Below are 119,766 nucleotides of genomic sequence, written 5' to 3' on the forward strand. Positions count from 1 at the left end.
TTCTTCCACGGCCTCCTTGACCTGGCCAACCTAACCTAACCTAACCTAACCTAACCTAACCTAACCTAACCTAACCTAACCTAACCTAACCTAACCTAACCTAACCTAACCTAACCTAACCTAACCTAACCTAACCTAACCTAACCTAACCTAACCTAACCTAACCTAACCTAACCTAACCTAACCTAACCTAACCTAACCTAACCTAACCTAACCTAACCTAACCTAACCTAACCTAACCTAACCTAACCTAACCTAACCTAACCTAACCTAACCTAACCTAACCTAACCTAACCTAACCTAACCTAACCTAACCTAACCTAACCTAACCTAACCTAACCTAACCTAACCTAACCTAACCTAACCTAACCTAACCTAACCTAACCTAACCTAACCTAACCTAACCTAACCTAACCTAACCTAACCTAACCTAACCTAACCTAACCTAACCTAACCTAACCTAACCTAACCTAACCTAACCTTTTTTTTTTTTTTTTTTTTTTTTTTTTTGACCCTGGGAAAAATACTTTATGTATCGTCCTCCCGTCGGGGGACGGGAGGGATATGTGGGACTCTCCGGTAGAAGCCGGCATACCCACTAAAAAACCCAGGAGCACACCCGCATCGCCAGTTAGGGGGTCTGGGAGACCGGCTGAACCTTTACTACCAGAACCCCCTCGGCGGAGCCCACCTATGGTGGCAGGCCATTACAAGCCCCTCCCTAGCATGGGAAAGGGGCATCGGGAACGGTCGTGTGCCAACCGCTCCCGTCCCGCGAGAGGTGAGTAGTGCAATGCAGGTGTAGGCGCCCCCGCGCCTAGCACCCGCTACTCACCCCCGGGAGGGAGAAGACGGTTGTATTATCGTCTTCTCCTGCCGACTCTTCTCCGTCGGAGCGCTGGAGCGAGGGCGTCTTCCTCTCGCTCACGTTCCGCCGCCTCTTTCTGCGATATTACGCCCTCGCAGAAAGAGGCGACCGCCGCCCATGCCTCCTCACTCCCCAGCATAGTGCGAACAATGGAAGGGAGTGAGAGGTCTTCGCCGACCGCCGCAATTAAATTCTGCCGCGGCTCGGACCACGATGGGCACTCCTCCAGAGTATGCCGCACCGTGTCCGCTGTTGCGCCACAGTGGTGGCATGACGGGTTCTCCTCCCGCCCGATGCGGTGCAGGTATGAGCCAAAACAGCCATGGCCTGTCATCACCTGCACCAGGCGGAAGGAGAGGAAACCAAACGGCCGCTCGAGCCAAGCCTGGAGGACTGGCCCGATGGCGTCCAGCGTTCGTCTGCCAAAGGCAGCAGCGGCAAGGTCGTCCGCCCAGTGGACGACGATGGCCTCCTTGGCCTCCTGCCGCACGGCCTCCCTCACCTCATGAGCCGGGTGCTCTCCGCGCGCCCTCCGCTCTGCCGTCCAATCATAGACTCTGGCGAGCACCCACGCCTCCAGCTCCCACGGAGGTGTGCCCGCCAGTGCGCATGCCGCCGCGAAGCCCACTGTGCGGTAGGCCCGCGCCACCCGCTGAGCGATAGCCCTCTGGGGCACACGAAGGGCGGTGGCATTCTCCCTTCTGTGTAGGGAGTCCGCCCAAATCGGAGCCCCATAAAGGGCCATGCTCCTGAGTATGCCGGCGTACAGACGCCGGCATCGCGCGCTGGGCCCCCCCAGATTTGGCATAAGCCACGAGAGGGCATCCGCTGTCTTCAAAAGGCGCTTGGACAGCTCGGCGAAGTGCGGGCCGAAGCGCCACCCGCTATCCAGGATGAGGCCCAGATATTTCATCTGGCCCTCTACCGCGATCCTGGTGCCGTCCACGTAGATGTGGGCGTCGGGAGGGGGGCGCTGCCTCGGGCCGTGGAAGAACACGGCCTCGGTTTTGTGCAGCGCCACCGTCAGCCCCAGGCGGTGGATCCTGTTGGCAACCAGGGAGCCGCCCGCTGATGCCAGGTTGGCCGCCGTCGTGAAGCCCCCGCGGGCAGTGAGGAGAGTGTCATCCGCGTAACATATGACACTCGTCCCGCGGAGAACCTAACCTAACCTAACCTAACCTAACCTAACCTAACCTTTTTTTTTTTTTTTTTTTTTTTTTTTTTTTTTTTTGACCCTGGGAAAAATACTTTATGTATCGTCCTCCCGTCGGGGGACGGAAGGGATATGTGGGACTCTCCGGTCGAAGCCGGCATACCCACTAAAAAACCCAGGAGCACACCCGCATCGCCAGTTAGGGGGTCTGGGAGACCGGCTGAACCTTTACTACCAGAACCCCCTCGGCGGAGCCCACCTGTGGTGGCAGGCCATTACAAGCCCCTCCCCAGCATGGGAAAGGGGCATCGGGAACGGTCGTGTGCCAACCGCTCCCGTCCCGCGAGAGGTGAGTAGTGCAATGCAGGTGTAGGCGCCCCCGCGCCTAGCACCCGCTACTCACCCCCGGGAGGGAGAAGACGGTCGTATTATCGTCTTCTCCTGCCGACTCTTCTTCGACGAAGCGCTGGAGCGAGGGCGTCCTCCTCTCGCTCACGTTCCGCCGCCTCCTTCTGCGATATTACGCACTCGCAGAAAGAGGCGACCGCCGCCCATGCCTCCTCACTCCCCAGCATAGCGCGAACAATGGAAGGGAGCGAGAGGTCTGCTCCGACCGCCGCAACCAGATCTTGGCGCGGCTCGGACCACGATGGACACTCTTCCACAGTGTGCCGCACCGTGTCCGCTATCGCACCGCAGTGGTGGCACGACGGGCTCTCCTCCCGCCCGATGCGGTGCAGGTATGAGCCAAAACAGCCATGGCCTGTCATCACCTGCACCAGGCGGAAGGAGAGGAAACCAAACGGCCGCTCGAGCCAAGCCTGGAGGACTGGCCCGATGGCGTCCAGCGTTCGTCTGCCAAAAGCAGCAGCGGCTAGGTCGTCCGCCCAATGGCCGACGATGGCCTCCTTGGCCTCCTGCCGCACGGCCTCCCTCACCTCATGAGCCGGGTGCTCTCCACGCGCCCTCCGCTCTGCTGTCCAGTCATAGACTCTGGCGAGCACCCACGCCTCCAGCTCCCACGGAGGTGTGCCCGCCAGTGCGCATGCCGCCGCGAAGCCCACTGTGCGGTAGGCCCGCGCCACCCGCTGAGCGATAGCCCTTTGGGGCACACGAAGGGCGGTGGCGTTCTCCCTCCTGTGCAGGGAGTCCGCCCAAATCGGAGCCCCATAAAGGGCCATGCTCCTGAGTATGCCGGCGTATAAACGCCGGCATCGCGCGCTGGGCCCCCCCAGATTTGGCATAAGCCACGAGAGGGCATTCGCGGTCTTTAGGAGTCGCTTGGACAACTCGGCGAAATGCGGGCCGAAGCGCCACCTGCTGTCTAGGATGAGGCCCAGATATTTCATCTGGCCCTCAACTGCGACCCTGGTGCCGTCCACATAGATGTGGGCGCCGGGAGGGGGGCGCTGCCTCGGGCCGTGGAAGAACACGGCCTCGGTTTTGTGCAGCGCCACCGTCAGCCCCAGGCAGCGGATCCTATGCGCAACCAGGGAGCCGCCCGCTGATGCCAGACTGGCCGCTGTTGTGAAGCTCCCGCGGGCTGTGAGGAGAGTGTCATCCGCGTAACATATGACACTCGTCCTATGAAGGAGCGTTCCCCGCAGGAGCCAGTCGAAACCGACATTCCATAGAAGGGGTCCTAACACTGACCCCTGCGGAACGCCGGTCTCTACGGTGTAGCGCCTAACCTCTCCCTCCCTATCCACAAGGAGGATAGCCCTATCCTCCAGGTAGTTGGCCAGCAGATCTCGGAGGTACTGGGGCACTCCGTGAAATCGAAGCGCCTCGAGGATGGTTGAATGGGGAATGGAATTAAACGCGTTGGCTATGTCAAATGATACAGCCAACAGTCCATCCCCTTCCCCTATGGCCTCCTTGACTTCGCCCTTGAGGCGACTTAATGCGTCCACCGTCGACCGCTGAGCCCGAAAGCCGTACTGGGCGTCTGACAGGTCCGGCCCTACGCTCACTAAGTGACGGTTGAGGCGGGCGGCGATGATCCCCTCGAACATTTTACCGACCTCATCGAGCAGAACGATGGGCCGGTATGCCGAGGGGGAGTCCGCCGGGCGTCCGTCTTTGCGCAGCAGGCAAAGTTGCCCCTCCTTCCAGGGTTTCGGAAACCTCCCCGATGCGATACACGCGCTGAAGAGGTCCCGAAACCGCTCCTCCATTTGGGAGGCGGCAATGGCCACCACCCTTGCGGGGACACCGTCAGGGCCGGGGGCAGTTTTCTTTGCCCGTAGACGGACCAACGCCGTGTGGACCTCGGTGTCGGTGACAGATGGAACATGTTCCTCCTCTTCCGCTAGGGGCCTCCCCGAGGGGGTTCATTGCTGGAGGGGTGAAATCGGCGTTCCTGCGCGGGAACAGGGACAGCACCACCTCATCCAGCAATGAAGGCTCAAGGGTCTCGGTCACCGGGGGACCTGAGGGGCGCAGTTTGTTACGCGCCGCCCTGTATGGTCTCCCGAATGGATCGCCGTCTAGTGTCTCCAGCAGCTCGGCTCTCGCTGCGTCTTTGGCGGCGCCGATAGCTGACTTGAGGGCCGCCTTTGCCACCTTGTACGCCTCGTACAGACGGTCCTCGTTGGCTTCGTCTCGGTGCCGCCGGCGACGACTCCGCGTGAACTGGCGCTTTGCGGCCATGCACGCTGCCCGCAGCTGCGCCAGCTCCTCCGACCACCAATACACGGCACGGTTTGGAGGCGGACGACGAGTCCGAGGCATGCTGGAGTTACACACTTCGGTCAGAGACCCTCTGAGTAGTGACGCCGCGGCATCAACGTCCAGGTCAAGGACGGCAGGGGGCGAAAGCCAGTCCTGTAGGAACGCGGCCTCTTTTGCAGCCTCCCGGTCCAAGCGAGTGAGAGCCCAACGCGGAAACGGGGATCGGCCCGACGATGTGGAGTTCCCCCGTCGGCTCTGGGTGGAGATTTCGAATCGAATATATCTGTGGTCCGACAGAGTCTCCACCATGTCCACCCGCCAGTTCTCCACACGTGCGGCCAGCACTGGGGAGGCAAAGGTAACGTCCACTATGGACCCACCCTGCCGCCGCACGCATGTTTGAACACTCCCCCTGTTCAAGAGGGAGAGACCAGAGGAGGCTGCCCACGCCTCAAGCGCCCGCCCACGAGCGTCGGTGGCAGAGTTGCCCCACGTCTCGGACTTGGCGTTTAGGTCTCCCAGTACGGAAACCTGTCGCGGCGCCATCCTGCCGACTACGGCCGCAAGTCCCTCGAGGAAATCTTCGAAGGCCTGGAGAGGGCGGTTTGGGGAGAAGTAGACCCCCACAAGGGCCAGGTCCCCCCACACGGCGGCCACGTATCCCGATCCTCTCTCTAGAAGCGAGAGGGGAGGGGAATCTGTGGAAGACCGTGCCGCAATCGCGACTAATCCATCCCTATCGCCCAGCCAACGGTCGGGGATCCGGTAGGGCTCGGCAACTACCGCTACGTCCACCAACCAATCTGCCATGGTCTGCACCAGCAGGTCCTGGGCCGCTCTGCAGTGGTTGGTGTTGGCCTGTAGGATGAGATGATTGCGCCCCATTATTCAATCATCTCATCCCCCGCGTCAGCGATTGCGACTGCGACTGTGGCCTGGGTGTTGGTAGCAGTAGCAGCGGCAGGACGCTTTGGCGCCTGCATTTTACCCTTCTTGGTGGGAGGAGTACACTTCCTCCCAGCCATTACGTGGTTCGCTGGGCGACCACTGGCAGCGCACACAGCACAGTGCGGCGTGGTGGCGTCACAGGAAGCCGCCAAGTGCCCCGACTTGCCGCAACGGTAGCAGGTGTCTGCCCTCTCCGCGCTGGACGGACACATGGGTCGGGTGTGGCCAATGCCGAAGCACTTGAAGCAGCGCAGAGGTTGCTCCTCAAGTGCTCGGACCACAGCTGAGCTGAACCCGATCGGCAGCCGTCCTTTGGTTCTGTTCAGGACGGCCTTGGCTGCGGTGACTGGGCAGTCCACACGGGTTGTGCCCAAGCCGCGGCGGCCAGTCCTGATGGGCCGACCATGCACCGCCTCGACGGAGCAGCCTCCTGCTGCTGCAATAGCCGCAACCACTTCGTTCACGGACACTGAATCATCGAGATCCACAACCTCTAGTGTCGCGGACTTGACTGGTCTGGCGACCTTTGCCACGTCCGCGATACCCTCTCGCAGCTTAGCTGCGAAGAGGTCCGCATTTTGCGAACCCGCGGCCCCGGGGAACTCGAATAATCGAGCGCCGGTTTGGGTACGGCGACACTTGATGGGGCCTATTCCCAATTGGATGGGGTCAGCGAACCCACGAGCCCGCGTCAATACGGACTCGTAGGTTTCGCCCCTTTCAGCAGCCTCTGGAGTGATTGTCACCGTCACCGCCGCCGTCCTGGGAGCCGCTAATTTCACCGCCTTGTGTGAGGGGGTGGCGGGAGCCCTATTTGCTGCAGGAGCAGCCGGGGTGGTTTTCGGGACCGCTTTCTTCCTTTTCCCTCTCTTCACTACCTCCGTCCACGTCTCGGTGGGAGGGGTGGCGGAAGGTACCCCCGCGCCGTCCTGCTGGCTCAGAGGAGCTGCTTGAATAGTTCCCAGCTCAGCTTGTGCATCGGCACATGTGCTGGGCGCAAGTGGAGCTGCCGCCTGGGACTTTTTTCCCTTCCCTTTGCCCTTAGAGGGCTTTGGGGCCTGGGGTTGCCCGCTGGTGGACGGGGCCGCTGCCGGTGCCGGCATCGCAACTGGCGCTCTGTCCGCCGCGAGTGGAGGACGGATGCGCTTTTCCGGCAAGAGCCGATCCTCAATGCCTGCAAGGCAGGCTCTGGTGAAGGCTCTCTCCTCCTGACAGACCTTGCGGATGATGTCCTCAAGGTCTGAGCGGGAGTAGGAAGGGGAGCCCGTTGCCGCTGAGGTTTTGGCGGCAGGAGCCGTGGCTTCAGCCAGCTTTTTGTGCAGCTGGCTAACCTCAGCCTGCAGGCGATCCACCCGCGCCTGCAGCTGCCGCGACTCGTCCGTGGCCGTGCGCTGCACCAGCTCCGCAATAATGCCGTGCAAGCTGGCTGCACGGCATTTAAGGGCCTTTTGAAAGGTTCCCTTCAGGTTGGAGGACTTGGAGGCGACCTCCAAAATCTCCTCCTTGTCCTCCAGCGCCATTTGCGCTAGCTCGGCCACTGAGTGGTCTGCGTACAGGACGTTGGAAGCCCCGTAGCCGGCCTTGGACCTTGCGGCGCCGGTTGCGCGCTCCTTGGCGGCGACCTTCTCCTCCAGGTCCTTTTGGACCTCCACCCTCTTGGCTTGCGCCAGAGACGCCCTCAGTTGGCGTTGAGCCTCATCAAGTCCCACGTCGTGGGAACTTGATTTCGCCTTCACCTTTTTATTCCTACCAAGGACTGATTCCGAAGAATCGTAGGATTCTTGCCTTAGGTAGGCCCGCTTTAGGTGCCGACTGGTACTGGCGCCAGCCTCGGTCACGGACTCGCAGTCCGAAGAGTCGTCCGCCCGACAAGACAAACTAGCCGCAGATGGTGCGCGGCTAGTTTCCGACGCAGAAATGTCGTCGGGTTGGCCCTGAAAAGGGCCGTTGGGTTGGCCCTGAGAAGGGCCGTTGGGTTCGCCCTGAGAAGGGCGTTTTGATAGGAAGCGCCCGGTCGCCCGGAGGCGTCCCGCAATGGCTTCGGCATCGAAATAAAAGTCTCGTTCGTACTCAACCGCGATATAGAAGAACGTACGAATGCACAGCGCTCGTTAGCCGCCGGTCTGCCACTCCGTTACGGTGGTCAGACACGGCGTTGCCCGGGGATCACTACGTGGAAGTCAGCGCTGTGGGGGGATCCCCAACCTAACCTTTTTTTTTTTTTTTTTTTTGACCCTGGGAAAAATACTTTATGTATCGTCCTCCCGTCGGGGGACGGGAGGGATATGTGGGACTCTCCGGTAGAAGCCGGCATACCCACTAAAAAACCTGCACACCGCCAGTTACTGGGAGACCGGCTGAACCTTTACTACCAGAACCCCTCGGCGGAGCCCACCTGTGGTGGCAGGCCATTACAAGCCCCTCCCCAGCATGGGAAAGGGGCATCGGGAACGGTCGTGTGCCAACCGCTCCCGTCCCGCGAGAGGTGAGTAGTGCAATGCAGGTGTAGGCGCCCCCGCGCCTAGCACCCGCTACTCACCCCCGGGAGGGAGAAGACGGTTGTATTATCGTCTTCTCCTACCAGTTCGTCTTCGACGAAGCGCTGGAGCGAGGGCGTCCTCCTCTCGCTCACGTTCCGCCGCCTCTTTCTGCCAGAAAGAGGCGACCGCCGCCCATGCCTCCTCACTCCCCAGCATAGCGCGAACAATGGAAGGGGGCGAGAGGTCTGCTCCGACCGCCGCAACCAAATTCTGCCGCGGCTCGGACCACGATGGGCACTCCTCCAGAGTATGCCGCACCGTGTCCGCTGTTGCGCCACAGTGGTGGCACGACGGGCATCCCCAACCTAACCTTTTTTTTTTTTTTTTTTTTTTTTTGACCCTGGGAAAAATACTTTATGTATCGTCCTCCCGTCGGGGGACGGGAGGGATATGTGGGACTCTCCGGTCGAAGCCGGCATACCCACTAAAAAACCCAGGAGCACACCCGCATCGCCAGTTAGGGGGTCTGGGAGACCGGCTGAACCTTTACTACCAGAACCCCCTCGGCGGAGCCCACCTATGGTGGCAGGCCATTGCAAGCCCCTCCCTAGCATGGGAAGGGGCATCGGGAACGGTCGTGTGCTAACCGCTCCCGTCCCGCGAGAGGTGAGTAGTGCAATGCAGGTGTAGGCGCCCCCGCGCCTAGCACCCGCTACTCACCCCCGGGAGGGAGAAGACGGTTGTATTATCGTCTTCTCCTGCCGACTCTTCTTCGTCGGAGCGCTGGAGCGAGAGCGTCTTCCTCTCGCTCACGCTCCGCCACCTCCTTCTGCGATATTACGCACTCGCAGAAAGAGGCGACCGCCGCCCATGCCTCCTCACTCCCCAGCATAGCGCGAACAATGGAAGGGAGCGAGAGGTCTGCTCCGACCGCCGCAACCAAATTCTGCCGCGGCTCGGACCACGATGGGCACTCCTCCAGAGTATGCCGCACCGTGTCCGCTGTTGCGCCACAGTGGTGGCACGACGGGCTCTCCTCCCGCCCGATGCGGTGCAGGTATGAGCCAAAGCAGCCATGGCCTGTCATCACCTGCACCAGGCGGAAGGAGAGGAAACCAAACGGCCGCTCGAGCCAAGCCTGGAGGACTGGCCCGATGGCGTCCAGCGTTCGTCTGCCAAAGGCAGCAGCGGCAAGGTCGTCCGCCCAATGGACGACTATGGAGGCACGGCCTCCCTCACCTCATGAGCCGGGTGCTCTCCGCGCGCCCTCCGCTCTGCCGTCCAATCATAGACTCTGGCGAGCACCCACGCCTCCAATCCCCAACCTAACCTAACCTAACCTAACCTAACCTAACCTAACCTAACCTTTTTTTTTCCCAATCCTATCCTATCCTAATCCCCAACCTAACCTAACCTAACCTAACCTAACCTAACCTAACCTAACCTTTTTTTTTTTTTTTTTTTGACCCTGGGAAAAATACTTTATGTATCGTCCTCCTGTCGGGGGACGGAAGGGATATGTGGGACTCTCCGGTCGAAGCCGGCATACCCACTAAAAAACCCAGGAGCACACCCGCATCGCCAGTTAGGGGGTCTGGGAGACCGGCTGAACCTTTACTACCAGAACCCCCTCGGCGGAGCCCACCTGTGGTGGCAGGCCATTACAAGCCCCTCCCCAGCATGGGAAAGGGGCATCGGGAACGGTCTGTGCCAACCGCTCCCGTCCCGCGAGAGGTGAGTAGTGCAATGCAGGTGTAGGCGCCCCCGCGCCTAGCACCCGCTACTCACCCCGGGAGGGAGAAGACGGTCCCGTATTATCGTCTTCTCCTGCCGACTCTTCTTCGTCGGAGCGCTGGAGCGAGAGCGTCTTCCTCTCGCTCACGCTCCGCCACCTCCTTCTGCGATATTACGCACTCGCAGAAAGAGGCGACCGCCGCCCATGCCTCCTCACTCCCCAGCATAGCGCGAACAATGGAAGGGAGCGAGAGGTCTGCTCCGACCGCCGCAACCAAATCCTGCCGCGGCTCGGACCACGATGGGCACTCCTCCAGAGTATGCCGCACCGTGTCCGCTGTTGCGCCACAGTGGTGGCACGACGGGCTCTCCTCCCGCCCGATGCGGTGCAGGTATGAGCCAAAGCAGCCATGGCCTGTCATCACCTGCACCAGGCGGAAGGAGAGGAAACCAAACGGCCGCTCGAGCCAAGCCTGGAGGACTGGCCCGATGGCGTCCAGCGTTCGTCTGCCAAAGGCAGCAGCGGCAAGGTCGTCCGCCCAATGGACGACGATGGCCTCCTTGGCCTCCTGCCGCACGGCCTCCCTCACCTCATGAGCCGGGTGCTCTCCACGCGCCCTCCGCTCTGCCGTCCAATCATAGACTCTGGCGAGCACCCACGCCTCCAGCTCCCACGGAGGTGTGCCCGCCAGTGCGCATGCCGCCGCGAAGCCCACTGTGCGGTAGGCCCGCGCCACCCGCTGAGCGATAGCCCTTTGGGGCACACGAAGGGCGGTGGCGTTCTCCCTCCTGTGTAGGGAGTCCGCCCAAATCGGAGCCCCATAAAGGGCCATGCTCCTGAGTATAGACGCCGACATCGTGCGCTGGGCCCCCCCAGATTTGGCATAAGCCACGAGAGGGCATTCGGTCTTTAACAGGCGCTTTGACAACTCGGCGAAGTGCGGGCCGAAGCGCCACCTATCTAGGATGAGGCCCAGATATTTCATCTGGCCCTCTACTGCGACCCTGGTGCCGTCCACATAGATGTGGGCGTCGGGAGGGGGGCGCTGCCTCGGGCCGTGGAAGAACACGGCCTCGGTTTTGTGCAGCGCCACCGTCAGCCCCAGGCGGTGGATCCTGTTGGCAACCAGGGAGCCGCCCGCTGATGCCAGGTTGGCCGCCGTCGTGAAGCCCCCGCGGGCAGTGAGGAGAGTGTCATCCGCGTAACATATGACACTCGTCCCGCGGAGGAGCGTTCCCCGCAGGAGCCAGTCGAAACCAACGTTCCATAGGAGGGGTCCTAACACTGACCCCTGCGGAACGCCGGACTCCACGACGTAGCGCCGAACCTCTCCGTCTCTGTCGACAAGGACGACAGCCCTGTCTGCCAAGTAATCGGCCAGTAGGCTCCGAAGGTATTGAGGCACCCCGTGGAATCGGAGCGCCTCAATGATGGTTGAATGGGGGATGGAGTTGAACGCGTTGGCTATATCAAACGACACAGCCAACAGTCCATCCCCTTCTTCCACGGCCTCCTTGACCTGGCCCTTGAGACGGGTCAGGGCATCTATTGTCGACCGCTGGGCTCGAAAACCGAACTGAGCGTCGGAGAGATCCGGTCCAACGTTGGCAAGATGGCGGTTGAGGCGGGCAGCTATGATCCCCTCGAACATTTTTCCGACCTCATCGAGCAGAACGATGGGCCGGTATGCCGAGGGGGAGTCCGCCGGGCGTCCGTCTTTGCGCAGCAGGCAAAGTTGCCCTTCTTCCAGGGTTTCGGGAACCTCCCCGTTGCGAGACACGCGCTGAAGAGGTCCCGAAACCGCTCCTCCATTTGGGAGGCGGCAATGGCCACCACCCTAGCGGGGACACCGTCAGGGCCGGGGGCAGTTTTCTTTGCCCGGAGACGGACCAACGCCGTGTGAACCTCGCCTGTCCGCGACAGGAGGGACCTGTACCTCCGCCTCCATATCCCGAGGGGGTTCATTGCTGGAGGGGTGAAATCGGCGTTCCGGCGCGGGAACAGGGACAGCACCACCTCATCCAGCAATGAAGGCTCAAGGGTCTCGGTCACCGGGGGACCTGAGGGGCGCAGTTTGTTACGCGCCGCCCTGTATGGTCTCCCGAATGGATCGCCGTCTAGTGTCTCCAGCAGCTCGGCTCTCGCTGCGTCTTTGGCGGCGCCGATAGCTGACTTGAGGGCCGCCTTTGCCGCCTTGTACGCTTCGTACAGACGGTCCTCATTTGCTTCGTCTCGGTGCCGCCGGCGACGACTCCGCGTGAACTGGCGCTTTGCGGCCATGCACGCTGCCCGCAGCTGCGCCAGCTCCTCCGACCACCAATACACGGCACGGTTTGGAGGCGGACGACGAGTCCGAGGCATGCTGGAGTTACACACTTCGGTCAGAGACCCTCTGAGTAGTGACGCCGCGGCGTCAACGTCCAGGTCAAGGACGGCAGGGGGCGAAAGCCAGTCCTGCAGGAACGCGGCCTCCTTTGCAGCCTCCCGGTCCAAGCGAGTGAGAGCCCAACGCGGAAACGGGGATCGGCCCGACGATGTGGAGTTCCCCGTCGGCTCTGGGTGGAGATTTCGAACCGAATATATCTGTGGTCCGACAGAGTCTCCACCATGTCCACCCGCCAGTTCTCCACACGTGCGGCCAGCACTGGGGAGGCAAAGGTAACGTCCACTATGGACCCACCCTGCCGCCGCACGCATGTTTGAACACTCCCCCTGTTCAAGAGGGAGAGACCAGAGGAGGCTGCCCACGCCTCAAGCGCCCGCCCACGAGCGTCGGTGGCAGAGTTGCCCCACGTCTCTGACTTGGCGTTCAAGTCCCCCAGAACGGAAACCTGTCGAGGCGCCATCCTGCCGACTACGGCCGCAAGTCCCTCGAGGAAATCCTCGAAGGCCTGGAGAGGGCGATTTGGGGAGAAGTAGACCCCCACAAGGGCCAGGTCCCCCCACACGGCGGCCACGTATCCCGATCCTCTCTCTAGAAGCGAGAGGGGAGGGGAGTCTGTGGAAGACCGTGCCGCAATCGCGACTAGGCCATCCCTGTCGCCCAGCCAACGGTCGGGAATCCGGTAGGGCTCGGCAACTACCGCTACGTCCACCAACCAATCTGCCATGGTCTGCACCAGCAGGTCCTGGGCCGCTCTGCAGTGGTTGGTGTTGGCCTGTAGGATGAGATGATTGCGCCCCATTATTCAATCATCTCATCTCCCGCGTCAGCGACCGTGACCGGGGTAGCGGTGGCGGCAGCATTGGCAACCTAACCTAACCTAACCTAACCTAACCTAACCTAACCTAACCTAACCTTTTTTTTTTTTTTTTTTTTTTTTTTTTGTCGGGGGGAAATCCTCATGGACTTCCTCCGCCCGGGGAAAGGCGGAGGGGTATGCCGGACTCTTACCGGCTAAAACCCCCCGGTGTCTACTCAGCACGTGATCGTGGGGGGGGGGGCGCGGGAGTCCAGATTCGTCCGCAGCCCCACATCACATGCCGGCCAGGTCCGCCCTGACCTCATCTCTTGCACGGGGTAGGTAAGTTTGGACTACCCCGTGCATCGTCTCGGAGGCGCGCGCCGACACCCGCGCACGCCATCACCTCGGGTCTATGGAATAGGGGGCGGGGACTTCCCCAAGTCCCGCGCCCCTGGACCCATTCATGGGGGCTGGAAGAGGGCGTTGTCCGCCCTTCTCCTGCGCCCGGTGCGCCTACTGCGGGCGGGGAGGGGAGTCGTGATCTCCCTCTCCCGCTCCGCAGTTTCCTTCTGCGACATCACGTCCTCGCAGAAGGACACCACCGCGTCCCACGACTCCGCGCTGTCGACCATCTTGCGTACGACGGCCGGCAGCGACAGATCGCCTCCTATTTCGTTTGTGAGGGCACGGCGCTGCTCCTCCCAAGCTATACACTCGGCGAGCGTGTGTTGCGCCGTGTCCTCCCCGCAATGGACGCAGTGGTGGCACCGAGCGTCCGGCTCCCTGTCTATGCGGCACAGGTACTTGCCGAAGCATCCGTGCCCAGATAGCACCTGCGTCACCCTGAACGACAGGGAGCCGTGCTTCCTCCCGAGCCAGTCGTCGAGTACTGGCCGGATCGCCTCGACGGTAGCGAGGCCGGCGGTAGGGCGCAGAAGCCTTTGCCGCCATTCCGCCACCAAGACCTGACGGAGCTCTTCTCGGCGTCGCTCGATCTGCCGCTGAATCGGCGTCGAGCCCCGTGCGCGCTCTTCCTCGCGCCATCGATACAATGACGCGAGTACTTTCGCCTCTAGGTCCCAGGGCGGGGATCCGGCCAGAACGCAAGCCGCCTCGTAGGAAATCGTGCGATACCCGCGGACGACTCTAACGGCCATCGCCCTCTGCGGTTTACGCAGAATGGCGAGGGTGTTGGCCGTCAGGTCCATTGCCCAAACAGGGGCCCCATACAGGGCCATGGATCGCACGATTCCCACGTACAACCGCCTACAGGCGGCGCTCGGGCCCCCCAAGTTGGGAAGCAACGTTGAAAGCGCGCCCGCAGCGCCCATCAGCTTGGGCGCCAGTCGCCGGAAGTGAGGCCCGAATTCCCATCGGCTGTCGAGCACCAATCCCAGGTATTTCATGGTAGACTCGACAGCTATGCGGGCCCCGCTGACCACGATGTGCGATCCCGGCGCCGGCGCACGCCGGGGGCCATGAAACACCATGGCCTCCGACTTGTTCAGGGCCACCTCCAGGCCCAGGCGCCGGATGCGGTTCACCACCTGTGACACCGCAGCCGTAGCTTTCAACGTCGCTTCCCTGTGCGAGCTCCCCGGGCAGTCACTAGCGTGTCATCCGCATAGCACGTCAAGTCAGCGCCCGGCGGGAGTTCGCCTCGCAACACCCAGTCATAGCCGATGTTCCACAGGAGCGGTCCCAAGACCGATCCCTGTGGAACACCGCAAGATACGAGGTGCCGACCTGCACCGTCACGTCCCCGATAAATGACGCATCTACCCTCTAGGAAAGCCCCTACTGTGCGGCGGAGGTAGGAAGGCACGCGATGGTAACTTAGTGCCTCCCTAATACAACTCCAGGGTAGGGTGTTAAATGCGTTGGAGATGTCGAGAGACACCGCCAGCACCACCCCACCCTGGGACACCGTCTCCTCCGCCAGGGTCCTCACGCGCATGATGGCGTCTATGGTGGAGCGCCCCTGACGAAACCCGAACTGGTTGTCGTCCAGGTTCGGCCCCTCTCTGCACAAGTGGCTGACGAGGCGATTCGCGATAATGCGCTCGAAAAGTTTGCCCGCCTCGTCGAGCAGCACTATGGGCCGGTACGCGGACGGTGAGTCCGCTGGGCGCCCCTCCTTCCTCAGCAGAACCAGCTTCCCCTCCTTCCACACACTGGGAAACTGACCCTGCCCGAGACATGCCGTGAAGATCCCTCTCAGCTGGGGCTCTAGCTCCTTCAGAGCAAGGACGAGAGCACGTCCAGGAACTCCGTCGGGTCCGGGCGCCGTGTTCTTTGCCCGGAGTCGCAACACGGCCGCTCTCATCTCTGCTTGCGTCACCTCGGGGACGTCGGTGCTCTCCTCTGCTGGAGAGTCTGTGGCTGAGGGCGGAGCCATCGCCGGGGAACGTACTCAGCTCGCTCAGGGAAGAGAGCCGATACCACCGCCTCTAACAACTGTGGATCCATGCTTTGGGTTAGTGGGGGTGCCCATGGACGCAACTTGCCCCGTACCCAGCGGTAGGGGCGTCCCCACGGATCCCGATCTAGGGACCCAAGCAGCTCCTCCCTGGCACGCGACTTTGAGTCGGCGATGGCCCGCCACAGAGTCTCCTTGGACGTGCGGTACGCTTGGTACAGCGCGTCCTCCTCGACGGGATCCCGTCGTCGTCGTCTCCGGTATCGGGTGTACCGGCGCCGAACCGCGATACACGCTACGCGCAATTGCGCGATCTCGTCCGTCCACCAGTACACCTGGCGCCTTGCGGACTGTGGGCGGACGCGGGGCATAGACGCGTCACAAATTTGCGTCATCGCCCCGCGAAATCGCAGTGCCATCGCCTCGACGTCGACGGGGCCGGTCGTCGTCGACTCCCAGTTCCAGGACTGGACTAAGGCAGCTTCTTCGAGTATTTCCCTGTCGATGCGCTTGAGCGCCCAGCGCGGGCCGTCGTTAATCGGGGCTGTTGATTGGCGGCCGCTCGCGGTCCGGGCAGAGACGTCGAACCGGATGTATCGGTGGTCCGATAGCGTTTCCACCTCCACAGCGACACGCCAGTCGCGGACTCGGCCGGCGGCAGAGGGGCTAGCAAACGAGACGTCCACTATCGACCCGCCCCGCTGCCGCACGCAGGTATATTCCGAACCCCGATTCAGGACGACCAAACCAGTCGTGATCGCCCACTCTTCTAGCACCTCGCCCCGGGGGTCAGTGACTGGAGATCCCCATGCCGATGACTTGGCGTTGAGATCACCCAGTACCAGAACGGGACGAGGGTGATGGCGACCTACGACGGCGCCCAACTCGACAAGGAAACTCTCGAAGTCGGCGAGACTCTTGTTGGGGGAGAAATACGCCCCCACAATGGCGATGCCGCCCGAGACCGCAGCAACCCAGCCGCGGCCACGAGACGGGTCGATCAGAGTCCCGCCAATAATGGCCACCAAACCATCAGCGCATCCCAACCAGTTGTCACGGGCAGGGATGAAGTATGGCTCGGCGACCACAGCGACGTCAATCGACCACTCTGCAATGCTCTGGACTAGGAGGTCCTGAGCTCTGGCACAGTGGTTGATGTTGCCCTGGAGGAAATGGAGTTGTGCCATTATTGACAGTCCATTCCCTCGGCAACAGTCCTGGACCGGGAGTCGGCCGCGGAGTTTCTGGCCTGCGGGGGTGGCGAGGTTTCCCCGGCAGGCTTAGAGCTCCTCTTCTTGTTCTTTTTCCTCCTCGTTTGGGCCTTGTTGGTGGCGGGTGCACCACAGGCCCCTCCGCCCACTTTGTGTCCCGCCGGTTTTCCTGCAGCCGAGCAAAGACTGCAGTTGAGCGCTGCGGAACACTGGGTCGCTTTGTGGCCGGGCTGACCGCAGCGATAGCAAAGATCACTACGGTCGATCTCGGCGGTGCATTTTGCCCGGACGTGCCCCTTCTCCAGGCACCGGAAGCACTGCAGAGCCCGGGGCTGCAGCAGTTTTACCCGCGCTGCAACCCAGCCAATCAGCAACCTGCCGCTTTCAGCGATTTTCTTCGCTGACGCCACGGGGCACCGAATCCAGACCACGCCGAGTCCAGAGGCGTCAGCGCGTATATCGCCGGCCCGCACATTGTCTGGCGGACACTCACCACTTCGGGCAGCGGCCGCCACCACCTCCTCGGTGGTCACGGAGTCGTCCAGACCAGCAATCCGCAGCTCTGCGGTTTTCATTGGCCTGGAGACCCGGACGTCCTCCGGATTGAGGACCTCCCTAATTTTGGCGGCCAGAGCGTCCGCCTTTTTGGCACTGTCGCTTACAGCACCTGGCACCTTGAACAGCCGCGCACCCGTGGCAGCCTGTCTGAGGGAACCTAACCTAACCTAACCTAACCTAACCTTTTTTTTTTTTTTTTTTTTTTGTCGGGGGGAAATCCTCATGGACTTCCTCCGCCCGGGGAAAGGCGGAGGGGTATGCCGGACTCTTACCGGCTAAAACCCCCCGGTGTCTACTCAGCACGTGATCGGGGGGGGGCGCGGGAGTCCAGATTCGTCCGCAGCCCCACATCACATGCCGGCCAGGTCCGCCCTGACCTCATCTCTTGCACGGGGTAGGTAAGTTTGGACTACCCCGTGCATCGTCTCAGAGGCGAGCGCCGACACCCGCGCACGCCATCACCTCGGGTCTATGGAATAGGGGGCGGGGACTTCCCCAAGTCCCGCGCCCCTGGACCCATTCATGGGGGCTGGTAGAGGGCGTTGTCCGCCCTTCTTCTGCGCCCGGTGCGCCTACTGCGGGCGGGGAGGGGAGTCGTGATCTCCCTCTCCCGCTCCGCAGTTTCCTTCTGCGACATCACGTCCTCGCAGAAGGACACCACCGCGTCCCACGACTCCGCGCTGTCGACCATCTTGCGTACGACGGCCGGCAGCGACAGATCGCCTCCTATTTCGTTTGTGAGGGCACGGCGCTGCTCCTCCCAAGCTATACACTCGGCGAGCGTGTGTTGCGCCGTGTCCTCCCCGCAATGGACGCAGTGGTGGCACCGAGCGTCCGGCTCCCTGTCTATGCGGCACAGGTACTTGCCGAAGCATCCGTGCCCAGATAGCACCTGCGTCACCCTGAACGACAGGGAGCCGTGCTTCCTCCCGAGCCAGTCGTCGAGTACTGGCCGGATCGCCTCGACGGTAGCGAGGCCGGCGGTAGGGCGCAGAAGCCTTTGCCGCCATTCCGCCACCAAGACCTGACGGAGCTCTTCTCGGCGTCGCTCGATCTGCCGCTGAATCGGCGTCGAGCCCCGTGCGCGCTCTTCCTCGCGCCATCGATACAATGACGCGAGTACTTTCGCCTCTAGGTCCCAGGGCGGGGATCCGGCCAGAACGCAAGCCGCCTCGTAGGAAATCGTGCGATACCCGCGGACGACTCTAACGGCCATCGCCCTCTGCGGTTTACGCAGAATGGCGAGGGTGTTGGCCGTCAGGTCCATTGCCCAAACAGGGGCCCCATACAGGGCCATGGATCGCACGATTCCCACGTACAACCGCCTACAGGCGGCGCTCGGGCCCCCCAAGTTGGGAAGCAACGTTGAAAGCGCGCCCGCGGCGCCCATCAGCTTGGGCGCCAGTCGCCGGAAGTGAGGCCCGAATTCCCATCGGCTGTCGAGCACCAATCCCAGGTATTTCATGGTAGACTCGACAGCTATGCGGGCCCCGCTGACCACGATGTGCGATCCCGGCGCCGGCGCACGCCGGGGGCCATGAAACACCATGGCCTCCGACTTGTTCAGGGCCACCTCCAGGCCCAGGCGCCGGATGCGGTTCACCACCTGTGACACCGCAGCCGTAGCTTTCAACGTCGCTTCCCTGTGCGAGCCCCCCGGGCAGTCACTAGCGTGTCATCCGCATAGCAAGTCAAGTCAGCGCCCGGCGGGAGTTCGCCTCGCAACACCCAGTCATAGCCGATGTTCCACAGGAGCGGTCCCAAGACCGATCCCTGTGGAACACCGCAAGATACGAGGTGCCGACCTGCACCGTCACGTCCCCGATAAATGACGCATCTACCCTCTAGGAAAGCCCCTACTGTGCGGCGGAGGTAGGAAGGCACGCGATGGTAACTTAGTGCCTCCCTAATACAACTCCAGGGTAGGGTGTTAAATGCGTTGGAGATGTCGAGAGACACCGCCAGCACCACCCCACCCTGGGACACCGTCTCCTCCGCCAGGGTCCTCACGCGCATGATGGCGTCTATGGTGGAGCGCCCCTGACGAAACCCGAACTGGTTGTCGTCCAGGTTCGGCCCCTCTCTGCACAAGTGGCTGACGAGGCGATTCGCGATAATGCGCTCGAAAAGTTTGCCCGCCTCGTCGAGCAACACTATGGGCCGGTACGCGGACGGTGAGTCCGCTGGGCGCCCCTCCTTCCTCAGCAGAACCAGCTTCCCCTCCTTCCACACACTGGGAAACTGACCCTGCTCGAGACATGCTGTGAAGATCCCTCTCAGCTGGGGCTCTAGCTCCTTCAGAGCAAGGACGAGAGCACGTCCAGGAACTCCGTCGGGTCCGGGCGCCGTGTTCAACCTAACCTAACCTAACCTAACCTGACAGTTGCCGATTTTGACAGATGTCATTGATGGCAGAAGTTCTTGTTGACAGTTGTCACTGTTGACAGTTGTCATTGATGGCAGAAGTTCTTGTTGACAGTTGTCATTGTTGACAGTTGTCATTGATGACAGTTGTCATTGATGACAGTTGTCATTGATGACAGAAGTTCTTGTTGACAGTTGTCATTGTTGACAGTTGCCGATTTTGACAGATGTCATTGGTGACAGAAGTTCTTGTTGACAGTTGTCATTGTTGACAGTTGTCATTGTTGACAGTTGTCATTGTTGACAGTTGTCATTGATGACAGTTGTCTTTGATGACAGTTGCCGATTTTGAAAGATGTCATTGATGACAAGTTCTTGTTGACAGTTGTCATTGTTGACAGTTACCGATTTTAACAGGTGTCATTGATGACAGAAGTTCTTGTTGACAGTTGTCATTGTTGACAGTTGTCATTGATGACAGTTGTCATTGATGACAGTTGTCATTGATGACAGTTGTCATTGATGACAGTTGTCATTGATGACAGTTGTCATTGATGACAGAAGTTCTTGTTGACAGTTGTCATTGTTGACAGTTGCCGATTTTGACAGTTGTCATTGTTGACAGTTGTCATTGATGACAGTTGTCATTGATGACAGTTGTCATTGATGACAGTTGTCATTGATGACAGTTGTCATTGATGACAGTTGTCATTGTTGACAGTTGCCGATTTTGACAATCTCATTGTTGACAGTTGTAATTTGTGACAATTGGTATTATTGACAGACGTCGTTTTTGACAGATGTCATTGGTGACAGAAGTTCTTGTTGACAGAAGTTCTTGTTGACAGTTGTAATTTGTGACAATTGGTATTATTGACAGACGTCGTTTATGACAGATGTCATTGGTGACAGAAGTTCTTGTTGACAGTTGTCATTGTTGACAGTTGCCGATTTTGACAGTTGTCATTGTTGACAGTTGTCATTGATGACAGTTGTCATTGTTGACAGTTGCCGATTTTGACAGGTGTCATTGTTGACAGAAGTTCTTGTTGACAGTTGCCGATTTTGACAGTTGTCATTGTTGACAGTTGCCAATTTTTACAGTTGTCATTGTTGACAGTTCTGATTGATGACAGTTGTCATTGATGAGAGAAGTTCTTTTTGACAGTTGTCATTGTTGACAGTTGCCGATTTCGACAGTTGTCATTGTTGACAGTTGTCATTGTTGACAGTTGCCGATTTTGACAGATGTCATTGATGACAGAAGTTCTTGTTGACAGTTGTCATTGTCAAAGTCAAAGTCAAAGTCAAAGCATTTATTTCAATTAATCCTAAATTAGGCACTTTTGAAACGTCAAATTGAATTGTCCGTCAGTCTGTCTGTCAGTGAAGCTAGGCGCTCGTTCCAAAGTGTTGCTTCGAATGGAGAAGAACGAGCAAGAAACTCCATCGTTACTCTTTTCAAAAAATATTTTTTACAATATCTCTGATACATTATTTGATCATTTACCTATTGTCTATATATGTAGGAACAATGTAACGACAATACGACGTCAAAACTATGGGACAATAAAACCAATTTGTAAAGAATATAAATTAAAAAAGCGGGTTGTTTCAAACATAGTGCCCACATATGTACACTTACAATTTTGAAATAATGCTTCTATACAAATAAAAAATAATCTTTAATTTAATTTTTCAAATAAAAAAATAATAAATAACTGCTTGATGCCACAGGATCCCTAGACTACATTGGAATAAATTACTACTTTAATTTAACGTGTAACTAGTGATCGTCTTAGAGCATTGTCTAGTGTGAGCGAGTGTCCAGTGGAGCCGGACCAACATGCTGCCACACATTTTTATCTTCAATATAATCTGACAGTTTATAATATGCCTGTTTACAAAGTTCACGCTTTATACAAGATTTAAATTTTTTCTCGTTCAGATTCAGTATGGTGGTTGGTAGTTTATTGTAACACTTAACACAAAATCCCATGAAGGATTTCTGCACTTTGGACAATCGGAATTGCGGTATAGCTAACTTATTTTTACCTCTCGTATTAAAATTGTGTCTGTCGCTTCTTTTTTCAAACAATTGTTGATTTTTTCTCACGTACATAATATTTTCGTAAATGAATTGAGAAGGCACTGTAAGAATGTTTATAGTTTTAAATAGTTCTCTCAAAGATTCGCGACGGGGCAAGTTATATATTGCTCGAATAGCTCGCTTTTGCAAAATAAAAATTGATTCTACATCCGCAGCTCGCCCCCACAGCAAAATGCCGTAAGACATTATGCTGTGAAAATAACTAAAATAAACAAGCCTTGCCGTACCTACGTCCGTTAGCTGCCTAATCTGTCTAACTGCATAAGCAGCTGAGCTTAGTCTCCCCGAAAGTGCTTTTATATGGGGCCCCCATTGCAATCTGTCATCTAATGTGATACCCAAAAATACAGTCTCCTTAACAAATTCCAACTTTTGTCCGTTCAAAGCAACATAACATTCGTTATTTTGTACGTTTGGCAAGCAAAATTTAACACATTTGGTTTTTCTCTCATTAAGCGCCAAGTTATTAATAGTAAACCACTCATAGACTCGAAGAATGGAGCTGTTCACGTCGTCAAAATTATTCGTACGTCGACCTATTTTAAAAATCAGTGATGTATCATCTGCAAACAGAACCATTTTTGGTTCATTTTCGAATATGAGTGGCAAATAGTTTATGTACACTAAAAAGAGGAAAGGACCCAATATTGAACCTTGAGGAACGCCCATTTTTATCTCAGACCCTTGTGAATTAACACCGTTAATATGAACTTTTAGCTGCCTATCTCCTAGATATGATTTCAATAGACGGAGCGCAGTGTTTCTAATCCCGTAATGATTTAATTTCAGCAAAAGTGTCTCGTGGTCAACGCAATCAAATGCTTTTGAGAGGTCACAAAAAACACCTATGGCATCCTGTGCTTCCTCCCAGGCACCAAATATTTCTTTCATTAAAGTAACACCGGCGTCAGTTGTACAACGACCTTTAGTGAAACCATACTGCTGATGGTGGAAGATGGAGTTTTTATTAAAATGATGAAGCATCTGAGACAGTATCAACTTTTCAAATACTTTGCTAAGGACCGGCAAAATAGATACAGGCCTATAATTATTAGGTTCTGTGGTTTCGCCGCTTTTAAATAGTGGGATAACCTTGCTATATTTCATAAGGTCAGGAAAAACACCGTCATCTATACTTTTATTAAAAATCATAGCCAGATAGGGCGCTATAGTTTGAATAATTGTTTTGCAGACTTTCACTGATAGTCCCCAAAGATCTTCAGTTGATTTTATTTTAATTTCTTTAAAGACCTTTACGATCTCTAGAGGATTCGTATATTGAAAAATAAAGTCATGTTGACATGATTTTACATTTTTTTTAAGCAAACTAGCTGAGAGTGTAGCTGAAGAATTTAAATCTCTAGTTATTTTAATAGGAATATTAGTAAAAAAATTTTCAAACTCCTGTGCTACATCACATTTTGAAGAAATTTGTCCAATTTCAGATCTTAATTTAATTTCTGAATTATGTATTTTTTTCCTACCAGTCTCATTTTGTATAATTTTCCAAGTTGTCTTTATTTTGTCATCAGCTGATTTTATTTTATTGCTGATATAAAGACGTTTTGCGGCTTTGCACACTAATCTAAAAGTCTTTGAGTACGATGTTACATATTGTTGAAAATGGGGGTCGTTATTATATGGTTTCATGCCATAAAGATCAAAAAGTTTATTTCTACTCTTTCGAATACCTACAGTAGCCCAATCGCTAAATACAAATTTGGTATGAATATCTTTATTTTTGAGTGGCAAAATATTGTTAAATTCCTTGTTTAATAGTTCAAAGAAATCGTTGTACAACTTATTCACATTACTAATATCAAATGTTTTTATACTTAATTTACTAGCTAAAGAATTGTTTAATTTCTCCAAATTTCTAAATGTAGTTTGTCTAAATCTTATTTGAGTTTTTAGCAAAGGTAAATAAGAGCTATACGCAACCATCAGTCCACAGTGGTCGGATGGCAAGCTATTTATAATATGTTTTTCTTTGTAATCACAATTACAAAAAACATTATCAATGCAGGTGGCGGTCGAGGATGTTATTCTAGTTGGTTCTAAAAAAACATTTTTTAAATTAAATGATCCAAACAAATTTAACAATTCCATACTGCTTGTACTATTTTCTAATAAATTAATATTGAAATCGCCACAAACAATTATTGACTTGTGACTAGTAGAAACCTTTCTTAAAACATCCTCCATGACAGAATCAAATAAAGGAAGATTCTGATAATTAGGTGGTCTATAAACACAAACTACAACATGTCTATCCAGCTCAACACAGGACAACTCAATGGTGTGTTCAACTGACAGTGCTACAATGTCTTTCCTTTCTTTAGATTTAATACTATTTTTAACTAATATTAAGGACCCACCATGTAATATTTGTTTTCTACTGAAATTGCTAATTACATTGTAGTTTTCTAGATTTAAAGATGTTAGTTGGTCCTCCTTTAACCAATGCTCTGATAGACAAATTAAATCAAACTTAGTTTTTTCTAAAAACAGCTCTAATTCTAAGATTTTTGAGGAACAGCCTTGAATGTTAATATAAAATAATTTAAGGTTGTGCTGCTCCTGTGTATTATTATTTTGAAATAGTTTTATACTGCCAGAATTTACCTTATCATTCATATGATTTATAAAGGTACCTTCTGTTGTCTTATAATCTAGTTTAAACCTAGTGTCTCTGTGCTGTTAGACACTCTAGACAGCACAGATTTGTCACTACAACTACTATCTGTTATATTAGTTATAACAGTGTTAATATTATTTGCTATAAGTATAGCAATTTTCTGTCTACATTTTTTTGAAAGATGTATACCTTTCTTGTTAAATATAAGATTACTAATAAATTTATTAGTATCAAAAAATAAAAGTCTGTCATTTTGACATGTCATTTTGTGTAATATGTTATTGAGTACACCTATGTACTTATTCTTTGAAGAAGAAAGTGTATTTGAATATGGGAAAGCACACACAATTATTTTCCCACTATTTGATTTTAATAAGGTGTCCACACCATTCACAACATCCCCCCTTGTTAATCCTAAACTGTTGCCCACCATTAAAACTAAAACTGATTTTTCATCCAAGTCAGTATGAGTTATTTGTTTTATAATTTTGTTATAACTCATATTGTTGACAGTTCTCGATTTTGACAGTTGTCATTGTTGACAGTTGTCATTGATTGCAGTTGTCATTGTTGACAGTTGCCAATTTTGACAGATGTCATTGGTGACAGAAGTTCTTGTTGACAGTTGCCGATTTTGACAGTTGTCATTGTTGAGAGTTGCCAATTTTGACAGTTGTCAGTTGCCAATTTTGACAGTTGTCATTGTTGACAGTTCTGATTGATGACAGTTGTCATTGATGACAGAAGTTCTTGTTGACAGTTGTCCTTGTTGACAGTTGCCGATTTCGACAGTTGTCATTGTTGACAGTTGTCATTGAAGACAGTTGTCATTGTTGACAGTTGCCGATTTTGACAGATGTCATTGGTGACAGAAGTTCTTGTTGACAGTTGCCGATTTTGACAGTTGTCATTGTTGACAGTTGCCAATTTTGACAGTTGTCATTGTTGACAGTTCTGATTGATGACAGTTGTCATTGATGACAGAAGTTCTTGTTGACAGTTGTCATTGTTGACAGTTGCCGATTTTGACAGTTGTCATTGTTGACAGTTGTCATTGTTGACAGTTGTCATTGTTGACAGTTGTCATTGTTGACAGTTGTCATTGATGACAGTTGTCATTGTTGACAGTTGCCGATTTTGACAGATGACATTGATGACAGAAGTTCTTGTTGACAGTTGTCATTGTTGACAGTTGTCGATTTTGACAGATGTCAATTGTGACAGAAGTTTTTGTTGACAGTTGTAATTTGTGACAATTGGTATTATTGACAGACGTCGTTTTTGACAGATGTCATTGATGACAGAAGTTCTTGTTGACAGTTGCCATTGTTGACAGTTGTTATTGGTGACAGAAGTTCTTGTTGACAGTTGTTATCGATGACAGAAGTTCTTGTTGACAGTTGTCCTTGTTGACAGTTGCCGATTTCGACAGTTGTCATTGTTGACAGTTGTCATTTTTGACAGTTGTCATTGTTGACAGTTGCCGATTTTGACAGATGACATTGATGACAGAAGTTCTTGTTGACAGTTGTCATTGTTGACAGAAGTTCTTGTTGACAGTTGTCATTGATGACAGAAGTTCTTGTTGACAGTTGTCATTGTTGACAGTTGCCGATTTTGACAGATGTCATTGATGACAGAAGTTCTTGTTGACATTTGTCATTGTTGACAGTTGCCGATTTTGACAGATGTCATTGGTGACAGAAGTTCTTGTTGACAGTTGTCATTGTTGACAGAAGTTCTTGTTGACAGTTGTCATTGTTGACAGTTGTAATTTGTGACAATTGGTATTATTGACAGACGTCATTTTTGACAGATGTCATTGGTGACAGAAGTTCTTGTTGACAGAAGTTCTTGTTGACAATTGTAATTTGTGACAATTGGTATTATTGACAGACGTCGTTTATGACAGATGTCATTGGTGACAGAAGTTCTTGTTGACAGTTGTCATTGTTGACAGTTGCCGATTTTGACAGTTGTCATTGTTGACAGTTGTCATTGATGACAGTTGTCATTGTTGACAGTTTCCGATTTTGACAGGTGTCATTGGTGACAGAAGTTCTTGTTGACAGTTGCCGATTTTGTCAGTTGTTATTGTTGACAGTTGCCAATTTTTACAGTTGTCATTGTTGACAGTTCTGATTGATGACAGTTGTCATTGATGAGAGAAGTTCTTTTTGACAGTTGTCATTGTTGACAGTTGCCGATTTCGACAGTTGTCATTGTTGACAGTTGCCGATTTTAACAGATGTCATTGATGACAGAAGTTCTTGTTGACAGTTGTCATTGTTGACAGTTGCCGATTTTGACAGTTGTCATTGTTGACAGTTGTCATTGATTGCAGTTGTCATTGTTGACAGTTGCCGATTTTGACAGATGTCATTGATGACAGAAGTTCTTGTTGACAGTTGTCATTGTTGACAGTTGCCGATTTTGACAGTTGTCATTGTTGACAGTTGTCATTGATTGCAGTTGTCATTGTTGACAGTTGCCGATTTTGACAGATGTCATTGGTGACAGAAGTTCTTGTTGACAGTTGCCGATTTTGACAGTTGTCATTGTTGAGAGTTGCCAATTTTGACAGTTGTCAGTTGCCAATTTTGACAGTTGTCATTGTTGACAGTTCTGATTGATGACAGTTGTCATTGATGACAGAAGTTCTTGTTGACAGTTGTCCTTGTTGACAGTTGCAAATTTCGACAGTTGTCATTGTTGACAGTTGTCATTTTTGACAGTTGTCATTGTTGACAGTTGTCATTGAAGCCAGTTGTCATTGTTGACAGTTGCCGATTTTGACAGATGTCATTGATGACAGAAGTTCTTGTTGACAGTTGTCATTGTTGACAGAAGTTCTTGTTGACAGTTGTCATTGATGACAGAAGTTCTTGTTGACAGTTGTCATTGTTGACAGTTGCCGATTTTGACAGATGTCATTGATGACAGAAGTTCTTGTTGACAGAAGTTCTTGTTGACAGTTGTAATTTGTGACAATTGGTATTATTGACAGACGTCGTTTATGACAGATGTCATTGGTGACAGAAGTTCTTGTTGACAGTTGTCATTGTTGACAGTTGCCGATTTTGACAGTTGTCATTGTTGACAGTTGTCATTGATGACAGTTGTCATTGTTGACAGTTGCCGATTTTGACAGGTGTCATTGGTGACAGAAGTTCTTGTTGACAGTTGCCGATTTTGACAGTTGTCATTGTTGACAGTTGCCAATTTTTACAGTTGTCATTGTTGACAGTTCTGATTGATGACAGTTGTCATTGATGAGAGAAGTTCTTTTTGACAGTTGTCATTGTTGACAGTTGCCGATTTCGACAGTTGTCATTGTTGACAGTTGTCATTGTTGACAGTTGCCGATTTTGACAGATGTCATTGATGACAGAAGTTCTTGTTGACAGTTGTCATTGTTGACAGTTGCCGATTTTGACAGTTGTCATTGTTGACAGTTGTCATTGATTGCAGTTGTCATTGTTGACAGTTGCCGATTTTGACAGATGTCATTGGTGACAGAAGTTCTTGTTGACAGTTGCCGATTTTGACAGTTGTCATTGTTGACAGTTGTCATTGATGACAGTTGTCATTGATGACAGTTGTCATTGATGACAGAAGTTCTTGTTGACAGTTGTCATTGTTGACAGTTGCCGATTTTGACAGTTGTCATTGTTGACAGTTGTCATTGTTGACAGTTGTCATTGATGACAGTTGTCATTGTTGACAGTTGCCGATTTTGACAGGTGTCATTGGTGACAGAAGTTCTTGTTGACAGTTGCCGATTTTGACAGTTGTCATTGTTGACAGTTGCCAATTTTGACAGTTGTCATTGTTGACAGTTGTCATTGATGACAGTTGTCATTGATGACAGAAGTTCTTGTTGACAGTTGTCATTGTTGACAGTTGCCGATTTTGACAGTTGTCATTGTTGACAGTTGTCATTGTTGACAGTTGCCGATTTTGACAGATGTCATTGATGACAGAAGTTCTTGTTGACAGTTGTCATTGTTGACAGTTGCCGATTTTGACAGTTGTCATTGTTGACAGTTGTCATTGATTGCAGTTGTCATTGTTGACAGTTGCCGATTTTGACAGATGTCATTGGTGACAGAAGTTCTTGTTGACAGTTGCCGATTTTGACAGTTGTCATTGTTGACAGTTGCCAATTTTGACAGTTGTCAGTTGCCGATTTTGACAGTTGTCATTGTTGACAGTTGTCATTGATGACAGTTGTCATTGATGACAGTTGTCATTGTTGACAGTTGTCATTGTTGACAGTTGCCGATTTTGACAGTTGTCATTGTTGACAGTTGTCATTGTTGACAGTTGTCATTGTTGACAGTTGTATATGATGACAGTTGTAAATTGTTGACAGTTGCCGATTTTGACAGATGTCATTGATGACAGAAGTTCTTGTTGACAGTTGTCATTGTTGACAGAAGTTCTTGTTGACAGTTGTCATTGATGACAGAAGTTCTTGTTGACAGTTGTCATTGTTGACAGTTGCCGATTTTGACAGATGTCATTGGTGACAGAAGTTCTTGTTGACAGTTGTAATTTGTGACAATTGGTATTATTGACAGACGTCGTTTTTGACAGATGTCATTGGTGACAGAAGTTCTTGTTGACAGTTGTCATTGTTGACAGTTGCCGATTTTGACAGTTGTCATTGTTGACAGTTGTCATTGATGACAGTTGTCATTGTTGACAGTTGCCGATTTTGACAGGTGTCATTGGTGACAGAAGTTCTTGTTGACAGTTGCCGATTTTGACAGTTGTCATTGTTGACAGTTGCCAATTTTGACAGTTGTCATTGTTGACAGTTCTGATTGATGACAGTTGTCATTGATGAGAGAAGTTCTTTTTGACAGTTGTCATTGTTGACAGTTGCCGATTTCGACAGTTGTCATTGTTGACAGTTGTCATTTTTGACAGTTGTCAGTTGCCAATTTTGACAGTTGTCAGTTGCCAATTTTGACAGTTGTCATTGTTGACAGTTCTGATTGATGACAGTTGTCATTGATGACAGAAGTTCTTGTTGACAGTTGTCCTTGTTGACAGTTGCCGATTTCGACAGTTGTCATTGTTGACAGTTGTCATTTTTGACAGTTGTCATTGTTGACAGTTGTCATTGAAGACAGTTGTCATTGTTGACAGTTGCCGATTTTGACAGATGTCATTGATGACAGAAGTTCTTGTTGACAGTTGTCATTGTTGACAGAAGTTCTTGTTGACAGTTGTCAATGATGACAGAAGTTCTTGTTGACAGTTGTCATTGTTGACAGTTGCCGATTTTGACAGATGTCATTGATGACAGAAGTTCTTGTTGACAGTTGTAATTTGTGACAATTGATATTATTGACAGATGTCAATTGTGACAGAAGTTTTTGTTGACAGTTGTAATTTGTGACAATTGGTATTATTGACAGACGTCGTTTTTGACAGATGTCATTGATGACAGAAGTTCTTGTTGACAGTTGCCATTGTTGACAGTTGTTATTGGTGACAGAAGTTCTTGTTGACAGTTGTTATCGATGACAGAAGTTCTTGTTGACAGTTGTCATTGTTGACAGTTGCCGATTTTGACAGATGTCAATGATGACAGAAGTTCTTGTTGACAGTTGTCATTGTTGACAGTTGTCATTGATGACAGTTGTCATTGTTGACAGTTGCCGATTTTGACAGATGTCATTGATGACAGAAGTTCTTGTTGACAGTTGTCATTGATGACAGTTGTCTTTGATGACAGAAGTTCTTGTTGACAGTTGTCATTGTTGACAGTTGCCGATTTTGACAGATGTCATTGGTGACAGAAGTTCTTGTTGACAGTTGTAATTTGTGACAATTGGTATTATTGACAGACGTCGTTTTTGACAGATGTCATTGATGACAGAAGTTCTTGTTGACAGTTGTCATTGTTGACAGTTGTTATTGGTGACAGAAGTTCTTGTTGACAGTTGTCATTGATGACAGAAGTTCTTGTTGACAGTTGTCATTGTTGACAGTTGCCGATTTTGACAGATGTCATTGATGACAGAAGTTCTTGTTGACAGTTGTCATTGATGACAGTTGTCATTGTTGACAGTTGCCGATTTTGACAGATGTCATTGATGACAGAAGTTCTTGTTGACAGTTGTCATTGTTGACAGTTGCCGATTTTGACAGTTGTCATTGTTGACAGTTGTCATTGATGACAGTTGTCATTGTTGACAGTTGCCGATTTTGACAGATGTCATTGATGACAGAAGTTCTTGTTGACAGTTGTCATTGTTGACAGTTGCCGATTTTGACAGATGTCATTGGTGACAGAAGTTCTTGTTGACAGTTGTCATTGTTGACAGTTGCCGATTTTGACAGATGTCATTGATGACAGAAGTTCTTGTTGACAGTTGTCATTGATGACAGTTGTCATTGATGACAGATGTCACTGATGACAGAAGTTCTTGTTGACAGTTGTCATTGTTGACAGTTGCCGATTTTGACAGATGTCATTGGTGACAGAAGTTCTTGTTGACAGTTGTCATTGTTGACAGTTGTCATTGATGACAGTTGTCATTGATGACAGTTGTCTTTGATGACAGTTGCCGATTTTGACAGATGTCATTGATGACAGAAGTTCTTGTTGACAGTTGTCATTGTTGACAGTTACCGATTTTACTAGATGTCATTGATGACAGAAGTTCTTGTTGACAGTTGTCATTGTTGACAGTTGTCATTGATGACAGTTGTCATTGATGACAGAAGTTCTTGTTGACAGTTGTCATTGTTGACAGTTGCCGATTTTGACAGTTGTCATTGTTGACAGTTGTCATTGATGACAGTTGTCATTGTTGACAGTTGCCGATTTTGACAGATGTCATTGGTGACAGAAGTTCTTGTTGACAGTTGTCATTGTTGACAGTTGCCGATTTTGACAGATGTCATTGATGACAGAAGTTCTTGTTGACAGTTGTCATTGTTGACAGTTGTCATTGATGACAGTTGTCATTGTTGACAGTTGTCATTGATGACAGTTGTCATTGTTGACAGTTGTCATTGATGACAGTTGTCATTGTTGACAGTTGCCGATTTTGACAGATGTCATTGATGACAGAAGTTCTTGTTGACAGTTGTCATTGTTGACAGTTGTCATTGATGACAGTTGTCATTGTTGACAGTTGCCGATTTTGACAGATGTCATTGATGACAGAAGTTCTTGTTGACAGTTGTCATTGTTGACAGTTGCCGATTTTGACAGTTGTCATTGTTGACAGTTGTCATTGATGACAGTTGTCATTGTTGACAGTTGCCGATTTTGACAGATGTCATTGATGACAGAAGTTCTTGTTGACAGTTGTCATTGTTGACAGTTGCCGATTTTGACAGATGTCATTGATGACAGAAGTTCTTGTTGACAGTTGTCATTGTTGACAGTTGCCGATTTTGACAGATGTCACTGATGACAGAAGTTCTTGTTGACAGTTGTCATTGACGACAGTTGTCATTGATGACAGTTGTCTTTGATGACAGAAGTTCTTGTTGACAGTTGTCATTGTTGACAGTTGCCGATTTTGACAGATGTCATTGGTGACAGAAGTTCTTGTTGACAGTTGTAATTTGTGACAATTGGTATTATTGACAGACGTCGTTTTTGACAGATGTCATTGATGACAGAAGTTCTTGTTGACAGTTGTCATTGTTGACAGATGTCATTGATGACAGTTGTCATTGATGACAGTTGTCATTGATGATAGAAGTTCTTGTTGATAGTTGTCATTGTTGACAGTTGCCGATTTTGACAGATGTCATTGGTGACAGAAGTTCTTGTTGATAGTTGTCATTGGTGACAGTTGCCGATTTTGACAGATGTCATTGATGACAGTTGTCATTGATGACAGAAGTTCTTGTTGATAGTTGCCGATTCTTTTTTCCTTGAAAAATATGTAGAAAAAGATCTTTATTTTTCAGTTTAATCCTACAGAATGCGAGCTCAACAGCAGTAGCTCAATAGAGGGATCTCCTTAATTATTATGAGCCTCGCCGTATTTGGGTCCAATAGATATTTATAAGATGTCATTCTCAGAGTTACTCAAAATGGAAAAATAAAACATCCACGCGAAGACTGACATCCGCGCGGACGGAGTCGCGGGCGGAAGCTAGTACTTATAATAAATCTGTAGAGAGGTCAATTCTGTACATGAAATATATTTCCAAAATAACTATCAGCGGGTGATTAATGATCGATACTGACGCCAAAAATACAATCAGATTTTTTTTTGTCTGTCTGTATGTTCTTTATAGAAATAAAAACCACTCGACAGATTTCAACGAAACTTGGTACAATTGTTCTTCATACTCCTGGGCAGGTTATAGTATACTTTTCATCACGCTACGATCAATAAGATCAGAGCAGTGAAGGGAAATGTTGGGAAAACAGGAGAACTTACTCCATTTTTTAAGCTTCCGTCGCGTGTGCAGCCTTAATGGTTAAAGCTACCCAGAAATAATGTATGACGGAAATGTTCTCCTTAAAATTGTTTAATAAATATTCCACGACAGCAAATGTCTTTTATGGTTGAATCACAATAACACGTATAAATCCCGATAGCTTAGCAGTTCGGAGCTCTCTGATTATATTTGTCTACTCTTACGTTTATAACACTCTCATTCATTCATCATCATATCATATCATATAATATATCATATCATATCATATTTCATGTCATAACATATCATATATATTATTATTATTATAATAAATCTGTAGAAGGGTCAATTCTGTACATTGAAAATATTGAAAGAATAAATAGCAGGGGGTGTTACTGGATCGATACCAAACCCAAATATGTGATTAATTTTTTTTTGTCTGTCTGTCTGTATGTTCAGGCATCACGTGAAAACTAACGGTTCGATTTCGATGAAACTTGGTATAATTTATACCTTATTATCCTGGGCATAAAATAGGATACTTTTTATCCTGGAAAAATACGTAGAAAAAATCTTTATTTTTCAGTTTAATCCTACAGAACGCGAGCTCAACAGCAGTAGCTCAATAGAGGGATCTCCTTAATTATTATGGGCCTCGCCGTATTTGGGTCCAATAGATATTTATAAGATGTCATTGTCAGAGTTACATAAAATTGAGAAATAAAACTTCCACGCAAAGACCGACATCCGCGCGGACAGTCGCGGGCGGAAGCTAGTATGTATAATATATCACCATTGCATCCATGCGAAACTAGGGCGGGTCGCTAGTTAATCTATTTAAAACCATGCATGCAGTTAGGTAACTCATTAGCAGTGCAGTAGCAGATACTATTATGTACGGAACGAATTATTTCATTTTTATGCCACCCGTTGTATAGGAGTGTCTGCTCGTGAGACACAAGGGGGTCCTATTGTAATAAAACCGAAATCTTGAATTATACCTAAAGCTGGTGCGAACTGTGTACCGTGACGGTGAATATAATGCAATAAAATTGTCGCGGGGGCACGGGGGTATCACCAAAAAAGTAGACGTCAATTCTAACGCCTAATGGATTCCGATGAGACGCGACTCAGTTAAATGTGGTTAAATGCATGTTTCTTTAATAAATGTATTGGCGCTTCAGGCCGCGCCAACGAGACTAAGTCGAGTGCGGGCGTCAGAAACGTAAAAGGATTGGAAATTAAACAAAAATTATAACATATTAATTTTATTAAATTATTATTAAATGAATTGAAGCGGTAATGAAGGAGTTCTATTAAATTAAAGAATGTATAAAATAAGTATTACTAGTTGTGAATTCAGTAGAACTCCCAAACAACCACCTCACGTAAAAATGAAGCAAGTCGCAATAACTTTCTCACATCACCCATTTAGTGAAATATTTAACTTATATAGAACACTGCAACTGAACATATTGTACGTGGACATAGAGCACCTCTTTACTAGTTATTCGTGGAAACTAAGCAGAGATCGGGAACCTAGTCATAGGAAAGAGTGCTCGTAGTATTACACCTTGCTCGACAACGGTCGAAACAAAATGCAACGGCAGGTGTACACTGTATGGAAATAGAACAAGATGCGAGGTGTAGCGGGCGGGCGCCACTAGCGCTGCTTGTCGCGCGCCAGGCGGCGCAGCAGGCGGTGGCCGGCCAGGAACGTGAGCGCGGCCAGCGGCGCCACGTAGCGCGCCGTGTCGAACATGGACAGGCGCAGCCACAGCAGCACGTACAGCGCCAGCACGCCGCCCAGCGCCGCGTGGAACAGCAGCGCGCTCAGCGCCAGCGGCAGGCGCGCCACGTTGAGCCCCAGCCGCGCCCACAGCAGCAGCAGCAGCAGCAGCGGCGCGGCGCACGCCGCCGCGAACACGTCCGACACCAGCCGCGCCGGCCGCGGCTCGGCCGCGCGGAACGTGTGCGCCAGCTCGGGCCGCGCGCCGCGCGTCGTCCCCGGCGCCGCCGCTGTACGGACCACACGTTACTACACTGCCGACGGGACCCACGGCCACACGGCGGGGACATCGAGGACTACTTACCGCTAGCGCTGGCCTCCTTGCCGAAGTTGAAGAGCACGTCTCCGACGGGCCAGGCGATGGGGTTGGACACGGCGCTGTCTCCGAGGTATATCGTCAGCGAGTACGCGCCGGACGCAAAGTTCAGATGCTTAGCGATGCCGCCCACGTTCTAATCACACAAAATAATAAAACGTACAAATATGATTAGGTATACAATATCACATAGTTGTATAACAGTGTAACCATTAGCACAGAGTGAGAGAGAATGACTCACGAGTTCGACTTTGTAGGCCTTGGTGTTGTCTGGCTCGGCCACGAAGATGGTCTCGTCCCCGGCGACACTGGCGACGCGCACGAAGGCTTGCTGCACCAACACCGGCTTGTCGTACTTGTCGCGCACGGTGAACTTCAGGCTCACTCTGACAGACAAACGTATTGTATCACTCACTGCCACCGACGATCCAAATCTACTTCATTTACGGGCGATACATTGCTACATTTTATTTAATACTTACTTTTGCAAATGATCAGCTTGAAGCTTGTCAGTCAACTTGTTGGGGTATGCGACAGTGGTCAGCTTGGGACTGGTGGTGCCGTCCACGTCGCCGACGCCGACTTCCACGGTGCTCACGCGAATCTCGCCCAACACCGCCACGTTGACATTGGTCGTCTTAGATCCAGCACTCAACGCGATCTTGTACAGCCCATATTGAGCCTTAATCTTGCTGAGATTGAGGACGAAAGTGGTCGGTTCGTTGGGTTTCTGTGTGAGAGGCTGCTTGGACAGTACGACGACGTCGTCGGCGAGGCGCGTGCCGGACTGCGCGAGCACTTCGTCGGGTTTGAGCAGGCGCAGCGGCCGGCCCACCAGGTCGCTGATGGAGAACTCGATGCTGTCCGACTCCGACGTGATGAACTTCTTGCCCTTGATGGAGATGCTTATGGGAGTGGGCTGTGGAGATAACATGTTATGTGTCATTTTCGTGTTGACAAGTACCTACACGTTGTAGAATGTAATGAGGGCTCAGCGACCGACAGAGTGAACGCACGTCGTAAATAACTTTTCCTGCTTTACCTCATCGTCAGCGAGTGCATTGGCCGCTTCGATCAACAAGCAGGCTCCCTTAGGCGTGTTGACAGATCGTCTGGTCAGTAAATACTCCGCGAACTTGTATTTCTGCTCCTCCGTCAGAGGGGACGGCTTCTTCAAGTTTTTGTATGTCCTGTGCAGCAAGCAAAACATGAATTAGATAACCGCGCGCCTACTGGCGGCGCCGACGGACGCGGCGCAGTACTGACCTGTGGATGGCGGCGAGCAGCGTGGCGGTGGCGGGCAGGCCGCCGTCGAAGTGCAGCGCGCGCGCGTCGCTCTCGTCGGCGGCCAGCAGCACGCCCTCCGCGTGCGCGGCCGTCCAGGCGCCGCAGCCCATGTGCTCGCACAGCGAGAACACGTAGCCGTAGCTGCCACATTACTCGGGATATAGTCACACAAACCAAATACACAGAAAAAAGAAAAATATCAATCACCACAGCCATTTATACTTTTTGATATTATTAAATGTATCTTCTGCAATTATGTATTTTTTTGTAAACCTGTTTCACTATTAACAGAGTCTCCCTCCACATCTAGATGTTGGGGTCGCACCACCTCCTTATTTAAATTCACTAGACTAGGATGCAGTAACCAACATGACCTAGATGTAAATAGTGACACCTAATATGATGAAAACAATATTAGATTGATGTCCTTTTTAAAGGCTACTCACTTGGCTGGAGAATCATCCTTCTTCAGTAACTGAATCAGATTCTTAAGAGCATCTTCTTTGTCATAGACAGAGCCCTTGCCAAATGCCTTTAGAGTAAAGACAGCATGGTAGATGTCAGCAATGGTGGCATCCTTCCTGTCCAGAGTCTGTGTGGCGGGGCTCAAGATTTCTGGCTTCATGAAATTCTGGCAACTGGTTATGGCAGCAGCATTAGCTACTTGGAACACTTGTTCTATGTTCTTGGGATCATACTTGATGTTTTTGAGTGTCTGTGAAACAAAACAATTTTTGTAACTTGTTCCTACTGACTGACCTGCCAGTATTGAAGTAAATTACATTGTTATTGATAGAAATCTTCATGTTTTACAATGAAATATACAACACTCACTTCACAGATATTTGGAATGTCAGCATTAAGCTCTGCCAGCCCCTTCACTGAATAGTACAATGATGTAATATCTTGACTCTTCACATTTTCCTGTAGTATCTTTTGTAGCCGCTTGAGATCAATTGTGCCTTGCAGTGTGTTGCCATGACTTATAGTACATGTACTTAATAGTAACAAGAATAATGCTGAAAATAAACATTCACACAATTACAGGCAGATATTACTTTTTAATGAAGTTTTTACAACTTTCATAATAACATTGTCCATTGGTAAAAAATAATCTAATAAGAATGCAAGAGGTGATTTGTTTTTGTCACAATAATTTTACTGTCGTATTAAGGAAATTAAGTCCATTACAATAATTGCACCCGAAAACATATTTTGTAATCGATGTCGAATAGAAAATAACCTCAGATACGAAGCGATGGCCGGCGTCGTTTGAAGAACACTGACGTGTCCTTATTTTTATAATTAGATATAGCCCTTTACGACATATTTAAATATGTATGATGTATTTCAAGACATAGTAACTATAGAAAATAGTTATTTTGTCTATTAAATAAGAATTTAAGTAGTCAAATAGCAATACAATAGCAATTTTTGTTTGCCACGCCAATGTTAGTGGTAGAGTATGAAAGAGTCGATACATACCATAAAAATACATTTCTACAAACTAGGCAAGCAGAGCTAGCTTAGTTTTTATTTAATCAATCTTATTATCTAAAAGTACTTCGCTATTTTTCTAATAAAATTGATTTCGATTGCCGGTTTTACTTGACAAGCACATTTGACATAAAATCATCGACGTAGCATAGAAATTTGAATTAGTGTGGCTACTTTAAAAATTTGCGAATAGAAATAAAGGCAGAAAGCTAGCATATCGTCTTGCCGTGGAAAGCAGAAAGGGAAGTTGAAATAGGACTGGGCTAGACGCAGTCTTTTGAACTCTCTTGAAATAACTGAAGCATTTTTAGTAAATTTGATAGATGCCAGAATAGAATATTATTCAATTTATTTATTTTAATAGTGGCCCATTAAGCAACAAGAATAGAATGTGTGTTGTGGTTGTGTGTCTTGTGTGTGGCGTGGCAGATGCCAATCGATTTTTGATTTTTATACGACTTTTGGGTCATATTAGAGCCACAGGCGAATATAACCAGAGGCGAATGTAGCGATGTGATGGTGCAGCATGTTGCAAGCGCCATGATCACGGATGACGATCATTCGTGATCATGGCGCTTGCACATGGAAAAATATCCCGTTTTAAAAGTACTTTAGAGAATCCTCCGTCTACAAATCTCTACCTTCAGTACCCTTCACTATTAGAGTTGTCAGCTTGTTAGGTAGTGTCAGACGATATCGTTAACGTCAGACGTCAAATTTATTCTTCAATGGCTGTTTGACAGTTCAAATATCCTCCACCTTCAGCCATTCCGAATATAAAAATTAAGATTGTACTTCAATTGTTTTGATTAAATTTAGCAAAATGGCAAGTGCAGTCGGAAAAGTACCTTCTTTAATTAGTTGTAAGTAGCTTGTATTCTTTTGAGATGCTATGCTTTGTCGATATCTGTTTTGGTTCCTTCCAGTATATTATGTAATTCTGGTAAATTCAGATTGAAGGTTATGCTGATCTAATGGAAAATAAATTATATTTTTCAAACAATACTTAAATCGTAGTTTTTGTTTATTACAAATAAATGAAAGTTATCAAAGACATGGTGCATTGACTAACAACCTCGATCTTGTCATAATAATATTAACTTTTTAATTTTCCAGCGGCAATCGCACAGGCCCGTCCTAAATTCAACATCTTCATGAAATATGCGCGAGTTGAACTGGCTCCCCCAAAACTGAGTGAAATCCCTCAAATCAAAGCGGGTATTGGCAAACTGCTGACAAGTGCTAAGACTGGCGCGTGGAAGGACCAGACTATCAAACAGGCTACCCTAAACGCTCTTGTAGGAGCAGAAGTTATCTTCTGGTTTTATGTAGGAGAGTGTATCGGCAAACGCCACATTGTTGGTTACGATGTTTAGATCCTGATTGTAAGCAATAATTTCGTAGATATTATGTTCAGCAAAATAAATTATTGAAATCATGTCTATTTGTTTTATTAACCACTTTACTGTATTTTTTAATAGTTAATTGTTTAAAATTTTTTTTTTTTAAAAAACCATATAACTTAACAGATTCCCTACATACGCAACTTAGTATGAAGAACATTTTTATGTACATCATAATGTAGCCTAAGACTAATAATAAGCAATTGAAAGTAATATTTATCTTAGAACTAGATTCTGCCAGTGGCTTCTGCGATCCCTTGGGATAAAAAGTGGCCTATGTATCATTACAAACCACAATGTACCCCTAATTCGAAGGAGATCGGCAAATGGTGGCATCAGAGGACAACAATAAAATACTGTGGGTTTTCAAGGATAGGTTTTCAATTAATATTAAAGCCTGTGTAGTTAGTACTTTGACAGAACTGGGGACAAACTAAATATTTCAGTTAGTAGCAAGAAATGTTACTTACACTTGTGGCCGCTCTTGTGACACATTATGATTTTAAATGGTTTTAAAGTGGAGTGTAACTTACAGAATGTCGACTCATTTTTCTTAGTTATTTATAATAGTTTATAAATTCCTAAAACTCAATCTGTCAAAGAACTGCCACAGGGAGACTAACTAAAATATTTGGCACTTCCTGAGTTCTATCAAAAATCTAATTACACAGGGTTGAATACTAATATTGTATTGGTTGAATATTAATACCTTGAAAACCAGCAATATTTCATTTTTATTCGACGAGGCAAAAGAAGATGTATCGATAGAACTATTTTTTTTTTTAATGTTAAATGGACGTTTGGCCGCTATCTCGCCTGATGGTAAGTGATGATGCGGCCTACGATGAAGCACGTTAGCCCATAAGCAACCTATTCACTCGGGCTTTGAAGACACCCAGGTTATACCCATCAGGAAACACAGACTCCGGCAAGGCGTTCCACTCCCTAGCAGTTCGCACAAGGAAGCTTGAAGCGAAGCGCTTCGTGCGAGTGGGTGAGATATCCACCATGAAACGGTGACGCCTCGCCGATTGTCTTGTGGTCCGATGATGGAAAGGACTAGGAGGAATCAAGTTGTGCAATTCCCCCGCACACTCCGAAATGTATCCGGTAAAAAACGGAAAGGCTTGCAACCTTGCGCCTGTGTTCAAGGCTTTGAAGCCGGGCTTCCACAAGCGCATCATCATTGATGAGCTTCTTGGCACGCCTTTCGTGTTTTCGAGCGCGCAGCGAACTAACCATTTGTAAGGCACCATCGTTGTCGGATCCAAAACGTAAGTAGCTATACAGTAGATTCATCTTTTTCTTACATTTATTACTTTCCAAAGATGCTAAGAAACGCAAAAAAATATCTATATAGCTAGAAAAAGTATCTGAGGTAATTAAAAAATATATATTATATATTTCTATATTATATATTTATATTTTTATATTAATATTATAAAGCTGAAGAGTTTGTTGGTTTGAACGCGCTAATCTCCGGAACTACTGGTCCGATTTGAATAATTATTTTTGTGTTGAATAGTGCATTTATCGAGGAAGGTTATAAAATATCACGCTATGACCAATAGGAGCCGCGCAGAGCGGGTGAAACCGCGCGGAAGTAGCTATAATCAATAATGCGATCATTTTTTTTTAATAATACGTGTACGTATTGGTTTATTATTTTTAAAAATAATTAACCAATCCGTACCACTAGTTCTGCCGATTCAGCTTTATAATAAACGTATAGAAGTATGTAGGTATAGATTATTTATTTACTTATGATGTGCATTTATCAACTCGTCTCCTGGGCACTGGGTGTAAAATTAAAGTAAAGGTATAATAAACTACTTTTATATTAAATAACTTTGACAAGTATTTTACAATGGTGCACACTGTTCCATAAACCTGTAGGGGTTGCATGCACTGGTGAACTTTAATTCTGTCTCAACCTCGGGAGGTCCCCTCAGCCACAGCCGGTCTCTGTAGTATCCCACGCAGCTTTGGAACTCCTTTTCATTATATCTGCCAACCTCAATAGGCACAAATGGGTCTAAATGGTCAAAGCCCTGTAAGAGGATAAAGATATTAGAGACAAACAGAAATGCTCGAGTTGGTGCTTACAACATAATTTTCTAAGTTTTATATACAAATAACTAGCCCCGCGCGATTTACAGAAATAGGTACAATACCGTAGCTTGGAGTATCGTGGTGCCGTGGTCAAAAATAGGCGACCCACGATATGCAGGAGTGTCTCTAATCATAGTAAATGTATGAATCGGATTTTATGCTTCTGGCGCGCCTCGGGCCACGACACGCTGCGCAACGCTAATATATTTCTGCTGTAAGTCAGTAAAAACTTACGGCTAAGGTGATACATTATACCAAGAAATTACAGTGATTCCATGACCATACCTTTTTGTACAGCAAGTATCTTGGAAGGAAACTTTCTTGATGGTCATCGGGGACTGCTAACTGGTCGGCAGTCACTACTATAACACCATTCGTCTGTTAAACGACAAGTATTTAGTTTAATACAAGTAACCATAATCATGGAATAATTATATGGCATTATGATTTCAACCACGTTGGCACACATTGTGCTTACCCAGTCGTTATGTGTCAGTTTCAGGAAGGATGTGGTGAGAGTAACTTCATCAGGTTTCACCGTCTTTTTGGTGGGAGTACTGAGTCGCGTCAACGGGTAGAAGAAACTGTTGAATCCGTCGATCGCCACGAATGTCTTACACCTGGAATACAGCGTTTTTACTTTTTAGTGTCAACAATCTCATTCAAAATTTGTTTTATAAGTACCTATACCTATGTTGTAGGTAGTTTACACTTTTAATATGTTCTATGTATACCTGTCTAATTTATGGTGTACTTACATACTTACATTAATATACAGTATGGGGAACCTCTTATGACTTAATTTAAACCATATATTTGTTATCTGGTCTGACATTATACGAAAAATGAGCGAAATTGGCTCAGTAGGTACCTAAGCTAAAAAATGCTTCTTTCAAATACGGCTTTGCAGTTGCCGCGCCACATGTCTGTAACATTCCTAGACAACCTATAACTTTACAGTTATTCTGTGGTCAAAGAACATGGAACTGTTCTTACAGATATTAAAACTAATCAATAGTTTAATTATTTATTTTGTTTGGAAATTAGACATTTTCAGTTTTCGTGAAATATTTAGTTGTATGTATTGTTTCTGTAGCCTAGTAATACTTGTAGTTGCATTTAAGTTATATGAGTGATCTCCATACTATATAAAAAAAACAAAATTTTTAACTCTCGCATCTTATGACGATAATAGAACAAACGCTAACTTGACTAAGGTATAGCAATCAATAGGAAGTGTCCAAAATTCAAGTTCCAAGACTACAGAGTAAATCGTGCAAGACTAGGCGCCAGAACGAGATATCAAAGGGCAGGTAATAAATAATACACAACGTACTGCTTGCTACTGGACAGCATCTTGATCTCATCAATGAGCACGTCGACGACGTCACAGGCGTACTTGACGCGGTTTATTCCGTGTTCGACCAACGTATGTAATGGAGAACCTGCTTCAGTTTTCTCGCGTTTACTCCACACATACTCTTTAGAGACCTTCAACTGTAAAAATAAAAATCCAAATAAAATACATTTCAAATTGTTAACTTACAATAACAAAAGTGGGGTGGAACCTGCTACCCGTGTATTCTATTCATTGCTGTGTAACCAACAATCATTGCACAAGGCAAACCAACACCCTTCAGACATTTGTTAAAGAAAATATACATCTTTAGTCCATAGTAGGACCTACATGTAACTGTAATGTTTTGAGTACTTACATTTTCTGATTTTAGTAATGTTTGATTCTGACTCTTGAAGTGTATTAGCCATGCGGCCGCGTCGAGAGGCAGGTCAACGAAACCCTCGTTAGTCTGAGAATTAGACATCTCTTTGTGGCGCGGCACTCGCCTCAACCACTCCGAAACTAAAAAGTACAACACAACATTTTACTATAGGTATCAGTCTGAAAATATTTGCAGTTAGAAACATAACGTGCTCGCACTACGGCACTAGGCTGCACTTTTGCAGTTTGTACATGTTCTTGTTTGTTATGAAAGACTGATCCACACTTGGATGTTCTCCTGTATCGTGGGTGCGTTTCCAAGCATCGTTTCGTTTCAAGTGTGGGAGAGCCATGCTTCGGCAAGAATGGGCCGGCTCAACCGGAGTAATACCACGGCCTCACAGAAAACCGACGTGAAACAACGCTTGCGTTGTGTTTCGCTGTGTGAGTGAGGTTACCGGAGGCCCAATTCCCCCCTTCCCAATCTTCCCCATCCCTATTCCCGAACAACAACCCTTAAATTCCTAACTCCCAAAAAGCCAGTAACGCACTTGTAAAGCCTCTGGTGTTTCAAGTGTCCATGGGCGGCGGCGATTGCTTATCATCAGGTAATACGTCTGCTCGATTACAGGTAATACGGCATGTCTCATAAAAAAAGCATACAATTTCACATACACGTCACACCCAGACCAGAAACAAGTCTGTGTGGCGCCAATCGTGGCGTTAGCGCTCTGTTTTTGTACCTTTTGGACCCCACCCATTGTCAAAGCTGTAGCTCTATCCGAGTCTAGTTCCCAAATTTAAATGAAATGTAAGACCTCGAGTCTGTGTAGGGAACATTAATATTAAAGAACCGAGTCGACGTGATCTAGAGAGGAGGGTCTCCAGCTGGTTAATAAATAATGGCTGTTTGCGAAGTGCTCAAGAGCAGAGCCCAGTGGTAAGCCATTGAAGAGATTTTTGATTTGATTACAGCAGTAAATTGCTGTACATGTACAACGTATCGCGGATTCGATCCTCGCACGTAACTTTAATATTTATATGGGTCTAGGAGTTAATGTGAAAGTATCTATGTTTTATTTTAACTTTCGTGAGACATAATAAAAAAAAATCTGGAATCACGGGCGACAGAGGGCGCGATGAGCGCGAAACTCGAGTCGCCAGTAGCAGCGCGACAATCGCCGCGTCGTGTGTCGCGGAATGCTGCTCATAAATATGAGCCTCTAGCATGGCTTGAAACTAGTCGAGTTCCTCGTCAAACAGTTACACGAGTAAGCCGATAACATAATAATTAAAGTACCTATGTGTTTGCAAACACACCCACACGACACTGGAGAAAATTAGTGTAAGATGTTATTTTTATAATTTAAAAATGAATCACTGCATGTGTTGCTAGGCGTAAAATATCGACTTTTTGGGTTTGTTCTTGTTAGAGGAAGGTTCATAATTATGTAAGAAAAATAAATAATCCATGGCAACAAAGTTTGAGGGACCGGCCAGTTTCTTAGACAATATAAAAAAAGGTTTCCAAAAGTTTAACTTACCCCAAGGTACATGCACAATAAGGTAACCATCTTCATGGGCATAATGTAGGACATGAGCCAATGTCAGAGACTTGCCTGACCCTTTTTCACCATCTAATTAGCTTATGTTAAGGAAATATAAAACCGGCCAAGTGCGAGTCGCACTCGCCCATGAAGGGTTCTGTAGCAGCAAGCAGATGACATAATATAAAACTTATAAAATAACTTGGTTTTACATAGTGTTTGTATGAACGACAAACTAATATTTGCGTTTTTTGAAAATGTATTATTTCTTAAAAACTAATAATGATATCTGGATCAAACCAATTTTCGTTGTAAGTTTCTATTGAAATCTAAAGCATATATTTTATTTAGCTTTCTCACTCTCATATTTTAAAAGTTAGAGAGGGGGGGAATCCTTTTTCCACTTTGGAAACCTCTGACTTTGAAACGATTGATATTAACGAAAAATGGTTTTAGAAACCTTAATGTCTTTTTTAAAGTCTTATCTATAGACACCAATCATGGATAGGTAAGCCGAAAAATTTTTTTATTAATCTGTTCCCTGTATTGAGTGCCCCCCTTTAATTTTTAAAATTAATTTTTATTCAAAACTCGAATAGCAGTTACCGGAATACATAAACCTACAAAGTTTCAACTAGGTAGGCCCAACAGTTTCAAAAATAAATGGCTGTGACATAAGGACGGACAGACAGACAGACATGACGAATCTATAAGGGTTCCGTTTTTTTCTTATATTTAACTATGTAGGTAATGGTAGGTACATGTGCATGTATAACTATTAAATGTAGTGATATATTACCAGTTACTGCTGTAGTAGTAGTAGTAGTAGTATGGGCTTTTGACCAATGACTTATTTACTCTCTAGGCGGGAGATAGATTATAGTTTTTGGTGCATATAGCAACTCCTCTTTCTTATCTCTCCTGGAAATACAGGCTAATTGGCCCAGATAGATATATTCCTGGACATACCCAAGTTATGTACTATCTACTTCTAAACTCTATTTAAAGTTGTCAGTCATTAGTTTGGTCTTCGACATGTTCATCTTCAGTCCAGCCTGGAGGCAAAAATTGTCAATTGTGTCTCATAATATACCTGCAGACTGTCTCCTATCCTGTATCCTGATTTATTATTTTGTGTTTTTCTTTATGAATTTAAAAAAAATAAAATATACAGGCTGCCAAATATAATGACTTGTAATTCAATGTATTTGTTACGGTAAGAGTGAATAATTGAAAATTATTAATAATTATCTACTATTATTAATAATTACCGAAACTCGAGGTAAAAGTGATAAATTAATCACATTTGTCGCTTATTATTAATAATTTTACCCTAGTAGTGATAAATGTAATAAGTGGCCAAGATGTTATTTTTATTTCAATTTAAAAGGCAATATATTGTACTTACACAATATTATATTTGTTGAATTCTATGATAATACTTTTAAAATTTTAATTTGATGCATATATTGGTGCTACAGAAGATTTACAGGCAAACCAAATATGATTATTGATTATTGCTTTTAGGATTCGTGTTGATTTTGTTAATGAAACAATAATTGTTTAATTTTATTTTTGTTACAATTTTATGTACCACGATAGACTTTTTTGCATAAGTTTGATGGTAGATTAGATTTAAAAAAAATTAAAAATTTTGTGATAAATGTGCCCTGTTTGGCGAGGCGAGAGGGAGTGTCAGACTTTTACTAACTATAAACCACCCCGTTCCTACTCCTGCTTTTCGAGCCGGAGCCCCGGTAAACCCGCTAGGTAGTCCGCATCTCCCGATCAACCATCAGCCCTACTGGGCCCCATCTGTGGTGATCTAATGGCTCTTTGAGGCGCGCGCAGAACTCGACGCGCCGCACGCACGGGTCTGGTTCTGGTCGGGCGGCGAGCTACCCCTACTCGCCGTCCGCAGACCCGCACTTACGCGCAGAATATGTGAATTTGTTGTCCTTTTGGTTTAAAGCAAGTACAAGTAAGCTTGTTTGTGTGATCTCTAATTAATATAATCGTCAGACGGCGTTTAACATTATAAATAAATACATGCTGGTCAAAAAATATAGGGTTTATATTTATTTTATTACTTTCACCAATATGTGTCGTGAATTATTAATAATCACTACTAAAAGTAATAAATTTCGATCGATTATTCACATTTACCAAAACGTGCGGTTATTATTAATAATTTTGTGAAATTATTAATAATTTTCAATTAATCAGATTTACCGTAACATATTCATCTCAGGAAGTGATAAAACAACTAATTTTCTACAAAATTAGCCCTGAGGTCCCTGAGTCCAGGTCCGAAAGTGGCTAGTTTCTGAGATATTCAACAGTTTATGTTTTGCTAAATTTCCAAACTGATTATAAAAACACCAATAAATAAAAAAACAAATTTTATTTATTAATGATTTTGTAGTGAGATGGACATTTTTTGACCAAACCTAAAACTGCAGCATTAATCTATAATACCTTTTTGGATCTTTTAATATGTGATTGTTTGTTTTGCTGGCTAATAAATAAAATAAAACTTACTAAATTTGAGGGAACATCATCAACATGTACCTACTAAAACAGTCTTTTCGTGTGGTAGGTACCCTCTCTGGTACAGGCAACCTTTGATTAAAATTATTAAAGAAAAAGCTAAATACCACTCTAAATTTAAGAAATACGGTAACAGTAGTGATTATGAGTCGTTTATCTTGCTGCGACAGCGTGCTAAAGAGGTTGAAAACGAAATGTTCAGCAACTATATTTCCAAAATTGAAGAAAGTATATTTAAATTCCCTAAAGCATTTTGGTCGTATGTCAAACAAAAAAAACAATCTAACCTGTATCCGTCTCAATTAAAATACAAAAATCGCATTTCGAGTGACGGAGAGGTTATCTGTAACATGTTTAGCGACTGTTTTTATTCTAATTTTCTTGATTCCGACGAAACCAATAGCGACAATAATCACTATAGCGAAGGATCACAGCGATCTGACACGCCACTTGGTGACCTAGTTTCAGACATACACTCGGTTGAAATTAGTGAATTGGAGGTACTTGCATTACTTAAAAAAGTCGACCTAACAAAATCTGCGGGACCAGATAATATACCACCGCTTTTTATACTTAAGTGTGCTAAAAGTCTGACTATTCCCCTTTCACTATTGTTTAGGCGATCCTTGGATGAGGGTCAGGTGCCTGCAATTTGGAAATCAGCATTAATTACTCCGATCCATAAAAAAGGGCCTAGGGACTGCGTGGAAAACTATAGACCCATCTCTAAACTGTGCACTTTTGCCAAAATCTTAGAAAAAATAATATACAAGCAACTATATGCTACACTTAAATTAAGTTTCAATGAGCGTCAACATGGTTTTCTACGAGGTCGGTCCACAACCACCAACCTTGTCCATTGCAGTGATTACTTGGCTGAGTGTATGTCTCGTCGCAACCAGGTGGACGTGATCTATACTGATTACAGTAAGTGTTTTGACCGCTTGGATCATACCATCCTACGGAAGAAGCTCTTAGCTGTAGGCATCAGTGGAAATTTGTATAGGTGGTTTTCGTCTTATGTAGCCAACAGGTGTCAAACTGTAGTCCTAAATGGATACACCTCTAGGCCTGCTTTTGTACCCTCGGGAATTCCTCAAGGATCATTGCTTGGACCTTTGTTGTTCAATATCTTCATTAATGATGTCTCTTCATGTTTCTCCTACTCTTCAGTTCTATTATTTGCGGATGACATGAAGATTCTGAGTGAGATTAGAACCGAGGAAGATGCTGAATGTCTCCAGCATGATTTGAACATATTTCAAACTTATTGTATTACCAACCGGTTAGATCTAAATGTCTCTAAATGTTACGTATGTACGTTTACTCGCAAACCTCAACCTATTATTTACGATTACAAACTAAATAACACGTCAATAACCAGAGTTAGTAAGATAAAAGACTTGGGCGTAACTTTTGATTCTAAACTACTATTCGACATACACATTGACGACATAATTAAAAAGGCTTCTAAAGCACTAGGTTTCATCATGAGAATCTCAGCCGATTTTAAAAACATTAAAACGCTCAAGATACTATATTGTGCTTTTGTGCGTAGTCATCTCGAATACTGTTCACCGGTGTGGAACCCTATCTACAACTGCTACATTAATCGCATCGAAAGTATTCAAAAGAAGTTTTTGAGGTACATTCAGTTTAGATCTAAAACCTACCTACCTAACTATCATAGTCGCTGTAGGAAGTTTCACATTCTTCCTCTAAATGAGCGGAGAAAAATTGCTGACATGTCACTTTTGTTTAAGTTATTTGATGGTACAGCTGACTGTTCTGAGCTAGTGAGCAAGATTGGGCTGCGAGTCCCATCTCATACTCTGAGGAATCATCGACCTCTAAATGTTCCCTCAGTGCGGTGTATTTATCGTAAAAATTCTTACATGATAAGGGCTAGCAGAACTTTCAACGCATTGTGTGAAAGCGTTGATGATCTGGACCTATTTTTCACCAGTGTCTCCAAACTGAAAAAAATTATGTGCACGAGATTTTTTGAAAACCATTGAAATGTTATTCAATGCTACAGTGTACTTGCTCTGAGCGCCTTTACTTCTTTCCTTTTTCTTATCTGTCTACTGTTTCTTGTTCTACTATAATTCTACCTGTGGAAACTTGTAATTGGCCTTCTTTCAATATTTCTCAACTATTTGTATCCTAGCTGTAAGTTTTCCGAAGAAAATAAAATAAAATAAAAATCCATGAAATCAGAATAGATTCTCAGTAACTATATATACCTTTTTTTTTTTTTTTTTTGAGGGGGGAAAATCATCCACTGACTTTTCTCGCCTTGGGTGAGGCAGACTCTTACTGACTAAAAACCACCCCGTTCCTTCTCCTGCTTTTCGAGCCGGAGCCCCGGTAAACCCGCTAGGTAGTCCGCAGCTCCGGGTCAGGCATCAGCCCTATTGGGCCCCATCTGTGGTGGTCTGATGGCTCTTTGAGGCGCGCGCGGAACGCGACGCGCCGCACGCACGGGTCTGGTTCTGTTCGGGCGGTGAGCTACCCTTGCTCGCCATCCGCAGGCCCGCACTTACGGTGGCCGGAGATCGTCTCGGGATCCCCTATGCCCGGAGTGTCTTTCGCGACGGCTGGGGCGTGAGGAGGTTTGTTCTCTCACGCGCCCCGCCTCCTCCTTAGGTAGCATGACTGCTTCGCAGAAGGAGGAGATATGTACCTAATACATGATAGACTCATGTATCATAATAATATAATGTATAGAACAAAATGGATGCTGTTTGCTGTTGGGATCAACTATACTTACTCTCATCAACAATTTGCGATTATGAAGGAACCCTGGGAAACTAAAAAGGATACAGAGAACATATCTTATAGCTGGTTGGTTCAAATCACTAGCTTTTATGCAAGAGATCAGGTCCAATGCGGGTTGTCGCACCATAACAGCAGTCTCTGTGAAGGTCTTAGTCTGTTGCATAAAACTTTTTGGAAATCCTCCGTGACTGAAGAGTTGTTTACACAGTTCAGGTTTCATGGTGTAGAACAAACCCTCTTGTTTTTCACTGTGCTGAGCCTGAAATGGATGTTACAGCGTATTATATCAATTATTTATTCATATTAGTTACAAACTAAACTATTTTATGGTTAAGATCAACTTACGGGTGAATTCTCATTTGTTCTAAAAGTAGTCGCTTGTGAATATCGCCGAGCCAGATGCCTCCAGCTGCGTGAAAGCATTTTGGGTAGGTTTCAGTAGCAATTAAGAAAAAAATGATTTATAATTTTTTTTTTTTATTTGATCACAACATAACCTCAAAGTTGTATGTATTATTATAGATTGTCCGTAAAATATAGAATGAATCTCTGTGACAGCTGACAGCTGTCAGGAAAATCACGCATATCTCATTAAGAAAAAAAACTAAATTTACGCATTTAGTACTATCGATGATATTATCAAATACATGAACAATAATCTAAAATAATAGTGAGTAAATAAAATACAATTACTCCTCTATTCATGCAATATAACTTTTAATTTTATCATATCATAAACAATTTGTTTTAAAAAGTTTTGTCCGTCGCTCGATAGATGGCGTTGGCTTGGTACCGAAATACATCGCGATTAGGGTTTCGTTACATGAGTTTGATACATAGAGTAATATAATATAATAGGGTAGTTTGATAGCCCAATTGATAGATTACAAAATAAATGGCCATTTTTCGAACCAGCAGATCAGAGCACAATAGTTGTGTTATCTTGAACCTTAATAGTGTTCCTACTAAACCACTTATTGCTAAGCCCGACAATAAATATGTGACAAAACACAACGCAAAATTAATACATGTACAATCATACAATGCATCAGTAAATATTTTTGGCATTATTTCGTACTGCTAACATCGTGAAATTTACATTCATTTTGTACTGCCTTATACTTATTATATGTACTCTTTGGTACTACCTCATCAGAATACCTGTGCACTTCTTGTTCATATAATATCATACATATATTATGTGAACAAACAAGTGCGCAGTGGCGCATTTGTTTGGCCACGGCCAAATGAGGTTGTCAAGATTATGTGTCGTGACATTATGTATTTTAGTAGTAGGACTGTAGGAGCAGGTAAAAACTACATCAAAGAATTCGAAACTTTTTGCATACTTTATTGATGATAATTTCATATTTTATTAAAATATTAAGTCTTATTTTGCATTCGTTTTTTCTTAAATAAACTGGTAGGCCTTGATTGACTTAATAACTTAGTATTATGTTCAACTTTCTCTACAATATCTTTAACTATAATAACTTCTTCACTCTCAGTTTCCTGAAACTTAACTGGTACAGCTTTTTCTTTTAACAGTTTTTTAGGAGCTTCTTTATCATCTGCCGTTTCATATTTCGACTTCTTGAGAATTGATATGGTACCCGTTGCAAAAAGGTTGGAGTGTGCCTGATAGATATCACTTGGTTTTTGTATGCCTTTACTAGCATCATAAGGCTCATAAATAGGATCTGTGGCACTGTGTTTGAAAGTTATCTCCAAAGTATTGCTATCACTTTCATCAACAAAAGACACCCGCCGACTTAGTTTTGGTACTTGCTCCTGTTGCTCATTGTCATCTAATTCTTCTTCTTCTTCAACATCTTCATTATCAATAATATCTTCTAACCTGAAATTAAGAACACAATTCATTCATGTTGGGCGATTTAAATTATTTGTGGAAATTGGAAATTGAGGAATGGCAATAATATTACTTCCTTACCTATCCATTTCATCTTCAAGCTCATCAAGTTGATCAAGTTCATCCAGCCTTGACAGTAGATCTTTTTCATTCTTAGTTTGAGATCTTTCTCTATTCTTTAATTCATGTAATTTTTCTTCCAATTCATTCTGTTTATTTATTACTTGCTGTAATATATCCAATTTTGATGTTGGAACCTGGGTTTCTTTGTAATGAATATCTTTTGGCTTTTCTTTTCCTTTACTACTAAATGATTCTTGAATTATTTTTTTATTTTCCTTTTCTTTTCTTTCTTTGCTGTTATCTTCAAAATCTTGATTTGGATTGGGCAAATCACTTTCCTCAGTGTTTGTTGGCATTTGTTGGGTGTGAATTGTTGTACTGGACAGTTCATTTTCCAATTCTTCTTGCAGTTCTAATTCTTCTAACCTTTCCCATAACTCTTCATCTGTCATGTTCACTCCTTCTGTCTCTGGCTCTTTATTTTTGTTTTGTATATATTTTCTAACATTTTCTCTATGTTTTGCCCTCCACACTTTATCATCTTCTTCAGAATAATATTCTATGATTTCCTCTCCCTCTTTGTCATGTAGAGTTTTTCTTGTGAGAGAAAATTGATTTTCAAAATAATCCTTTTCTTTGATATACATATCCAGTTTTTCTTGGGCATCTGAAATATATTATTTAACATTGTATACCACACTGTGACTTCATATATTAATATTAGGTGTGAGCAGAGAGCATATACAAACTCATACATTATTTGTTAGATGCAAAAGCAGGTGCAGAAAAAGAGTGTGATAGAATAGAGAATGAGTAGAAAGTAAACACAATACCTTTGATTCTGTGTTGTCTTAGTGTCTCAGCTTGTTTGATTGAACATTTTACGAAGTAGTCAGCGCCCAGTGCAGCAGTGACTTCATTCGTATGTATCAGCTCACCTCTGAACAATATCCTGCTTCCAATGGGGACTAAAGTTGGAACTTTTAACTTATCACTAAATACACTGAAATCTAAATTCTTTAAGCTTCCCAAATAATTCTGCCAAAATTGAATATTTTTCTCATTTTCTACTGAACTCTGAAATAATATAATTTGATTTAATATCCCAAATCATGTTAAATGCAAAACAAGTTTTAACTCCTTAAATGACGAAAAAACTACCTTGTAATATATTTCACTTAAAATATCCATTACTAAATTTTAAATGTTTGATCTCTTTATTTTTTAAAAGAGGTATATTTGATACTAAAATTAATTAAAGATATTGAAAATGTTCAACACATTTACCAAAGGGAATGTAATTAATTTGTGATAAATGACAGGAAGTTGACAACTTTCAACTTGCACTAATTTTGACATTGACAATGACATTATCAACAAATTTTTCATAGACTTAGGATTTATATCTTATTTTTTTTATGGAATAGGAGGCAAACGAGTCACCTGATGTTAAGCGATCAGCGCCACCCATGGACATCCACAACACCAGAGGAGTCACAGGTGCGTTGCCGGAATTTTGAAAAGAGAGTATGCTCGCTTTTTGAAGGTTTGAAGGTCGTATCGGTTCGGAAATACCGCCGACGACAGCTCATTCCACAGTTTTGCTGTGCGAGGCAGAAAATTGCGTGAGAAGCGCACAGTTGTGGCCTGCCAACTATCTATATGTTGGGGATGGAAATATTGTCGTGTAGGTCGATGGCGAAAAGAAGCGGCAGACCAAATATCGATAGATTTTATACCAAGAGTACAGACGAAGTCGTATGTAACGTATGTTACTAATCAAATATTATAAAATTAACCAACGTGTTTATTAAACTAAATTTTTGGCTATTTCCCGCTTCATGGTAGATGTACCACCCGCACGAAGCGCTTCGGTTCAAGCTTCCTTGTACGAACTGCTAAGGAGTGGAATTCTTTGCCGTAGTTGTGTTTCCTGATGGGTATAAGCTGGGTGTCTTCAAGCCCCGAGTGAATAGGTTGCTCATGGGCAGACGTGCTCCATCGTAGCCCGCATCATCACTTACCACCAGGCAAGATAGCGGCCAACCGTCGACCCATCATATTAATAGTATATATAAAAAAATGATTCCGTGCGATATTCTCAAAATGCAGGGTAACACACCTAAAAGTAAACATGCCCATAGAGTAGATAGGCTGGAAAACTCGAAAACTTGCTAATGTTAACATGCTAAGTTGTCCAATTACTGTCAAGTGTCAATGTCAAAAACATACGGTCAATATCAAATGACGTTTTGTGTTTTTAAATCGATCAATCTGCAATGCAACTAGTTTTTGAGATTTTGGAGTAAAATAGTATAATGTATTAAGAGAGAAAGGTAAACAAGAATAACAAATTCTATAATGGATGAAAAGAAGTCTATCTTACATGAATTATACGTGTTTTCTGAATGGAAACCAGAGCCAGAATACATAGTAAGTGTGAACATTTTATTGTTGTTATTGTGCACAAATAATGTTTATAATTTTATTAGTGTAAATTTTAAAGCTGCGAATTTTTTAAAACGCTTTTTATTCCAATGGTCCACTTGTAAGAAGTAAGAATCTGAACACTCACCTCTAACTTTATTGTTGTATGATCATGAAAGTATGTCTTGATGTATTATTGTAGTACCATTGAGCTGGTTCGATGATTAAATGGAAGGTGGCTGGCTGAGAAATAAAGTTCTGGGATCCTTAAATATGTCCATATCAATGATAAATGATGATGTGGTGAAAGGAAATGTAATGTTTTTTTTTTCCATTTCTTTTAGCAAAAGCCTGACAGTATATTACCTGAGAATATATCAGCACTTTGGAGATGGGTGAACTTCCTCGGTCCGAAAAAAAATCTTCTTGATGGTGTAACAGCGTGAGTATTTTACTAGATAGCATAAAACATAATCAAAATATTAATTTTAATATTTATGATACTATAAAAGAATTTGTTCATACTCTATTTAGACATTTAGAAAAACAACAAAAGTGGCATATTGCACTGGGAGATGAAGGCAAAGTTATTGCTGTGCTGACAGACAATATTTTAGAGATCAGAACCAAGCGGTCCGAGTATGCAACAATTGCAGCTAGAACTACAGGTAACTATGTAACTACTTACTGTTGAATGTGTAATAATATTATATAGAATAGCAAAACATATGTGGAGTGGTATATTGCATGTTATGTGTGTGTTTTTATGTTACACCTCTGCCGCAGGAGGATTTAACTGCAGGCGGCAGGGTGGTGCTGCATACAGCTCATTAAAAAATTCATCTATAAGTGGAATTGAAACTAGATAATAATATCTAATGTATTGTTAGTGTGAGATAATACTTTTGACTATATTACCCAGCTATGGGTGTTTATAGTAACTTTGTCAATAATTTCAGTGAGCCGAGATGCCTATCCACAATGGAGAAAGTTAGTGTGGAGTCCTGACTGCTCTCTATTGGTGCTGGCTTATGGAAACGGTGTAGTCAGCTTCTTTGATTTGACTGCTTCCAACCTTTTTAACATTCCTACTGTGAGTAAAAATCAAATGTTTTAACCTGTCGGATGTTTAACTTTAGTGCTTGGCACTGGATGAGTTAAAGCAATTGTCTTTTACAGATAATACAAATTGTATAATTTTAATATTGAAAGAATATGCAGTAAAGACAAAGATTGTCTTTGCCACATGGAAATTAATTTGTGAACAACCCTTAGAGGTTCAGTTAAGAAACTTGTAATATTTGTGGTACACTTGTTCCAGGATTGTTCCAGACCAGGAGGTTTAGAATGCACAGATAACACTCACGCTGTGGCGGACATTATATTTATGCCCCTGAGAGTAAAAGATACGAAATGGTAGGTTATTGTATAAAATAAGACATAGTTTTGAACACACTTTTAATATTGCTATAAGTCCTGATGTCAATTTATCAAATAAGGTTATTATTTAATTATTATGATATCACCTTACTCGTGTAACTGTTTGACGAGGAACTCGACTAGTTTCAAGCGATGCTAGGGGCATTCATGTGGGCTCGCTGTCATCGCAGCGGTAAGTCCCCTCTTTGAGGAGTGGCTAGAGAGGCGCCACGGCGTCCTCACCTACCGCCTGACGCAGGTGCTTACCGGTCATGGGAGTTTCGGTAGGTTCCTGTTCCTTATTGGGCGGGAGGAAACGCCCGGGTGTCATCACTGCGAGGACCGCCCGGAGGACACGGTAGAACGTACGGTGGCGGTGTGCCCTGCGTGGGCTGAGCACCGCCAAGTCCTCAGGGATGTGGTCGGCGACGGCGACCTCTCGCGCCCGGCACTGGTTCAGGCCATGGTGCGGAGCGAGAGGGACTGGGATGCCGTCTCCTCCTTCTGCGAAGCAGTCATGCTAGCTAAGGAGGAGGCGGGGCGCGTGAGAGAACAAACCTCCTCACGCCCCAGCCGTCGCGAGAGACACTCCGGGCGTAGGGGATCGCGAGACGATCTCCGGCCACCGTAAGTGCGGGCCTGCGGACGGCGAGCAAGGGTAGCTCGCCGCCCGACCAGAACCAGACCCGTGCGTGCGGCGCGTCGCGTTCCGCGCGCGCCTCAAAGAGCCATCAGACCACCACAGATGGGGCCCAGTAGGGCTGATGCCTGATCCGGAGCTGCGGACTACCTAGCGGGTTTACCGGGGCTCCGGGTCGAAAAGCAGGAGAAGGAACGGGGTGGTTTTTAGTCAGTAAGAGTCTGACACTCCCTCTCACGTTGTCCAAGGCGGGAGAAGTCATTGGATGATTTTCCCCCCTCAAAAAAAAAAGGGGCATTCATGAGCAGAGCATTCCGCAATAGACGACGCGGTGATTGTTGCGCTGCTAATGGCGACTCGAGCTTCGCGCCCATCGCGCCGTCTGCCTGGGAACAAAATAAAAAATCAAGCGCACTTTCCGGCGCGCGCGACGGTGTCATTCATCGTGTTACACTTTAGGCTGTGTTTCAGACCCGCAACATTGTAGGCAACAGTTATGCGAGTAAGCCGATAACATAATAATCAATTTAGTATGTCCCACGAAAGTTATAATAATAAGATTTAAGATTTTTAACTTTGTACGACTACCCATAATACCTATGGGTTGTCGAAAATGTTGATTCCACTATCTCGATATTTAAATGAAATGTTTATGAATAGTAAGAATGATGGGTTTGAATAATGATGGTGACCGCGGTGGCGGCAGGAACTGGGAGGTGGTGGTGGTGACGTTCGACGGGCGGCTGCGCGGGTTCCTGGTGTCGCAGACGGACGCCTGCAAGCTGCACCACTCCTTCCGCTTCCCGGGCGCCGTGGCCGCGCTGCGCTACTGCGCGCCGCACTCCACGCTGTACGTCGCCGGCGTGCCCCGGGGACCCGCCAAGGTGACTCGCCGCGTATCTGTTATTCATATCATATTTTATACGTACTGCAGGTGTGTACTTGACAATTGATTGGAATTCCCTGTTTGTGCAGTGGCGGGCAAACATATTTATTTAATGCAGAGTCTGAAAAACAAATCGTTTACAAAAATTTTAATCTCGAACTTAATGAAACCAGTAAAAACTGTTCAACTTTTCACCTATAAATGTATTATTATCTCTATATATGAAAATCAAATGCTGTTCGTTAATCTCGCTAAAACTCGAGAACGGTTGGACCGATTTGGCAAATTTAGGCTTCAAATTGTAGGTGGTGAGAAAAAAATGTGTAAGGCGGTACGAAGTTTGCCGGGCCAGCTAGTTACTTAATAATAGTTTTGTAATTAAAGTCGCTATTTTGGAGGACCGTTCGAGCTCTGCAGTGAAAATATTTTTTTAGAGTTTTGAATACAACATTTATAGAAAGGAATCAGTATTCGCAGTATTGTTTATGGCTGGCAGGAGCCGGGCAGCGCGCTGGGCGCGGGGCTGTCGGCGTGGCGCATCCTGAACGAGGAGCCGTACTACAAGCTGTCCGTCGTGTCCGACGACGCGGACGCGCTCGCCAACGACCGGTTCAAGTTCTACGTGCCCTTCGGATATTCCAATAATCTGGTATACTACGCCTACTTGTGTGTCTGGCGACATTTCCGGACGTTACAATGTCAACGACGTGTTCCCTATGTGCGATATCATGTGATTTAATTGATTAATGAATGTCATATGGCGTGTTGTGTCAGGCTTTCATAGTCCGTATGGAGGTGTCCCCGGACGGGTCGCGGCTGGTATGCCTGCACTGCACCGGGGATGTGTCGGTATGGCGCCTGCCGCTGCTGCGGCTGGAGTACCGCTGGCCGCTGGCCGCGCAGCCACACCACGACCTCAGGAACCCGCTCGCTGGAGACGACAGACCCGGGAACAAGAAGGACCTCACCGCATTCTATCCGGCGGATATCAACTGGTGGACTAATGAGGTAACTGTTCTAAATTAACCATGGAATATATTTTTGTGATACCTACACATTATTGTACCTGTTTGTGGATAACTCAGCAATGCTCAGCATGTCAATCTGCTATCTTCCACGTCCAGACGAAATTATTTTTTAAACAAACATTTTCAACGGTATATAATTTTTTTTTATAATTAGGAATGACTCATAAAATTTGATTGGTTTTATCTAAGTATTGTTTTCTTATATGACAAAATACGCGTCTAATATTCATTACCTAACTGACGGACTAAATATATTTTGAATCTTCATACCCCGTTATCGTCTCTAGTAGGCTAATATTGATGCTACGTGGCACGAGACGAGTTTTCCAACTACATAGGAAGAACCGAACTATTCTCTGTGTAATTCGCGTTCGAGGGAAAATCACTGAATTTACAATACATTTTACAATAACAAGTCACCCTGTCGTTATACTTTGTCCAGTCATACGTGTTGTGTGTTATTTGCAGGAAATAATAGTATCGCGATTTAGCGGGGCAGTCACCATTTGCGACATTGAAACTATGGCCAACATACTCGGGAAGAAACCTGAATTTTTCCAGGGAACGCCGCAGGTACCGATTGCATGAAATAAAGTCCCGCGTTGAATGTGTTCCGTGTTGTTTCGTTTATGTATCGAAGTGACAATGTCGTGTAACAGATCACGCGCGCGCACGGCGGCACGCTCATGGTGCTGGAGTGCGAGACCAACGTGCTGCCTGCCAAGAAGTCGCGCAGCGACGACTCCGTGAGTACACACGTACTACTGTACACTGTACGTGTACACGGTACTGTTGCAGCACTGGTACACCGGCCGGAATGTACTTTGTTGTAGATGGAGGTAGTGAAGGTGGAAACCGATTCCGAAGACACGATGCTAGAGCTAGCGAAGGAGCTGATCAAGTCGCTGCTGTACGCCATCACGGACATCGAGACGTTCCAGCCGAAGCCGCGGCGCATCACTGTAGTGTCGCGCGTCTACCGACTGCTGGGGCTCAAGAGCACCACGCCCACTGAACTCTTCTCTCGGAAGGTAGGCGCGCGCGTGTGTGTGTGTGTGTGTGTATATATATACACACGTGGCAGCTGACGGTGCGTGTGTGCGTGTGTGCAGATAGAGGGCGGCGCGTACGGCGAGGCGCTGTCGCTGGCGGCGCGGTTCGGGCTGGACAGCGACCTGGTGTACCAGCAGCAGTGGCGCCGGACGCCCGTCTCCAGCGACGCCATCCACAACTACCTGGTGCGTACATACATACATACTACACCACTACACGCCCCGACTCCCACTCGACGTACCTTTCATTTTGTTTATCTAGGAAAATAGTAACCTTTTGTACCTTTTATTATGTATGTTTAGTTCTGTTTTACATTCTTACCATTGTCTGCGCGGCAATCTAAATATAAAACTGTACTCTTTCTAAAAATTTTATATTCTAATCTATACAATGTGCTAGGGGTGGGACTTCTAACCCATTAAGGCTGAGTACTACTTCTAATTTTATCGACAAAAAAAATAATATGGGGGGTTGAAACCCCAATTGAAACTATTGAAAAATAGCAATTTTTTCGGTAAAAATAATTTAGAAATGTTTTTTTTTCTCACCCGAACATTATCAAACATATGAAAAGAGTAATGAATTAGTTAGCCAAGGTTATTAGCTACCGTTTGTAGTTTTTTTTTGTTTCTACGATGCATACATCCTTTGATATCACATAAAGTAAAAGAAATATTAAGGAGGGGTTCAAGCCCCCATTTTTTTGCCGATACAATTAGATGTCTCCATCCTCTTCCTACCACATTGTATATTAAGTACTAAGTTCACCACCACCGCTTGAACACATACAGATGTAGTCAAACCCTTCCATACTTTGAATATGAATAACTGGAATATATTCCATACAAAAATTGTAATTCTAAGCTTATAATCGCCAATCCGCCATTCGCCAGTGTGGTGAAAGGTATCTTCTCCGTGGCACGAAAGTCTTTTGCTCCGCAGTGCCGTAGGCAAAGTATGAACAATAACATTTGCTATTGACTTTCAAGTGCAAACGAACTATGTATGTACTTTTAATTAACAGTGAAGTATTTATGTTTACCGAATGAGCAAGTAAACAAACTATGGAATATAACATTAAAGTAATAAAATAAATGTTGCAGAGCAAAGTATCGAAGAAGATCTGGGCGGTGCACCAGTGCGTGGACCGGCTGCCGGAGACTCTGCCCGCCGCCCGGGACCTGCTGCACTTCGGCCTGCAGCTCACCAACGATACTATCCTGGCCGGTAACGTCGCACGTCTGCACTACACGCTCGGTGGTGTTACTCTATTGCGCACGACGCCACTGCATTACTGACGCAGGCACTGTCGCAGTTAGTGGCCGCGATGTGACGCCACTGACATTTGTCTCGTAGCGTTATATACTCCGTGTTTATTTGTTTGGAGGAGTACTTTCCATGCACAAAGTAAAAAAAAAATTAAAAAAAATCACCGACTTATGCACATGATACTAGATGAAGCTTTGGAGGCAGTATTTGCATCGCACGTGCCACCTGCCGAAGGGTACCTCTTCAACAATGACAAGGCATGATGTTTTGATAATGTACTATAAGTGCATATGCGCTGTCTATGTTGGTTGTCGTTGAACGGACGGTCCGACGTGTTGTGTTGTCCAGAGATCAACAAGGAGCGCTGTGCCCCGCTGGCGCGGCCCGAGGACATCCGGCCCGCGGACCTCAACGCATACACCAGCGAGCTGCTGCGCTGCCGGCACGTCATGCTCTTCTACAGGGAGCGGCTCAAGCTGTACGAGGTAACTACACGCGACACTGTACACTATTTATTTATGTACTGCACTACAACATACAGGGAACCAAATGTTACCAAACAAAGGCACGTACTGTACATATACGTATTACTTTTGCAGTTTGTTCGTGCAGCCCTGCGGTAGGATAAATGAACGACATATTATTGTGACACAGTGTAACAAAATATATCAATAATAAACAAATATACACTTAGACATATATAAGCAATATCATTTAGACTCAATATGAATATACATATGATACATGCATCAAAATTATATTTTTTACATTTTTGTCTGTCTCTTTGTTTTGGCTAATCTCTGAATTAGCTGGAGCGATTTTGACTTTGACGAGACTCTTATTGGTAGGTAGCTGATGTACTAAGGAGTAACTTGGGCTACTTTTGTTAGTCACAAAGTCTGTAATCAGCTCGTATTCAACAGTTATCAGAAAAATATAAAAAAATCGATGTCATACAGTTTCTAAATGATTGATTGTTTCTAATTGATGACAGTGATTTTAGAATCTACTCGGTGCCATTCGGACGTCGACTTCAGAGACGCCCCGTAAAACGAAATCTATCTAATATATTACCTGTACTAGTCGAATAAATCATGGTCAAGCTGTGTATCGGATGCGGATCGATGCGAGCTCGACGCGCCAAGGCGGTGTGAACGTTTCAGTCCATCCTGAAGTGCGAGAAGTCGACGTACGTGAAGGACGAGTACGACCGGCTGCGCAGCGACAGCATCGTGCAGAGCGCGCTGCAGCTGGCGCGCGCCGGCCGCGTGGCCGCGCTGGCCTGTCTCTGGCCGCAGCTGCCGCCGCCCGCGCGGCTCCGCGCGCTCGCCGCGCTGCCCGAGACCACGTCGCCGCTGGAATATCAGGCGCTGCTGCCGCCGCGCCCGCCCGCGTCGCCCGCCTCGCCCGCGTCGCCCGCCTCGCCCGCGCCGCCCGCGCCCGCGCTGCCCGACCCCGACTGGTGCCGGAACGACATCTTCCGGTCAGTCGCTCTACTACTCACGTTATCTTTTACTACTTTATCCATTTGATTATTGTTCGATAAATACTAAACACTTGAATTGAAACTGGAAACTTGTCACCGATACAAATAATATTAATGTCCGAACAGAAGATAATTGCGGTAAATAGTGTAAATCCGTGGACTGTCTTTCGGCTCCGTCATCAGATTGACTCCAGAACTTCATTAAATTGTAATGCTTTAAAATACTAACTCCCAAATACTCAAACGCTACTCAATATTAAGTTGTACTTAAATATCGTGCTATCTCTGTCATTTTATACAGAATTGATAGTGACAGAAATTGAGTAGCGTTTGAGTATTCGGGCATTAGTAAAACAATTAACCCCCCTCCAACTTTCCAAAGTTCCCCTCGCTTTTCTTACGATCCCATTCGATCAGAGCCCGATGTGGTTTTAAGGTCTCAGCACACATATGGGATCGGAAAGGGATCGTAACCGTAACGCCTTTCGCCTCGCTGTCAACCAGGCGTCAACCTACCGTATGCACGTAACGAAAGCGTATCAGCAGCGCCTGTACGTCAACTCGGCTACGGCTAGGCGACACCGACTAGACTAACACGATAGTTAGTCGGTACGGAGAGACGTAAGCGCGGGGACGGAGAAACGTAAGCGTGGGGACGATGAGCCGTAAGCGCGGGAATTCAAGTTCGGAGCCTGTTCCGAGGCGAGGCGATTACGTTATTATTCCGATTAGTGTGCGTTGCAGTAGGGAGTTTATCGAGGCGCGCAAATAATTAAGCGGGCTGGTAAATACAAACCATTCTGAACGGCTCGAGGCGATACGGTGACGATCCCTTTCCGATCCCATATGTGTGCTGAGACCCTTAACGGGAACAACACAGGAATGTGACATTAAGAATAAAAAAAAATGGTTTACAATAATATAGTGACAGAGTAAATAATCGATCGAACATTACACTTCCCCGTTTTTTGAGGTATATGATGAGTTGAATTCGGTGACGGTTCCCACACGTGGTGCTGTATATATGATTGGGAAATAATTGTAATCAGGTCCATTTGGAGCTCGAACTGGTCGGAGGACTCGAGCCCGGACTCCGAGACGGCGGGCGCGGCGCCGGGCGAGGCGGAGACGGAGTCGCTGAGCGCGTGGTACGCGGCGCGCGCGCGGCACATCGAGGCGCGCAGCGGGCTGGTGTCGCACGCGCTGACGCTGGTGGCGCTGGGCGCGGCGGCGGGGGTGGCGGCGCTGGACGACGTGCTGTTCCACCTCACCACGCTCGACGTGCTGCTCTACGACATCAACGTCGAGGGCGTCTCGCTCGACCAGCTGCAGAACATGTCCACGCTGGAAGTCTGCTCCGTGCTCATGAAGATGGTAACTATACTCCCTGAGTTTGTCTACGAATTGGCTTCCGCAAGAGAGTGATGTAACACCCGATGGTAAGCGACTGGCAAGACAGTCCCAACTTTGAAAATGGGGAAATGCTTGCATAGCCTCAAGAACCAAACCCGATCAGTAAAATTATTTGAGCATGATTCAAGCTAAGGGAGGGCTACGGGCTAAAATTACATGCGCGCTGTCAATATTCAGCGCCTCGAATGGCTCTAAGGAATAAGAGATCATACCTTGTAATGTAGGAACGTTTGAATAAGTCCGCAGTGTGAGCATGTTTTACTTGTACGTTAAATAGCAACAATGAGCTAAAAGTCCTCGTCCCGCAGTCTACCCCGCAGACGTTCGTGTCGGATTTGAAGCAGTTCGTGGTGCCGTACCTGAAGCGGTGCGAGACTCTGTCCAAGTGCAACGACTCGTGCGTCACCGGACTCATCGCCTACCTCGAGAGCATCAGCGTGGACGACCTCTCGCCCATACTACTGGTGAGTCCTCTCCCACTGCCAGCCTCCGCCTGGGAGACGTTCCATTGGTACATCAGCGTGGTGACCTCTCGCCCATACTACTGGTGAGTCCTCTCCCACTGCCAGCCTCCGCCTGGGAGACGTACCATTGGTACATCAGCGTGGTGACCTCTCGCCCATACTACTGGTGAGTCCTCTCCCACTGCCAGCCTCCGCCTGGGAGACGTTCCATTGGTACATCAGCGTGGTGACCTCTCGCCCATACTACTGGTGAGTCCTCTCCCACTGCCAGCCTCCGCCTGGGAGACGTACCATTGGTACATCAGCGTGGTGACCTCTCGCCCATACTACTGGTGAGTCCTCTCCCACTGCCAGCCTCCGCCTGGGAGACGTACCATTGGTACATCAGCGTGGTGACCTCTCGCCCATACTACTGGTGAGTCCTCTCCCACTGCCAGCCTCCGCCTGGGAGACGTACCATTGGTACATCAGCGTGGTGACCTCTCGCCCATACTACTGGTGAGTCCTCTCCCACTGCCAGCCTCCGCCTGGGAGACGTACCATTGGTACATCAGCGTGGTGACCTCTCGCCCATACTACTGGTGAGTCCTCTCCCACTGCCAGCCTCCGCCTGGGAGACGTTCCATTGGTACATCAGCGTGGTGACCTCTCGCCCATACTACTGGTGAGTCCTCTCCCACTGCCAGCCTCCGCCTGGTAGATTGTTCCATTGGTACATCAGCGTGGCGACCTCTCGCCCATACTACTGGTGAGTCCTCTCCCACTGCCAGCCTCCGCCTGGTAGATTGTTCCATTGGTACATCAGCGTGGCGACCTCTCGCCCATACTACTGGTGAGTCCTCTCCCACTGCCAGCCTCCGCCTGGTAGATTGTTCCATTGGTACATCAGCGTGGCGACCTCTCGCCCATACTACTGGTGAGTCCTCTCCCACTGCCAGCCTCCGCCTGGTAGATTGTTCCATTGGTACATCAGCGTGGCGACCTCTCGCCCATACTACTGGTGAGTCCTCTCCCACTGCCAGCCTCCGCCTGGTAGATTGTTCCATTGGTACATCAGCGTGGCGACCTCTCGCCCATACTACTGGTGAGTCCTCTCCCACTGCCAGCCTCCGCCTGGTAGATTGTTCCATTGGTACATCAGCGTGGACGACCTCTCGCCCATACTACTGGTGATACAGTCCCCTCCCCCAGGTGCTGCAGTCCCCCGCGGAGTTCGAGCTGGACGTGCGCACGCACCTGGAGCTGGTGGAGCGCTGTCTGTTCGCGCACACCGGCACCGACCAACTCGACAAGGCCTGCGACCTACTGCACACGCTGCTCAAGGAGAGGTATGTAGCGAGTGTGGGTATGTGTAGCGTGTGTGGGTGTGTGTAGCGTGTGTGGGTGTACGAGTGTAACGTACGTTGCGCAGCGACGGCAGCATCAGTAGCAGCTCGCTGGTGCGGCGCGTGCGCTGCGTGGAGCGGCTGGTGGCGGGCAGCGAGCGGCTGGCGTGGCGCGGCGTGCTGGTGTATGTAGCGTGTGTGGGTGTATGTAGCGTGTGTGGGTGTACGAGTGTAACGTACGTTGCGCAGCGACGGCAGCATCAGTAGCAGCTCGCTGGTGCGGCGCGTGCGCTGCGTGGAGCGGCTGGTGGCGGGCAGCGAGCGGCTGGCGTGGCGCGGCGTGCTGGTGTATGTAGCGTGTGTGGGTGTATGTAGCGTGTGTGGGTGTACGAGTGTAACGTACGTTGCGCAGCGACGGCAGCATCAGTAGCAGCTCGCTGGTGCGGCGCGTGCGCTGCGTGGAGCGGCTGGTGGCGGGCAGCGAGCGGCTGGCGTGGCGCGGCGTGCTGGTGTATGTAGCGTGTGTGGGTGTATGTAGCGTGTGTGGGTGTACGAGTGTAACGTACGTTGCGCAGCGACGGCAGCATCAGTAGCAGCTCGCTGGTGCGGCGCGTGCGCTGCGTGGAGCGGCTGGTGGCGGGCAGCGAGCGGCTGGCGTGGCGCGGCGTGCTGGTGTATGTAGCGTGTGTGGGTGTATGTAGCGTGTGTGGGTGTACGAGTGTAACGTACGTTGCGCAGCGACGGCAGCATCAGTAGCAGCTCGCTGGTGCGGCGCGTGCGCTGCGTGGAGCGGCTGGTGGCGGGCAGCGAGCGGCTGGCGTGGCGCGGCGTGCTGGTGTATGTAGCGTGTGTGGGTGTATGTAGCGTGTGTGGGTGTACGAGTGTAACGTACGTTGCGCAGCGACGGCAGCATCAGTAGCAGCTCGCTGGTGCGGCGCGTGCGCTGCGTGGAGCGGCTGGTGGCGGGCAGCGAGCGGCTGGCGTGGCGCGGCGTGCTGGTGTATGTAGCGTGTGTGGGTGTATGTAGCGTGTGTGGGTGTACGAGTGTAACGTACGTTGCGCAGCGACGGCAGCATCAGTAGCAGCTCGCTGGTGCGGCGCGTGCGCTGCGTGGAGCGGCTGGTGGCGGGCAGCGAGCGGCTGGCGTGGCGCGGCGTGCTGGTGTATGTAGCGTGTGTGGGTGTATGTAGCGTGTGTGGGTGTACGAGTGTAACGTACGTTGCGCAGCGACGGCAGCATCAGTAGCAGCTCGCTGGTGCGGCGCGTGCGCTGCGTGGAGCGGCTGGTGGCGGGCAGCGAGCGGCTGGCGTGGCGCGGCGTGCTGGTGTATGTAGCGTGTGTGGGTGTATGTAGCGTGTGTGGGTGTACGAGTGTAACGTACGTTGCGCAGCGACGGCAGCATCAGTAGCAGCTCGCTGGTGCGGCGCGTGCGCTGCGTGGAGCGGCTGGTGGCGGGCAGCGAGCGGCTGGCGTGGCGCGGCGTGCTGGTGTATGTAGCGTGTGTGGGTGTATGTAGCGTGTGTGGGTGTACGAGTGTAACGTACGTTGCGCAGCGACGGCAGCATCAGTAGCAGCTCGCTGGTGCGGCGCGTGCGCTGCGTGGAGCGGCTGGTGGCGGGCAGCGAGCGGCTGGCGTGGCGCGGCGTGCTGGTGTATGTAGCGTGTGTGGGTGTATGTAGCGTGTGTGGGTGTACGAGTGTAACGTACGTTGCGCAGCGACGGCAGCATCAGTAGCAGCTCGCTGGTGCGGCGCGTGCGCTGCGTGGAGCGGCTGGTGGCGGGCAGCGAGCGGCTGGCGTGGCGCGGCGTGCTGGTGTATGTAGCGTGTGTGGGTGTATGTAGCGTGTGTGGGTGTACGAGTGTAACGTACGTTGCGCAGCGACGGCAGCATCAGTAGCAGCTCGCTGGTGCGGCGCGTGCGCTGCGTGGAGCGGCTGGTGGCGGGCAGCGAGCGGCTGGCGTGGCGCGGCGTGCTGGTGTATGTAGCGTGTGTGGGTGTATGTAGCGTGTGTGGGTGTATGTAGCGTGTGTGGGTGTATGTAGCGTGTGTGGGTGTACGAGTGTAACGTACGTTGCGCAGCGACGGCAGCATCAGTAGCAGCTCGCTGGTGCGGCGCGTGCGCTGCGTGGAGCGGCTGGTGGCGGGCAGCGAGCGGCTGGCGTGGCGCGGCGTGCTGGTGTATGTAGCGTGTGTGGGTGTATGTAGCGTGTGTGGGTGTACGAGTGTAACGTACGTTGCGCAGCGACGGCAGCATCAGTAGCAGCTCGCTGGTGCGGCGCGTGCGCTGCGTGGAGCGGCTGGTGGCGGGCAGCGAGCGGCTGGCGTGGCGCGGCGTGCTGGTGTATGTAGCGTGTGTGGGTGTATGTAGCGTGTGTGGGTGTACGAGTGTAACGTACGTTGCGCAGCGACGGCAGCATCAGTAGCAGCTCGCTGGTGCGGCGCGTGCGCTGCGTGGAGCGGCTGGTGGCGGGCAGCGAGCGGCTGGCGTGGCGCGGCGTGCTGGTGTATGTAGCGTGTGTGGGTGTATGTAGCGTGTGTGGGTGTACGAGTGTAACGTACGTTGCGCAGCGACGGCAGCATCAGTAGCAGCTCGCTGGTGCGGCGCGTGCGCTGCGTGGAGCGGCTGGTGGCGGGCAGCGAGCGGCTGGCGTGGCGCGGCGTGCTGGTGTATGTAGCGTGTGTGGGTGTATGTAGCGTGTGTGGGTGTACGAGTGTAACGTACGTTGCGCAGCGACGGCAGCATCAGTAGCAGCTCGCTGGTGCGGCGCGTGCGCTGCGTGGAGCGGCTGGTGGCGGGCAGCGAGCGGCTGGCGTGGCGCGGCGTGCTGGTGTATGTAGCGTGTGTGGGTGTATGTAGCGTGTGTGGGTGTACGAGTGTAACGTACGTTGCGCAGCGACGGCAGCATCAGTAGCAGCTCGCTGGTGCGGCGCGTGCGCTGCGTGGAGCGGCTGGTGGCGGGCAGCGAGCGGCTGGCGTGGCGCGGCGTGCTGGTGTATGTAGCGTGTGTGGGTGTATGTAGCGTGTGTGGGTGTACGAGTGTAACGTACGTTGCGCAGCGACGGCAGCATCAGTAGCAGCTCGCTGGTGCGGCGCGTGCGCTGCGTGGAGCGGCTGGTGGCGGGCAGCGAGCGGCTGGCGTGGCGCGGCGTGCTGGTGTATGTAGCGTGTGTGGGTGTATGTAGCGTGTGTGGGTGTACGAGTGTAACGTACGTTGCGCAGCGACGGCAGCATCAGTAGCAGCTCGCTGGTGCGGCGCGTGCGCTGCGTGGAGCGGCTGGTGGCGGGCAGCGAGCGGCTGGCGTGGCGCGGCGTGCTGGTGTATGTAGCGTGTGTGGGTGTATGTAGCGTGTGTGGGTGTACGAGTGTAACGTACGTTGCGCAGCGACGGCAGCATCAGTAGCAGCTCGCTGGTGCGGCGCGTGCGCTGCGTGGAGCGGCTGGTGGCGGGCAGCGAGCGGCTGGCGTGGCGCGGCGTGCTGGTGTATGTAGCGTGTGTGGGTGTATGTAGCGTGTGTGGGTGTACGAGTGTAACGTACGTTGCGCAGCGACGGCAGCATCAGTAGCAGCTCGCTGGTGCGGCGCGTGCGCTGCGTGGAGCGGCTGGTGGCGGGCAGCGAGCGGCTGGCGTGGCGCGGCGTGCTGGTGTATGTAGCGTGTGTGGGTGTATGTAGCGTGTGTGGGTGTACGAGTGTAACGTACGTTGCGCAGCGACGGCAGCATCAGTAGCAGCTCGCTGGTGCGGCGCGTGCGCTGCGTGGAGCGGCTGGTGGCGGGCAGCGAGCGGCTGGCGTGGCGCGGCGTGCTGGTGTATGTAGCGTGTGTGGGTGTATGTAGCGTGTGTGGGTGTACGAGTGTAACGTACGTTGCGCAGCGACGGCAGCATCAGTAGCAGCTCGCTGGTGCGGCGCGTGCGCTGCGTGGAGCGGCTGGTGGCGGGCAGCGAGCGGCTGGCGTGGCGCGGCGTGCTGGTGTATGTAGCGTGTGTGGGTGTATGTAGCGTGTGTGGGTGTACGAGTGTAACGTACGTTGCGCAGCGACGGCAGCATCAGTAGCAGCTCGCTGGTGCGGCGCGTGCGCTGCGTGGAGCGGCTGGTGGCGGGCAGCGAGCGGCTGGCGTGGCGCGGCGTGCTGGTGTATGTAGCGTGTGTGGGTGTATGTAGCGTGTGTGGGTGTACGAGTGTAACGTACGTTGCGCAGCGACGGCAGCATCAGTAGCAGCTCGCTGGTGCGGCGCGTGCGCTGCGTGGAGCGGCTGGTGGCGGGCAGCGAGCGGCTGGCGTGGCGCGGCGTGCTGGTGTATGTAGCGTGTGTGGGTGTATGTAGCGTGTGTGGGTGTACGAGTGTAACGTACGTTGCGCAGCGACGGCAGCATCAGTAGCAGCTCGCTGGTGCGGCGCGTGCGCTGCGTGGAGCGGCTGGTGGCGGGCAGCGAGCGGCTGGCGTGGCGCGGCGTGCTGGTGTATGTAGCGTGTGTGGGTGTATGTAGCGTGTGTGGGTGTACGAGTGTAACGTACGTTGCGCAGCGACGGCAGCATCAGTAGCAGCTCGCTGGTGCGGCGCGTGCGCTGCGTGGAGCGGCTGGTGGCGGGCAGCGAGCGGCTGGCGTGGCGCGGCGTGCTGGTGCCGCCGCGGGAGCTGCTGCGGCTGCGCGACGAGCCGCAGCGCGCCGCGCAGCTGCTCACCAAGGTGGCGCGGTCCCTCGCACTCAGGTACTCGCCGCTCTTAGTACTCATATGATAATTATACGACACAATTATATAACATGTCATATATATTTCTTTATTACTCCAATTGAAATACGGTTCTAATATTAACAGAATTGTTATTTTCCTTCCGAACTTACTATATTAATGCAAGACTTTTGAAATAGGGAAGAAAAGCCAACTCCACAGGACTGGGATAAGCTACTCAAAGACTTACTGGAACTACAGAGCACATTGTTTTGCCGCGTCACTAAAGATAAATGCTATGAGGTAAGTTTACACTGTATACATTACCAGCTACCTCTGCTCGGCTTGTATTGGTTGGCCGTTGCAACAGAGAGATATGAGTTGTCCCCGAAGTGGTGCGATGTATGTGTACAGATCTACGCGCTGGCGCTGCTGACGTCGGGCGACGCGGGCAGCATCAAGCTGGCGCGCGGCGTGCTGGCGGTGTCGCCGGCGGGGGGCGCGGGGGCGGGCGCGGGGGGCGCGGTGCCGCACGCCGCCAGCGTGGCGCTGGTGTCGGCCGCCGCCACCGAGTACTTCAACTCCGCCAACAGCCTCGTCGACCCCGCGCTGGACTTGGCCAAGTACGCCTTCATCTCCTCTCTAACACTACTCGGTTTATATGTATCTGTCTTTCAGACAAATCTGGCACCGACTTCTAAACTAGCAGTGCGCGACACAGGCAGCACAATGATACTTGGTTTTTGGTTTTTAGTTTAGGGATTTTAGTTTTGGAAGCCGGTTTTTTTAAACGTAGTTTTAATTTCCAAATTATATACATGGGACCAGTGATTGGCTGAATGATACCTATGCTCATTGTTATTTTTATCTGTTTTTTATTAGCTGTAAGTCCTCGTTGAATTATAAATAAAAAAATTTATTTTACTGGCTTTTATTTAATAGCAAATAAATGACCCTTTTGTAATTATAAAAAACAATAGCACTGAGCGCTGCTTCCAGATGTTGCCTGCAGCTTATAAACGCCGAAAACGTGGAAATCCAAAAGGAGTTGGACTTGATCAATGCGCTTCCCATCCTGCACTCGTTCAACGTGGGGGTCCTCCCCGTACAAGGTGAGTACTCCCTGTTGTATTACTCGTGTACGTCGCCGTAGCGTCTGTATAGTCGTACAGAGTCCGAGAGGGCAAACCTTTCCAAGCAATGTGTGTGGGGTAAGGCGTCGCTGTATACTTGTACAAGGATACTTGTTGTAGTCCTCTACGATATTTGCGCCGCCAACAGACTTCAACCGACTTCGAGCGAAAAGATTAAATATTGGTTTTACGTAAATATTAATTTCTAATAATGGATTATTGTTTATTTCCAGTTCGTATATGTGAAGATAGGATGTCGCTGATAGAGGCGTGCCTGATGTTGGATCCCAACGCGTACCTAGCCAGCCACAAGTTGTTGAAGCTCGCCACCTTACTGAGGATAGCGGAAGACGACGAACAGGCGAGGTAAGCGAAGTATGGCCGACATGTTTAGTCTTGTGCGCTACAACTTTAAATGAAATAGGCAGGCCGCGTTGGTACACTGGCAGACCAGGGATGGACCGTAAGAATACCTAGATGGAGGGGCGCGGTAAAAGCCACGCCATGGCGGGCGGGGGCGCGGGGGGCGCGGCCTGGTGGTGTATGTGTGACGTTGTGTACAGGGAGGGGCAGGTGCTGCAGCTGGCGGCGCGCCACGCCATGGCGGGCGGGGGCGCGGGGGGCGCGGCCTGGTGGTGTATGTGTGACGTTGTGTACAGGGAGGGGCAGGTGCTGCAGCTGGCGGCGCGCCACGCCATGGCGGGCGGGGGCGCGGGGGGCGCGGCCTGGTGGTGTATGTGTGACGTTGTGTACAGGGAGGGGCAGGTGCTGCAGCTGGCGGCGCGCCACGCCATGGCGGGCGGGGGCGCGGGGGGCGCGGCCTGGTGGTGTATGTGTGACGTTGTGTACAGGGAGGGGCAGGTGCTGCAGCTGGCGGCGCGCCACGCCATGGCGGGCGGGGGCGCGGGGGGCGCGGCCTGGTGGTGTATGTGTGACGTTGTGTACAGGGAGGGGCAGGTGCTGCAGCTGGCGGCGCGCCACGCCATGGCGGGCGGGGGCGCGGGGGGCGCGGCCTGGTGGTGTATGTGTGACGTTGTGTACAGGGAGGGGCAGGTGCTGCAGCTGGCGGCGCGCCACGCCATGGCGGGCGGGGGCGCGGGGGGCGCGGCCTGGTGGTGTATGTGTGACGTTGTGTACAGGGAGGGGCAGGTGCTGCAGCTGGCGGCGCGCCACGCCATGGCGGGCGGGGGCGCGGGGGGCGCGGCCTGGTGGTGTATGTGTGACGTTGTGTACAGGGAGGGGCAGGTGCTGCAGCTGGCGGCGCGCCACGCCATGGCGGGCGGGGGCGCGGGGGGCGCGGCCTGGTGGTGTATGTGTGACGTTGTGTACAGGGAGGGGCAGGTGCTGCAGCTGGCGGCGCGCCACGCCATGGCGGGCGGGGGCGCGGGGGGCGCGGCCTGGTGGTGTATGTGTGACGTTGTGTACAGGGAGGGGCAGGTGCTGCAGCTGGCGGCGCGCCACGCCATGGCGGGCGGGGGCGCGGGGGGCGCGGCGGCGGTGGAGCTGGCGCGGCGGCTGGCCACGCTGCGGTACGCGCCGGCGGCGGCGCTGCTGGTGGAGGTGGGGCGCGCTGCGCACGCGCACGCCGACGCCGCCACGCGCCGCCTGCTGCTGGCCGCGGCGCTGGCGCACTGCGCCGCGACGGACATCGAGCCCAACCTCCGCGACAGGTACCAGCCACCACCTTCTATTGCTAACACGGCATACACGAAGTATAAACCATTTCCGATTGTCCCGAATAAACTCTTTCGATTGATACGTTTTCGATCGACTGTAACTGTTTAACATGGATCTACTAGAACTTACACATTTACTTGTTTATGAACAGAATGGCCCTGGAACTAGAGAGCCTGCAACAAATGGGCGTGACGCTCAGAGACCACAGCAGTCTCGGCGAGCGGTGGCCTTCCACGGACGACGAATTCGCTGACGCCGTAACAACGGTCAGTAGTTATTGTCTAAGGCTAACCCGGTCCCACTTTAATCTCCCACTGCAACTCCATTGCCAACGTCTCCAAAGTGATTATCCAAAAGGTACCGAAATCCTATTCCTCCAATTTTTATTAGATTGATATTTTTTTAAATCAAACCAAACATTATTCGATTTTCATACTTTATTTTTAAATTTTCCCAATATAAGAACACAACGCAATGTAATAGTGTGTGTCATGTTGCAGCCCATGGTGGAGAAGAAAGACCTGGTGCCCGCTCAATCGGAAGTGAAGATTCCACTGTTCAACTATCTGCTGGACACTTTCCAGAATAAGTTCGCTATCAGGTAAGTCAGTGAGCAGAGGCGAGCTGTCCCACTGCTGCAAGTATGTGCAATGGCCTCGTTCCCGGCAGCGAGCAGAAGCCGGCGGCGGGCGGGGCGCAGCCGGCGGCGCCGCACTGCCAGGAGTTCTACCACTCGCTGTACCCGGAGCTGGGCGCGGCGCCCTGCTACTACAGCTACGACCGCTTCTCCCTGCCCGACGCCACGGACGGGCCGCTGGCCGTCGGACAGAACGTGCTCAAGTGGTTCTACATCCAGAACTGCTTGGAGGAGGGCGCCACTTGCGAGTTGGAGACGGAAGGTGAGCGATATATCCGTCCCCTCAGTTCGTAGGCCTCGCGGGGACGGGCGACGTCGTCCTTTCCTTGCAAAGAGATTCAGGCTACAGGCCGGTATCGGCGCGCGGTGATTACATGACGCGTGTGTGTAGTGGTGCAGCGCTGCGCGGAGGAGCTGCTGTACAAGGACACGGCGCTGGGCGTGGCCTGCCTGCTGCGCGCCGCGGGGGGCGCGGGGGCGCGCCGCCTGCTGCAGCAGCCCGCCCCCGCGGCCGCGGCCGCCGTGCTGTACGCGGAGCTCGTGCACTGCAACTGCAACATACTGCGCGACAACGCCTACTTCACCAAGCCCGCAGAGGTCAGTGCCACGAGTCTGATGTTTACGGCATTTTCTTGGCTTTTACCACACTTGTACCGTGTATGAATTACTTTGATCAAGTGTACCAGTGGTGGAGTGTAGGGCAGGTAGTGACGCTGTGTGCCGGCAGATGGCGCGGGTGGCGCTGGGCGCGGGCGTGGAGCTGGCGCTGGTCCGCGCCTGCCTGGAGCGGCTGGCGGCGGCGGGCGACGTGGACGCGCTGCGCGAGCTCGGCTACTCCGTCAACGGGCTGCTGTTCAACGCCGACGCGGACTACCGCCGCGAGGTCATCTACAGGCTGGCCAGGTAACTGCACGACCACTGTGGAGCTGTGCAGCTCCGGCGGTGGTTACATGGTCCGCTTGCAGGTCGGCGGAGTGGTCGCGCGTGTCGCTGGCGGTGCCGCTGGCGCGCGCGCGCGGGCTGTGCGCGCTGGACGTGTGGCTGCAGCACGCCGCGGCGGCGCTGCGGGCCGCGCCCCCCGCCACGCCCGCGCCCCCGCCGCCGCTGGACGCCGTGCCGGGGGCGCACGCTCGGTAACTACCCTTCACCCAATTACATGTTAAAACACGACTGACTGACTCACTCACTTAGAGCATGCACATGAAACGTTGCGGCGCCGGAGCGGTGTCGCTGCGTCGTTTGACATAGAAATGTGTGGCATGTGTCACGATGCACCGGACTTGCAACCACCAAGACGAGGCGGGGAGGCTCGGGCCAAAACTTAAGGGATGGTTCTTGAGATAACTAGTTAGCTATAGGTACATTTGCACCGCTACTTGAGTGGCTGACGCTTAGATCACTTGTACACTAAGGGAAAACTTTTGTTGGTATGATTTTGAGGCGGTATGAAATTACTTGCTGGAATATAGCGCTACCTCTCGTATTATAACTTACGCTATTTATAAGGCCGAGATGTCACACATGCTGCTCACTCTCTCACTCACTCACTTTCTCACTCAATCGCTCATTACCTATATTCTTTATTCTTTATGAATTAATAAAATAGCTTCGTGTTACTTGATGACACTTGTTCCTCGGCCCAGTATAAAGGAAGCTCTCTGGCCTCTCATCCCGGGCACGGAGCACAACGCGCTGATCATGTTCTTCTCGCTGCTGAAGAGTGTGGACGAGAAGGCCCTCATAGGCCCCCTCACTGCCGCGGAACATATCAAACTGCTGAAGAAAGCCAAGGCTGCCTCTCCAGGTACCTGTATTTAGCAACACAAGCTATCAATAATAGTAACTGATCAGGCTTTGTATTTATATTATACCAATACAAGTATATAGTTTGTTCGAATGTGCAAATCTCAGGAACAACAGCTTCTATTTGAAAAAAATATTTGTGTGTTGTCCATTTATCTCGGAATAAGAAGTGTGTGTGTATAGAGCTGGACTACAAGGTGCTGGTGTCGTGCGGCGGGGGCGCGGGGGGCGCGGACTTGGGGGGCGCGGAGGGCGCGGACGTGGCGGCGCACGTGGTGTGCATCCTGCGGCCGGACAACGTGGCGCTGCTCAGCAAACTGCTGCGCACGCTGCCGCCCGCGCTCAGCCTGCCCACCTCGCTCAACGCCATCCTGGCCCGCTGGCTCACCAGGCACTTCTTCAGCGTGAGTACTGCCGCCCGCGCTCAGCCTGCCCACCTCGCTCAACGCCATCCTGGCCCGCTGGCTCACCAGGCACTTCTTCAGCGTGAGTACTGCCGCCCGCGCTCAGCCTGCCCACCTCGCTCAACGCCATCCTGGCCCGCTGGCTCACCAGGCACTTCTTCAGCGTGAGTACTGCCGCCCGCGCTCAGCCTGCCCACCTCGCTCAACGCCATCCTGGCCCGCTGGCTCACCAGGCACTTCTTCAGCGTGAGTACTGCCGCCCGCGCTCAGCCTGCCCACCTCGCTCAACGCCATCCTGGCCCGCTGGCTCACCAGGCACTTCTTCAGCGTGAGTACTGCCGCCCGCGCTCAGCCTGCCCACCTCGCTCAACGCCATCCTGGCCCGCTGGCTCACCAGGCACTTCTTCAGCGTGAGTACTGCCGCGCGCCTGCCCACTTATACGCACGAGTGCTTGTCCCGCTGGTGCCCAGCAACGCGGCCAGCAAGAAGTGGATGCAGCAGTACCGCGCAGTGCGCCAGCTACTTCAACGCCACCTGGCCGAGCTGGCTGCAGTTCGTGGAGGCACCTGCTTCAGCGACGAGGCCATCCAACGCGTCACTGCCCACACGCACACACGCACATCCTGGCCACGCTGGCACACGCAGGCACTACATTTGTGAGTAATGCCGCCCGTGAGTGCCTGCCCATGTTTTGCTCAACGCCATCCTGGCCGGGCTGGCGCAACCTGACTGATAATGCAGCGTGGTACTACTGCCAGCACCTCGAACAGCCAAACGACTTCAAGCACTTCAACAAGAAGTACTGCCGCCCGCGCTCGCCTGCCTACCTCGCTCAACGCCATATTTAAAGTACCAGGCACTGCTTCAGTCGACTGCCGACTCCTAATTGCTCAGCCTGCCCAAACTATATGTGTCAACGCCATCCTGGCCCGATGGCTCACGAGGCAGTTCTTCAGCGTAAAGAGACATGCAGACAGAGCTCAGCCTTTGCCGCACCTCGCTCAACAAACAAACTGGCCAGCTGGCTTGCAACTTGAGTCAGCGTGAGTTGCCGCGGTGCCAGCTTGCACCTCGCGACGCCAGTCGTGGGCGGCGGCGGGGCAGGAGCTGTCGCAGCGTGAGGCTGCCGCCCGCGCTCAGCCTGCACTCCGACACCGTGCAGCGCCTGCTGGCCCGCTGCGCTGCCAGGCGCTTCATATGGCCGTGAGTACCGACCGAGCAACGCGCCCGCCGCCCGCTCGCTCAATATAAGCTGGCCCGTACTGGCAGACCAAGTGGCAGAAGAGCCACGGCGTACTGCCGGCCCGCGCTCAGCCTGCCCACCTCGCTCAACGCCATCCTGCTGCTGGCTCACCAGCACTTCCCGTGCGCACTGCCGCCCGGCTCAGCCTGCAGTCGCTCTACACGTCCTGGCCCGTGGCTCACCAGGCACTTCTTCAGCTACTGCCCACGCTCGCCGCCCACCTCAGCACTGCCACTCCTGGCCCGTACAGTGCTCACCAGGCACCTTCAGCGTGAGTACTGCAACCCGCGCTCAGCCTGCCCACTCCGCTCAACGCCATCCTGGCCCGCTGGCTCACCAGGCCTTCTTCAGTGAGTACTGCAACCCGTTGCTCAGCCTGCCCACCTCGCTCAACGCCATCCTGGCCCGCTGGCTACCAGGCACTTCTTCAGCGTGAGTACTGCCGCCCGCGCGCAGCCTGCCCACCTCGCTCAACGCCACTCCTGGCCCGCTGGCTCACCAGGCACTTCTTCAGCGTGAGTACTGCCGCCCACGCTCAGCCTGCCCACCTCGCTCAACGCCATCCTGGCCCGGTTGGCTCACCAGCGCACTTCTTGGAGACGTGAGTACTGCCGCCCGCGCTCAGCCTGCCCACCTCGCTAAAGAAGGGCCATCCTGGCCCGCTGGCTCACCAGGCACTTCTTCAGCGTGAGTACTGCCGCCCGCGCTCAGCCTGCCCACCTCGCTCAACGCCATCCTGGCCCGCTGGCTCACCAGGCACTTCTTCAGCGTGAGTACTGCCGCCCGCGCTCAGCCTGCCCACCTCGCTCAACGCCATCCTGGCCCGCTGGCTCACCAGGCACTTCTTCAGCGTGAGTACTGCCGCCCGCGCTCAGCCTGCCCACCTCGCTCAACGCCATCCTGGCCCGCTGGCTCACCAGGCACTTCTTCAGCGTGAGTACTGCCGCCCGCGCTCAGCCTGCCCACCTCGCTCAACGCCATCCTGGCCCGCTGGCTCACCAGGCACTTCTTCAGCGTGAGTACTGCCGCCGCCTGACTTATACCACGAGTGCTTGTCCCGCAGGTGCCCAGCAACGCGGCCAGCAAGAAGTGGATGCAGCAGTACCGGCAGTGCGCGAGCTACTTCAACAAGCTCACCAAGCACGAGCTGCTGCAGTTCGTGGAGGACACCTGCTTCAGCGACGAGGCCATCCAACGGTACGGCCACACACACACTCATACATACACACACACACACACATACATTTGTAATAATCGTGATGTGGTGTGTGTTGTTTTGTGTAGCGTTCCAGCCGGGACCCGCAACCTGATGATAATGCAAGCCGTGGACTACTGCCAGCAGGAACAGGAAAACGACTTCAAGTTCAACAAGAAGTAAGTCGTCTTCTACTTCTACGTTTTATTTAAAGTAAGAATGCTATAGTCAACTATGACTCCTAACTCCCAAACTATATGTGTAACAAATAGATTCTCCGATTTAGTTAAGCGTGTAAAGAGACATACTGACAGAGTTACTTTCGCGTTCCAACAAACAAACAAACTGTCCAGCTTTACAACATGAGTATAGTTGCGCGGTGTCCCGCTTGCAGCGAGCAGTCGTGGGCGGCGGCGGGGCAGGAGCTGTCGCGCTGGGCGCGCTTCCTCGACAACCTGCACTCCGACACCGTGCAGCACCTGCTGCACTCCGCCGCGCTGCCCGCGCTCGACATATGGCCGTGAGTACCGACCGGAGCAACGAGCCCCCCACCACGCTCGTCTTCAATATAAGCTGACGTACTTGCAGAGAAGTGGAGAAGAGCCACGGCGACCCGGAGCGGCTCGTAGACTGCCTCGCGCGCGGCATACTGCAGGCAGAGATACGGCCCGGCGCACTGACGCGGCTCCTGCAGTGTCTACACGTGCCCGTGCAACCAGACCAGCTACTGCAACACGTCGCGCAGCACTGCCACTCCGCCAGGTACAGTGCTACAGCCCCCCAGTTACTGCAACACGTCGCGCAGCACTGCCACTCCGCCAGGTACAGTGCTACAGCCCCCCAGTTACTGCAACACGTCGCGCAGCACTGCCACTCCGCCAGGTACAGTGCTACAGCCCCCCAGTTACTGCAACACGTCGCGCAGCACTGCCACTCGGCCAATTTTACAGTGCTACAGCCCCCATTTACTGCAACACGTTGCGTAACTGCCACTCCGCCAGGTACAGTGCTACAGCCCGCCCAGTTACTGCAACACGTCGTGCAGCACTGCCACTCCGCCAGGTACAGTGCTACAGCCCGCCCAGTTACTGCAACACGTCGTGCAGCACTGCCACTCCGCCAGGTACAGTGCTACAGCCCGCCCAGTTACTGCAACACTCGTGCAGCACTGCCACTCCGCCAGGTACAGTGCTACAGCCCCCAGTTACTGCAACATAGTCGCGCAGCACTGCCACTCCGCCAGGTACATGTGCTACAGCCCGCCCAGTTACTGCAACACGTCGCAGCACTGACTCCGCCAGGAGTGCTACAGCCCCCCATTACTGCAACACGTTTAGCACTGCCACTCCGCCAGGTACAGTGCTACAGCCCGCCCAGTTACTGCAACAAGTTATTATTCGTGCAGCACTGCCACTCCGCCAGGTACAGTGCTATGCTTTACTGCAACACGTCGTGCAGCACTGCCACTCCGCCAGGTACAGTTAAAAAGCCCGCCCAGTTACTGCAACACGTCGTGCAGCACTGCCACTCCGCCAGGTACAGGGCTACAGCCCGCCCAGTTACTGCAACACGTTGCGCAGCACTGCCACTCCGCCAGGTACAGTGCTACAGCCCGCCCAGTTACTGCAACACGTCGTGCAGCACTGCCACTCCGCCAGGTACAGGGCTACAGCCCCCCAGTTACTGCAACACGTCGTGCAGCACTGCCACTCCGCCAGGTACAGTGCTACAGCCCCCCAGTTACTGCAACACGTTGCGCAGCACTGCCACTCCGCCAGGTACAGTGCTACAGCCCCCCAGTTACTGCAACACGTTACGCAGTACGCACCATAATATTGAACAACTCTTGGAATGATTCAGTCATATATTTTGCTCCGCTTTATAATGTAATAACACAGTTACACCGTGAATGGTTACAGCGACGTGGAGGTTCTAGTGTCGCGCATGACCGCGTACAGTAAAGAAGGGGTGAAGCTCCCCGAGGAACTGTTAGAGACGGTGATGCAGAAAGCTTCAGAATTTGCGGTGCCTCCCCACAAGCAGATTGGTCTACTGTCTCTGAGCCAGAAGACGAGGGTCCATGATAGCGACGACATGCTCAAGATTTCACAATTCAGTGTGGAGCTATTCCGCACTGAGTGGCCGGACTCTGACCACGCTGAGAAACTGACCGGTGAGTGCGTGCCTATCTATTATCTATGTTAGTTTATAGCACAGGCACCGGTTAAATAGTGGCTTAACGGATTGTAAAGTCGAAAGTCTATTGTAAATAAATAGATAAAGATATTTTCGCGAACCTAAAGTCTGCACCTAAACGAAATGATGTCAAAAATTTCTTCACTTTAAATATAAAGTTTTGTTTATTCATCTTATTCTTAAGTTAGAGCGCTTATTGGCGCTTATTGCTACGTAATACAGGGTATAGTAAAGAATGGTGAAGTACAATGCATGACACATGTAATTTCTTGTAGATGAGATGTTACTCAGCGAGGAAGGTCGTCGCGATGCTTTCAGCAAGTTCCTGTCGCTGGCCGACTCCTGGCAGCGCAAGAAGGCGCTGGTGGACGTGCTCCAGTGCTGGCCGCCCACGAGGAACAGGTCGCGTAGCTAGTACTGCACTACTGACTCACTAGTCACTCGCTACTTGTGGTCCAGTTGTGTTTTTTATTTTTTTGAGGGGGGAAAATCATCCAATGACTTCTCCCGCCTTGGATGAGGCGGGAGGGAGTGTCAGACTCTTACTGGATAAAAACCACCCCCTTCCTTCTCCTGCTTTGAGCCGAAGCTCCGGTAACCTTTTACGTTGTCCGCAGCTGGTCCAGTTGTGCTACAATATTTTTACTGAATTGCAGTGATTCGAGGAGCCTGCATTGTGAATACTTGCACCACCTCCTCGCCGACAAATCAAATCAGACGGAAAACTTAATGCTCATCAAGTTATTATTGCAGCGTCCCGTACTTACCGCAGAGGTACCTCATGCTTAATTTACTTTGTTTAATCTTTTCCCAAAACGATAAGATTAAAAATCGCGCTTAAAATAATGTTGTGTACTCTTTTCAGGAGGTGAAATGGCTCGCTGATAATGTAGGCCCTGAATCTGTAATTAACGCTATTTGGGTTCTACTACTCAGCAAAACAGAACATTTCAAAGATAACATCTTGAACTTAGCCCTTCAGCATAAGGTAAAGGCAAATTCGTTTTACTGCGGTCGTTTCTCGAAACTCTGTTTACTACATGTACGGTGTGTTTGTTTTTTTTTTCAGACATTCCTCCAAAATCATGAAATAGACGAAGATCTGATCAAAGAACTCTTAGATAACGGCATGTTTATAAAACTGGTGCCGTGCCCGCTGTACGCGTCGCTCATCAACTACATCATCGGGCGGCAGGCGGCGGGCGACGAGGCGGGCGCGTACAGCGTGGCGTGGGCGGCGGCCGAGCTGGGCGGCGCGCGCCTGGCGGCCGAGGCCGGCCAGCTGCGCCTGGCCGCGGCCGGCCTGCCCGCCTCGCTGCGCGGCTTCTCGCAGGCCGTCGTCGCGGGCTTGGCGGAATCGGCCCGAGCCTTTGCTTATTTCAAAGATGTCTTAGATGAATAAATATTGTATTTATACCAATCGGTGTCTGTATTCTAAATGTGTAATTAATAAATTATGGCTACAAAAATGTTGCTGGTATTATTTTATCGATTTCTTCATTCACTTTGCCGCTCTAACGCCTGATTCTATTATATATACCAACTGCTTTAGTTTAGAAAAGGATGTCACCTTGAGAATATTCCCCAGAGTACAAATTGAAGCAGGGTTGGCAAATAGTATTAGACATGATTCGAAAATGGAGGAACTCGTGGATATCACTTAGAAATAGCAAATAAATATCTAATGTCTATTCCTATATGGCTCTGGTTAGCACCAAATTGTAATCTGCATTCCTAGTTTGGAATCGGTATGAGATTACTTACGCTTTAGTGCTTGAAAAAGTACAAAAAGCATTTTTGAGGTTTTTGTACAAAATATGGTTTTACTATTAACCTTTCTATGAGTCATATGTGACTCATTGGACAGTTAAGTTGTTAAAATCCCGTAATCCCGGGATTGAAAAACATGCTCGGGATTGTATTCTCGAGTATCAATTTATAAAAATAGTAATATTATATTTGACATTACGTAAAATGAAACTTACATGTCACTAAAGTCAGTCAGTGAGTGTCAAATATTTTAGGTTATGTTGCGAAGATAGTTGAAAACAATCCACTTTTCTAGTATTGTTGGAAAGATATAAAAACAGAATAATGCTTAGCAATGTTAGAAACGCTCTACGGATTCCCGTAGCAGGTGTGGCGCGATTATTTCAGACATCAGTACCCCGAACTTCGGAAAAGTTTGATCACAAGAGGATACCTCAGGAAGACGAAGGTGTCCAAGGAGAAAAAGTTGTTGATCTAGACTCAGTGCTGAAGACGTGTGTAATTTATCTACTTATTTTAGCAATTCAAAGACTACTTTTTATTTTAAATATACGTAATTGGCTTGTGTTTCAGAAAACAGAACTTATTTCCAACTCTAGATTCTGATAACCAAATATTCGGAGGTATATTGTACAAACAGCTCCCCATCTGCAACATCCGTGTCTCTCATAACAACACCATATTTACGATGACCGATGCTAGTGGCTCTGTGAAGATCATCAGATCGTGTGGTATGGAAGGCTTCAAAAATACCAAGAAGGGAACCAATATTGCTGCTCAAACTACTGCCATTGCTATAGCCACTGTAAGTTTTACTTCATAAGTTTCAAAGGAAAGGTTTTGAAGGGTGTGAATTGTGTGAACAATAAGCCTTATTTTTCCAGTTTCCCCATCAGACAGGAACTGCAAGCATTCATAGGCCACAGTAACCACTTGCCTTCAGGTGGCCTGTGTATCATTTGGCCGTCGTAGTAGTATAAGAAATCGAAAGAAAACTCGGCTCGGCTTTCATATCATTCTTCACACATTCTATCTCTAGAAATTTTTCAGTTAGTCAGTACTTGTATCCTTTCTCATTACATTCTTATTCAAAGTTAGCCATGTTTAATCTGTAACCAGAGTCACTTCCAAACTATGTAACATGGTTTAATTTAGCTTGACCTGTTTGTTTGTTTGGATGTACTTTAGTAATTGCAATTTGTTTCTCTCCCTTCATGACGACACATCCTTTTGATTAAGCCCTTCCAAGCCTATTTATTTATTTATTATAAAAAAGAAATACAGCATTTTATTTATGACAATCTCCCACAAAACCGGTTTAGCGGTTTGACTGTGGTCTGTTGACATGTTAACTTGTTCATTCATACATAAATATATTTTTTTCCAGCATAATGTTTTCATTTGAAATATACATCAATCAACTCATTTATTAGCCTGTTTACATTTATTATGCAGCAGTAGTGGACTGACGGTTCATCACAATAACCTTTACTCTAAATTAGAAATATTATCTTGAATATTACAATTGTTTCAGAAAGCCATAGATAGAGGTTTCAAAACTATCAGAGTAAGAGTGCAAGGATTGGGACCAGGAAGACTGGTAGGAAAACATATCATTCTTCAATAGTCAGATTTGTTTACACAGATATACCTACTCCGAGATTTATTTAGTTTAATCACAACATTACATTATTTACAGGCAGCTGTAAAAGGTTTACAAATGGGTGGCTTGGATATAGTCTCAATCACAGACAACACCCACGTATCATGGAACCCGCCCCGACCAAGAAAAGCCAGGAGATTGTAATTTAATCTAATTAGTAGTAACTAGTTCTACATTCGTCATGTACAAATAAACAAAACTTGTAACTGTATCCTTATTTATTGTTTGTTGTAGTCCTGTTGATGGATTATATTTTAATGTCTTCGGAAGAAATTCACCCGAGTGGCCTTGTGCTAGAAACCATATTTGGCTTGTGTTTGTCTTTTCGACATCCTGTTGTTTGCCCATTGGTTCTGTAATTCTGCTTCATTTGCTTTAGCCTGTGAATTAAACAAAATTATCGAGTTTCATAATGATTCGAGTTTCATATCAATAAAGCACACAAACATACAAATATAGTTGTTTTGCGATCGGATGATGTTTCCGATGACATTATGTGACAGTGTTATAAAATTATGCTGTAATCCATATTACGCTGATTTTATTGAAAATATAAAATAAATTTCAGAAATAAATAACTCGAATTAAAAAATAAATTTAAAAATAATTTTGATTTTATATCAAAATATAGTTTTGCTCTATACCTATTTTACCGTAATAAATATAACTATTAAAATGATGAAATATTGACATTAACCTGCTGTCTGTCGGTATTGAGACACAATAGAAAACGCAGATGTACGCGAGTCACACATTGTGTCTCGCGTACATCTGCGTACCGACGTACAACGGGCGCCTACCACAGACGTTGGTGCATGACTTGAATCGAACCTTGAGTTATTTTAAAGATGTCACAAAACCTTAGAATAATATTAATATACTTATATTATTGAATCGATATTTTTCACATGAGTTAAATATTTAATCACCATAACTGTAGTAAAACTTCAATTCAAATGCCAAATGTCAACGAAAAATCATAAGACCGCAAAACAACCATAAGGTCTATCTAGTATATTCTTGTAAAATGAATTGTTATTGTTAGAATGGATATGTATGCAATAATGTAGACCTGATAAGCCAAGTATGTGATTTGGTGCTTTCTCCTCTGTTGTGTGGTGGGCTCATTTCCTTTCTTCTTGCTAGCAGACACACGCTTGGTAGTGTCGTCCATCAGTCCCTTCATCAACATCTCCCGTGCATTGGCCAACACCTCTGCTTGATTCACATCTACTATCTGAATCTCCTCACGTTTCCGTTTGCCACGGGCACCACACAGTTTCAGGATCTAAAATAAGATTTATTATTTTGAGATTTTTTATGGAACATTTGTAAATTTAATGTTATATTAACATAGAAGAGATTTATTTACTTGTTTCATAGAATAAAAGCCAAAACCATTAACAGGAAGTTCAAAAACTAAAATATGACCACAGAAAAGTTTTCTATAAACTATGGAACATGCTCTACTGAATTTAATATACTGTGTGGTTGATGTTTAGATGACAGCGGTGGCCATGTGCCACATTGTTACAGCACACATCCGGTATGTGTGGAACAGGTGCTGTCCTTTTTGCTTTGCCATGGTTTGATAAGAATGTTGATACTTACAGCTTCTTCATTAAGTTGTACATCATTGTTGGAACCCTCATCTCCATATGCAGCATCATCATAACTAGAACCACCTGCAGCCTGCTCTTCCACACTTTGATCATAGTTTGGTTCCAATATTACATGTTTTATGTCTTCCTCCTTCTTGAAGAAAGATTCAATTCCTTTGGGTTTGTTAGGTTTCTTAGCATTTTGATCAATGTCTAATGGTAGCTCTACATCTTCAGGTAATTCCACAGGTTTGTGTATTGAGAAGAAGTCATTCTGTAGGTCTTCACTGTCACTTTCATCTGAATATTCATTTACAAGAGGTTTGCTATCAACTTTGCATTTCTTAACTGGTGTTGGTAAGGGGGCTTTCTTTACTGGAGTTTCTGGCTTCCTTTTGACTACTTGTGGTATTAATGACACTGTAGTGGACTTCACTCCATTCCTTGGCTGCGGCAGCATACTTAGCAAGCTAGATTTTTTCTGGAAACATAATATTTTAGGACATAAATATGTACTTATCTATAGCAGTGGCATATTGACTTTGTGTAATATGTAACAATGTTTACTTACATCGGCTGGTGCTCTTGGTTTCACAACAACTGGGCTGTCTTTAACATCTTTGAACTGCAAGTACAACAACTATTATTAAATTTTACTCCGGTCCAAATAATGAGCTTATTAGTATTAATGGTGAATGCGTACATCATTCAGTGATGGAACTGTTATCCTGGCCTTAGGTTTCACAGTATTGGTTATTTCTTTCTTGTGTAAGAACTCGTCATCCTCTTCAATGACAGCTGGTTTCAGTTTCGATGGTTGAGGTAAGAAATTAAACAAACTTTGTCCATTCTGTTGAGGCTCTAACTCTTGTTCATCCTCAATTGCAGCAGGCTTCGATACTGCTGGATCTGGAAGTTAAAAAGATTCTGTTGTATAATTTACTTCTAGTCTAAAGTGTGCAATATCCTCCTTAATGTTAATTAAGTGTGGAATCTAAGGTCCAATTTGCAGGTTGTACTAAGTACGAGTAATTGGAAAAGGTTGTTACCGTGCTTGATTGCAGTTTTGTTGTTCAATAGCGCAATTGCAGTATCATTATTGTCTTCCTCCTCATAGTCACTCGAGTCACTGTTTTCATATGCAACTAAAGCCATTTAAATAAAAGATTTTTTTTGAAGTGCAGTAAAAATCGACTTTCCCTTTTACTAATATTGTAAGTATCTAGGAGTTTGGAGTAGACAAAAAGAGATATTTTGCATTCACAAGTTTCAATCACAATAATTATTGACAACTCATGTTATGCTATGGTAAATTGACTTTAACATTGACATGACAAAAAATTTACAACTATTTTTTTCTTTGGCAACAGCAGAAAACAATGACTTTTGTCTATGGATAGACCCCAAAGTTCTGAATGGTACTTGATTGAAATCGGCCGCGGGGTCGCGATCAACTAGGGAGTGGTACGAGAGTTGGCTGCGAGCTTCGACCTACCTGAATAGAGTAGAAAACTAGTTACCGACTTAAATAAAAGGAGGAGGTACCTACTCAGTTCGGATGTTTGTTTTATTTTAATTGTTCACTGATTGCTCCTTCTGGGATTAAAGGCGTGACGTTATAATAAATATTTTTTTTCTAATTAAATATTTAAAAATGTAATTAACAAGTAAGGTAAATAAACAATAATAAAAATTAAAATAAAATAAAAGTTTTCAAAAATAAATTGATAACTAGATGACAAGTAAAGTATACAGATAAAAGAACAATTTCAAAAACATCTTTATTTATATTAGAAAAAATATTCGAAGTGACCGATGAATATTATTATGTCTGCACCTTTGATTCTGCACCTGTTTTCTTTTGTTGTTTCCATAGTTAATTCGAGATTTTTATCTAAAACAAAAAATGTTGAATATCTCAGAAACTTGGCACTTTCGAACCAAGGACCTCATTCTCACCTCTCGAGAGGGATATTTGTCGAATTACACATCTATCCCGACATGTTAATTGACCGAAACAAGTTTGTACTCTGTCAGTGATGAACAGTAATTTCATAAACTGTCAGACATCAGACCGATACGACACTTCATTATTTTGACATCAATGACACTTTGAATTTTTGACTTTACGACAGTTTTTAAAATTTTCCGCAGGTACCGTGCAGCAGGCAGCAGGTAGACTATAACCAGTCGAACTGTGTAACCACTATATTTTATTACTATGTTTTTAGAAAGGGAATAAAATATATCATTAATCGCTTCATAATCTCAAAAGTTCCTGTCTGAACTTTACTATTGTGTTTTATTACTTGAATCAAGACAAATACCAAAATGCCGAAGAAATTCGCTGGTGAAAACAGTAAAGCTGTCGCTGCACGGCAACGAAAGGAAAATGAAAAACAAGAGAAGGAACAAAAGATGAAGAAAATGATGGAAGATGCAGAATGGGAGGATAACGACGAGAAACTTAAGAAGAAACAACAGAAAAAGGTACCACACGTTATTATTGGAAACTGTGGACTGTTAGTGGGCATAGTGAGAATGTTGAAGTTGGACAATATCTACTTCATATTAGTCGTCTTTATTAATATTTATTTATTAGGTGTGTTGTGAGATGAATATGGTAAAAAAAAAATATGTACCTAACCAAAAAGCTAATTTTCATCTTAATTCTTTGTTTTCACCAGGAGGACCAGGAGAAGAAGCGTTTAGAACAGCTACAGAAAAAAGCAGAAGCAAAGGCTTTGCTGGAGAAAGAGATGCAATCAATAAAGGCAGCTCCGAAGGCTGCCCCTCCACCCCCTAAGATCACACGAGCACAGATTGAAAGGATGAAAGAGAAAACTATTAAAGCAGAGCCTGTCAAACCAGTGGTAACACTCATTGAAATTGGTCTGCATATTCTCAGCATATGTTATTTTTATTCTATTGTTCTTGGTTTGTTTATTCCAGCCATCAAAAGTGGTTGTGGAAGAGCCTCCACTTGAGGAGAATCTCAACAGGATCCATCTGGACGGAGAAGTGGCACAGACTGTTGATGAAGCTATTTCTATACTCGGGTATGTCTCTGGAATGTAGGCTTTGATGCAAGAGAATACATAGTTGTTAAAATAATATCAGTAATATTTGTATATCTAATAAGAATGCATGATGAGATGAGGGATAGAACAACATTGACAAGATGTCTCACCTTTTAATTGCAATGGGGTACATAATATTCTGTGCGCACCCACTTTTAATATGCATGTAATATTGATGCCTGGTGAGCCTATTGACACCTCACACCATTACTGAGAACATTTTTAAAACCCTCAATAATGTTTTGCTCTATTTGAGAATAGAAATAAATTGATATGTTTGTCATTGCTGGCTCCAATATGATCAAAGACATGATCATGATCAATGCATTACCACTAGTACGCTTGTTTTCTTTAAATATTGATGTTATTCTAACTAATGGTACTTATAACCATAATTTAAAATGTTTCAGTGAAAAGTCAGATACAGATAGGCATCCGGAAAAACGTCTGAAGGCAGCATACACAGCATTTGAAGAAGCTAATTTACCAATACTGAAGGCTGAGAACCCAACACTGAGACTGTCACAGCTCAAGCAGATGCTGAGGAAGGAATGGCTGAAGTCACCACAGAACCCATTGAACATGAAAGTGTGAAGTGTTCTAACAATTTGAGAAATTAAGAGATCACCTGTTCATTATAAATGCTTAAATAATATTAATTTGATAAATTAATGAACTACGACATTGTATTGCAGGCAGTTCTGTATCAAGTAGATGATTTTTGCAATATTTAATTAACTACTTTCATAATTCAATCTAGGAAATGACACAATTTGTTAATGATTACTAATTTATTTTGAAAATGCAGTCTTACTCAGTAGGACAAATTTTTGTACTAGAATAACAAAGGCATTGTAAATACATAATATAAATTTGTAAATTCATTTTGGTTCATCACTGTATTGGATGGGTATTCCTTTGCGACCTTGTTCAGCCATTTTCACTTCTGTTTCGCCTAGTTTTTGTTCTAGACCCTTCCAGGACCTATCTTGGAGGTTTTGTCCTATATTTTCGAGAGCCCAGGTCTGTTTTTCTTCCAGATCTGTACTGCTTCCTTGATGAGTATCAACTTTAGTCTCTCTTATCTTTCCTGTGATGAGACTTAGATCTGTGGTCTCCTGGATGTGGTGAATATCACAATGGTGGGGTCGCCCTGGCAGCAATTGGTCATAATCCGTAACATGTGTTATGAAATAGGGTTCCCTGTTTGAGTTCAAAGCTACTTCCAGTTCATACGGGTACACAATAGGTTTATAAAAGTCTCTAGCGCTGTACAGATCATTTTCTGGGCATGCAATCATCACGTAGATATCAATCTGTAAACAAGATACAAATTGAAACAATCAACATGCATGTTTTCAATGAAACACTTATTATTCATAAATTCCATGTTATAAAACGAAATGATTTCTTATTTTTAAAAATGGAATAACACGGTTAAAATAAAAACCAAGGACTTACTTCAGGAAAATTAGCCAACTTTGGAACATTGGGCTTTCCCACAGATACAATGTAGCTTTTCTTGCCATTCACTTTACAGAGCTGCTTCATTCTGCTGATAATGTCCTTGGTCTGGTCACCAGCCAGCTTACAAACCAGAATGCCCACGACATTGGCATCCTTGCACTTCTCTACTAAGAATCTTCTACGCTTGAACCAAGCAGTTTCTTCTAAACATTCAATCTTGTTTGTGTTAGGATCCAGCAAATACCATTGTGATGCTGCAGAAATAAAAATGTTTTAGGGAAACTACAGTTCAGTAAACAACTAAACATGGTTTGACACACTGCTATACACACATACAAATCTATTTTTGAAAATAGTAGAGAGTACCTGCAATAGATATGGTGTAGTTGAACAATGTTTGTCCCCGTGTTCCGAGATGTATACAGACGCAGTCCTTCAGCACCTCCACTGCGGAATCTTCACCATCCTTGTTTCTGATTACTCTTCCTAGGAATCTGTTTTGGTTCTCTTCTATTTCAATAAAAGATATGTAACCATGTGGGAAGTATTCAAACCAGTGCTTTGATATTAAATCTGGAAATTAAATTTAGTTTTGTTAGGAATGTAAGAATATAAAACAAACAATGTTTGTCATAAATATATGCAATTGTTGTCCTACAGGATCCTACTAGAGTTAGTATGATTGCATGTTTCATTGTTTGTATAACTAAACAATATGTTTCGCACCTTTGCAATGTTCAAATGCGGCATCATAAAACAAGCATAGTTTGATGTCTGCATTAAATCTGTCTTTCACAACTTTGATGGAAGCTTCCACATCCACACTGTGTTTGGGCAGCACAGTGAACACAGGAATGTTAGTTTTGGAGAAACAACTGTGTCCGTAGTGGACTACCGCATTGCCTTGTACATGCATAGCTGCCACTGAGTCGACACAGCAACTGTAATCAAAGGAATGTTGATTTATACATTTATACATAACAAGAGCTAAAATACACAAGTTAGATCTTTCTGAGTACCTACCCTACAATCATTATCAACCTGTAGCACACAGTACAAATTTTAAAGAATGTTGGTTACAGTGCTCTGCTCTTACCTTGCATAAGATGTGTCTCCAAGAATGTACAAGTCAACCTCGACTTTCTTCTTTATTTCTTCATATATCTTAGTACTCACACTAAGAAGTTCATCGGGAAATTGAAGGCAAACCTGTCCAACGCGCAAATATCAACTAAAGAATGAAATAAGCAAATATTTACATAATGTACGATATGCGAATCCGATGTTTACCAACCTTTAAGAAATTATTTTCAGTTATCCATCGGCATGTTTCATTTATATCAAAACGAGTTATTAAATCATCGAATTCTTTTTCAGACCTGTTCACTTCCAATTTCCGTTCTATGCACAATTTTCCGTCTGTAGTAAAATTGGCCATTGTTACAAAAAATTCAATAAACACCTCGTTCTTACAACAAGTTCACAACACCTCATCTAGACACACGGCAGTGTGTCCGCCAAGTTCGAGCAAAAAACCGACACACCGGCCGTGGGTTATATTACACGAACCATTTCGGGCCAAGTTCGACCCACCTATAACTCAAAATCTATTTTATCTACGCATATGAAATTTCTAGTATCTGTTTAGATCTACTTACTTATCTAAAATACAAAATTTCATTAATGTACCTACTGTAGGTCTTGAGATATTGACGTCAGAAAATCGCTATTTTTACTATACACTCACTGACTGACTCACTCATCAAAAACCTAGACCACTTCCAATGGTCGTATTGACTTGAAATTTGGCATGGAGGTAGGTCTTTAGGTCAAGGTAAAGGAAAAAATCTGAAAATGGCCAAGTGTGAGTCGGTTTTAAAAATAATGAAGGTCTAAATTCATACCCCTAAGGAACTAAAACAAAAAAATTATCTATATCTTCCAATGGTCGTACCGACCTAAAATTCGTTACGAAGGTTTGTATTTAGTCAAAGTAAAGTAAAATAAGAAAAAAAGAAAATAAACCTTACAAAAATAAATGAAATCCCACCCAAAACATAAATGTGAAAGGCTGCCAAGTTCGATAATATTGGAATGCTTCGCCTATAAAAGAAGTGAGATCTAAATAAGTACCAACTTCCATACACAGACCTCAGTTAAAAATGATATAACTTGGCAAGTTTTAATAGAAAATTATATACTTGACTCATTGCGTTTAGTAGGTTTATAACAAAGTGTGTGAAAACTTGCCAACTTGTTATATCATTTTTAACTGAGGTCTGTGTATGGAAGTTGGTACTTATTTAGATCTCACTTCTTTTATAGGCGAAGCATTCCAATATTATCGAACTTGGCAGCCTTTCACATTTATGTTTTGGGTGGGATTACATTGAAAGAAACCGAAATGACATTTATTTTGCCAATTTGTAACTGTCACTGTCACTAAGACGCAGAAACGTCCCATTACACTTATAAAAATATATAGTTTGTAATGAATACAAACTAGGATATAGGTACAAAACATTCTAAAAAATTGTGAATATCAGTTTTTTTTTTTAATTTTCTTATAAAAAAAAGACAACAAATAATTTATTGCTAATAACGGTAAAACGCGGTAAATAGGGACAGAAGCACAGACAGAAGAGAGGTGAATAGGTACCTACAGGGAATTTCTGCATAGTATTTCTTCATCCTTCTGTCCCTATTCACCCCGTTTTACCGTTATTGTTACATGTTATTTCTTTTTTATGTTGTGGGTTTGGCCTCTATCGAGGATGGGGACGTAGAATTCAGCATCCTTGCGCTATCTCACCGTGGTAATTTGTAATAGGTACATATTTGATTTTATCATGAAAATAGCAGAAATATATAACAAATGTTTTTATTAATTCATTTATTATTCTACAAGTGTAAATAAAAAAGAAGTTGATGAAAAATCACAGTAAACTTTAATATCCTTCATCACTGACTGTGATGCTGTAGCCAGGATAGGCTTTCTTGATTAATTTAGCCGCTATGTCATGGTCTGCCTTGCCATAGCCTTGGGAATAGCCATAAATATGTATCTTTTTATTTTCAGGATCATGAGATATTCTACCTCCTCCAAGAGGTTCACAGTCTAAGGGTTGTAGTCTATCTTGAACCTGCAATAATTTACAATAAGTTATGACAAATAAATATGATATTCGAAAGAATATTATAAACAACTAGTTTTTTTCCAAATCTTTGGATAAGGTTAAAGGCTTCCCCACACAGGCACATTATTATCAGTGAATAATATTGCATGTGTTATTGCGATCGTGCATCCTGTTTCCTTTCTCACAGCCGTGGTTTAATCGTCCGATATTTCTTATGAGAGAGCACATTATTATAGCAGGTGTGTGTATGGTTGTTTGCGTCCTGATACAATACATTCTAGAACTCATATCACACAACAGAGAAACGCAAGGTTCTAAAACTTGCGGCATTATTATCGACAGATTATAACGAGCCTGTATACGGCAACCTTAGTTGATCTAACCTAGGCAATGTACCCCCGACTACAATTGTCTATGTGATATTTCAAGATTGGTTGATTAAATAAATCATAAAGAGGTAACAAACAAACAATAAACTTATTTTTAAATAAATAATATTAGTTGAGATTAACATCTTGTCTGTTAGAATGTGAGACACAATAGAAAACACATCATCTCACATAGATCTGCGTTCCAGTAATCTGTTTAGTTGCCATGATCATCCCACTGCAGGGTGAATGCCATTTTACCATACTTTCCCTGCTCTCTGTGCAGTCATAGGTGCTTACAAACACATCTTCACATGCACATGCTATCACACCCACATCCAGAACAACAACCCGCGACACATAGAAGGTACGGGCCGGGTCATTGCATCAACGAAGCAGTTGAATCTCATGCAGGTGCAGTACTCATCTTATTTTTTCATGGTAAAATTGCAGCAATAACTCTGCTTCATAGATGTGTATTTAGTGTGTTGACATACTTCTTACCTCATCATAAATATCGGAATGGTAATTGCATCGCTTATAGCCACGAACAATAACCACAGGTTCCACATTAACTTTTGTTTTATCATATACATTTAACAATATGTATTTGAATACTCCAGTGGGATCTATGTCCACTTTAGGTAAACCTTCTAATGCTGTTGACATTTTTTTAAGACAACCGCGGCTTGAAACTGAAAAATTATATCAATTTTTTATTACAATAATGGTTTAGGTTATTTGTGAGCGCTCACATACAGAATTGTGAGTTTTAATTTACCACTTTGAATAATCTTTAAATTGGCTGATGACAACAAATTCCTGGGGATAGATCTGATAAGCATTAGATTGAAATTATTTCATCAATTCTAATTCTAAATGTGTAGTGTAAAAATGAATACCTATTTTTTAATTTTTTTGACAACTGACACTGATTAAAAGACAATGATGCCAGCGAGAAATGTTGTACTGCTGTGCCGTGGTTTTGTAGGCAAGCAGGAAAAACAGTTTTTTTAAGAAGCGTTTTTGTTTGATCAGATTTGAGATGCGTACTCGAGAACAATAGAATAATTTGAGCGTTTTTGCCTGTGTGAAACATTTACAAAGTCGCATTACAGGTCATAGAGAACCATGGTCATGGTGCCCCTCTATTTATCTAGTCTGTAGTAAGTAGAGTAGAGTCTTACTCTATACTTATTATACTCTTACTCTTTGGTAGTCTTTATAGTCTATGGTTAATGTTTAATGTTTTGGGCTGGTTTCGTGTAAAAATAAATATAAAATAATACATAGTAAAATTAATATTGATTACATTGAGATCCATTATGTGTGCTGCGGTTGCAAAAATGGATTCAAACTTGACTAGTAAGTACTGTTTATTACAATTTTTCTACCCAAATACCATTCCAAAAATAAAACACTCCAAGGTTATAATAGTAACACGGATCCATCCAGACGAGTAAAATTACCACGAAAGTCCTATTTGTGCTATTTTTTCAGCACAGTTTATTCTACCTGTTAAATATTGGTTAACAATAATACTATGGTGACTAAACAATTAGATGAAACAATAATATTATAATAAATACTTCGAAATCGTTTACCAATTTTCGTGATTTTCTTAGTCATGAGCTACACTTTTGCCTACGTATATAGTGTTTTGGTAATGAATATAATACAACTCTTACTCCATAAGACTTTCCACTTCATTTTTAAACCATAGCATGAATAATAATCGCATTTGTTTGCAAAGATTCTCATTGCATATTGGAACAGGTATGTGGGTGAACTTCTTTACGGCGGCTGGTATTCCGTCCGACGTGTCTGCAACATACGCGCTCACGTTCACGGAGAACCGCATCCAGAGCGACATGCTCCTGGACCTTAACAAGGAGTACCTGCGAGACATGGGGATTTCTAGAATGGGAGACGTTATCGCCATATTGAGGTTGGTGCGCAATGCTCATGTTGATTTTCCTTTCTGTATGCGAGGCTAGTAGTATAAAATTAAATAATTAATCTATGCATTTGTAAAGGATTGTTGTGAAGTATCTCAACAAAGCTCTAATGATAGGTAGTAACTAATATCTCTCTTGACCTCTTCCTAACTGACTTCCCATCTTAAAATCAGGTTGTAAAAAATATAAAGTCTCCCTTGTTATTTTGTCGTTGCAGGCATGCCAAACAAGTACATGAGAACACGGCCCGGGACCGTGTCCTCAGCTCGGCAGTGCCCACCAAAGTACCTGTTGCTGCTGTAACCGGGCGAGCTACTGTGTCCTCACAACCTTCCTCACGTTCGTACATATTCAACTGTTTAATGTGCATTGACTTGCTCTTGCCTGGCTACTATTTAATTGGTATATTTTATACCTTAACTGAATCATATCTCAAGGAATATTACCAATATACTAGAAGAGAAGGCTTCAGAGAGAGCCAATTGGATGTAGATGATATAGACAAAATGAAATCTTATGTGGGACCACATAGAAAAAACTTAAAGTAATAGTAGTCTGTGGCCTAACAGAAATGTTAAAAATGGACAAGAAAAAAATTAAAAATTAAAAATGGTCAAGTAAAGGGTGGGAACCCCTGCTCTAATAGAAGACAGAACAGGAGTGAAAATGTTCACTTTAAAATTTATGTCTGTTTAGATTTGTTTGTCTAGTATTTGTAATTGATAGACCCCAACTTATATACAAGTAGTTCATTTAAAGTATTGTGTTTGCTTGTTTAAATGTAATTATTTGGTTATACAGCGGCCAGCCGCATATTGGAGCACTACACGCGCAACCCACAAGTGCAGGACTCTCCTAGCCCCACTTCTCAACTTAAAAGAAAAGCTCTGGATGTTGGGTAAGACTATTTTATCAATGAAAATCGTTGGAATTTGTTAACGCCTTTAATGAAACTTTTACCTTTTACCTTTATTGAAACTTTAATGAAACTATAATTATTGTATGTATTTTTTGCCTAACAGGAATGACGACATCTATTTGAAAAAGTCGCGGCTGATACGTTTTGCTCCCACGCAGCAAACAGGAGTTAAAGAAGGTAGGTAGAAAGAAGTATTTATTAAAATCTCGAATAATAACTTTCCAGCAACATCTAAAGAAAAAAATATTTATGTTTACGTAAATGTTGGGGAGATAACAGCAGCGACGCGGTGAACGTCGCGCACCTGTGTTAACTCAGCTACTGAGTATTTAACATAAATAAGAGTCATTAAAAATAAATAATTATAGTCTAGTATATTTGGGACTTTATTAAGTCAAATGTCACTTTATCTTTCCAGGTTCGTCTAAAACCGTGTTCGCTCGACTAGGGAACTCCGAGTCGGGGAAGGTATCGCCCGTCACAACTAAAGCATCGGTAAAGCCAATTTATGCTCGTCTTGGATCAAAAGCCGACAAAGAAGAGGACGACCAAGCTATACCGATCGAGAAGGATGCCCTCAAATATGCAGGCATACTCAAGAATACAGTGGATGTCTCTAAGAAGGTTTTCACAGTCACTACATCAAAGAATAACGTTAGAAAAATAGCGGTCGGCACTATGCGGGCTGACGAGGCTCCAGTTAGTGTAAAAACCAAACTGGCAAAACCCAAGTCAGTCAAGTTTTCCAACCAAATTCAGTATAAAGAAATAGACTCAGTTCAGCTCAATCAGAAGGCACAGACACAGAAAGCAGTGCAGACTCCTGTGCCGAAGTTCACACCAGTGTTCAATAAACCTGAGAGGAGACTGTCCATGCCACCCGTAGCCAACAATGGCATTAAAGCTAGGCTAGGTCAGAAGAACACAAACAACTTGACAATAACTAGGAATGTTTTCAACAGACTGGGTGTTTGATTTAGAAGACTTTAATGTGACTGTCTGACATACATACGGTGCGAGTGCAGTACATGCATAGTGACGCCATTAATATTTCGCCGTGAAGTGCACTAGACGGTCGTAATGTGATTGTTGTTTAATTGTTGTACAGACAATTTATTACTTTTATAATCGTGTTGTGTTTGTGTGAACTCAGTTGTGCGTTGACGCTTGACCTATATAATAATAAGTTAGCCCACACAATATTGCTGTGTATTTATATTTCTAATATCATTATCTCACGCATTTACTATTGTAAACCTTGATATAACTCATTTATGATTCTGACTGTAGGTAAGTTTTGTGAACTTTCATTATTTAAATAAAACTAGTTACACAATCAACGACTAAATATCACACGCCTGGCGAGTGAAGAGTATGGCCTTCCTATGAATGAAGTTAGTTATCATAATTGATGATTAAAGATATATATAGTACATAATTACATAGTAGTAAGAGAAGTAGGCACGATACTGGGCAAACTAAGAAACTTTTGCAAAGAAATAACAATTTTAACATAAAGATTAGTCAAAACAACATTGGATACAAAGATCAGGGAATGTTGGGTAACATGTCCAGCTGGGTTCGAAGGACATGTATCAATGATATATATCTGATATATATCCAAAGACTTTTTGTGATATTATTATTTATAATTTTTGCGTGATCTTGTAGAAGATTTCATATTTTAGATTCGTTTGTATGATTTTAAGTACTTAGGTACTTAAAGAAATAAAAATTGTCCAGTAATTGGTTGTTTAATCAAAACCAAAAAAAGTAACCGAAATAATCCTAGTTATAAAAATCATCATGATGTTCATACAAATGGATTTATATCAAACTTGATATATTTCGGATATATGTCATAAATACATATTGGATATTTTCGAAGCCTGATGTCAAGTCATCAATCTTTGTACCTACAAGAGTCTCTTGTACACATTTCGTTTCTGTAAGCAACATAACTTTTGTATATACAAATTCCTTGTTAACTATTACTATAAGATGTATATTTTTCTACTACATGGACAATTTCAATATTGCGATATCATGGTGCTAAACTTTAAGACATGTTTTTGTTGACGAATGAGTGTAAAATGTGTTTGACAAGAATATCTTTTTCATGACAGTTTGACATTTAATTATTCTCGGTACACAGTGAACAAAACGTAGGATTAGACTGTAATATATAGAATAGGTTTCGTGAATCATTTAACTTGTATAATAACTATTGCTAGATATGCTTTTATTTGAAAAATACTAGCGTCACGTTGCGACTGAGTAGGCGATTAACGACCGAAATTAATAACTGATCTTATTCCAACTTGTGTGGATCAAAGTTTTTAATAGAAGCTCCATCCAATTAATTAAATGTCAAAGTCGATTTTAATTGAAAGACTCTGGATTAAGCTCGGGTATTATTTCGGTATACTTAAAGACATTGCCGTTGCACCCGTGACGTTAGGTACTTGTAGGGTTCTCCGGTTGTATGGCAAACGAATAATCCAAACATAATGCGTCCATGCGGAGCACGCGCGGCGCGCCTGCAAGCTGAGGAACATGGACAGTACAATGTAAGTACATGCGGAGGGCGCGCCGCGCGGGGCGACACACAGGTACGACACGCTGAGCGATTAGCCACAGCCACAGCCATCCTGAACTCACACAATTCGCGCGAGACTTCGGTAAGAACTTGACCAATGTGGCAGATGTGCACTCCCGCAAGTTCACGGGTAGTTGCGGTGTCACGCAACTTGCAGCGTGACGCGTGATAATCGCCGTTGTAGATCTTTTCTCGAATAGTTCACGTGAATATGGCATAATGTTTTAATTAATAATAATTTAATACATTTAATATTTTCTGTGTACCTAGGTATGTAAATATAAAATTAAATGATTTATTTAAAATTTAAAAAGTTTTTATTTGACGATAACCATAACACAACATTTTGTCCAAAAGCACAGATGGACGTGTAAGATCTATACAACATACTGACTTCTACCAGCGGCTGCGCCAGCTCTCCGAAGACCCCATGTGTTATTCCAGACCTCACCTAATCTATCTGTCCGTAGATTTTGCGTGAAAGAATAACAAACATACCTACATGTACATGATAAATCCATCTAATGAATCCAGTATTATGAGAATATTATAGGATAGATATTTTTTATGGAATAGTGAGGCAAACGAGCAGGCGGGTCACCTGATGGTAAGCGATCAGCGCTGCCTATGGACACCCCCAACACCAGAGGAGTCACAGGTGCGTTGCCAGCCTTTTGACAAGGAGTACGCTCTTTTCTTGAAGGGTTGAAGGTCGTATAGGTTTATCGTAAGGATGGCATTTACGCAATCGTGAAACTTTGATCGTCGCCTTCGAACCAGTTGTCTGTAGGTACAGTACACAGAGTACATTATACATAGTGTACAGTACACAGAGTACATTATACATAGTGTACAGTACATTATACATAGGTACTGTACAGCACACTCAACGCTCATAAAGAAGCAGCACCGTAGAATCGTAGTTTACTTTGTGGAGGTTTGCAACACTGAAAGATTTGAAGCGAATCGGGTATTAAACTAATAAACTAGGTAGTTGGCGAAAGAAAATTAGCCGTTTACGTTCAACGGGCCTTTGCTATTTTACCAAGTTCATTTCAACACGATTCCTTCGTCAGTTTGTTAAAAGATCGTAATCTGAATCTGCTACATTCAGATTGGTCAAAAATTGGTCGAATAATGAGTTACAACTATCTAGACACACGGCAGTGTGTCCGCCAAGTTCGAGCAAAAAAACCGACACACCGGCCGTGGGTCATATTACACGAACCATTTCGGGCCAAGTTCGACCCACCTATAACTCAAAATCTATTTTATCTACGCATATGAAATTTCTAGTATCTATCGAGATCTACTTACTTATCTAAAATACAAAATTTCATTAATGTACCTATTGTAGATCTTGAGATATTGACGTCAGAAAATCGCTATTTTTACTATACACTCACTGACTGACTCACTCACTCATCAAAAACCTAGACCACTTCCAATAGTCGTATTGACTTGAAATTTGGCATGGAGGTAGGTCTTTAGGTCAAGGTAAAGGAAAAAATCTGAAAATGGCCAAGTGTGAGTCGGTTTTAAAAATAATGAAGGTGTAAATTCATACCCCTAAGGAACTAAAACAAAAAAATTATCTATATCTTCCAATGGTCGTAGCGACCTAAAATTCGTTACGAAGGTTTGTATTTAGTCAAAGTAAAGTAAAATAAGAAAAAAAAATAAACCTTACAAAAATAAATGAAATCCCACCCAAAACATAAATGTGAAAGGATGCCAAGTTCGATAATATTGGAATGCTTCGCTTATAAAAGAAGTGAGATCTAAATAAGTATAATTTAATCTAAATAAGTAAATAATTTCACACACTTTGTTATAAACCTACTAAACGCAATGAGTCAAGTATATAATTTTCTATTAAAACTTGCCAAGTTATATCATTTTTAACTGAGGTCTGTGTATGGAACTTGGTACTTATTTAGATCTCACTTCTTTTATAAGCGAAGCATTCCAATATTATCGAACTTGGCATCCTTTCACATTTATGTTTTGGGTGGGATAATATTTAATGAATTAATTTATTATTTACTACCTTCTGTCGGCGACTTCGCCCGCGTGTGGGATAAGCAGTAGCCTCTATAGGTGTGTTATCCCAGACCATTCCATCCCTGTTCCTTTGGTCCCGAACCCTTCGATCGTTTTGACGCGGTTGAGTTACAATAATACACACAAACACGAAATTACAAACATTCGTATTTTATAACATAAATAGGACTTCATAACTTCTTTATTTTTAATACCCGTCTGTCTAAAAGAGAACTCCAATTTAAAATTTTGTTAAACTTCTTTAATTATGAAATAAAAGACAGTGGACAAATTACACAGCACCAGCTCCGCCACGGCTGGCACTACTTCTGTGTACGGAAGGAATCACACACCACACAGTCATGGTTCACTGCGCCAAAGCTCATTCAATTCTGTCCTGAGGCCGAGGTACTCCATTTACTAACATGTTTTTATTAGGGTGGGCTGTAAGATTTTCTTTACGTTCGTTACTGTATGAGCAGCCCATCGTCAGCTACACGTCCTCCACTAATTGGACGACTTCTGTCGTCTGGAGGCTATCGCAGCCATGGTTTGTTGTGCCAAAGCGCAACATTAGGCACATTCTGCCCTCTCAAACTCACTCACGCGGCGACTCTAAACAAATGAAAAGTTTGAACTCGCCGCAGTCTGCCTTGAGCATGCGTGGTGATTGATTACCTACAATGCTCATTCCTTCTCCTGGCGACGGAGTAGCAGCAGCGTCATCATTAAGAATTGAGACAAAACTGGAATATACCTGCCTGACTGCCTGCCTGCCGGCTTGTACTATTTGTCTTTTCCCTTTGTAATAATTGCATTTTCATTTTTTAACGGTTAACTAATCATAATAATATCTTCTCGCATTAAGCAGTGAATTACAGCCACGAGAGCAGTATGGGGCGACTGAAACTACTTGTAGGCAATGATTAGGTCCTGGCAGGAGATCTGGAGAGACTTAAATAGCATATTGTTGTAGTAACAAGTACCGACTAGGTAGGTACCTGTAAAGGTGGCGATGACTGTTTCAACTCAGAACAGAACTAATACTTCGGTTTCAAATGTAGTTTGTGAGGTTTTACCGCTCACAGTAGTCGCCACACTCCACGTATCAGTTGACTTTGCATCCGATATAAGCTCACGCATGACCGATGACCACTGGTGACTGGTGCCGGTGATACGTGAACTTTCACTGGGTTTCCAGTGTCTAGGCTAGGCTTCCCAACGCGCTGACCGTGACTATGTACCTAAGTACCGAAGAAAGCTAGTGGGTTAGGAAAGTAAACGCAATGTGACGTTGCTCTCATCGATACACGAGAAAATAGATTAATTGCGTCATTACCGCAAATTACCGCAAATAAATACCTAATAATTGATTTGGATAACAACCGAACATAATTTTCCCATTTACTTAGTGGATGTCTATCCTTGATCCGTTGTGACATTCCGTTGCGGTGGTGTTGCTCAAATAGCTGACAATGAGTCCGCCGGCTCCCTTGTTTGTAACAACTAGGTACGTACTAGTAAGTCGCATGTCTCCGTCCATCGAACGAGAGGTATTACAACAAGTCTACCACAGCCACAGTTGACGTAACCGGGCGGCTCCCAAATCTATTGTTGACGTTCGTGTAACGTTACCTTATAATTATGTTACGTATCCGGACACAGGAAGTAGTTTGTTTATTTTCCGTTTTTGATTAAATAGTAAACGAATAATAACAAATTTATTTTATTGGACACTATCAAGTGTTTAAATGATATAACGGGTGTCCGTGTCTAAGACGGAGGAAAATAGAGTGGCATTAGCAAAAAGACGATCGTTGTTGGTTGGTTGCGCTTGCGCACGTTACGATAAAAGCGTGCGGAGGGAGCCGCGCCGCTGCAGTGCCGCTCCCACTGTCTCGACACAACGTCGCCCAACATGGGGAGAAAGGTAAACTCTTTTACTTCATTCTACTAGAATAATCTAATACAGATAATCAATAATATTAATGTTCATAATGAGTTAATCAAAATATTCAATATTTATTTCTCTTTGTTCACAGACGATATTAGCGGCTGTGTGTTGGCTGACTTTAAGTCAAGTCCTGTGTGATAAAAACAGTCAAAGTGTCGCAGACAATGTAAGTGCAGAAAGTGCTCCTCGCCTGTACGGCAACGTCCCGGTGGGAGTGTACGCCAGCGCCGCCCCGTACGCGGCCTACTCGTTCCACCTGCCGCAGTTTGTCGCCGCGCCCAAGACAGCGGCCTCACAAGTTGCCGCAGTCAAACAGAAGCCAGTGAATCAAAACATAAACACTTACTTGATGGACTCATACGGGAACAGATACTTCGAAACTCCCCAGCAACTACCATACAAGTCTGCATTCTCGCAACAATACGTGTCGCTCCAACCCACACTGCCAGAACATTTGGCGCAACCGTTAGTTGCGGCTTCCCCCAACTTCCAGTTCCAACAATCGGGCCCGCAAGTGTTCTTTGGTGCGCCGATCAGAGTTTCGTCGCTGCAAACCCCGACGCCGACACCTCTCAATCAATTCCCGAGTTTCGGTCGCTTAGTGTATGCCGATAAAGTGCAAAGTTTAGCGCCATCTTCAATATCTCATAACTACGGTTTTAAAATTCCAACAGCCCAACAACAATCAAGCAATAACAAGGCTGTTTTCTCCAATACAGAATCACATGAGCAACATGGTAACTTAAAAGATGAACCAAAATTCCAACGACAGCAACAAATACCTCAAATAATTGTTGGTAAACCTAAGTCAGAGAATAAACAGGCAACTTCACCTGCTACTGCAAGTGAAACCAAGTTCCAGCGCATTCACGAAATACCCAAAGAAGTTAGAGGTCATACGCAATTCCAACGCCTACAAGAACACCCTGGTGCTGCCAAGGAACATACCTCTGAAGGTGCGCAAGAGAGCTCCACACACCAGGGAGGAAACCCCCACAGCCACAACGCTCAAATTCAATCTGCGCCCACAAAGCAGGCAACGTTCACGTATGTAAACGATATCAATGGCAAGAAGTCTGTGGTAAAAGTGCAAAGTGAACCAATTCCTTTACTAGATTTAACTCTTCTTGAGCCGTTAACTTTCAAGAATCCTCTCGTCCCACAAGTACAACATTTCTTACCTAGAATTAACCAAGCCACTTATACAAAATTGCCTCAAGCAAACTTGGATGGCGTTAAAAATTATCAAAAAGAATTTATGATTCAAAAGACAATGTCATATGATAGTAGGAATGCAAATGAAAAGCCACAGAAAAACGTAAAGAAAGAAAAGAAACCAACCAACAAACACAACAAGAAGAATAACGCACCGAAGAAAACGCACCACGAGACGCTGGACGAAGCTCCAGAAATAGTTTATGAAATTAATGGTCCTGGCCACAAGGAGACTATTATAGAAAAGGCGATAAGCTACAACAAGGAGACACAGCCTGAACCTGTACATTATAGTTATGGTTCTAAAACTGAAAACGAACCAGTAACATATAGTTACTCACGCTCGTCTAAAGATCCGGGTCAGCTGAAACAAGTTCGGTACTACGGCAACGGTCAAGGTCCGTCACAGCTCATTTATAATTTTAAGCCAGAGGAACTGCATGAGGAAGAGCATGTCCACAAAAACGTCCCTAATAGCGAATCGAATAGTCACGAAGATTCTGCTCAGCAATCTGAAGACTATAAAGATCATCCTAAATCGTCTGAGGAATATGATGAAGTACCACATAAGGAACAAAATCACTACCGTAGGCCAAGCCAGCCAAGTAATGATGAGCCACAGGAGCATCGATCGAATGCTGACTCCTCCCATTACAACAACGGCCCAATACAACAGAAGGAACATTATAATGTCGACCCCGTAGTACAGGAATATGAAGAAGATATTCGTCTGCTCGCTAATGCCCAAATAAAGGTGGATCCCACACAGCACGTCCCTCACGCGGACTCTGAACATCACGCACGCGCTCCTCAGCAAGAGCAAGAGTCTGAGGCTCCGCATCAACACCATCACTCCTCGCCGCAGAAACAGTCGCATCACCATTATTCCTCACCCCAGTCTGAATCCCAAAATGCTCCATCACCTCACAACAACGGAGAGTTAAACCACCATCACCTACCTTCCCCGCAGAAACAACCACATTCATCGCCACCACCGCAGTCCCACATCCATTTCTCAAGCCCGCAACACGAATCACATAACGCACCAGCGGCTCATATCCATGAGAAATCTAAACGCATTATAATTCATGATGAGACTCCGGATGGACGACACATGCACCAAGAACAGATGAAGGCAGAAGTATTTGACCGAGAAGAAAATAATGAAGAAGACTTTGAGAAAGCTTACAAGAATGCTGCTTTTGGTTTTCCCGCTTACAGCAAAGAAGCATTAGAAGCGGAAGAAAAAGACATCTTCGATCCGGAAAGTTACGGAGTGCCGCCCGACCACGTCGAGTACAACATTGAAAATACGCCATTCCAACAATACCAGGAAGAAGGCGACGAGTTCCCGAAAGAGGCTCGTGCCAGGTACAAGGACTCCAGGGACAAAATGAAGGAAGGTTATTACACCGATTATTCAATTAGCAAGCCCGAGAGTTTACTCGACCGCTATCAGAACAAGTTAGGCTATTACAAGTTGTACAAGCAACAGAAGCCCGATTATTACGTAGCCGATGGAGACGACGACGACAAAAAGAAACAGAAACAGAAATTCGCGCAATACTCGGTGGCGCCTACGTTCGGCTATAATTCCAAGAATGAAGAAAAAGCTAAATCATATTACGGCCACCAAAAGCCTAAACAACAGTTGTATGAATACGATTACTCCGAGGGCAAGCCGCGAGATAACTCGGCCTTCGCATCCCGGCCCTACCAGAGGTACCGGACCAAGACTAACTTCGTGGAGCCGCAGTTCCAGTACGGGTTCGAGCCGATATCTATACCGAAGCTGCTCGACAGCGAGCTGGCCGCGATGGCCAGCGTGCATAGGCCTGAAAGTGAAAAGCCGGGCATGAGGAAGAAAGTTTACAAAGAAAACTGGTACATTAAGAAAACTAGCACAGCAGGTGGGGTGCCAGCTAGCTGATAAGACTTATTTATTATGTTGTTTACGTTAAGTGTAATAGTAAATTAATAAATTGTCAAAATATTTAAATGTAATTTTTATTTGATTCATAGAAATTAGCTGTGACCCGAATAACAAAATGGTATCTAACAAAACCTTAATCTATTTCTTTAATATTACGTAATTAAACTTTCGCTATCTGCCAATATATTACGTGACGGCAGCTATTTTTTGCAACAAATCTTAGAGTTCATCGGTAAACAAAAAGACAATTTTGTTCTCTAGGCTATAGACTCAGTCACCGTGGCAATCGCAAAAACTCTGATTTTGATTAATGATTACGCATGCTGGATAGATCTGTAGGACATCGAGAGCCTTGCCTGGCAAATTCATGAAGTTACTCCTCGTAAAACAAGTAGCTCTACTATCATAAAACAAATTGATGACTATAAATGAATGCATTCCTGAGTCTCAGTTCCTTCCGTATCCGGTAGTTACCATGTGTTCCGATCCTGCATTGATTTCCTCGATCGGAACCAACGCGGCAATGATCACGCGATCTATGATCATAGCCTACACACGCGAGAACAAGTGCAAGTGCAATGTATTCTGACGTCATTTTAATAGGTTTATGTGAGTTTCCATCAGCTCTAAATTATTTTACCCGGTTTAATATAATGAAGGTCGTTTTAGTAGAATATTTTCGCTGAAAATTAAAAAAAGAAACATTTCGAAAACATTAAACAAAAAAGTGATACAGCAGTACCTTGGAGTATCTGTTGAGCAACTCTCGATTATACGCTGACAAGTTGCAGACGGTTACTTGTGAAGAAATAGACAAAAAGATTGCTTTGCTCACAAACAGTGAGTGGTTTTACAAATGAAACCAATCGGTTTTCCAATAAATCTATTTTCTAATGCTTGTTAAATGGCTGTATCGATCTAGAACTCTGGTATTCTTGTTAATTAAATAGACAGAACTTGAACTCGTGAGTAGATCGTGGAGACTGAACCAGCTGCAATCAAAACAGTTTTGCCATAGCAAGACTAGCAAGTCCTTTTAGCGTTATATGTAGGTACTAATGAGAACATAGTGAGAAAAGTGTTTGGAATTTATATTTTTATTAATTCAATACTGATAGGTACTTAACATAAACTATAACTTCACAAACCGTATGAGAATCTTGACCTCAATCGAAGCTATGTGACTAGTACAATAAAATAAATAAGTGACCACATAAATTCGAAACATTTCTAAAACTTTAACTTCTAGACAAAGTAATATAACTACAGACATAAAAAAACATAATGTTTCCGAAGGACTAAACCGTCGGCGACGACTGCCGCCTGGCGGTACACTGGCAGCTGGGACTCGCACTCCATTCGCATGCTATCTCACCTTTCTATTGGTCTCTGAGTCTGCTTCGACGACGTTCTTTCTTCTGAATAGTTTGATGGTCATGAGGACTGTAGCAACTCCTAAGCTCAGTGCCATGACGGCTACAACGGTGACTCCTGTAGAAATTTGACTACTATAGCTGTAATCATATTGTTCGCCGACTAAAGCTACTGGTCGAAGAATTTTCACAACTGGTTCACACCCAGACTCCCTCACATACTTCGCCCATGTTCTGTTAGCAAATGTTAATTCTCTAGGTTTAGCGAATGGCCTCCTGCCAGGCACCGTCTTATTCACCATTGTGGTCATATTCCGCAGCTGCGTTTCGTTGTACCGACAATATAAGTTCTTCTTCTTTTTGTTTCCTTTAACCACGATGTCTTTTTCAGCACTCTTCGCTCCAACCAGAACATCGAGATCGCCTTTTATCATATTAGCCCAGTCCCACATCTCGGCGATCTTACAATCACACACGAACGGGTTGTCCAGCAGGTTGAGTGAATGTAACTTGGGGTTGTTGCTGAACACTTCAGGATCGATTGTGGTCAAATTATTACTTCCAAGGTTCAACTTTTCCAAGTGATGCAGACGTTCTAAGAAGGACAAGCTTCCCGAAGTAGATCTGATACGGTTGCCCCCGAGATTGAGGTCAGTTATGTTTTCTGTGTTTTTGAAGGCGTCCGCGTTCAATGCAGATATATTACAGTTACTTAGATCAAGGATTGAAACTTGAGATAGTTGTTTCGGGAATATTGGCCCTGACGCAGGAATTACCAAAGGATTTCCACTAAGACGTATCTCGCGTAAGTCCATGTATGTTAGATTTTTGAAGAAAGCTAATCCGTTCAAAGGTCGTTTCAATCCACAGAACTCCAGTTCTATTGTAGTAAGTTGAGTCAAATTACCAAAAAGTCCAGCTTCTAGAGATAGGAGATCGTTTCCAGATAGTACTAGTCTTTTCATCGAGGTCATTTTAGCGAATGTATCCGGTCCGATATAGGAGAGGTTACTATATCCCATATTGAGGTATTCTAACTTCTCGAGTGGAGCTAATAACTTTGTGAAAACGTTTTCCAGTGGATTATGGGATATGTCAAGTTCAAGTAGGTTATCAAATACGTTAAAGTTATCCGGCAAATCACGAAGGCCGCAGTGACTCAAGAATAATCTTTCAAGTTTTGTTAACGGTTCCAACGCTGCTTGCAAGTCTGCTGCAACTAGTGGGTTGCCAGACAGATACAAAGTTTTCAACCTGGTAGCATTAGTGAATGTTTCCCCAGACACAGGGCCCTGGATGTTACAGTTGGAGAAATCCAACAATTCTAAATGAGTAACGCTGTTACCCAACGTGGCTGCGACATCCAAGTCTCGCAGCTCGTTGTCAGCCAGGATAAGTGTAACCAAATTGGTGCAATTAGAGAAAGTGTCTTCTGACAGTGATGTCAGTCCTGATTTCTTCAAGTTTAGGTACTCTAGTCGGAGCAGTTTGCCAAGAATTTCTGGCCAGTCTGCATTGATTAAGTTATTACCAGATAATTCTAAATATTTTATGTTGGTGGCAGAAGAGAAGGCGTTTTCAGAAATAGAAGAGAGTTTACAATCATTCAGTTTCAGCGTCTCCAGACTGGTCAGCACATCAAAAATTCCCGCTTCCAGGGTCTTAAGAGGATTTCCCGAAAGGTCTAATGTTGTCAGTGTTGTGATGTTGTCGAAGAATTGGGAATTTATCGATGATAAATTGCAAAAACTGATGTCTAAATACTGTAGCGTAGAGGAGGCCAAAAAGGGACCTTCGACAGATGTCAGTGGATTGTCTTGCAGTTCGACATTTAGGAGACCTCGAGCGTCCCTGAAAAATAAAAAGCTTAGTTTCAACCTTAGTTTTAATATACACAGGTACTACCTGCGCCTAGACTAGACATTTTTTTAAAACACGCCTGTAGGCGAGCATACGTATCACCTGGTGGTAAGCAATCGCCGCCGCCTATGGACACTTGAAACACCAGAGGCGTTACAAGTGCGTTGCCGGCTTTTTGGGGGTTATGAATATAAGGGTTGTTGTTGTTCGGGAATCGGGGATTGGGAAGACTAGACAAAAGTGCCTGAAATAGGTAGTTGAATAGCAATACGTAACTCAATAGTGATGGTATGGTGCCTACGGTGTACGAGGAGCTTACACTCACAGGTACTATAGATACATGCGTGGTACTTGTATCTGACCCTGCAGGTATCAGTATTTTTGTTGAACCCCACCACTCGTAATGAACGTAAGCATGTAAACGGCGATCTAGCCAATTCAATTTGCATCGTCGGGTGACTATTATCCAATATTGGCATCGGACTGCCAGCAATTGGTCTCACTTCTGGTACCACAACGAGTTTAAGAGCAATTTGAACAATTTTATCATCAACACGTATTGTGTTCCTCGTTCACGTTCGAATGTCAAGAGCCAACCGGCAGACAATACTCGCCCGTGAGAAAATTACTCTTTGTGAGCGAAGTAAACACGTGTGTGCGTGGAGAGTTGGTGACCAGCGTGACTCATTTGTTGACCTTTAGTGATGATGTTGGAGCTAACATCATGCAATACTTAGGTACTCGAGAGGACATCGAGTTACAGTCACTAACATTATATGTAAGTCAATATTTTTAAGGAATTTTATTAGTAGCCAAAGTTTGATTTTAGTGGAATAGCAGCTAATCTTTGGGAAAAACAAAAAAAATAAAAAAAGCTGGCTCAAAGGAAACTGAGCGTAACGATATAAAAAGTACTGTAAAAGTGTGACATTATCACTTCTTTTGTTTATGATAGAAAGTTACAAACAAGTTCGGTTAATAATGAGCAATCATTCAGTTAAGTTTTGTTCTTGTTGCTTTGAAAGACGATGTTATTTCATAATACAGTGTCAATCGCCACCGGTCACCAGTCAAACAAAACTACCGAGGTTTATTGTTTTATTTGGAGGGAATGCATTGCATCGGTCAACACTATAATTTAATTACAAATTACAATACCGTCATTCTTCCACAACATTATTTTACAAAAGTAAACGCCACGGTCTGATCAATTAGACAAGCTACTTACAGAAAGGCTTCAGGGTCAACGTAGCTGATGTTATTCCCTGACAGGTCGACGTCTATCAGGTATTCCAGACCTTTGAAAGCTTCTTTGTCAACCCTCGTGAGGTGGTTGTTGGCTATCTGCAACCTTCTCATCTTGATATCTCCCGGGAACGGCTTAAGGCTCGTGATATTATTGCCGTTCAAGTCCAAGATGTACACACTGAGACTCAGCTCGTCGTACGGGACTTCTGTGAGGTTGCTCTCCGAGCAGTCAGTCACCCAGTTGATCCTGAAGTAGTGGCAGTCGCACTCGTCCGGACATTCCAGTTCGAAGCTGTCTCCATTGAAGGCGAAAGTGAATCCGAAAGCAAACACCGAGAGAGCAAGTACCGTGACCCGCGCCATTGTGACTTCGTAACTTCAGTGCTGGACTTGCGTGGCCATCATTATCTGAAACAGAATGTGCTCGTTAGACATTCACGACAATGCAGACCTCGTTATAGTTGTTTAGCTGACTTGCGCTAATGAGTGTGTCAGAGAAACATGTGAATCAGTGTTTAGAATCTTTAGCATCTGTTATTGATGAGTTCTTGATCATAAAACAATTGTTATCGTTGTGTAAACATGTTCGGATTAACAGTAGATAGATAGGTTTGTGCGTGAAGTCCAGCTGAAATGTCAGATATCACTCGATTGATTGAGATAAAATATTTCATTTAGTTGGTAGAACATTATTTGATCGATGATGGACTACTTCACTTAGTTTTCTGGTCGTAATTAATGTTTCGTTCGTACTGCGTGCTGGGAGTCTTCGTTGGAATTAAAATAACGATTGTGTAAGTGAAGGCATGGCATAGGATTGTCTGGACAATGATTGTAATAGTCGGCATCCTGTCCGAGCCGCTGCGACGCGTTTCCCGCCAGAATTTTCCAGAAACGATACAATGATGTTAGGTCACATCACGAGTTGGGCTAGCTCTTGGATATAACAAATGGAGCGCTGACCCTCGTACACACAAGTGATACGTTGGCCTTATTGGCACATTACAATATCCACGCAAACACTTTGTGTACCTATACAGTAAATATGTGTAGCTAATCATAATGTTAACTAACACTGTCCTATCTTCGATATTGAAAAGGCCCACTGTTGGACAAAGTATTGACACGCTCCACACGGTGTGAAGTCACGCGAGCGATCACTAGAGCATTAAGGCAGTCATTAATTGTATCCGCTGACTCGCTGACTCGCTGCAGTTATCATAATTATTCCAATAATCAATGAAGCAGTGTAAGCCAGTCAGTGGGCAACTCGGCGAGCTCACACGACGCAGTGACACGAGTCTGAGTCATGCTAACTACTAGCAATAACATAATTGTAATCTATGAAGTTAATTTATTAAACTGACTCCGGTGGGTAGTTAGTGTAGCGACACGGCCGCCGCTACAAGTCGCTGTGTAGCTGCGTTGGTACCCAGACACGATGCGAGTACTATCGCCAGTAAGGAAATGCAGAGCACATGGTGTGACGGGCACAGCAGGTTCGAGTCCTGCTTGTGTCATTAATTTAATTTTATGACAGGCATTACATTGTTCACAATAAAAACGCGTACTCATGTACAACAAGGAAACACTATAAACATTTAGTTGGTTTGGTTCGGGCGGTTTTAGTCATGTGAACACTACGAGGGAGGTACTAAATAATGTAATAAAACTTTTTGGACCCACCTACTGAGGACAGATCACTTACCTAATCACATCTACTAAATATATTACAAACGCAAAAGTTTTGCAGGATAATTCTTTCACGTAAAAACTATTGCGTGTGCGGGATAGTGCGTCGGCAGAAGCTAGTATGTCGCCGTCATTATTGTATTACTTTATTGCACTAGTACCGAGCTTGCAACGCATTGCCTGCTCGCTCAGCAGTAAATTATACAATGTTGCCGAGGTTGCATTCAGTGGAAATGTCTTCGAGTTTAGATCTACAAACATAAATATTTATTTTTTATATTGGTCACAGGCTAATAAATACCGATGTACCTATGTGTGTGTGTGACAGTCACAGCTAGTGTATGTACTGTGACTGTGACGCAGTTACCTACAGCACATGTATACAGTACGTAACCTAAGGATACTTATTAGGTGCACCTTAGTTTATTTAACATATAATTTATAGAATTGAAGAAATGTACAACATAATTGCCTAAATATGCAAAATAAGCAGGTACACGTAATAAGAAAACCTTAAAGTAGACCCGCAGAAAGTATTCCCTATTATTAGGTACTAGGCATTTCTCTATGTTTGAATATACATACGAGTGTAGACTAGTTAAGTTCACAAATGTTACATCGTTAGACCGTTAATAAATGTAAAAAATAAAATGAACATACGCGAGATCAGACTCATGACATAATAATGATCTAAGTGAAATGCTATACCACTTAATTGCAAGTCTTCAAGTACCTAAATCCGCCAAGTCGATTATTGGATACAATAATTCCTTTGAACAGCCGTGTTGTGAAGTACCTAAACAAAACAATGACTTATCTATAAGGGATATAATAGTTAACGGCGTTAGGTATGAATAAGGGCTGTCGCAAGTCTAAGCACTTACTAGTGAAGTAGTGAAGCCGCTTCTAGAACACATTCACTTGCAAAGATTGTAATTCCTTACTTATGCTCGATACGTATCTTAGAATGTGACAATAGAAAGGTTCGTTGATGTTTACAACAACGAAAAACTAGCGCACGATCAACTTTTATGAATTCAAAGTGAACTTGATATGATAACACTTGTTTGGTCAAGGAATATAAGCGATGTTCGCGTCGCTGAAGGCACGCTTGGTATGTACCGAGGTCACAGTAATTTTTCCGTACCGGTGCATATGTAGGATGACTTACATGTGTCGCTATACAGCGTGCTCACTTGTCGGCCACCGGCTCTCGACTGAACTTAGGTACTGGCGAGGACAGCTCTGTACACACATTGGACCGGCCAGTGTTGTCCATTTCTCGTATCTTCTGATCCTTTAATCAACATATCGTAGCTCATGTATTTACGTCGATATCACGCGGTTTCAACTCGCCGACCGACGACGTCAAGAAAATCGTTACAAAAACGGATAACAAATTCTCGAGTGTCGGTTGAGTAGGTAGATACTTACCTACCTACATGATGGTATGTGTAATAATGGTGCCACATTGGGTACATCAATTGCATTAAGAAATAATAAATCAGGGAGCTTTTGTATTCGGTGTAAGATAAGCCTTTTTGTGTTTGTGTTGTGTAGCTTGTGTTTACAAGCTGTTGTTGTGATGGTAAATACAGACTTATAGCCGAGAGAAATGAGGTAACACACTGAGAGCGAAGACTAGGGATCAAACTTGAGTATTAATTTAAAGGTGACCTACTTACTTATCTGCCATTACTTTACTTAATAAAGGTGGAGGAGCAACAAATCTTAGCATGGCGTATTTGCTATAATTATTTTAATAGGGTCGTTCAAATCGCATATCATTACGTATTTGTGTGTTAATCAAAAGAAACTATTTTAATCTATATGATAAAAAATATCCATGATATCTATTATTTTTAAATATGTTTGTGTTTTTGTCAAAAGTAGGCTTTTTCACTTTTGATTGATATTGGTTTAATTAAAATAAAACCTTTTAACTTTGAATTTGGTAGACAATAAGTATTAAATTGGATATTTATATCTCGTTTTATTTTGTGAAATTGAGGAAACTAAAGCTGTTTTATCCCTAAGGCAAACTAGGCCAGTGCCTAAGGCAAGTCAGGTTACAGAGAGCACCGCGACACCGCGAGATGTTATTGCCGATAAAGTGCCGGTGGCGCCAAAATAACGGACGTTTTAAAACCATTGTGAAACTGTAGCTACACAATGGTTTAAAAAAAAATGGTTTCATGCATTGGTTTCAAAAAATTATTGAATCCTCCATTTTTTTCGGGCTAGCAATATTTAACTTAATAAATGCCAAAGTGAAACGATACACGGTCTTGTCTCCTGTCAGGTCAGTGTCAGTGTCAGTGTTCTGTCAGTCAGTGTCAAATTAGCAACCTTCGAGAAAACAAGTTTTGCGGCGAAAGAAAGAAATAATCAGCAATTTTCCAAAATGAGTAGCATAAGTAAAATGAAAGTAACTATGTCCAAAGATCAATGTGCCGACATGTCTTCGGACGAGGAACCGCTGTCGAAGTTATTTGACGATGCCATGAAAATATTCGAAGCGATAGAAAAAAGCAACGAGCCTACAAACAGTAACAGTACTCAGGTGTGTTCTTTTTTTAAACCTGTTTTTATGTTTTATTATAGTCAGCATATTATGTGAACAACAATGCAGTTTCATATTGTTGTGGACATTACATTAGATAGGGTAGAGGAGCCCCTAGAATATTCTGTACAGCCTTGTACTGTTCAGTGTTATTGTCTGATTCACTTAAAATTAAAAGTTAGACACGATCATGGGAAACTTCACAATTACCGGCCCTAAGAAGGATATTATTTCGTGTCAGTGTGCAACATGTAATAGTAAATTGAAAACAATGAATATAAATGAATTTTGTTTTGAATGTTACAGTTGAGTGTAAAGTCAGCAATATCAAAGTTTGAGAAGGCCACGAACCTCGTGTCTCTGGCGGAGATGTTCAGTCGGAACGAGGGTGTGGAGGAGCTGCCGACGGAGACGCTGCGCTACTTGCTGCTGCCTGCACTGCTCGGCACTCTCACGCTGAAGCTGTGCAACCAACCACGAATTGATCTTGTTAATGTGGCTGACATTTATTACAAGTTAGTAACACTATTATATATGTCAAGATGTCTAATTTTGCACAGAAGTTAACTTAGCCATGTCCAAGTTTTATTAACAAAATATCTAATGTACTTGTAGAGATTTCCTCCAGAGGTGTAAGGACTACGGAGTGACAGACCTGGAGGTGCCATCCACCAGTGACTCGCAAGAAGTACAGAAGCCACACAGCGAACAAGCCAAGATAGCCAGTTTGGTGAGTGGTACATAACAACTAGCTCTATCAATCTCTCAATAGTCAGAAAGAGTATGTATGAAGAAAAAGACAGATAACTATTTACTATGTATAAATATTAAGTTGGAAGCTAGAGTACCCAACTGTAGTTGCTGTACGCCCTACATGTAGTTTTAGTATATTGTTAGTTTATTATATTGTTAGTTTATAATATATTATTAGTTTGTGACTGATGTATCATGTAAGTATCAATTATATTTCCAGGTGCAAACCCGAGAGGCTAAGATCAGAAGGTACAAGCAGGCACAGGAGCTGAAAGACCAGCTAGCCGAACTGTCCAAAGCCATGGAATCCTCAGCAGACGATGAGACAAAGAGAGCATACTTCCTGAAGCTACTGCAGAGCTACATCAACCAGGCATTCGAGGAACTCAGCAGCATTGAGCAGGAGAAGTCTATACTGGAGTACATGGCTAAGAATGCGGGAGGTATGTTTACTTTGATATTATACTTGTGAGTATAACACAGGTCACTCCTACTCCATCATTGAATTGGCATATGATGTCAATTTATTGGTCACTCAATTTTAAGATCAAAAATAATTCTGTCACTTCAAATTTTCAGAAAAATGACAGAGATAGCACAGTATTAAGTATAACTTCCAAATTGATGAGCATTTCAGTATTGGGGCGTAATGTGTCATGCGAAGCAATACTCGATAAATAATAAGTGTACTCGTATAGCATGTATGTAGTATTGGTATGTGTATGATGTATGTTGCAGAGCCGAAGCCGGCGGAGCGTCCCCGCGCCCCCCTGCGGCCGGTGATCATAGCTCGCGACGAGATGCAGAAGGCAGTGTTTGGCGCGGGCTACCCGGCCATACCCTCGCTCACTGTCGAGGAGTTCTACGACCAACGAGTTAGGGAAGGCCTGTGAGTATGGCTATCAGTATGTTTCCCTGCAATGCTGGACAAGCATTTCTTGTAGCACCATTTAGTCTAAGCTTCAGCCCATTCAAGGTGCCTACCCCTTCGGGGATAAAAGGTGTGACGACATATCATCAGTATATCATAGTCAACAAAGTATTACTTTGTTGAAGGTGATGGTTTGAGTAGTCTGGAGGCTCTGGACGAAATGGAGGATTAAATACTAGTGTTTTATTAGTTTTTGTTGCGCAACCAGAAATTATTCTTGTCAATAACTAATAGACAGATATAAATAAATAATATTGTTTGATGCTTAGGTTCCCCGGAGCATGCACGAGTATACCGCACACCACTATACAGAGCACTGAGAACGACCCCGACGAGGAGGAGAGGATACGAAAGGTATACTCCGAGTTTGTACATTACATTGGTCAGTGAAATACATGATTGTACTTAACAAGAGTCTCCTGGCATATCTCCTCAGCGACCGGCAATACGTGCTTCCACGCTACCAGTCTACTGGGGACTGTATATGTTTTTCAAGTGATCTATTTTGATTTGTAGGAGCTTCTAGAAGAACAAGATGACCCTGAAGAGAGGGCGCGGAAAAACAACATGGACGAGTACAAGGACGACCACCGCCGCGGCTGGGGCAACCGACACAACCGGAGCTAGGCCCGAACCGTACACTGCGTCACACTGCACGCCGGGTGTGACGCACCCACGCTGTTTACGGCAGTGCCGGAGTGGAGCGCGGGGCCCCCTGGAGGTCTATTGGTGAACCCCGCATATGATTAGAAGTTTTAGGCAAAAACGTCTCATTCATATTCTTTGGCGGATGTGAGTTTGGTAGAGTGGAACCATCCTTTTGCTCGTGGCCCCCGGTTCCATGGGGTCGCTGCCCGCTCTGGCTTTGCCCAATGTGGCGGTTGCGTCAGGACGCAAAGGGATATAATTTTGTATGGAGTATGTAAATGTAAATTGCACTGTGGACAGACTGATGGGGCTAAAGTTAGCGAGGAAAACAGCAGGTGCAAATGATTTGGTGATCTTTTGGCATATGAATAAAGTAGGTTTTTGTATATCTAATTAACATTAAACCTGGAACTATTTTGAATTTGTTTTTATTACAGTTTATAATTAGAGTACGTAAAACTATGTATAGGTTCTCTATACGAGTTTGCGCAAACAATAGCATTGCCAATAAGGTAGATGACATTTTTTTATTTTAATGCCCGTCTTGTAGATTATTTTAAAACATTACACACGTACTTTTTATTTTCTTATGGAATCAAATTCTTTTGAAGATATTGATTTGAATTTGAAATATCGCGTGACGTCACATCTAGGTACGCTTTAGAAATTACGTATTTGCTAGTCCTAAACTTTGATTTATTTTATCCAATTATTGGTATCCTATATGACAAAATAAAAAAATACGTGTCTAATATTTTCATTACCTAACTGACGAACTAAATAGATTTTAAATTTTCATACGCCGTCATCATCCCTAAAAAAAGATTTTAATAAGTATTCAAATTCAAAAGGTAACATTAGGCGACGTTATTTTAATTTTGAAGTATTTCAGATCTCCGGGATATTGTAAAACTATGTATTAATATGTACGTACAGAGTATGGTGTAATGTTATTTTTGTGTATGAATATACTACATGTATGTCTACATCCACTGTCTCATGTTAACGTTATATAATCCATGTCATCATATAGTGTCTGTATGCCAATAAACAAGTTATTGTATTTACTTGCTTATTTACTTTATTTCTCGATGTAAAGCCTTTTTCTAACTATATTTCATTTAACATTTTGACAAAATATTGAGTAGTTGGATAACTCCGTGTTTTTGTTAATAAAATACAATTGTAATGTTATTGTGGAAGTATGAAGATAAAGTTTGTCAGATCTGGAATGGAGAATATAGCCACAAGATAACGGTGAGTGCAAGAGACAAGCCGCGTCAGGTTAACTGTGACTGATACGACGACGATGAGATTATACATTTTAATACTCTTGACCAGCTGTAGCCCGCGACTTCGACCGCGTAGAATAATAATTCTGAGAGAATTTTGGATGGTTTTCTAAAATACAATATTTTTTCTAAATTACATTTAACCTAAGTTACTTCTTAGTTTCATCAGTTATTTGCCAATAAAAGTCCCATCAAAATCGGTCCAGCCATTACAGAGATTAGCCAGAACAGACAAACCGACAAAAACTAATAAATATGGTTTGGGTGTATGTATTCTATGTATGTAAAAAGCAGTTATTTCAGTAGTGTAGATAATTATGTCGTAAGATATTTAATGTTGTTTTCGTATCCCAAAAATGTTTACATTGTATAATATAATCCCATACAAAATGCATGGCAGAGTATCGTTTTTCAAATTTCGAATTGTCGTCATTAACTTATTCGTCGTATTAACAATAAATAAAGTCGTTTCTGTTTCGTACCTGGTTCCACAGTGTTGTTTGTATTCGAACTATATCGGATCGGAGTTGTTGTTCCGCGATGTTCTTCCGACATGCCCGCAACTTGTTGGAGGTCTCCGGTTGGTGTGCTAGTGTCGCGAGCCGATCATCAATGGCCACCAGGTGGGCTCGGCGAAGGTCAATAGCACCTGCACTTTCACCGCCAACCAGATGAAATGGAAAGTACTCGCTACTGACCACTGACACATATGTGACAAGCTGCTTTGTCTTGTTTCGATGTAACGAGAGTGTGATGGACGGGGCGCCATGCTTCAGCTGTCAAACTGTTTATCGAGGCACATTTCTCTTAGCGGTCGTTGTGTAGATCAATTAGTTGCTAGCCTTGTCTAACTACGCATAAGAAAGAGCTGATGTCATGTTAAAAGTAATTCGTGGTCCTTGGTGTAGCAAGTACATAGGTACTTGGTCCTATAGCAATATTTATATTGCATTAAACTAATATCTGGTATGATTAAAAAATGGAGGTAGTAAACACCGCTTCCTCATCGGCAAAAACCAGTACTGTCCTCAAAGGACCACGTTGTTTGCCCGTACTTAGTGATACCAAACCATTAACAAAGTCATTAAGTGTCGAAGAAGGCAGGCGTCCCTTTCTCCTGGTAACGGGAGCACTCCATCGCGCGCCGTGGAACGACTTCCGTGGCTCTGTGTATGGGAAGTGGCGCGTGCGGCGTGCGTCGACGCGGAAGCTCGCGCAGGGACGCGCAGTACGTGCAGCCCCATCGCTGGCAACACTGTGTTGGATGCGGCAACTGTCAGCTTGTGTTGTTTGTCGACGCATGAACCTGTGTGCTAGTGAGGTTGTTCATTTGTTCATTGTTTTAAATGTAGGTAACCATCATCATCACCAGGTCGGCCTCCACAGGACATGACTTCCATACACGGCACTGTGTCTGCACACCGCACATTACAAATATTGTAATTTACAATACAGAATAGGATTTTGACATTTCATAGTTACAAGTCATTTTCACGTCTGAACTTTTCCACAAGTCTCCTGTAAAATAGCGTTGTACCTGTATGTAACCCATTTCCCAAATGTCGCCTCCATCCTTCGTGCGGCCGGGCCACAACTGGCCACAAGGTCGCTGGTTCGGTTACAGTTACCTGTTCACTAATCGCGG

General features: G+C 46.0%; 15 protein-coding genes and 1 long non-coding RNA gene across 70 annotated transcripts; 7 read left to right on the plus strand and 9 right to left on the minus strand.

The window, feature by feature from the left end:
• Positions 1 to 16,647: 16,647 nt before the first annotated feature.
• LOC118278015 (uncharacterized) lies at positions 16,648 to 17,247 on the minus strand. Its single transcript, XM_035597068.2, has one exon. It carries the CDS (start codon positions 17,245 to 17,247, stop codon positions 16,648 to 16,650), a length of 600 nt encoding a protein of 199 aa, XP_035452961.2.
• Positions 17,248 to 34,000: 16,753 nt separating this feature from the next.
• On the minus strand, positions 34,001 to 37,794 carry LOC118275460 (dolichyl-diphosphooligosaccharide--protein glycosyltransferase subunit 2). The gene is made up of 9 exons (XM_035593434.2): positions 37,626 to 37,794; positions 36,975 to 37,159; positions 36,587 to 36,855; positions 36,120 to 36,281; positions 35,896 to 36,043; positions 35,336 to 35,772; positions 35,095 to 35,239; positions 34,842 to 34,989; positions 34,001 to 34,767 (listed from the first exon to the last, which is right to left on the minus strand). Exons 1-9 carry the CDS (start codon positions 37,636 to 37,638, stop codon positions 34,412 to 34,414), a joined length of 1,863 nt encoding a protein of 620 aa, XP_035449327.2. The 5' UTR covers positions 37,639 to 37,794; the 3' UTR covers positions 34,001 to 34,411.
• Positions 37,795 to 38,331: 537 nt separating this feature from the next.
• On the plus strand, positions 38,332 to 39,075 carry LOC118278263 (ATP synthase subunit g, mitochondrial). The gene is made up of 2 exons (XM_035597471.2): positions 38,332 to 38,500; positions 38,754 to 39,075. Exons 1-2 carry the CDS (start codon positions 38,461 to 38,463, stop codon positions 39,011 to 39,013), a joined length of 300 nt encoding a protein of 99 aa, XP_035453364.1. The 5' UTR covers positions 38,332 to 38,460; the 3' UTR covers positions 39,014 to 39,075.
• Positions 39,076 to 40,862: 1,787 nt separating this feature from the next.
• On the minus strand, positions 40,863 to 50,297 carry LOC118281813 (28S ribosomal protein S29, mitochondrial). The gene is made up of 8 exons (XM_035602543.2): positions 50,096 to 50,297; positions 49,796 to 50,009; positions 44,417 to 44,509; positions 42,868 to 43,013; positions 42,489 to 42,649; positions 41,631 to 41,772; positions 41,438 to 41,530; positions 40,863 to 41,091 (listed from the first exon to the last, which is right to left on the minus strand). Exons 1-8 carry the CDS (start codon positions 50,171 to 50,173, stop codon positions 40,903 to 40,905), a joined length of 1,116 nt encoding a protein of 371 aa, XP_035458436.2. The 5' UTR covers positions 50,174 to 50,297; the 3' UTR covers positions 40,863 to 40,902.
• A 788-nt stretch (positions 50,298 to 51,085) lies between these two features.
• LOC118281812 (unconventional prefoldin RPB5 interactor-like protein) lies at positions 51,086 to 53,012 on the minus strand. The gene is made up of 4 exons (XM_035602542.2): positions 52,845 to 53,012; positions 52,517 to 52,760; positions 51,702 to 52,350; positions 51,086 to 51,608 (listed from the first exon to the last, which is right to left on the minus strand). Exons 1-4 carry the CDS (start codon positions 52,872 to 52,874, stop codon positions 51,134 to 51,136), a joined length of 1,398 nt encoding a protein of 465 aa, XP_035458435.2. The 5' UTR covers positions 52,875 to 53,012; the 3' UTR covers positions 51,086 to 51,133.
• An 889-nt stretch (positions 53,013 to 53,901) lies between these two features.
• LOC118281808 (NBAS subunit of NRZ tethering complex) lies at positions 53,902 to 81,524 on the plus strand. 50 transcript variants are annotated; one of them, XM_050698803.1, is made up of 44 exons: positions 53,903 to 54,116; positions 54,455 to 54,552; positions 54,645 to 54,778; positions 55,070 to 55,203; positions 55,432 to 55,526; positions 56,876 to 57,053; positions 57,552 to 57,704; positions 57,830 to 58,063; positions 58,552 to 58,656; positions 58,743 to 58,829; positions 58,917 to 59,114; positions 59,196 to 59,321; positions 60,240 to 60,363; positions 60,754 to 60,890; positions 61,569 to 61,888; positions 62,941 to 63,265; positions 63,613 to 63,768; positions 64,960 to 65,096; positions 69,619 to 69,804; positions 69,966 to 70,068; positions 70,180 to 70,388; positions 70,765 to 70,877; positions 71,132 to 71,264; positions 72,326 to 72,568; positions 72,727 to 72,841; positions 73,076 to 73,176; positions 73,245 to 73,474; positions 73,604 to 73,809; positions 73,940 to 74,115; positions 74,178 to 74,345; positions 74,856 to 75,016; positions 75,199 to 75,501; positions 77,727 to 77,860; positions 77,948 to 78,037; positions 78,253 to 78,378; positions 78,447 to 78,740; positions 78,921 to 78,981; positions 79,456 to 79,516; positions 79,577 to 79,636; positions 79,778 to 80,031; positions 80,330 to 80,456; positions 80,711 to 80,828; positions 80,920 to 81,042; positions 81,124 to 81,524. In XM_050698803.1, exons 1-44 carry the CDS (start codon positions 54,045 to 54,047, stop codon positions 81,454 to 81,456), a joined length of 7,041 nt encoding a protein of 2,346 aa, XP_050554760.1. In that variant the 5' UTR covers positions 53,903 to 54,044; the 3' UTR covers positions 81,457 to 81,524. The 50 variants fall into 50 exon arrangements, with proteins under 50 accessions (XP_050554775.1, XP_050554773.1, XP_050554760.1 ...); XM_050698806.1 differs by having other exon boundaries at positions 78,447 to 78,680; XM_050698804.1 differs by lacking the exon at positions 79,577 to 79,636.
• On the minus strand, positions 63,694 to 64,809 carry LOC126911488 (uncharacterized). 3 transcript variants are annotated; one of them, XR_007706012.1, is made up of 3 exons: positions 64,667 to 64,809; positions 63,917 to 63,999; positions 63,694 to 63,833 (listed from the first exon to the last, which is right to left on the minus strand). It is a non-coding gene; the product is annotated as an uncharacterized LOC126911488 (long non-coding RNA). The 3 variants fall into 3 exon arrangements; XR_007706011.1 differs by having other exon boundaries at positions 64,583 to 64,725; XR_007706010.1 differs by lacking the exon at positions 64,667 to 64,809 and adding an exon at positions 64,499 to 64,641.
• Positions 81,525 to 82,045: 521 nt separating the features above from the next.
• On the plus strand, positions 82,046 to 83,698 carry LOC118281806 (28S ribosomal protein S11, mitochondrial). Its single transcript, XM_035602536.2, has 4 exons — positions 82,046 to 82,318; positions 82,398 to 82,629; positions 83,359 to 83,424; positions 83,524 to 83,698. The coding sequence occupies exons 1-4, from the start codon at positions 82,149 to 82,151 to the stop codon at positions 83,629 to 83,631; spliced, it is 576 nt and encodes a 191-aa protein (XP_035458429.1). The 5' UTR covers positions 82,046 to 82,148; the 3' UTR covers positions 83,632 to 83,698.
• LOC118281804 (proline-rich protein PRCC) lies at positions 83,457 to 86,410 on the minus strand. Its single transcript, XM_035602533.2, has 6 exons — positions 86,138 to 86,410; positions 85,792 to 85,997; positions 85,660 to 85,713; positions 85,099 to 85,569; positions 84,560 to 84,775; positions 83,457 to 83,867 (listed from the first exon to the last, which is right to left on the minus strand). The coding sequence occupies exons 1-6, from the start codon at positions 86,241 to 86,243 to the stop codon at positions 83,781 to 83,783; spliced, it is 1,140 nt and encodes a 379-aa protein (XP_035458426.1). The 5' UTR covers positions 86,244 to 86,410; the 3' UTR covers positions 83,457 to 83,780.
• Positions 86,411 to 87,225: 815 nt separating this feature from the next.
• LOC118270843 (coiled-coil domain-containing protein 124) lies at positions 87,226 to 89,052 on the plus strand. Its single transcript, XM_035586629.2, has 4 exons — positions 87,226 to 87,578; positions 87,776 to 87,961; positions 88,041 to 88,147; positions 88,579 to 89,052. Exons 1-4 carry the CDS (start codon positions 87,420 to 87,422, stop codon positions 88,760 to 88,762), a joined length of 636 nt encoding a protein of 211 aa, XP_035442522.1. The 5' UTR covers positions 87,226 to 87,419; the 3' UTR covers positions 88,763 to 89,052.
• On the minus strand, positions 88,941 to 91,082 carry LOC118270826 (2-(3-amino-3-carboxypropyl)histidine synthase subunit 2). The gene is made up of 6 exons (XM_035586613.2): positions 90,930 to 91,082; positions 90,732 to 90,844; positions 90,362 to 90,576; positions 90,002 to 90,208; positions 89,630 to 89,889; positions 88,941 to 89,484 (listed from the first exon to the last, which is right to left on the minus strand). The coding sequence occupies exons 1-6, from the start codon at positions 91,071 to 91,073 to the stop codon at positions 89,050 to 89,052; spliced, it is 1,374 nt and encodes a 457-aa protein (XP_035442506.2). The 5' UTR covers positions 91,074 to 91,082; the 3' UTR covers positions 88,941 to 89,049.
• Positions 91,083 to 92,500: 1,418 nt separating this feature from the next.
• LOC118270851 (14 kDa phosphohistidine phosphatase) lies at positions 92,501 to 94,205 on the minus strand. 2 transcript variants are annotated; one of them, XM_035586643.2, is made up of 3 exons: positions 94,043 to 94,205; positions 93,645 to 93,835; positions 92,501 to 92,778 (listed from the first exon to the last, which is right to left on the minus strand). In XM_035586643.2, the coding sequence occupies exons 2-3, from the start codon at positions 93,807 to 93,809 to the stop codon at positions 92,584 to 92,586; spliced, it is 360 nt and encodes a 119-aa protein (XP_035442536.1). In that variant the 5' UTR covers positions 93,810 to 93,835; positions 94,043 to 94,205; the 3' UTR covers positions 92,501 to 92,583. The 2 variants fall into 2 exon arrangements, with proteins under 2 accessions (XP_035442536.1, XP_035442530.2); XM_035586637.2 differs by having other exon boundaries at positions 93,922 to 94,142.
• Positions 94,206 to 94,339: 134 nt separating this feature from the next.
• On the plus strand, positions 94,340 to 98,929 carry LOC118281814 (uncharacterized protein C19orf47). The gene is made up of 6 exons (XM_035602544.2): positions 94,340 to 94,505; positions 94,917 to 95,088; positions 95,316 to 95,437; positions 95,900 to 95,996; positions 96,121 to 96,194; positions 96,436 to 98,929. Exons 1-6 carry the CDS (start codon positions 94,466 to 94,468, stop codon positions 96,990 to 96,992), a joined length of 1,062 nt encoding a protein of 353 aa, XP_035458437.2. The 5' UTR covers positions 94,340 to 94,465; the 3' UTR covers positions 96,993 to 98,929.
• Positions 98,930 to 101,821: 2,892 nt separating this feature from the next.
• Positions 101,822 to 105,827, plus strand: LOC118270885 (uncharacterized). Its single transcript, XM_035586664.2, has 2 exons — positions 101,822 to 102,589; positions 102,702 to 105,827. Exons 1-2 carry the CDS (start codon positions 102,578 to 102,580, stop codon positions 105,756 to 105,758), a joined length of 3,069 nt encoding a protein of 1,022 aa, XP_035442557.2. The 5' UTR covers positions 101,822 to 102,577; the 3' UTR covers positions 105,759 to 105,827.
• A 1,015-nt stretch (positions 105,828 to 106,842) lies between these two features.
• On the minus strand, positions 106,843 to 113,245 carry LOC118270888 (toll-like receptor 4). 3 transcript variants are annotated; one of them, XM_035586680.2, is made up of 3 exons: positions 113,106 to 113,245; positions 110,223 to 110,650; positions 106,843 to 108,985 (listed from the first exon to the last, which is right to left on the minus strand). In XM_035586680.2, the coding sequence occupies exons 2-3, from the start codon at positions 110,603 to 110,605 to the stop codon at positions 107,128 to 107,130; spliced, it is 2,241 nt and encodes a 746-aa protein (XP_035442573.2). In that variant the 5' UTR covers positions 110,606 to 110,650; positions 113,106 to 113,245; the 3' UTR covers positions 106,843 to 107,127. The 3 variants fall into 3 exon arrangements, with proteins under 3 accessions (XP_035442573.2, XP_050554811.1, XP_035442583.2); XM_050698854.1 differs by having other exon boundaries at positions 113,082 to 113,148; XM_035586690.2 differs by lacking the exon at positions 113,106 to 113,245 and adding an exon at positions 112,819 to 112,996.
• A 997-nt stretch (positions 113,246 to 114,242) lies between these two features.
• On the plus strand, positions 114,243 to 117,896 carry LOC118270875 (immunoglobulin-binding protein 1). The gene is made up of 7 exons (XM_035586652.2): positions 114,243 to 114,497; positions 114,804 to 115,012; positions 115,113 to 115,227; positions 115,471 to 115,693; positions 115,989 to 116,139; positions 116,451 to 116,535; positions 116,698 to 117,896. Exons 1-7 carry the CDS (start codon positions 114,339 to 114,341, stop codon positions 116,806 to 116,808), a joined length of 1,053 nt encoding a protein of 350 aa, XP_035442545.2. The 5' UTR covers positions 114,243 to 114,338; the 3' UTR covers positions 116,809 to 117,896.
• The last annotated feature ends 1,870 nt before the right edge of the window (positions 117,897 to 119,766 follow it).

The sequence above is a fragment of the Spodoptera frugiperda genome, chromosome 15 (genome assembly GCF_023101765.2).
Source record: "Spodoptera frugiperda isolate SF20-4 chromosome 15, AGI-APGP_CSIRO_Sfru_2.0, whole genome shotgun sequence".
NCBI lineage: Eukaryota > Metazoa > Arthropoda > Insecta > Lepidoptera > Noctuidae > Spodoptera > Spodoptera frugiperda.

What these genes read in the sequence shown, in the direction of transcription:
- LOC118278015 (XM_035597068.2), bottom strand. Translation starts at nt 17,247, where the DNA reads ATGAAAACCGCAGAGCTGCGGATTGCTGGTCTGGACGACTCCGTGACC.
- LOC118275460 (XM_035593434.2), bottom strand. An exon ending in AAGGATGATTCTCCAGCCAA is followed by an intron (nt 36,282 to 36,586) that starts GTGAGTAGCCTT and finishes GTAATGTGGCAG; the next exon opens with CTACGGCTACGTGTTCTCGC. An exon ending in ATGCACTCGCTGACGATGAG is followed by an intron (nt 35,773 to 35,895) that starts GTAAAGCAGGAA and finishes TTATCTCCACAG; the next exon opens with CCCACTCCCATAAGCATCTC.
- LOC118278263 (XM_035597471.2), top strand. Translation starts at nt 38,461, where the DNA reads ATGGCAAGTGCAGTCGGAAAAGTACCTTCTTTAATTAGTT. An exon ending in AGTACCTTCTTTAATTAGTT is followed by an intron (nt 38,501 to 38,753) that starts GTAAGTAGCTTG and finishes TTAATTTTCCAG; the next exon opens with CGGCAATCGCACAGGCCCGT.
- LOC118281813 (XM_035602543.2), bottom strand. Translation starts at nt 50,173, where the DNA reads ATGCTTTCACGCAGCTGGAGGCATCTGGCTCGGCGATATTCACAAGCG. An exon ending in TATTGTGCATGTACCTTGGG is followed by an intron (nt 43,014 to 44,416) that starts GTAAGTTAAACT and finishes TGTACTTTTTAG; the next exon opens with TTTCGGAGTGGTTGAGGCGA. An exon ending in ATGCTGTCCAGTAGCAAGCA is followed by an intron (nt 41,773 to 42,488) that starts GTACGTTGTGTA and finishes GCTGTATTCCAG; the next exon opens with GTGTAAGACATTCGTGGCGA.
- LOC118281812 (XM_035602542.2), bottom strand. Translation starts at nt 52,874, where the DNA reads ATGGATATTTTAAGTGAAATATATTACAAG. An exon ending in TAAGTGAAATATATTACAAG is followed by an intron (nt 52,761 to 52,844) that starts GTAGTTTTTTCG and finishes ATATTATTTCAG; the next exon opens with AGTTCAGTAGAAAATGAGAA. An exon ending in AAGACAACACAGAATCAAAG is followed by an intron (nt 52,351 to 52,516) that starts GTATTGTGTTTA and finishes AATATATTTCAG; the next exon opens with ATGCCCAAGAAAAACTGGAT.
- LOC118281808 (XM_050698803.1), top strand. Translation starts at nt 54,045, where the DNA reads ATGGATGAAAAGAAGTCTATCTTACATGAATTATACGTGTTTTCTGAA. An exon ending in TGCCCCGGGGACCCGCCAAG is followed by an intron (nt 57,054 to 57,551) that starts GTGACTCGCCGC and finishes TATGGCTGGCAG; the next exon opens with GAGCCGGGCAGCGCGCTGGG. An exon ending in ACCTCTCGCCCATACTACTG is followed by an intron (nt 63,769 to 64,959) that starts GTGAGTCCTCTC and finishes CCCCTCCCCCAG; the next exon opens with GTGCTGCAGTCCCCCGCGGA.
- LOC118281806 (XM_035602536.2), top strand. Translation starts at nt 82,149, where the DNA reads ATGCTTAGCAATGTTAGAAACGCTCTACGGATTCCCGTAGCAGGTGTG. An exon ending in CTAGACTCAGTGCTGAAGAC is followed by an intron (nt 82,319 to 82,397) that starts GTGTGTAATTTA and finishes CTTGTGTTTCAG; the next exon opens with AAAACAGAACTTATTTCCAA. An exon ending in GATTGGGACCAGGAAGACTG is followed by an intron (nt 83,425 to 83,523) that starts GTAGGAAAACAT and finishes CATTATTTACAG; the next exon opens with GCAGCTGTAAAAGGTTTACA.
- LOC118281804 (XM_035602533.2), bottom strand. Translation starts at nt 86,243, where the DNA reads ATGGCTTTAGTTGCATATGAAAACAGTGACTCGAGTGACTATGAGGAG. An exon ending in CAAAACTGCAATCAAGCACG is followed by an intron (nt 85,998 to 86,137) that starts GTAACAACCTTT and finishes TTTAACTTCCAG; the next exon opens with ATCCAGCAGTATCGAAGCCT. An exon ending in TACAACTTAATGAAGAAGCT is followed by an intron (nt 84,776 to 85,098) that starts GTAAGTATCAAC and finishes ATCTTATTTTAG; the next exon opens with ATCCTGAAACTGTGTGGTGC.
- LOC118270843 (XM_035586629.2), top strand. Translation starts at nt 87,420, where the DNA reads ATGCCGAAGAAATTCGCTGGTGAAAACAGTAAAGCTGTCGCTGCACGG. An exon ending in AGAAGAAACAACAGAAAAAG is followed by an intron (nt 87,579 to 87,775) that starts GTACCACACGTT and finishes TGTTTTCACCAG; the next exon opens with GAGGACCAGGAGAAGAAGCG. An exon ending in GAAGCTATTTCTATACTCGG is followed by an intron (nt 88,148 to 88,578) that starts GTATGTCTCTGG and finishes AAAATGTTTCAG; the next exon opens with TGAAAAGTCAGATACAGATA.
- LOC118270826 (XM_035586613.2), bottom strand. Translation starts at nt 91,073, where the DNA reads ATGGCCAATTTTACTACAGACGGAAAATTGTGCATAGAACGGAAATTG. An exon ending in GGAGACACATCTTATGCAAG is followed by an intron (nt 90,577 to 90,731) that starts GTAAGAGCAGAG and finishes CTTTGATTACAG; the next exon opens with TTGCTGTGTCGACTCAGTGG. An exon ending in CGCATTTGAACATTGCAAAG is followed by an intron (nt 90,209 to 90,361) that starts GTGCGAAACATA and finishes TTTAATTTCCAG; the next exon opens with ATTTAATATCAAAGCACTGG.
- LOC118270851 (XM_035586637.2), bottom strand. Translation starts at nt 93,985, where the DNA reads ATGCTTATCAGATCTATCCCCAGGAATTTGTTGTCATCAGCCAATTTA. An exon ending in TTTAAAGATTATTCAAAGTG is followed by an intron (nt 93,836 to 93,921) that starts GTAAATTAAAAC and finishes ATAATTTTTCAG; the next exon opens with TTTCAAGCCGCGGTTGTCTT. An exon ending in ATTCCGATATTTATGATGAG is followed by an intron (nt 92,779 to 93,644) that starts GTAAGAAGTATG and finishes AAATTATTGCAG; the next exon opens with GTTCAAGATAGACTACAACC.
- LOC118281814 (XM_035602544.2), top strand. Translation starts at nt 94,466, where the DNA reads ATGTGTGCTGCGGTTGCAAAAATGGATTCAAACTTGACTA. An exon ending in AATGGATTCAAACTTGACTA is followed by an intron (nt 94,506 to 94,916) that starts GTAAGTACTGTT and finishes ATATTGGAACAG; the next exon opens with GTATGTGGGTGAACTTCTTT. An exon ending in AGAAAAGCTCTGGATGTTGG is followed by an intron (nt 95,997 to 96,120) that starts GTAAGACTATTT and finishes TTTGCCTAACAG; the next exon opens with GAATGACGACATCTATTTGA.
- LOC118270888 (XM_035586680.2), bottom strand. Translation starts at nt 110,605, where the DNA reads ATGGCGCGGGTCACGGTACTTGCTCTCTCGGTGTTTGCTTTCGGATTC. An exon ending in GTTGACCCTGAAGCCTTTCT is followed by an intron (nt 108,986 to 110,222) that starts GTAAGTAGCTTG and finishes TTTATTTTTCAG; the next exon opens with GGACGCTCGAGGTCTCCTAA.
- LOC118270875 (XM_035586652.2), top strand. Translation starts at nt 114,339, where the DNA reads ATGAGTAGCATAAGTAAAATGAAAGTAACTATGTCCAAAGATCAATGT. An exon ending in AAGCCAAGATAGCCAGTTTG is followed by an intron (nt 115,228 to 115,470) that starts GTGAGTGGTACA and finishes TTATATTTCCAG; the next exon opens with GTGCAAACCCGAGAGGCTAA. An exon ending in CATGGCTAAGAATGCGGGAG is followed by an intron (nt 115,694 to 115,988) that starts GTATGTTTACTT and finishes TGTATGTTGCAG; the next exon opens with AGCCGAAGCCGGCGGAGCGT.